At 37.6% G+C, this 144179-nt stretch overlaps 1 protein-coding gene and 1 long non-coding RNA gene across 2 annotated transcripts; one reads left to right on the top strand and one right to left on the bottom strand.

Annotated features, from left to right (window-relative positions):
* Positions 1–34556: 34556 nt before the first annotated feature.
* LOC114653718 (aquaporin-1-like) lies at positions 34557–62470 on the bottom strand. The gene is given in 5 exon segments (XM_028804186.2): positions 34557–35132; positions 57379–57459; positions 58392–58553; positions 62071–62163; positions 62165–62470. Coding segments are annotated over 5 exon segments (777 nt in total). The 5' UTR covers positions 62426–62470; the 3' UTR covers positions 34557–34952.
* On the top strand, positions 60060–114517 carry LOC127528476 (uncharacterized). The gene is made up of 3 exons (XR_007935363.1): positions 60060–61062; positions 95814–95932; positions 114423–114517. It is a non-coding gene; the product is annotated as an uncharacterized LOC127528476 (long non-coding RNA).
* The last annotated feature ends 29662 nt before the right edge of the window (positions 114518–144179 follow it).

Here is a 144179-nt window from a genome sequence, read left to right as displayed (position 1 = left end):
TATATTATTGCTTTCCAAAATGTCAAAAACATCTATTGAGACATATATCAAGTATAAGTAATTCATCTTTACAGGTTTCAAGCTGAGAAAAATGCAAAAATTGTGTTTTTCTTTTTACCTGCCCTTGAGGTATACAGAGATAACCAACAAAAATAATTTGTAACTGCACTTTCTATTCATATGAATTTAAATCAGGTTGCACCAGTTATAAAATGTCACAACAGTAAATTACACGATTTTCCATCTAATAGAATGTCTTTGAACCATAGGAGGAAATTAAAAAGTAATTTACCTGAATGAATAGTAGCTTGGTAATAAACAGAACAACAGTAATGTGTAAAATGATTAGGAATCCAATTACAGTATGCATGACTCTGCATAATTCTGTTACACTATTTTGATATCATTAAAATTTCCTTTGCTTTTTTGAATAACTCTTAAAGTCTAATAATGTTCCTTTTTGCATATGGTGAGAGTTTGTATTGAGTACTGTAATGCATGCAGTATCTACCCTGCCCACTATGAAGTAGTTTCATTTCACCTACTACTAGCGATAGCAGCACAAAACTCATAAGCCCTTGCCTTCATCTAAGACCCCATGCATCCTAGCAACAATCTGTTTGTGCCCCCTTGACTGTTTTATTATTGATAACAACTTTCTGACTTTGTTAAAATCTTGTACAGTATATGCAATACAAATGTTACCTCAGCCCATACTCCTCTTATTATGGAACTTAAACATTACACTCTACAAATACAATTAATGCAGTTAAACCCATTAACATTAGTAGATTAACACTTTATTAAATTAATTTGTGCACAAAGTGATATTTTCACAGCGACCAATGCATCTCCAGAGATATTTGCAGAAACACTTTGGAAAACACTCGGGACAAGCCATTACTTATCAGAACTAATTACTGACATTTCCAAGACTTACCAGAATATTGAAATTTGCCTAATGATATGTATTACAAACAAATGGTTGTCATCACAAAGAGAATTTAATCTTCTAACTACAAGAGAAACAGAGCAACTAATCCATAAATCATATCACTCTTAATATTAACAGGGAGAAAAAAACTAATAAGATTTTAGCTCAAAGATTCTTATTGGAGTTTGAACTAAAGTTAATGAAGATTAAGAATTAGCCAACATATTTAAGGAATATTATAAGCCATTATACACATCAGAATGCACTGGAGAAGAAGCTAATGGTAACAAATTCTTTTGTAAAATAAAATAGTCACAGGTTAACATACTGCTTGTAGAAGTACTGGACAATCCAATGAGGCCAGTTGAAATCCAAGATGGTACAGAATTTTTACAAAGTGGCAAAGCCACTGGCTCAGATGGGTATCTAGCTGAATTTTATAAAATGTATTCTATTACATTAGCTCTGCTAATGTTAGTTATATTTCAGAAAATTGTAGAAGATAATAAGCTACCCAAAATTCAGGAATCAGTCACTGTTTTTCCAAGTAAAATAAAGACCTTCTTGTTGAGTGTTCATCCTACAGACCCACCTTGCTATGCAGTAATTCATAAAATCTTCAAATGTTAAGACCATCACAGACTTTAGCTTGTTTAGAATAGAGAAAGCGCTATTACATCACATTTGCATTTGTAAATCTTCGACTTTTGCTTAATACAGTATATACCTCTTCACACCATCATGTGGTCCTGTTATTTACTGATGTAGAAAAAACTTTTGGTAGAGTGGAATGCAGATATCTTTATACATCACTTTGCAAATTTTGGTTTGGATTCAATGTTTATGCTTGGATCAAATTCTTATATTCTAGCTTCCAAACCTCTCTCTGTTCATGAGAAAAACATACTGGAAATTCTATTTCATATTTCAATGCAGAACCATACTAGGCTGCCCACTGTCTCCAATGCTTTTTGCAGTTGCTAATGCACATGTGACTATCTGTCTTTGACAACAATCAGAGATAAATTAAATCATATATGAAGGATTAGAACAAAATGTTTCACTGTATATATATGAAATTGCTGTTTCCATCATAATTCCAAACTGCCAACACTAATAAATTTAAAGGACACATTACTTACTATTAACTTGAAATCAAACACATTAGAAGAAATTAGAAGATAATGGAACAACACCTGCTTGGTTAGATTTGAAAAGGAAATCTTGCTCAAACTTCACTCTCTATGTCTTGCTTTGCATTTCATTCATCAGTACCCCTTATCAATTTACTCGCAATCCAGTTGTACATCACTCACTTAAAATATTGAACCAATACAGGAAACAGTTTAAAGGCAGACATTATTTTCTCTGCTGCTCCAGAATTTGCCAAAAATGTTGGGCCACTCCCTCTACTGGTTTTTTCCCCAAGATGTCATTACAAATAAATATACTCTTGTTGTAAATTGGCATCTAAAACATGGTAAAAGGGTGCTATGCCTACTAAAAGTCCCAAAAAGAAGGTCAGGACCTTCATAGGTCTACCCAGATATGTCATTTCCCCAGGAGACCAGCCCCCAACAACTAGATGCAGGCTTTGGCCTAGGCAGGCCCTAAAATTGGGATCTGGCTTTAAAAGTTGAAAATGCAATAAAAGTCCCAAGATATACCAAACAAGGAAACAGCAAACATTGAGACAACCACCAACAAAAGTATCTTTAAGAAAAAAAAAAGAGTTTATCAACTAAAAATAGCTAGAAGGAAAAGAGGAAATGAAAAGGATTAGACTAATTCAAAATCCAGAACCAATAATAAATAAAGTGCCATGTAAGCAGACTCCATTCCAAAAGGCTTAGATAGGTTGGTCACAATCAGATATCTACGGTGGCCCTGAAGGGCAAATGACAAAAAATTTAAAGGTGTGACGTGAACAATTAAACAAGAAGATGTGCACATTTAAGGTGACGTGCACATTCAAACAAGGTGATGTGTAGAATTAAATGTAGTGCTGCACAATTAAAAAAGGTGACACACACAATTAAAGAAAGTGACGGCAGATTCAAATGAGGTGAAACGCAAAACTAAATGTGGTGCCGTGCAAAATTAGAGATGACGCGCTCACAATCAGAGGGGTGACGACAAGTAAAAGTGTATGGAAAGGTTAGGTACCTCAGCAAAACAAAAGGAAAACACTGATTGGTGGAAAGGTTTGTCTGTCAGTCTACAGGAGAAGTTTCCAGTTAAGTTGTGTGTTGAGTGAGGGAAAGTTAATTCTTTTTTTCAATTACATTGTTGGCGATCACAGTTCCCAATGCATGTACATGATGGCGTACATTAACAGTTATATATAAAAACGATCCCAAAGTAAACTGGAGGAGCTCCCCGATCTTTTTTTTTGCCTGCAGTGAGATGCTTGATTGTTTGTTCCAATTTGTTAAGATTCTACATATCAATTTATTGTAATAACAATCTCTAAAGATATTATTTGTAATCTAACGGGTGCTCCATGGTGATTTTATGTTCAATTGGGTGCTGTATCATTGGAGAAGTATTTCAACAAAAGAGACAAAAAATCAATGCTTGTGTGTGTCACACCTTTACATTTTTTGTCACTTGCCCTTTGGGACCACCATAGATGTCAGTGCAAAATAAGAATTGCAGACTACTAAGGGGCATCAATCCCAGAGTTGGAGTTACTTTTAGGATCTTAAGGAGCTATACACAGGGACTGAGCTTCAAAATAACTTCCAACAATATGAATAGTTATTAGTGGGGGACTCAGTTATTAGGGGGATTAACACTGTAACATCTAATGTTGATAAAGTTAATTTTTAGCAGATGTAGGAAAACCAAAAAGAGATAAACTGGCATGAGACAGTTGTAGAGCTATGCAGCAAGTCTGAAAGACTCTCATGCATAATTTGAGTCAAGTTCATTTTGAAATTTAGAAGCAGTATGAAAATAAATCTAACTTACATAATACATAAATAAATTACATACATATATGACAACTAATTTAAATGCTAATTGTAGAGCTTATGAACACAAGGGAGCAATGTTTAAAAGAATTAGCAAAAATGAAGTTAGAGAAAAATATTGAAGAATACAGGAAAGATGACCCAAAGAGAATTTGCCATATTTTAGTAGTAAAAGAACAGTTAAGGCGTTGGGGAAATGTATTTAAGTATAGGTTGTAGCCGGGTTCAGTAATGGAGGGTTGCAGATCAAATGAAAACTTGGGACACCAACCAAGTCATCTTGTTTAATTAAAGCAGTACAACAAAAAACACACCTTTTGGCATCACTACAGACAGCCTATTGGGCAAAACAACAAAAGTATTCGTCTGTTACAGAGAAGGTCAATTTCTAGACCTCTGTCCAGCGAGTCCCTCTCAGTGCAAAAGACCCATTCTTCAGGAGCACCAGGCTTCTTATGTGTTAAGTGCTCTCACTGGTCGGTTTCTCGGTGCTACAGGGAGAGAAGGAAAAGAGAATGTTAGTGACAGTGCCCTCTCTTGCCCCGGTGGGTTATCACATATTTCGACTGAGCCTGTGAGGAGATCCTCCAATGTGCATGCTGACAAGGTAAATAGGTGAACTAAAATATACAAAAGATGGACTAGCAGACACTCTAAATTCACTTTGTTGTCAACAACATCTGAAGCACCTCCATGGAGTTTTAAGAAGGCACTCATTGATTTGGAAATTGTACGGAGACACTATACTTTGCATGTATGGTCCAGGAATTGTTAAAGAATCAGTAAGTTAAGACTTTATCAGCATTATTATTCTGCATCGAATATGTAACTCCTACCAGCATCTGGTTGTTGTATTTATTAATGAATGCTGCTATGTTTTCTTCTGTTTTCTTGATTAGCTGCAGATAATCTATCTAAATCAAACATGAAAAAATATAAGTGAATGTGTTAGATACCAAAACCTTTCTGAATAATATTTAATATGTTTTATATAACTTCCTGTGTGATTGATTAGTAGTGAAGCATTATTCAAATAGTACAAAAAAACTGTGATTATAGACACTAAGCAGTTTTCCCATAGATCTTGACTCCCAGTGCCCTTTATAATTGTGCTTTAGAAGAGCTGCCATAATAACCTTTGTCTTCTATGTAATAAAAAGAGATTTCTGTGTTAATGGTCAAATATAAAGATACTGAGTTCCATTAAATAACAGCACAGACTAAAAAAAAGATTAAAACTTTGCTCTGTGCTTTTGATAGGAGTTTATTTTTTTTCTTAAATCTGTTACTTTTGGTAGGTAGGTAGGTAGTTTCGATCAACTTTACTGTCATTGTACAGGTATAATGATGATCAGTATGTACATATACATGATATGAATAAATATAGATACAGTACATTAAATATTTTATACACAAAATAGATACATATAAGCAGATGAAAATATACATAGAGTACAGTGACAAGTTATTGATATTTAGAAAGGTCAGCTATTGAGTGGAAAGGGTTGAAAGTTCAGAATAGTGATGAAGTTATGAAAGAAACTGTTCCTGAGCCTGCTGGTGTGGGACCAAAGGCCTCTGTAGTGCCTCCCTGATAGGAGAAGGGTCCATGGGTGGAGTGAGAAGTATGCGTGATTATGTTGCTAGCCCTTCACAGACACCATGTATACTGCAGGTCAGCGGAGTTCCTGTCAGTTACAGAACAGTTGCCGTACCAGTTAGTCAATATGCTCTCGACAGTGCAGCAAATAAAAGTTCAACAGAATCTGAGGAGACATGCAGGTGTTCTTTAGCCTTCACATAAAGTAAAGTTGCTGTTGCTCTATTTTAACCAGACTGTGTGATGATGCGGGTTCTACTCCATGCTCCCATCTTCCTTCTGGTAGCCCTTGAACCCTACACTGTCGGTAATGTCACCAATGAGCTGGACAGTGAGGCACAACAATGAAGCAAGGGGATGGTGCAAAAAGTGCAAAGTGCTTTTATTTTAAAAACAGCAAAAATCAAATAAATAGTGCAGTGTTTCAAAGTTAATAAATAAATGATCCAATAAAAGCGAATGAACAGTGGAGGTTAAAATCCAATAGAAAAAAATCCTTTTTAAAACCCAAGGTTCAAAATTCAACCCCCCAGCTACACATTTCTTTTACTATCTTCAAATTAGAAATTTCGTTAAACAGAAATTGCCCGATTTCCCCCACCTTGCACCCTCCACAATGCTGGAAAAAATACTGCTCAATTTCGAGGAAATAAACACTATTTCCGCAATATATAAAATCTTATTAGAGTCCCTACCTTTCAAAGATCCAAGAGGACATTGGGAAGAAGATCTCTTAATCAATATATCAGAAAAGGATTGGAAGGTAGCAAAGCAGAGAATTCACTCGAGTTCTATATGCGCAAAGCATAGAATTATTCAACTAAAAATTATATATCGAGCCCATCTGTCTCACTTAAAACTGTCCAAAATGTTTCCAGGGCAGGATCCAACCTGCGAACGCTGCAACCAAGCTCCTGCCTCACTGGGTCACATGTTTTGGGCCTGCACCAAACTAACATCATTTTGGACAAAAATTTTTAAGTGCCTCTCAGACAGCCTTGGGGTCACAATCCCTCCTAACCCATTAACAGCTGTGTTCGGTGTTCTTCCAGATGGACTTGAATTGGAGAAGGACAAGCAAACGGTGATTGCATTCACTACACTTTTGGCACGCAGACTTATTTTGTTAAATTGGAAGAATCCTAACTCTCCTCTTATAAGTCAGTGGGAAACCGATGTTTTATATTATTTGAAATTGGAAAAAATCAAATTCTCAGTTAGAGGATCTGTACAAAATTTTTTCAAAACATGGCAGGATTTAATCAATATTATTTTAGAATAAGAGAAATAACTATTATTGCATTTAACTCCCTTCTCCATCTCTTATTTACATAGATATTTACTTCTCCCTTTCTTTTGTTTAATGTTGCCTTATTAAAAAGCCTTAAGCAATTTTCCTTTAGCTAAGCTCTCCTTCTCAGGGGTGGGGTTTGATTAGTCTTCAAATTTGTTGGGTTATAAATTGATCTGTTTGTATGGAATGATTACAATGAAAATTAATAAAATAAAAATATAAAAAAAAACAAAAAAAAAACCCAAGGTTAAAATAATGGCTGGAAGCCATCCTTTTAAAAAACGGATCCTGGTGCCTTTCTACTGGGGACTCCCCTGCTTCTCCCGTCCAGGCTATGCACCAGGAGAGCCACCCTACCTGCAGCTGACCTTCTTTCTGCCTTCTTATGCTGGTCTGTTCGCCTTTCCTATTCCTGGCTCCGGTAGGCTTCACCAGACTGTGACTTGGTCTCCCCAGCGACCAGGACACTCACGCTGGGGTTTTCACATCCCAAGTCCCGATTCCTACTGCCTTCTTGGACTTATACGGCGAGCCATCCTCCTTCTGGTCACTCTCGCTCCTCACTAATGCTCAGTGGGAGCCACCACTACTGACTGCTCCTGGGGTGCCGGTCACTTGTAAACACACCGGCTTTCTCCTCCCTGCTTCCTGCCTTCTTCTTCTTCTTCTACTCCTGTAACCTCCGTTCGTCTTTTTTCCCTAGCCACTTCACGCTTCTATTATTTATCATGGGGACGTGGATCAGGTGTGGCAATTAGCAGCTCCCGGCATCAGTTATGGATGCAGACGACTCCTCACCTGTGCACTTAAGCGAGGACTGCCCACATCATGAATTCACCCGGGACTGCTCCCGCCACACTACCACGTTCCCTCTCTAACCCGCGAGTGCGGCGACTATTTATTTAAAAAGTGTCCTTTTTGACTTGAGCTGTGGACCCACTACACCACAGACTGGAAGTTTTTATTGTCCAAGAAAGGTCCTCAGAGATAGGATGTTCGGGAATTTGAAGCTGGAAATACACTCCAGGGCGGCACGGTGGCGCAGTGGGTAGCGCTGCTGCCTCGCAGTTGGGAGATCTGGGGACCTGGGTTCGATTCCCGGGTCCTCCCTGCGTGGAGTTTGCATGTTCTCCCCGTGTCTGCGTGGGTTTCCTCCGGGCGCTCCGGTTTCCTCCCACGGTCCAAAGACATGCTGGTTAGGTGGATTGGCGATTCTAAATTGGCCCTAGTGTGTGCTTGGTGTGTGGGTGTGTTTGTGTGTGTCCTGCAGTGGGTTGGCACCCTGCCCAGGATTGTTTCCTGCCTTGTGCCCTGTGTTGGCTGGGATTGGCTCCGGCAGACCCCCGTGACCCTGTGTTCGGATTCAACGGGTTGGAAAATGGATGGATGGAAATACACTCCACTTCAGCTCCATTTATGGTAGCGTGTCTGCTGCCATTAGTTTTCTGGAAATCCACAATGAATCTCTTTGGTCTTCTTGGTGTTGAGGGTGAGGTTATTGTCAGCACACCATATTGCTAGGTACTGAATGTTCTCTCTGTAGGCTCATCTTTAACACTGATCAGTCCTATTACTGTGGTATTGTTTGTAAACTTTTATGATGGAGTTGGAGCCATATAAAGGGACACATGGGTGAAGTGGCAGCAGAGGAACAGGCTGAGTACACAGTCCTGAGGAACCCCAGTATTCAGGATCAGGATAGATGATGTGAGGTTGTTTAACCTGACAGACTGAGGTCTGTTGGTTAGAAAGTCCAGTGTCCAATTACAAAGAGAGGTGCTGATGCTGAGGTTGTTGAATTTTTTAATAGATTGAAGGAGTTGATGGTGTTAAATGCAGAGCTAAAATCAACAAATAACATCCTGATGTAGGAGTTGTTGTTATCCAGGTGTGTCAGGACAGAGTGAAGATGCAAGGATATGGCATCCTCCATTGACCTATTGGGACAATTTACAAACTGGTAGGGATCTAGTGTGGTAGGTAGACAGGATTTGCGGTTGGCCAGAACCAGTCTTTCAAAACACTTGGTGATGATAGGGGGTGCAACATGGTAGTAGTGATTCAGGCTCCCTGGAGAGGATATTTTAGGCACCGGTACAGTCGCTGTGCAGTTAAGGCATGCAGGGATGACAGCCTGGGCCAAAGACATATTGAAAATGTTACTGAAGACCTCAGCAAGTCTTAAGCACACACCAGGGTATGCCATCAGGACCAGCTCTGCATGCATTCACTTTGCTCAGTGCAGATTGTACAGTGGAGGTTGTAAGGCTGAGGGGCTGGTCATCTGGGGGAGAGTCAGTTTTGGTTGCAAGTGTTTTATTGTCCCAAATTATAACAAGCATAAACGTTGTTTAGCTCATCAGGGAGGGAGACATTACTTGTTGTTGAGGTTGTATTCACCTTCCTGTATTTTGTAATTTATCTGGATGCCTTTCCATATATATCTGGGGTCGGAGCTTTTGAAATGATCTTCAGAATGTTGCTTGTATTTCTGTTTGGCTCTCCTGATGCCCTTTTTCAGTTGGCCCTGAATGTATTGTAGCGCTTAATGTCACCAGATCTGAAAGTGGCATCACATGCTTTCAACAGGAGTCTAACCTCTATTTTCATCCAAGGCTTCTGGCTAGTGAAGGTCTTAATCTGTTTGTGTGTTGTGATTTAATTAATGCCAGTATTGATGTAGTCTAAGACAGATGAGGTTTTCCTTTTAATGTCCACTTCCAAGTCCCAAGTGACATTAGTGGCAAGCTAGCTTCAGTCTGTGTACTGAACATTCTGCTATAAAGCAGAGTCTTCCTCTTCAGGCCAGACTTTCACCGTACTCACCAAAAGTCTCATGCTTCTGATGAGTTGTGTGTATTTGGGGAGGAGGAGCAGGGAGAAGTGATCTGATTGTCCAAGGTGGGGGAGCAGAAAGACCTTATAGGCTTCAGTAATGTTTGTATACACATGATCGAAGATTCTATCCCCTTGGGTGGGGCAGGAGACATTTTGATGAAACTTGAGGAATACAGTTCTAAAGTTGCAATGATTGAAATCACCTGCTATAATGGAAGCCCAATCTGGATGTGCCATTTGTTGTTTGCTAAGAGCAGCATGCAGTTCTGTCATTTCATTTCAAGCTGAGTGATGGCACCTGGTGGTTACATACACAGCCATGATAATAGACGTGAATTTCGGGGGTCAGTAAAAAGGTCTACATTTAATCATCAGATATTCCAGATCAGAAGTGCAATGTTACAACAGTGAATGCACACCAAGCATTGTTCACATAAATGCACAGAACCCCACCTTTGATCTTATCATTGTTTTCTATTGTTCTGTTGGCCTTGAAAACGATGTGCCCCTTTAGCTCAATAGCATTTTTTGGGATACAGTCATTTAACCATATTTTTGTGAAAATCTTGAAGTTGCAATCCATAATGCGTGTGTGTGAGGTGATCTGGAGTTGTAGTGCATCTAGTTTATTCACCAGAGACCGAACATTGGCAAGAAATCGGCAGAGGCAGATGGTAGGGGGTGAGCTGAAGTGTGGTCTGAATACCTCCATGCTTCCCTGTCCTTTTTTACAATCTCGCCACCACTGCTGGGCTCTTTCTGTCTGTGGAGCTGACTCACTAGAACACAGTGTTCTGGCTATCTCTGCAATAGTTGAACATTGTCCAGTGCAGCATTTTTACAAAAGGTGCCAATGTTCAATAGTTCTACTTGGCTATACAATGTATTTGCACAACTGCATCAGGGGAAAATAAATGAAAAAATTAACCATGTTACTACTAATTTACAAAAACTGGGGAGACACAGGGTCTTGCGATGCACACATTCTGCCGTGACTCTCATTTGAACTTACTGCAAGTCAAGTCAAGTCAAGTTGGGGAGCATGCACTGGTACAGTGCGTTGCCGCACCCACTACAAACTTACTGCACTGAAATAAAATATAATAGGGTACACTGCATCAGTACGTTTTATTTCCTGTGCCATTAAAATATTAAAAAAAGAATAATGTGTTGAAGTCTGAGAATAACAATGAGACTATTTAACAGCTTACATAATGAAAACAGGTGCCACTATGCTGAATGTATTACAGCCTGGTGTACGAGTTACTTCTAGAAACAATAATCTTGCCAACTGGAATTCTGAGCTGCCACTGTATAAAGGAGCAATATATTTCATATTACATTTTTAGCTGTCACAATAGGCATTTTGGAATAATTAAACTTTTATGTAGTAGCAGTACAGTATACATCCAATTCAATTTACTACTTAATACCCTTAAGATTGTATGTACAGTGGCTGCATAAAATAAGAACAGAAACAATAATTTATTTGATGCAACCAATAAACAAAATTAAAATAGATCAAAGTGACTGGATTATTAAATGATAATAGATATTCTTCTATTATTTAAATTTTTTTTCTTTAACATACCTTTAGACTTTTTGCCTAAATTCATATTTAATGAGTAGTACATCTCTCACTAACACAACTGGTAAAGAACCAGTGCAATGTATCAACAGTATAAGCCATCACCGGCATAAAGATCATTACCACTTACTACTTACTTTGTGTTCCCTGGTTGGAGTAGAACGCTGTGATAATGTGATTAGACAAAGAGCAATTCTAAATTTACACCTTGACCCAGAATGATGTCTGGCCTTGGCTCCTACACCTCCTGACATGACATGTTATGCATAATTGTATCTAACTGTGGTTAATATTTAGTATATCACTGTATGTCATTTGTAATTTGAAACCAATGTACTTGCTTGTCTAATCACTGTGTAGGAAGTTTGCTGTTTCTTTCATATCTGCAGGAAAATTTTCAGTGTGCCAGTTTTTCCTGCCTCACATAGATGTTTGTATTAGGGTTACTGTTATCTCTAAATTGACATGTTAGTATGTGTGGGTGTGCGTTCATGCAGGATTAGAAAAAGCAGTTATGATGGATATATCCTAGGTCATTGTGAACATGATTAATGTTTTTCAGCATAAAGATACGACACAGAATGATAACTGACAATACATACTTTACATTCAATGTTGTGATTAGTTATAAAAAGAAATGGTCATATTAGGCAAAGAGCTCAATGCCTGAATTCCCTGTGTTTACATGTAAGTTCCTGTCCTATAACAGCTTCAAGGACAGCTTAACAGTGGTCAAAATTAGCAAGTGGCACTTTCAACTATGAAGAGAAGACAGGTCAAATGGAAGTAATAAAAGCCATTGCTTAAATTTGCAAAATAGGAATAAGAGGCTTACATTGTTCAGGAGCCTCTGCCAATCTCAATGTACTCTGAAATTAAAACACAGAACAAATAAACAATTGGAGATATGGAAAATGCATGGCTATTTTGAAGCTGTTGTCTAATGTGCAAGCTGCTGACTGATTCTGTTATAGCTTTAGATCTGGTTTGACTTTTTTCATGTTTACAAGTTCTTTTTTTGGTGTAGAAAACTGTACTCCCTGACTCCTAGGCTCTCATTGCAATTTCCCTAAAGAAAAGACCTACACTATGAAGAGTTCCTAGCTGTGCTACCTGTCTAAGCATGGTGAAAATCTATTAAGTAGATTTCTGTCTGTCCAGCAATTAATATCTGTTGGGCGTTTTTAGCATTCATTTTTGCAGTACACCATCTATTGGCATGTATCATGCAATGCATGTAGTAATAAAATGCATTGTGTTTATTTTTCCATCAGATAGTGCATCACAAACATTAGTACTGCTTTTACAAATCCCACACCAAATGTCATATAACAGAGACATAGCAACCAGACGAACACACAGATGCACAAGCTCACAGACACATGAAGAGAACCTTGCCCTCCTTTCAAGGTGTATATATATATATATATATATATATATATATATATATATATATATATATATATATATATATATATATATATATATATATATATATATATATATATATATATATATATAGGACCGGGGGAGCCAGCCTACCCAGAGATTGTTACCTCCCTGGAGCACTAGATGGCAGCCCCCCTGGGTTGCAGTGGTGCCTAGGACTCCCGCATAGCTTCATGGGAGTTGAAGTTTGGAGTAGCCCTGTTGGGATCCATGGGCACCACCAGGAGGTGCTGTAGCTGTTGATGAGCCCTACAGAGCAGCTCTTCCGCGACACCCAGAAGTGCTGCCGGAAATAGGTCATCAAACACCTGGAGCTTCTGGGTGCGTTATAAAAGGAGCCAACAACCACTACTCCAGGAGCCAGAGTCGGGAGGAGGGAGACGAAGCTTGCCGGGAGGAGTGCAGGGGAAAAGAGAAAGAGAAGGAGAAGGAAAAAGGATTTGTGTATTGTGTGCTTGTGCTGTTTGGACTGTGTTGTGCCTGTGGGAAACAGAGAAAGTGGTTCCTACAAGGAAGAAGAAAATAAAAACTCACGTGTGCTTTGACCTTGTGCCTCTTGTGTCTGTCTGTGTCAGAGTACATAATATATATATATATATATATATATATATATATATATATATATATATATATATATATAATATACACACAGAATGCCTTTTTTGTCTGTGTGCTTTTTGTTGGTATTGTATTATTGTATTATTGTCAACTGTTCTGAGCAGACAAGGAACAAGGAATTTCATTGTGCTATGAACAAATAACTGTGAATTTGAACAAATAATATTGCAGGTCTGGCAGCGTTAATAGCTGCTTTGTTTCAATTTTTAAAGATATCAACAAAGAATACATAAATAGCCTAGAACAAAATACCTTTAGATTCTCATGCAGGTATAAAAACAGCTTACTGACAATAAATCAGATTCATGAGACTCTGATGTTTTTCCTCTTTGATTTTGTTTCCCAATCTCTGAATATGCTGTTTGCAAGGATAAGGTCACAAAAATAGGATGAAATACTGCATTTTACAGGACTGCACCTGAGAATTAATTCTCTTACTTAGGATCTCTTATCAACCTGAATTACATTGATAGCGTGATGAGATTCCTTATAGTAAATATGGGGTGCTGTAGTGTATCTTAGTGTATCATAGTGTTTTATGCAATAAGTAAGAACAAACCATAGACAGGGCATCAGGTTAAAAACTCTATTACATTAACTGTTTTATTGCTTTTACATAATATTTGTTGTAGATCCTGACTTTAATAGTCAGTGAGTTAAGAATTGGAATTGACTCTCTAGGGACATTTCAGTGCCTAAGTAGGGAATGATGAAGATGCATGTAGAAATGTGTTTGGGAGGAAACACTTGCCTCTTATAAATCTTAGAGATGGATTATGGATTTAGGCTCTGTAATTCTGGATTGTTGATAAATAATACTAAGTCTGAACACAAGATCTGCAATTAAGGATAACTGGTAGTAGAATTTTTTGGGCCTAACAATTTGCTTGACATATAATTTCAATGTACTCTGTACTTGTAGCTGTATAAAGATACATGCTGAATCATGGTGGTGGGCCAGGACAATCAAACAGAGTTTCTGCTGGAAACATAACCATGTACAACCCCAAATCAGAAAAGTTGGAATGGTATGGAAAATCCAGTGATTCTTAAAATGACTTTGACTTTCATTTCATTGCAGACAATTTCATGTTTTCTATGGTTAACTTCATTTCATCCATTCCTCCATGGTCCTTGAAGGACACCTGGTCATCGATCATCTCAACCAAGGTTGTGCACTGATTTGGAGAATACAAGCAATAATGGGGCAAGATGAACAGAGATAGGGTGCTGAATAGATGGACATTCTGTGATAACAAGAAAATTCAGCTTTGCCAGATTGAGTTGGAGATGGTGTTCCTTCATTCAAGATGTAATATCAGTGAGACATGTAGAGATTCTGGCTAATATAGTGCAGTCCTCTTGCTGCTCATCATTAAGCATAGCGTTGATAAGAAAAACCATGGGACATGATGAAAGGGCCTATTGAGGAGGTGTATAGAGAGAAGAGGAGAAATTCCAGCACCAACATGATGGGTGACTGTGTCGAAGGTGGAGGAGTGACTTACCAGAATGAAGACCGATGACATGTTTACAATGGTAAGTAGAGCCATCTCAGTGGAATAGCCCCTCTTGAAGATTGATTAGAATCAAACAGTTTGGTTAGACTTGGTTAGAGAAAGCATGTTCCAGTGTTTTGGATAGAAATGAGAGGAGGGAGACTGGTTTGTAATTACCTACTTGAGATGGGTCAAGTGTGGGCTTATTGAGAAGAGGGAGTTATTAGGACCTGTTTCAACAATGGAGAGGAGTGACCTAGCAATGGTAAGTAGAGCCATCTCAGTGGAATAGCCCATCTTGAAGTTTGATTAGAATCAAGCAGTCTAGTTAGACTTGCTTATTGAAAGCATGTTCCAGTGTTTTGGATAGAAAAGAGAAGAGAGAGACTGGTTTGTAATTACCTACTTGAGATGGATCAAGTGTGGGCTTATTAAGAAGGGGAGTTATTAGGACCTGTTTCAACAATGTATGAAAAGGGCCAGTGCTGTGCGAAGTGTTGATAACATGTGTACCTACAGATATGAGCAAGGGAGAGATGTGAGGGAGTGGGGTCAATTGGATAGGTAGTAGGGCGGCTAAAAAGAAGGTTGAAAATGTCAGTGGTGGGCAGAGGAGAAAAAGAGGAGAATGTTATGGTGTGTTCAAGAGGGAGCAGACTGGCAGATAATGATGATGAGAGTCGATTGCTTATAACAGCCACCTTTTCTTGAAGAAAGGTTTCCAAGTTGTCAACAGTCAAGACGTTTGAGGGTGGAGGTGGTGAAGGGTTGTGGAGGGAGAACAAGCTCTGAGTATCATAAGTGTTCCTAATCCTGTTTTGAAAAAAACTTACCTTAGTGGGCCAGTAAAAGAAGATAAGGGAGATAGAACAGAATGATATTCATCTAAGTCAGCCTGGTCCTTTGACTCTATTTCCTTTCAGCTGTCCTAAGCTGTATCTGTAGACTGTTTAGAGTTTCAGAAAGCCATGGGCAGGAGTGTCTTTCATGTGCAGGCCTAGAGGAGATAGGCCAGCCAGTATCAAGGCAATAGGACAGAGTTGAGCACAGGGTGTTAGTGGTAGCACTGGTATCAAAAGAGGAGAAGTGATCAGGAGGAGGGAGAGCAGGGGAGACTAGGAAAGAGAAATAGGTGGGAGAAAGAGAGTGGAGGTGATAGTGGAAGCACACATTGGGAGGAATGGCAGTGGAAGAAGGAAGGATCTGAGAGAATTGAATGAAAAAGTGGTCTGATGTGTGTAGTGGAGTTACAATTGTGTTTGTGGCTATGCAGATACGTAAGAGAAAAAGATCTAGAAGTTCAACAGCTTTTATGAATTGCACATTTGAAATTTTGTGAAATCCTATAAATTTGCCTTAGGTCTCTGCCAAGAGTGCCTTTATGTGATTAATTTTTTTGTGCTTTACATGATCAATGATCAATCAGTTATTTTGTTTTTTTATATGTGTAATTAATTTAGAAAACTTTACAGAGATCTGTTTTCACTTTGTCATTAAATAGTCTTCTTCTGTTGATCAATGACAAGAAAGCCAAATTAAATTAAATGATGTGTAGCAATAAAATGTAAATACTTTCTCTAACATATATATATGTATTTATTAAAAGATTTCATTTTAGTTCAAGATATATACTCGATTAAGTCATATATGCAGATGTTTACCAGCTTACTTTTTTTCAAATTGTGTTTTATTTATGTTTATCAGATTAGGCTGCAGCTCTAATACAAATCCCCTCTGTTTCACTTCGATGGTTTCATTTAAAGTTGAGAATACAAAAACATTAGGTCGATCTTATATTCTGCTTTGTGTATTTCAATTGAGGGGTTCCTTTTATTTACCAGACACAAGGGATTTGTGAAACATGATCAAGTGACAGATGCAGTGGAACATACTGTTTACACAAGCAGTTACAGCAGCTGAGAACATTTAGCTAATTCATTTTAATCTTTGTGATTTATGCAATACTTTTGCCCTGTATTCATTTCCTCTTCTTCAATTCAGACAGGTAATGTATTATTTATTAAATATAAATAGATTTAAAAGGCAGAATATGACAATTGTGAGTTTGATGGATTTTACATAAATGTAAGAGAAGTTACAGGATACAACCAACAAATGACATTAACTATTAAATTTAAAGATGTTGACATAAAATGCAAGAGAACAATACTGTATACATTTTTAAGGATTATTTCAAAAACATAATCCATCAAAATGTAATTTCAGTTGTAAAGGAAAACATAAGCACCAAGTCCTACAATACCAGGTTTTGCCAATAAAGTTCATCCTATATTTTTAAGTGCACATTTTTCATTTGTTGTACAAAGACAAATGTAAACACTCAAGAAATGGTCTAATTTCCATGAATGGGACATAGGAATGGCCTGCCATGTAAATAATTAGTTTTGCATGTCTCTTAATGTTGCGAGGTGGAGATTCAGGAAGAGGCTTACTCAAAATCAGCCTATCCCCAACTATTACCTGCTGACTTTGGCCTACACTGGCTATAAAAGTTAAAAATTACATCTAATGATTAATCACCATTATCGTGTGTGACTAATGACTTAAATGCAATCCCTAAATGCATTCATTTAATTTGGCCAATTTGACTACGCCTCACAATTAATGAAGCAGCATCAAATGAATCTAAATCTATTATTTATTGTTTCCTGTGTTGTTTAATTTGATAATGGTCTCCATCTACACAAACCGGCAGATTCACCTCTCTTCCCTTATAATACAGGTTCTTCTTCGAATTGGAATATAAAATACAGCGTACCGTATTGAATCAGTATTCAACCTGTATTTTCATACACATTATTTTATATATAAACTAGCTTTTCAAAGTGCGAGAATAACATAAGAAAAATTCAATTCAAACTAGATATACAAGTCAAGTAAATGAGTTTCATTTTCGTGTCACACTAACTCTGCAAACAGATAAGCATTGCGTGCTGAATAAGATTCCATGTCAGCATCATCTTTGCCATTATGCTGCGTTCACATATTGACTGTTAAAAAAAAAAAAAAAAGAGATATATATTTAGAAGTTGTTTTCAGTCTATTCTTTGCTATTTAATAGCCTAATCTATACACATTTTGAATCTAATCAATGACAATGTATGAGAACAACTATGACAGTGAAAATGGCAATCATACCAAACTGATTATATTGCGTACAGAGTTCTTGTATATCCAGTAAACATGCAGACACCAACACTGAAAATATGAAACAAGAATTGATGCTCAGATAAGGTCTTCTTTATGCAACAACAACAACAACATTTATTTATATAGCACATTTTCATACAAAAAGTAGCTCAAAGTGCTTTACATAATGAAGAGAAGAAAAATAAAAGACAAAATAAGAAATTAAAATAAGACAACATTAATTAACATAGAAACATTAACATAGCAACATAACATAATATTAATATTAACATAACATAATATTAATATTAACATAGCAGGGGGGCAGACTTCTACTCCTCTAAATACCATCCACTTGCCTCCTTACTGGAGTTAGTATGTGTAGCTTCCAGTGATTTCTGAAAATGTTGTCGTATTCTCAACTCTTCTACACTGATCAACTTTTTCCATTTGCATCTTCTAAATTTGAATGGGATACTCAGTTGTATGAACTAGTATAGCTTTCTAGTATAAGATCCAATAAAATATGTTTCCTTTAATGTCCATAAAAAAATCTTCATGTTTAATCTTCTGTTCAGTAATGCCTTTTACTTTCCAAAACTAATTGCCTGACAGGTCATGTCATGTTGTTTAGGATTAAATTGCACAGCTAAGCCACTGATATCTAGCTTGCAGCAGACAAGAGGTCATCCAGGAAAGAGAAATTGTTTTTTAGCACTTGTTTTTCTCCAATAACAGATTATTTTCTACCTTTTGAAGAACTGAAGCTGCAATTGTATTTCTAATGACCTTTTTCTTTTCACTGTGTGTTTCCATTGCCTCCTTCAAGCTTATCATATAATATACACCTACATGGCACTCAACTATGAGTCAAAGATTAATGTCTTTGGCGACACAATGTTTCTGCATTGCTGATATTTAGACTTTATCCTTGTTTATCCTAAGGGATTTCATTTAAAAGAACATTATATTCCAGTACAGTATGTGCCATATAAATTAGGCTGAATAAAAACCTCAATACCACAAATATATAAAATGGTATTTTCATTTTATTCAGTATTACTAAACATCTGGGCAGATACCAAAAGTATGCAAAAGATTTTTGGAGATGTCACATTTGATGATTTTTTATATATGCCATTTCCAAATTTCCTGAAATGTTGATATGAAAAATGTCATTTAAGTTTTCAAAAAAATATGAATAGTGAGTTTCTATTATTACTATTTCTTCTAGCAGCTGATCTATGCTTTATTTTCAAATGAACTTTTAACAAAGACTTTTTTTGTAGATATTATTTGTATTAGAGTTTGGAGGACATTTGGCAGTTTTTAAATGTGGATAGATATATTCCACGTGGTATATTTATGCCAAACATTTAGCTGGTTTTGAGCCAGCCATTTAAAATCTAGAAAAATCTACAGACATGTGTGGATCATCCTGATTGACAAACCTACCTATTACTGGTATACTGACGTTTTACCACTAAAAGGAAAAACAAGCACAAATCAGTAAAATATCTTTCATTATCATTGGATCACCATTCTCCCTTAATTCTTTACAGGGAAGCTCTGTCCGCTAAAAGACCTCGAAACTTGATTTTTTTTAGAAGTAGTTGTTCTTGAAACCCTAAACCATAGCCAGTCCTCCCATCATTTTACACCATCTGATCTAGTCTTTTAAAAACTTACCTCACCTTCTTGTGCAGTGCATTTTGTATTGTTCAAATGAGCTAAATACCATTTTTTGAATTTAAAAGAGTGGTCCCCTTTCATTTTTACTGTATTGTAGGACTAGTCCCAGAATTTTGCTTTGATGGTGGAACTAGGGGTGCGTTATCATAATATACCTCATTGAATTTAGACATAAACCACTGAGAGGCATTTGCATGACCAGTGGCGTAGCTCGAGTTCATGCCGCTCGGGGCAGTGCTTCAATTTGCCACCCTCCAACATATCTGAATATGTTAACCTATTTAAATAGAAAATTAAAATGATGTATAGAGAAAAATTAAGATAAAATTTGCATAGATTTATACATACATAGAGAAACAGCAATAATTTTTCACATATAATTATTTATAAGCATCAACTAGACAATATTATAGTAAAGACGCACTGATAAGCTGTGTTCTAATTATTAGTTTAATATAGTTACGCTGCGAAAACCAGAACCAATGTAGTGTACAAGTGATAGGTGGGGATGTTTTCTGCGCAGAGCAAGAGTGCATTTGGATTGATAACGAATCAAAATTAGAAATTGTAAATTAGTTGATTATCTTCCTAGAAATTATTATCGGTGTAATGTTTGTTTATTTTTGTTATTGCCTCATAAATTTCAACTGCTGTGTCTGATGCCGTCACAGAAGGACAGTCTGAAAATTATTTTTGAAGCATTTGTGGATAAAAGTCAGAGAATTTTACTTTTTTCATTCATGAGTGATATTTTTCCGAACCCTGCTGCTTACACACAAATTGTACTGAGCCTTTTGGCCAATAATGCCGCCCCCAAAAATGCGGCGGACCGCCCCCTCCTCCCATCTCTGTGCATGACTGTCACTAAACTCTACTTGCAAGTTAGTTTGAGAGAAAATTTGCTTATCTTCACTCTGTTTTGAAGACTATGTATCTCATATGCATGATCAATTCTATCTGTCATTTTGCTATTCACTAAAAAGTATCTGACATAGTTGGGTACTGAAGCAAAAATAATATTATACACAGAATGATTAAGGCTGATTTAGGATAAACAAGCAAATAGATGTCAGTAAGAAAAAAATAAAGCACTAGTAAAAGCAGAAGTAAAAAAAAAATCACAAGGATGAAGAGCTTTCCACAACTACACACTGTATACAGTAAAAATAATAATTATATAACTATATATTGTAACAAGAGAGAAACAAGGTAAAGTTGGGGGATCTCTGTGTTTTGCCCTGTTTAATGCACAAACAAAAATGAACTCAATAATAACAAAATGGCATGTTCAGAAATGTTGTGGTCCAAGATCATAGGAGGTACTCCTTATACATAGGAGGAAGCCAGAGGTGTCCATTCCTCCATTGCAGGTTCAATAGCGAATCCCGACTTACAGTCTATTGATCTTTTAAATTCATGGTGCACCAGAAGAGGTGGGACTTCTGGGATTGGATTAAAATGATGTTCACTAATCCTCTAGCAGTTCACCTTCTGCTCTATATGTGAAAGGGAGAAGTGCCCAATTAGAGCTCTGAAGATGCACTCCAAGAATGCAGGGGATGACGAGAGAAAATAGGGGTTCATACCTTCCTTCACACCTCACCAAAAGCACTTAGAAATGTATTAAGAAGCTTGAAGATAATGATATAAGCAGTCATACTTAGAAATAATATAACATTTTCCAACCTGCTAAATCCAATTCAGGGTCATGGGGGACTGCAAAATACAGACGATACTAGGAAATAACACATTTGTAAATACTATTTTGAAAAATATTCAGCAGAATTTTTTTAGCTGCAGAATTACTAGCATATTTACTTTCCATCCAAATTTTGCAGAGTTTTTTTTTTTTCGCTTCAGGGTTACCAAGCAACAGTTTAGTTCCAGTTTAATTCACGGTTCTTTCTTTTCTTGTGAAGAACGGTGAACTGCCATTTTCCTCAGCTTGCTAATTTTAGATTCCTCCCAGGCAGTATGATCCTGTGGACTTTAGACTTCTCTTAATGTATGAGAGCTGAGTCATGGTTAGGAGCTGGGCTGCAGGCAATTGTGTAGTTCAGGACAGGAGCTGGTTTATAAGATGTCCTAGTTTAGTATTTTCTAGCAATGGCAGGGGAGCTGAGCTACCAATAATGGAAGCACTAAGGCCATAGTAATGTAATGTGTATTGGAAATGCTTGTAGTAGCGGTGCCTACAAAGTCAAGGAAAGAATGCAACCTTGTGGGATACTTTCCATATTTCCCTCCAAATGCCAGAGGGAAGTTGTCACAGTATTTGACTGGATTGGCTGACCACTTGTGAAGGGTGCTGGAAAGCCCCTGCCAGTCTATTGTTAGGGAGGAGAGCTAGTAGCCAACACTTAACTGCCTTGAGAGACCAACGCTGAAGAGAGTATAAAGGAAGGTACAAGATTAGAGGAGGTGGAGGAGACAAGAGGAAAAGGTTTTATAGGTAATGAAATGGAGTGGCCACCTTACCAGACCGACATGGCACAAAAGGTGGGCTGAGAGTGGCTGTAGCATTTTGATTATTATGATCATTTTCTATCTTGTGTTAAGTTACCTTGGTCTTGTCACTTTATTTATGTTTTGCAGATGTTCCCTTTTATTTTTTTTAAATATTTGCCCCTTAGGATCATTTGAGGTTTTCAGGCTGATTTAAAAGCACCTCTGCATGAATACTATAAACATTTAAATATATAATATGGTCACAAGCACAACAATTGTATGGCTATTATGGAGGTCGATTTGAAAGGCATATAAAGGAAGAATTACGAGGTTGCACAGTAGCTTATATTCTGTTTTTCTCCCCCACTTAACTAAGAAGAGCCCAGGTCTCAAGAGAACTCATGATGGGTCCTCAATCCCTGGCTGCTTTCCTGCTTCTTTCAGTTTGCCGTACTTAAAAAACAAAACCAACAAAAAAAATAAAAAAATAAATAAAAAACTAAAACACTTAACTGTTACATCCACTGTCTGATGAAAGACACACAATGCTACCTTTCACCTCCAAATAAGCTCAACAATTGAAGAGGTAGCAAAAAAAGAGGTTAGGAGAGGTTAGGAGCAGGCACTGCGCATTGCCACACCCACCACATGACAAACCAACTCAGGATCCTAGACTAGGACTCGAGTGCAGTCATGCAACGGGTGACACCTCTGCACTACACTAGTTCAGATGGAATGGAACCAATGTGAAGTTTTGGAGTGCCAATTCTGCCACCAACCCCCAGTTTTTTCCCTGCAGCTTGGAGGGCCTACATGCAGGGCTGGATGCAGATTGACGTCAGGTTAGAGAAATTGCAGGTTAAGGGCCTTGCTCAAGAACCCAATGAAGTAGAGTCAGTTTTGGCGTTTCTGGGATTCAAACCGGCAACTTTCCTATTGCCAGTGCAGATCCCTAGCCTCAGAGCCACCACTCCGCCCGTATAAAGGTATAAAGGTACGTCAACAAAAAAGTTACTTCCAAATGTGCTGGAGAGGATCTTGCTTTATCTGTCCTGTCCCTGGGTGAACAGACAATGAGTTCAGTTGAAGATGTCGTTTATATGACTCCAAGCCCATATGGAGTGGTCTGTTGGGGACCTGTTCTGGCATCATCTGGCTGTGATCCTTTGAAGCTGCATATACTATATGTTGTAGAAAGGAAACCCGTTTCCTAGCAGTATGGTTGCCCCAAGACTTTAAAGAAAGGATGGTGGCAGATGTGCAATTGTGCCATCAATGACAAAAATAAAAGCTATAGTTCCTAGGAGCATCTTGTGCTTTGGTTGCTCTCTGCTGTTCAAATGACAACATTTGTTGATGGTTTGACCTTTTTATCCTTCCTTGAAGAAGAAGTGATGCCAGGCAGTGTGCCTCTACTTCAGAGAGGGAAACGGAAACTGTGAGTAACTGTTCCACCCCTATCCCAGTGCGCCCAAAAAATGGTTTCCGTAGGAGAGAACTCAGCAGAATCTCATGTTCAACTATATATATGCCAACACAAAAAGAGAAACATAACCTTTGGTGAACTTAATTTTAGATGTCTGAATGTGAGCTGTGATGCAATGGCATTTTATCCAAGGTTTGTTGTTACCATTTAGCAATAGGTTTCTACAAAGCTGGAAAATAAAAGAACCTGTTCATTAAATGGATTGATTGAATGAATGGGAAATAAAAGTTAATTCCAACACACAGACATTGATGAATGGTTCATTATATTTATTTTACTAATATAACAGTCACACATTCTCCACATATTCTTTTGTTTGGCATTTCTGCCTTTTTCTGAATGTGTTTCTATCACAAGTTTCCTTCAATAAAAATTCCATATACTGCATATTTATTTTATGGGTTTTGATGTAAATTTTTTGTAATTTATTTTACTGTTATAGTTTACAGATTAAAATACAGCAATTTTGATGGAATGGAGTTCAGATAATGGGTGGACATTTATGTCTGTGTACATTTGTGGTTACCACAGGTGTTGGTATATCAGTTACAGTTGATTAGACTATAAACAGATTTTTGAACATTATTTATAATAAATGCACATTAAACATACATTACCTATTTTTTTTAATTTTATTGATTGTTGTGCATTGGTGCACACTGAGCTCCTGTTTCTATCAATGCTTTCAACAGACATCAATCTTACAAGACTATTTTTGACTTGATTGGTTTCATGACTCTGGTACAAATGTTTCAATTGAGGTGGCGTACTTTGTCAGGTCTTATGGGAATTTTAACCCTAACAATATCTGCCTCAAAGCTATGTCTTCCAGGTCTTTTTTGACCGATTCTGACAAACCCTTTTAGGTGCCCTAGACATCAAATATTTCACCATAAATCTATTTTATTTTGATTGCTTATCTTAATCTGTAGTACAGATGATCCTAACTTTTAGAACAGATGACATTTAGGATATTTTTATGGGTTGCGAACAACAGTGTTGGGGGTAACACATTAAAAGAATCATAAAAACCAATTACTTTTTAAAGTAAATTTTCTTGAAGTAAAATTATCTGCAATACTTGCCTGCTGCCTGAGTAACATCGTGCACATACATCTAGTGACAGCTAGTGAGGAGGATGTGCATAGCATGCAATCAAGTTAAAAGAAATGAACAAAAGTTATAGGTATACATTTAATCCTACATTTGCTGAGGGGTAAATTTAATTTGTTCAGTTTAACATCTCAGGGAGCCAATGATCAACACAGCAGTGCTTGGTGTAAGACAAGAAGACAATGGGCTTAACCATCCAGGAGACACAATCAAAATGCTGGCTAAGTTCTGTGTCTGCACTCTCCATCTGCTACTTTTTATAGCTGGCTAATCCAGGAATACTCACACCCTCAGGCAGATTTCGGCAACCTGAGGAGAGTGTCCCTCTCAGGTTTGAACACAGGGGCACTACAGTATTTCTAATACACAAGAAAATGTTTTTTTTTTTTGGTGAGTTTTATGAATATTTATGAGAAATGTGAAGTTTTCCATAGACAAAATAAACTGTGAAACAAAAGTAACACACTGTAACACATCACATTTTATAATACGAAACTACTTAATTACTATTTTGTAAGCAATGATTAATGTACTTAAATTACTTTTAAAACTAAAACTAATATCCCTCAACAAACAAAACATGTTAAATTAAGTGAACAATCTATTAAAGTCAATAGTGGGTCAAAACTGACCCGGAGGGCATGGCAGTATTCAAAAAATGACCAGCAGCTATACAAAAATATATCTGGAAAAAGGTTTTCTTTTTGTAAATTTAGATTACTTTACTAAAACCCTTTGTGTTTGTCATCTAAAAAGATGCCATTTAGGATTTCTCTATGGGTTGTAAACAAACAAACCACCCTAAATTGAGAGTAAAATTCTCTAAAATATATGGTGAACCAAAATTGAACAATGGACATGGCAGTGTTCAGAATATGTAGCAGCTATACAAATCTATGACATTTGGGAACTTTTTTGCTAAAACTCTTCACATTTCTGAGCAGCAAAGCCAATATTTAGGATGTTTTATGGGTTGTGAACATAAAAAGCACCCTAAACGCAGCAGAAAATCCATTTCAGTCAATGCGGGGTGTCTCACACACACAAGCATCGGGAGTGTCTCAAAGATCTTAGGTTGACTAAAAGTACAGGGAAGGTTTTTTGTTGTGACACCACCACTAATACAGTTTCCATTTACTTTGCAGAGGAGATTCTCTTGCAGAACTTCTGACATCACTTCCAGTGTAGATGTTGCCAACTCCCAGGCCCGGCCTTAGGCATAGGCGAAGTAGGTGACCGCCTAGGGCCCCGGCGTCCGGGGGACCCCGGATCGACTCCTTGGTCTAATTTTCACGCATTTCACAGAGCTTCCAGGGGGCCTCTGGACCCCCCCTTTCGCCTAGGGCCCCATAATACCTAAGACCGGGCCTGCAACTCCTTCCCTTTTGTTTCCTCTCCTGCATAACCACCCTTGATAAAGGAAGTCAGCATTCCCTTGGACTTAGCTTCAGACAAGAATTGACCCCACCTGCCTTCCAAAGCTATTCATATGCTAAATATGCCAACAACATGTCATATGTGATGTTGAGAAGTTTCTTCTTTTTTGTACTTATCCAACATGAACGTTAAACAGGGTGTCCACTGGAGCCCCAACCCTTTCTTTTTCTCTCTTTCTGATTTGTTCACAAGGGTCAAAACTGACGTGAAAGACATAGCATTGTGTATTGTTTAAAATGTGTAGCATCTGCACAAAATGTGACATTTGGAAACTTTTTTGCTTTTAATAAAGTTATTTTACTTTACTTAAATCCCTCACATTTTTGAGAAGAAAGCTTGCTTTGGGGATGTTTTATGAGTGGTGAATGACCAAATTACCCTAAACACAGCAGAAAATCCATTAAAGTCAATTGTGGGTCAAAACTAACCTAAGGGACATGGCAAGTTAAAAAATCTTTTGCAAGGTGTGCAGATAATGAGATATTTATTTTATCTTTTACTTAATTTGGGGATATGTAGAAAAACTCACAAGGTTTCACCCCAGCCAGATGAAATTTAGGGTGTTTTTGCGAATTTCAAACACAAAAACAGGTCAAATTTTATCCAAAGATGATGCAAGGGTTGACATGCTCAGTTTTTTTTTTTTTTTTTTTGCTGAATCAAAACTGATATGATGTAGAATCATTAAATTAATGATTTGCATTGGACATGTACTGAACGTTTTCCTTGTCATTATTGAAAATGTATTGAAAATAGTATCCCAGAGGGGCACACAGTTCTTTCTATGCTATTCATTCTTATTGGACTGATGTTAGTCCAATGGTTATGTTCAGCTTCATGTCTGTACGAAGCTTTTCCATAGAGTAGTTTCCTGAGCCTCTTTAATTTACAATTTCACAGGTGTAAGCATAAGTATTTCCTGCATTGTTCTTTATGAACTTATGTTCAATATACAGTGCACTAGTTTAACATACTGTCATGAAATACATTTTGAGCTCCCACATAGAAATCCACTGGAGCTTAGCATGTAAGCTTGATGAAAACAAGGTTAGAGGTGCAGGTTATAAAAAATGACATACTTACACTTCTCCCCTACTGTGGATAATTTTTATAAAAGCATAATGCTTTACCAGAAACTCTGCAATGACAGCACCTTTATTACAGATGTTCTTGATGAAGAGTGCTTGTGCAAGAAGAAAGTATTTTGTTCTCTTAAATTGTATTTTTAATGTGGCAATGATAGATTGTCCATCTGGCTTTGTGAAGAGGATTACTTGTGTTCTGTTTTGTGTGCTGTATTTACCGTATTTTGAGACACTCATTGCACACCCAACCTCTCTGGAAGGGGGTCTCTCTCTGAATTGCCTTTCCCAAGAATTCTTCCATTTTTTTTCTACAGTGTTCTTTTTTGGGAGTTTTTTCTTATCTTCTTAGAGAGTCAATGCTGGGGAGCTGTAAAAAGCAATGCCTGTTAAAGCCCATTGAGGCATTTATTGTGTGATTTTGGTCTTTACAAGAAATAAATTGTTGTTGTTGCTGTTGTCACACTGCATCAGCTGCCTTGACAATGTAGGAGCCATAGTTTATCTTTTATTAAGAAGTGTTGAAATCACATGCTTTTAGGACTAGTTCCTTGCTCCTTCTTCACATTCCACAGTTATTGCAAAATAAACAACCCAGTGACCAACTTGCCAATGACAGGAATACATTCTCTGCTTTCTAATAACAGTACTAAGGTCTCTGCCTAAGTTTTGAAGAGTAGTTTAAAAAAAAATTTTGGTTCGATTTGGCAGGAAGAAGCAAGCTTTTTCAAAATCTCATTAAGTGGTGCATAATTTAAAAAAAAAAAAAAAGTTAATTTAGTACAAGCTATTCCCAGAGTATTTTCTTTTCCTGCCAAGAAAGCTTTGGGTCAGCTAAATTAGGATTTTAAAATGTCAGACATTGAGTCTAATTTCTCGCTTAACAACCACTTAGAATGGAGAGATCAGGGAAGGAGGAACAGACTGAAACCTCCAGACGGTTTTCTAAGTGAGTCTGATTTTTCTAGTCAGATTACTAACTCAGAGAACTCGACCAAAATGCCAGGTGTTTCCTGCCAGGTACTTATAATTGGAATCCTCAGAGGACCTTGTTGGTTGACTTTGCTGCCTGGTCCATCTTTGCTTACTATGTGTGAGTAATAGCTTCATTTCCATTATTTATCAGTATTTTTCCAGGCTGAAGCATTTATACAGTATTTCACTCCAACTGTTGAATAATTGACTCAAAAGCTTGGTTCCAAATCTCTTTTATTAACATGATGATTTATTATAATGACCTTGGTAAACCTTTGGAAAGGAGGAGATTATATCTACTATAATTGTATTTTCTGGTAGTTGTCCTAATAAAGGTGCTCCATGGCAATGATTTATCTGTTCTTTTTTTCAGTACTTATTAAATCTGACGTTTATTTTTTTACACTTTTAAAATTGGATGGTTTTATTCAACATCCTCCTTTGCACTACTTCTGTATGTTTTAGTGTTCATTTCTAATGCTTTTATATATAAAGAGACATAATTCACTTGTTCAATGGTATTTTTGAAAAGATAAAATTTGCTTATCTGTACAAATACTATGTAATCTGTGCAGTTATTGGCAATGAGCTCTCACACACGTGTGCTTGGGAGTCAACCAAAGTGACCAGGAAATGCCAATTCCATGCCAGGCCAGGGGGCGGAGGGGTGCATTAAACCTCTCTCTTTTGTCTCCGCAGACCAAACATGAAACTCCTTCCTGTCCCAGCCCCAAGGACGTCACTTCCTTTGAAGCACCTATAAAAACCCCTCATCCTCCATACTTAAACAGTTCTGTTTTAGTTTTTAACCTGTACACATTGTACACAAATTTACACCTTTTGCAGCAAGGAAAACTATACAGGTGGCTGTCCCAAACCTTTGTTGTGTGTCCGGCTATTTCTTTCACAGAGCGTTAAAGTGAATATTATCACATCTAGAGTGGACCTGAACCTGATTGTTTGATTTCTTTTAATACATAATCCTTTAGAGTTCTAAGCTTAATCTTTACTTATTTATCAGTCATTCTTGGTTTCACGATAATCCTTAATCCTGTAAGACTTATGTTTAGGCCAAAACTCAATGTGGTGTCACTGCTTAATAGATAGATAGATAGATAGATAGATAGATAGATAGATAGATAGATAGATAGATAGATAGATAGATAGATAGATAGATAGATAGATAGATAGATAGATAGATAGATAGATAGATTATTAATCCCAAGGGGTAATTCACATTCTCCAGCAGCAGCATATTGATACAAAAAACAATATTAAATTAAAGATTGATAATAATGCAGGTGAAAACAGACAATAACTTTTTATAATGTTAACGTTTACCCCCACCACCCCCCCCCCCCCCCCCCCCCCCCGTGGGTGGAATTGAAGAGTCGCATAGTTTGGGGGAGGAACGATCTTCACAGTCTGTCAGTGGAGCAGGACAGTGACAGCAGTTTGTCGCTGAAGCTGCTCCTCTGTCTGGAGATGATCCTGTTTAGTGGATGCAGTGGATTCTCCATAATTGATAGGAGCCTGCTTAGCGCCCGTCGCTCTGCCACAGATGTTAAACTGTCCAGCTCCATGCCAACAATAGAGCCTGCCTTCCTCACTAGTTCGTCCAGGTGTGAGGCATCTTTCTTCTTAATGCTGCCTCCCCAGCACACCGCCGCGTAGAAGAGGGCGCTCGCCACAACCGTCTGATAGAACATCTGCAGCATCTTATTGCAGATGTTGAAGGACGCCAGCCTTCTAAGGAATTATAAGGAAGTATAATGAACAAACTTGCTATAATAATTTACACCACTGCCAGTCTGCCATGACTGAAAGACTCTTCCCCAGCCTACCATAGTACAATCAGAAAAATATCCTATTTTACTTTATAAAAAGGAATTAGATTTACTTTAAATTGAACTTTTTAGAATTTAGCAGGTATTTGTTAATGTTGTTCTCAGTGAATTGAGCATATAGAACCATTGCTAACCAGTTGAAAATGTCAGTATTTAAGTGAATACTTCAACTTTCCTCTGCTCTGTAGATAGGCAGTGGAAGAGCAATCTGATCTGATTTGTAAATCCCATTGATTTTTATTCATTTATTGTAATGAAATCCTTACAAAATAAAACTAAAAATAACAAAGAGTTACATAATTATTATTGGATTAGAGAAAACCATGTAATATAAGATAACATAAATCTAGGTGTGGGAGGAAAACTGAATTACTCATAAAAAATCACATACAAATACAAGGAAAATGTTTAAAAATAATACCGCACACAGCATCTGGATGATGGATACAAACCATGAAGGAGAAATTCTAACTACAGTGCCACTCTATTTATAATATAGTGTGAATAAACAGAAAACAAACAAAAGAAGGAATAGGGCTTCAATGGACAACCCGTTTAATGTTGCCTTTTGTGACAGTTCAGTGGGCTCTTGTAGCCTGTAAATGACTTCTAACAACTGAGCCGATTCATTCTAGTCTGAAGTCAGGTCCCAAATGAATGACACCTTCCTGCTAGAGTGTTGTTTAAGTAGAACAGGAAGTGGAGGGGGAGGAGCTGGTTTTGTCCTGACAGAAAGTGACATCGTAATCTTCCGGAGAGTTCTCCTCCACTCTACAGGAACTACTCTACTGTGTTAGTGGTTAGTATCACACCAAAAACCTTTCAGGCACTGCTGACGCTTGTGTGTGTGACAGTAGCTGAAGAGGAAAAGGAACACTATCGTTGAAGAGTGCTGTGTGAGCCCATGTAACATTGGTGATGAAGACTTCACTGTGTAAATATGTGCACTACTGATCTGTTTGCATAAGTGTTGGCTATTACTGAACATTCTGTAGATCAGTTACTTGTGTTGTTTTTTAGAAGCATGGTATATGTCTACTGATTTTTTTTTAGTTTAATACAGTGTCACACACGTGTGATTGGGAGGCATCTGAAGGGCCTGAATAATGGTAGTTCCATATCAGACCTGGGGGTGGCGAGGTGCACTGACTTTCTCTCTCAATCCTCTGCAGACAATCCATGGGAAATCCCACATGGTTCCGGCGCCAAATGGTGACTCCACTTCCGGTGTATATGATGACGTCACTTCCGGTCCTGGGGCACACGATAATTTCACTTCCAGTCCAGATGGCATCACTTCCCGTTCAGGTCCCGACAATTTCACTGAAAGCCACCATCTTTACAGCCTTAACACTAGAATTCCTGAAAAAACTTGTAATCCCGGCCCACCTTAAATCCCTTTGCACCTCTCCATCAGCTTCTTTTGTTTTGTAAATGCGTCAATCAGCACAAACAGCAAGCAGTCTGCTGTCCCATCCCCTTGCCTTGACAGAGCTCAGCTTGAGCAAAACGTTCTCCCAGGTCAAGCTAAGGCTCCTTATCTGCATGTGAGATCTGGAGTTGTATAGGGTAAATAACACTGTATATCGTTATTTGGAATACATGCATTTCATGTGTGTTCTGTGTCTAGAAAGATCTGGATAAGTGTAGGATGAAAGGAAATGCATGAAATGCTGAACACATATCTAAAGCAGAAACTTTTTCCATGTTTTACTAATAATGACGAGAAGTGCATAATGTGTGAAGACTTAAGTCCAAATATCTAATAAACACATGCATTTTTATTCAAGAAAAAAAAAAGCATTTGATTTACATGTGGCTGTCAACGAGTTAAAAACTCAAGCTCAAATTTCAATCGACAGGGAATTTACACGTGTTCTTGAATGGTGCAGAGGTAAGAACTGCTGTCTTATAACCCTTAGGTCCCGGGTTTGAGACCGCACGCTCTGTGTTTTGAGTGTTGAGCTGCTATTATTAATATTATTATTATTTCTACAATTTAATAAAAACATACATTTGATTTGAGGCTGTAACACCCGATATAAATTTTGGCTATTTGTAATAGTTAGTGCTTGTTTTTTTATTATTCAGTTTATTCTCTCAGTGACATTCATGTGGTACAACAAACTTGCCTCTCCCTCTTTGACTTGATGGCATTTATCTCCATCCTTTTCACAAGAGCAGTGCCTGTGGCTGATGCTTGTTCAGAACTATTTGTTGTACTGGCAATCAAAGATATGATGTCCCATGACCGCTATCCAACTGGACAAAGGCAGGACCATTGCAACAGACAGCTTCTTCACAGCGCTTTCGCCAGCTAATAGACTGCTGTAATGCAACGCAACTCTGCTTGGCACCATAAGTAAAATGAGACTTGCACCTGCAGCTAAAGTCACTTCAGTACGCAAGCAATTCATCACGCTAGTGTTTAGATCTGACAGCGCTGTGCTGACGGTGTGTATGTGCCCAAAAAGAAGAAGTATTACATGTAGCTAGTAGAAATATTGCATTTGAATACACAATGGAAGGTCTGAAACTAGAAAGTACACCTTATGAGAAGGACTTAGTGTAGTGGACTCCTCACGATCAGGTAGTGTACAGAACCTATTAATAGGGCTAACAGAATATTAGGTTATATAGCATGATGTGTAGAGTACAAGACAAAACAAGCTATGCTTAAGGAGAGATCCCACCTGGACTATTGAATACAGTTTGAGACTTTGGGATTCAAAAATGATGGTGGCAGAGTGGTAGTGTTGCTGTCTCACAGTATGGAGACCAGGGTTTGCATCCCTGGTCCTCCTTTCATGGAGTTTGCATTTTCTCCATGTTTCTGCAAGGGTTTCCTCCAGGTACTCTGGTTTCCTACCACAGTCCAAAGACATGCAAGTTAGATGAACTGGTGATGCTAAATTGGCTGTAGTGTGCATTGGGTGTGTGGGTGCTCTGTCCAGGTTATTCCTACCATGTGCCCTATAATAGCTGGGAAAAACTGTAGCAGACCCCCAAGACCCTGTTCAAGTCTAAGCACATTTGAATGACTGACTGGCTTCAAAAAAAACACTGCAACACTAAAAAGTACCAGAAAAGAGCAACTACAGGCCGATTGCAGGACTACAGTATACGAGCTATGAGGAATAGTTGAAAAAGTTGAACCTTTTCAGTTTAACCAAACCCAGAGAGCCATAGACACATTGAATAACTTACCAAGTAGTGTGGTAGAGAGATAAGGTGGATGTGCAGTGTTACAAAGAAGGACAGAATAAGAAATGAGACCATCACAGGAACAACAAAAGTATGAGAAAATATCTAAGAAAGTACTGCAAAGCTGATTGAAGTTGTATAGACATGTGATGAGGACAAAAGAGTGATGGGAATGGAAGTAAGGGGAAGAGGAAGTGAGGGAGCCCAAAGTGGAAGTGGATGGATGAAGTAAAAGAAGATTTAAAGGAAAAGGGTCCAACTGGGTAGGAGGAATTAGGAATTATCCCACATAGATATGGGAAGAGAAAGAAGAAGTGTTAGTAAAAAGGACTTCTAGGACCTTTAAAACTTGACTTGATGTTGTTTCGGAGAAATTAGGTGGATTGGACGGCTTAACTTTTTTGAACTGAATGGCCTGTTCTTGTCCAAATGTGTCTAATGTTCTAAAAATGAAACATTTCCCTCTGCAAGACCCTTACCAAGTCAGTTACCAGCCTGGGCTGTAAGTATAAAAAATATAAATTGTATGCAAAAAATTATACTATAACTGTGCAAGGGTCTCAGAGAAGTATTAAAACATGGGATTCTGATTTCATGAGGCCTGAACACTTAACTACTTTGCCTATCATGCTGTCCTCAAATGAAATTAATTAGAAATTGAATTTTGCCTTTCACAAAGCTATTTTAAACATCCTTAACACACAGTTGAATTAGATTATTACAATTTTCTTAAAGGATGAAGTAGAATGAGAATTAACACAATAATGTGCAACTATTTAGGACCATATTTACAAAAAGAAAGAATTTGGCAAACAAAACTTCCGCTTTAATATACACATTTGTTACATTTACTGTTAGAGCTCGTAAATGCCTTTGAAGTCCCCTTTTTCAAAATATATTGTGTGTTGGGAACCAATTCAGGATTTCCTTTTTCCAAAAGAATGATTGATTTACCATTGTAAATGTTCGTGTTACTTCTGCCCTGTTGCCAGCTTATTGTTCAAATATTTTAATGTTAACATTACAATGGTTTGGAAAAAATATTCCAATATCATTTGAAAAATACTGATAAAATAGCCCTGTTCTGTAAAGCTTTGATTTGCCAGTCGAAAGCTGTGAATTCACTAATAAAGTAAAAGGTTATGATGAATTATTTACTGAATGATAATATTTATATAATGTACTGTAGATGTTTTTGTTATTGACTCCACATAGATGTGGGAAAAAATGAAGAGGAAGAAGAAGCAGAAGAACTGTATATGTTTTTGTGGCATTCTGTTATGAGCAAATTGTTAAAGATTATTTATTAAAGAAAACAGTACATCACTTATAAAATATTTTAAGAAACTTTATTTTACCAAACATAACATTATACAAAGATAAATGTGCAACACTGTTAAAAAAATCTTTAAAAAATTAAAAAGACTACATGGGTATCCAAAATATAATGTAATAAACCCCGTTCATTTCCTTTATCTTCAGTTTTACTTTCATAGTTCAAAATGTTTTGCCAGATTACAAGATAATTTCAGTGCTATCAGTTGTCATTGAAATAAAAATGCATAATTAAAAGGTACGATCTCAGATGTTTTATGAATATTTATGTTTTTTAAAAAAGAGAACAATATTATGAAAGAAAAGAACATGCCATTTTCAGAAAGTGGTGGTTTTAAACGTGATTTGCCACACTTCCCTACCTACAGATTGTTGTATAAGGATGAGTTTATTTTGATGACATTTCTACTCTTGTTGTTTCATCAGTGTCATTTACATCGTACTCCCCATCCTGGCCATTCATCAGAACCTTCATTCGGTCGGGCAGATCTTCTGTCTTTGGATACAGGATGAAGTCGTACACAAGGGCGGCCATTACTCCACCAATCATGGGTCCAACCCAGAACACCTGTTTTCAGAAGAGAGAAGCAAAAATTTAACAAAATGTAAATATAAAATATTTAAACTTTATAGAAACATAAAACGATGGGACAGCAGTCAAGTGATTAACCCTTCAGGCTAGTGGATCCCTGGACTTTCAGTTCAGTGTACAGTATGTATAGTGTTTAAATGCTCTTGTTATGTTTTAAAAGCTTTGTGGTTTTTCACATTTCGCAACCATAAATATTACATTTAATTGGTGACTTTCTGTTCTGTTGTGAATGTATGGTAAAAGCTGAGGGTTGGTTCCTACTTTGGGAATGATTTAATTAGAATGGACTCATATCTCTTAAATAGTGGATTAGTAAATGTATGGATAGAGGATCAAGCATTACTATATCAAAATATGTGTTTTTGTATTGGCAAAGTCAGAAACAACTTTATTTTTGTCTAATTTCTGAGTAGCTAAGGTAAAGATATTTTACTAATATTTATATCAGGGGTTTAAAACTCAGCCCCTTCATGACCACAGTGAATAGAGGATTAAATTTAGACCTCACTCTGTAACAAAAATGCTCTTTCATACCATTAATTGCATTGCTTGTTTGTATAGAACACTTGTGTCCTTTTTGTACAAAATAATGAGTGCCACTTTATGCTTCTACTGAATTTCAGTAAGAGGTATCAAAATATTGCAAATGTACCCACTCAAACATATATTCGGAGTCCTCAGTCTAGTGTGATTAGAAATAGCTTTCTTTGTTTATAAAGAGCAGGGGCACAAAATCAGATACAGTATGACCTCAACACTATTGAACACCTTTGGGATGAATTGGAATGCTGATTTAAGCTGGGCCTTCTCGTCCAACATCAATACCTGACCTCACATATGCTCTTTACCCTAAGTAGGTACAAATTCCCGTAGACACACTTCAGAATCTTGTGGAAAGAGAAGGGTGGAGGTTCTTATGGCTACAGAGGGGTGTGGCGGGAGGGAACACCATGTTAATGTCCATGGTTTTGCAATGAGATATCCAATAAGCTCATACAAGTGTAATGGTCAGGTGTCTGCAAACATTTGCCTGTATAATGTAGATAGATAGATAGATAGATAGATAGATAGATAGATAGATAGATAGATAGATAGATAGATAGATAGATAGATAGATAGATAGATAGATAGATAGATAGATAGATAGATAGATAGATAGATAGATAGATAGATATGCCAGTTCTGTAAGACTCAGCCTTCTGCTGAAAGTGATGAGCAGAGTGACCAGGCCAGTGTGATAGACCAGTGGGTAGAAACAAATATCTGCATCTACAACATTTCTCTATTATAAAAAAAAAAAATCTTGGAAGGAGACGATACATGATTTTCTTGGAGACACTTTAACGTCCCGTGAGACAAGGCAGTGAGAAAAAAGGACAGCTGCTGTACAGGCTTTTAAATGATCGATGCACAGCATGACAAGCAGAACACGCAGCTCGGCAAAAGCAGCAGCAGGCCAGCAGCTGATCCGACCGCATCTCCTTAGCGTGCGTTCAGCCCCCCTTCACAACATGAGCAGCAGAGATGCAAAGTGGCTGGCGCTTAGCATGCCCCTTTAGGGGACTGGCGAGCAAAGCGAGCAGGGAGCAAAGACCCCTAGTATAGTTAAATGACTGAGACTGTATGCCCATTTTAACAGTAACAAACTATGAAAAGTTTATTTTCCTTTCACATTCCACTCTTTAGCATAGTTTAATCAAAGTTTTCTCTTTTGTGAATTCCATGATTATAAAAGTGAAAATTATAAAAGTCAAATGTAAATTCTTTGCAGACTGCCATGTTGCTAACTTTGTAATTCTTGCCAGCATGTATGAAATTTAGAACCAGACGCCTTTCTTTTATGCATTTCCCTCTTCAATTTTTTTTCTCATAATTCCACAAGATTCCAAGCTTGAGATAGATCAGGTTGTTCCTGACTATTGTTACATTGAAATTTCACCATTTCATGGTATTCTTATCAGTAGAAGTGAGAAAGTGGTTGCTTATTGAATGATGCTGAGCAAAGAGAATGCACTGCAGTAGCTTTGAAATGTGCACATGATGTACAATTTGCTTGTGAAGCCCCTACTTAAGTTATTCCATCTCAAAGCCCATGTCTAAGGGTGCACGCAATATGTTGAAGTGCTTGCTACTGAATAACATTGCACTGTTAGTTTTATTGTGCTATCTAGTGTTAAACATATTTGACCCAAGCACCATTTTAGTCTCATTTTACATTTCTTGCCTTTAATAAGCTGCGCTGAGACCTCAGGCTAAAGTGAAAATAAACAAAACAGAAACAGCTATGGCATTGTACAATCGGATAGAATTCAACTTATGGAGGTCTGGCTGATGCTGACAATTATGGGGTAGCTGAATATCCATGAATATTTGCATGTGTCTGTTAAAATGCAACATGACATAGCACTCACGTCATGGGTGGGTCAGAGTAATAAATCTATGGAGCTTGGATGGTGGAATTGCTCGAGCATTGTGTACCTTTTAGCCTCAACAACAGCCATCACTCTTGAACTCACATTGTTCTTTATGAACTAGCATTTTCTTGTGTTTTGTGTGTTTTTGACCTTTTTTTTGCATTGCTCTGGCTTATGTATTCTAAGTGTTGTAGTTGAAATTCAGAATCCTTAAATAACAATAAAGTATGGGATATGATAAACCTTGTATCTTTTAAACTGTAGAACAAATCTCATGTGAAAATGTACAGAAAACCTTAAAAGTGATATATATATTATTTGATGGGTAGTAGTTAATAAGAAAAATTCTTATTTCCAGGCTTTCAGGTTAAAATCATAGCCTAGCTGGTATCTGTCTGGAATTTCCACATTCTCTTTGTGGTTTTCCTCCCACATCCCAAAGGCTTGCATGTCATGTTAATGGGCAACTTTAAATTGGTCCATAATGAGTGAATATGGGTGTATAAACTGTATCAGTGTAGCCTGCAATGAGCCACACATCATCTGGGGTCAATGGCTGCTTTGTGCCCAGTGCCACCAAGATATGTGCTGGGTCATGGCACTCCGACAGGCGAGTCTGGGGATTAACACATAGCTAGTGAAACCAGATCTTCATTTTAGGTAGAGGTGATTTGTGTTTATTTATTTATTTATTGTTCAGCTTTCAGATTTGTTTGTAATTAAGTTGTGGCGACATTTGTAAGCATTTTTCATTTGGTGTCAATTTACATAATTAGTGTTCACCATTGCCCTTCTTTAGATGTGTCATCTGCTTTATCTCATTGACACGGGTCATGTAAGTAATGTGAAAATCACAACTGTACTAATTATGCCATTACAAAAACAGGCCAGGAAAGCATTGAAATCCAAGATTCATTTCTTGACATTTCTTGACATTATTTAATTCTATTATGTGCTTGTAAAATTGTTTAGCCTATATGTATGTACTTTTTCTCAAATCTATTGTACGTTATCAATGTATCTTTGTTAACCTTCTGGAAGAACAGAGAGGAAAGTTTGAGATTATTATATAAATGTTATATGTAAAATCCTATTAATTTGCAGCTTATTTTGTTTTGACCTTTTTCATCTCATTAAATTCTGTCACCATAATCGCATAATGTACACATACTGTAGTCTTGGTTTTATTTTGGCAGAGAACTGGGTGGTCAGTGACATCAAGATGGCCATTATTTTTTAAGTTTACATTTAAAAAACGCAACCAACTCCAAAAAAGCTGAAAAGTGCATTTTGGTTTATACATAAAAATCTCAATGCAAAGCATTGATTGTAATAAAGCTATGTGTGAGGAACTGGCAAATGTATTTGGGGAAGGAAAAGAAATATCATCCATTTGGAATTATGCATTCTATCTAGCCTAAGTATATTTTAATTTTCATAGAAAGTAATTATTTCCAAAGTAAAGTAAATGTATTGAAAAGGGCAAAAGATGATTAACAACCACCCCCAAACTATTGGAATGGAAATTTATATGACAAAAATGTTTGCCTTGTTATAACTGTGCAAGAGAAACACTCTGAGAATTCATTGTAGGAGATATTACTAAATGAATATTACATTTTTTTAATTTCAGCTGCTGACTTTGGGAATTGATAAAAGTTATCAGATACAAGAGGGTACTGTACTGCATAGGATGCACGTACAGTATAGAGACTAAGAAGAATTAGGAGTTTGTCTTGTTTTTTTTTGTTTTTTTTTCTATTCCCTGAACTCCTTTTTTTCAACTTAAAGCCTCTTCTCACATTGCACAGCATGTAACTGCCGAAATGTGTTTGTAATGTGATTGGTCTTCCTGACTACAATGAGGAGCTCTAGTGTTTCTCATGAAAATAAGTAGGTGGTGAATACTGTTTCATTAAAGGTGTTCACTGCCATCAGCGACTGTTCCACTTTGTATTTCAAGAAGCTCCAGGATGACAAAAAGAATTCAGACATTAAATGAAGGTTTCTTACTTGGAAAAGAAAAATGAAAATGGTACTTTGTGTGAGGCAAATTCAAATAAAGAATCAGGCAGAGAAGCTGCTTTATATGCTTGACAATCTATAGAAGGGATTAACATACAGTAAGGGTGCAAAGCAATGAGTTGGACGTTGAGAAAGTCTGGTTAAATTGTATGGATGGTGTCTGCACTGATGTTGATGTTAATGCACATGCATGTTGGTGATGACAGAATTTGAGGACAGTGTAAATTGTTTTTTAGTTTATTGCTGTAGTGCACAATTAAATATTAATAGTAAAATCGTAACTGTGACTTAAGCTTTAAATTGTTATTTGGATATTTAAAAGTTAACACATATATTTAACTTTTATTGTATAAAAGTGTTTAGGGAAACACTTTAGTTAAGATGCTGGAAAAATGCATTTATAAGTCGCATATTGTTATGTAACAAAACCGTAACAAAGGCTTCTTTAGGTCTTATTAACATATACAACGCACCAGTAAAGTGGTTATCGTCGTGAAAGAGGTTTGACTCGAGATTTCACAATGCATCTGTTAAATTAAGTTTTATTCTTTCATATGGTTTCCTTATCTTTAAAAATAAAAGCTCAAATAAGCCACACAGCTCTGCAGAGAAGAAGTGTGAGCATCAGTTACACTTTTCTTTGACTTCTAACTTGAAAAATCTGGATCACTAGTGTGTGTGTGTGTATATATATATATATATATATATATATATATATATATATATATATATATATATATATATATATATATGCACACACATACATATATATACACACACACACACACACACTTGTGGCCACTCTGGAAGGACCAGGGGAGGGAGTGTGTCCAGAGCATTACCACCCCTGGACACTAAGGCGCAGCTCCCCTGGGTTGCAGCAGTGCCTCTGACTCTTGTAGGGCTCCATGGGAGTTGGAGTTGGATACAGCCCTGTTGGGATTCATGCAGCCTGGAACTGCCACCAGAAGCAGAACAACGAGCACCTGGATCACTTTAGGGTAACTTATAAAAGGAGCCAGCAGCCACTACTCCGGGAGCCAGAGTTGGGAGGTGGGAGAGGAAGCTTGATCGGAGGAGTGGAGGAGAAAAGAGAAAGAAGAAAGAGAGAAATTTGGGTTGTGTTTGTGCTTGTGAGACTGTGCTGGGCTTGTGCGAAACTTGGAAGGTGTTTCCCATGAGAAAAAAAATAAAAAATAAAATACGTGTGCCTTGAACTTGTGTTCCGCGCCTGTCTGTGTGTATGTATATAAAATACCATATGTATATATATATATATATATATATATATATATATATATATATATATATATATATATATATATATATATATATATATATATATGTAAAGAAGTAGATGGTTCCACAATTCATTTTACCAGAGTATCAAAGACGTTTAATATGCAAAACTGCACAGAGGTGAATAACCACATACTGATACAAATTTAAATACGATGGTAAAAAGAACAACTAATCCATTCTAATGGTGGTTGTTATCACAGTGGTTTAACACTTGAGTTCTGTCCAGTTGGAATTCATCTTTCAATCCTCTTCTCAGAACCTAGCCAGCTGGACACAGCTGTAGATCCAGGGACTCAACAAATGTCCAGAGACGTGCTCATGATCCTGCTTCCCTGTTAGACCACAGACCCTTGTGCTGCCTTCCTGTACTTTAGTAGTTGTTTGTTTCCAGAAAGTAAACCAGCATTAAGAGTCAAGCTCAGTGCTGTCTTTTTCTCTAATGTTCCTTATGTCATCGGTTTTGAGGTACAGTATGCATGTGTTTATGTTCTGTGGAAGGATTAGGTAGCTACCAAAAGCTGGGGGATAAAAAAAGAAGTGATCACAGAAGTTCATGAGAACCCTTGCATTTCAGAAATCTTATACTTATCATGACAAAGAATATAAGGAGTCTTGCATGTGCATCAGAGTTTACCCACTGAGTTCCTCCCAGGTATGTAGTTCCACCCCGGCCTGAAAGGGGGAGCTGTTGCTGCCTCTGTTATCTGCCTTTTCCTGCACAGTACTGAGAAACTGCCCAGTGAGAGTAACTGACTCCACCCCTTCTGGTCCCTGGGCAGTAAAAGCACAAATGCCTGGAAGGAGATGTCATGTCATGACCAAGCAACCAGAGAGAAGGAGCTCCTCTAATACTTAAATGCATAGAATCATTCAGCCCCATGTTTATTGGAGGGTAACATTTTATTTTCCTTTAAAATAAATGGGGACAGCTGGGTTGGCACCCTAAAATTTTTTTTTTTTTAAGTCTGTCATTCCCTCGGACGACCATAAAGAAGAAAGTTAAATGAAGGTTGCAGGTTTTGTGTTGCTGACTCAAATCACCAGAGGACTGGTTTTGACTACAACAATGTCACTTGTACTATGAAGCTTGCAATATTTCCAACAACATCTTTAAACTGCTCATGTTAGTTGTCTCAGTTTCTGTGTGGCATTTGAAAGTCTGTGGCGACATCCAGACTGCAACAGAAAAATCATCTTCACAACTGGTCAGACAGATACCAAAATAAAGGAAAGGTGCACATAAAGGTGGCGCAGTGGGTAGCGCTGCTTCCTCAGAGTAAGGAGACCTGGGTTCGCTTCCCGAGTCCTCCCTGCGTGGAGTTTGCATGTTCTCCCCGTGTCTGCGTGGGTTTCCTCCAGGTGCTCCGGTTTCCTCTCACAGTCCAAAGACATGCAGGTTAGGTGCATTGGCTATTCTAGTGTGTGCTTGGTGTGTGTGAGTGTGCCCTGCGGTGGGCTGGCACCCTGCCCGGGGTTTGTTTCCTGCCTTGCACCCTGTGTTGGCTGGGATTGGCTCCAGAAGACCCCCGTGACCCTGTAGTTAGGATATAGCGGGTTGGAAAATGGATGGATGCTCATAAAGTATCAGGTGAAAGTGAGAGGTGAAGAGGTAGAAGGAATGGAAGAGTTGGATGACGAAAGTGGGCTTGTGGGTCAGTGAGCCCAACGTTTGCTTGTTTTAGGTGTGTCTGAGAGGTTTTCAAGTGTTTATGTAGTAATTATCAACTCTGATATTAAGAACATAAAACATTCAAAGAAAATTGCAGCCTTCTGCTGTATAGATGACATGTTGAACACGAATGGAGGCAGTTCAAACAATGGTGAGTCATGCATGAAAATATTTCCAAGAGATGTGTTCACTGTTATAGGTTTATGCACGTTGAGTGAATATGGGGTTTGGAAGCAAGACATCACTGATGAAATCAGGACGTGAAATAGTAAAGATAAGAAACAAGAAATGTGTGGGCGTGGAAAACTGGTGTTGAATTGAGAGAAAGATACGGTAGGCATGTAAGAGCAAACACCAGTATGGAAACATTAAGTTAGATGGTGGAATTTGGATATACACAAGAGAAAATGGCTTGGGAAGAAGAATAACTAGGGAAAAAGTTGGAGACTGATATGGCTGAAGAAGATGAGATAAATGCTGATGAATTTGTTGAGCAACTAGATGCTGTTAATTCTATTTCTTCCTACATTCCTAGCACAATTTGTCACAGCAGGTGAACTGGCCTCACAAATTTTTCCAATGAGGCTGTGCTTGTGTGTAAAATATTATCCGTTAAGGTTGTGCTCTAGAAAACAGTGCATTGCCAAAACATGAAATAATAAATAAAGCAGATTCTATTTAACCGAGCCTCTGACTATCATATTCAATTTTAATGATTAAAGGTAGTATTCCACTAGCTCTTTAACAGAATAAAATGGATTGTAAATGAAGCAGCAGGAGGGGAGCAGGTATTTTATCTTTTGTACTACCAGGTAATCATTTACTCTATAAATGTACAATGTACAATACTTGGAAAATCAGTAAGGATAAGCAACTGTAATTTTAAAGCCTGAATTATGTACCAAAATAATAGCTACACTGTAGCTATTAAAATATTATTGTAGTTCTATTGCATGTTGTTCCATGAGGCTTCATGCAATGTTTGTGGGGTTTTTAAGTGCTGGGTATATTGCAAGTACAAATCTGAATCAGAATTCACTTTATTGGCCAGGTACACTAATGTGTACAGGAATTTGTCTCGAGTATCAGTGCAACATACAAGGACAATACAAAATACAAAAAATAAATATAAGAAGATAAAATATAAAAGGATAAAATATAAAATGATAAAATATAATGCAGCATACAAGGAGGAGGAGGTTGGGAGCATGCGCTGATTACAGCGCGTTGCTGCACCCACCACACAGCAAACCACTTGGATTCAGATCCGACTGCAGCTGTGCAACGGTTCACACCTCAATTCTGCCACCAACCCCCAAGTGTTTCCTGCAAATTGGAAGACCTGCTTGCAAACGTCATACCCAGGACGGAGCAATTGCAGGTTGCTCAGGGGCCCAACGGTTTGCAATACAAAAAATAAAAGAGAAGGATGAAAATGTCTAGGCAGTCAAGTGTGTAGGAATACATAGATACTGAGGAGAAGCTCAGACCTGATTAGTTAGAATAATTGTATGTGGAAAAAAACTGTTTAGGTGATGTGCTGTTTTAAGTTTCATTGCACAAAGACATTTGCTGGTGGGAAGTCTTTGGAACAGGTGATGCCCTAGGTGAGTCAGGTCAGCAATGATCGGCCCTTTTCCTTACCCTGTACTCATTTAGGACTTCAGTGTGCAGTAAGGTACAGCCTACGATCTTTTCACAGGCTTTGAGGATGTGTTGCAGATTGGCCTCAACCTGAAAAGAGGCAGCACCAACCTAGACAGTTATTGATGAGGTCAGAATGTACTTGATGATGGCTGTGTTGAATTGGAGCAATATTGCTTGAGGGAGAGTGAATTTCCTCAGCTGATGCAAAAAGAACATTCTCTGATTGGCTACTAATGGATGTGATGTTATTGCCCCACTTAAGGTTTTGTGACAGCATATTGCCCAGATATGTAAGTGATTCTGCCATCCCAACAACTGAGCCATTTAAAGCAAGTGATAGGGGAGCGGGTGACTGTTTCCTGAAATCTATGATCATCTCCTGAGTTTTTTTGAATGTTAAGGTCCAAATTATTATGGCTACACCACAATGTCTGATGTCCCACTTCTCGTCTTGTCCTCATTATGTGATGCATTTATTGAAATGGTTTATTCAGATGATTTACTTTCTCTGTTGCAGAGGACTGTGTGTGGACTGGATGGTACCTTGACATCCACATAAAAATAAATATACCACCACATACTGTGGGGTGTGGCGGCTGACAGGATTTAAAGTTACTGCTGCAACATTAGCTTAAGAATTGCATCTATTCCATTCATCATGCTGTACTTTTAACAAACAGTAGATTACTTTGGAATTGTGCATATCTTTGATTAGTAAGTATTGATCTACTCTTTCAACTGCTCATTGCGAACACCTCACCTTAAAACATGAGATTTTACCAGTATATACTTCTTCTAAGTGTCAGGAACAGAACATTTTCACTTTCACTATCACATTATTAAAAAACAATGTCCAAGCATTCATATATTTCAGAACATTAATGTTTATTTCAATAAATAATCTTATGACAAGCACTTACATGTAAAAGTATGCTGTTCTAAAACTGGTCTATGTCATAACTTATACCAATGCAGGATTGACTACCATGGACAGTTCTTGTTTCATGTGAATGCTTGTTTTAAGTCAGAGAAGGGACTTTGTATATAAGCCTGATACATTAGAAACTTAGAACACTGTAGATGAGAACAGGTCATTCAGTCCAACCAAGCTTGCCAGTCCTATCCACTTAATTCTTTTAAAATAATATTGAGTTTTGAAAGGTCCCCAAAGTCCTACTGTCTACCACACTACTTGGTAACTTATTCCATGTGTCTATGGTTCTCTGTGTAAAGAAGAACTAATGTGCAAAATTTACCCTTAACAAGTTTCCAATGGTGTCCCCGTGTTCTGGATGAACTCATTTTAAAATAACAGTCTTGATCCACTGGACTAATTCCCTTCATAATTTTAAACATTTTAATCATGCCTCCACTTAATCTTCTTTTGCTTAAACTGGAAAGACTGAGTTCTTTTAATCTTTCATCCCATGTAGCCCTGGAATGAGCCTAGTCACTCTTCTCTGGCCATTCTCTTAGATTTAATTAATCTTCACTCCCATCTGTCCATACCTCCAGCCATGTTCCTGTTTTTCGCTTCAGATCAAAACATTACAATTTCTAATTCTCATTTAAGTATTCATTTAGGTATTTGGATGTTTAAGTCTTGCAGCAAGTCAGAGGTTATCTCAGAAATATGTTTCATAAAGCAGGAACCCATCCATCCATTATCCAACCGGCTACATCCTAACACAGGGTCATGGGGGTCTGCTGGAGCCAGCCTAGAAAAAATGTCAGGCCAGTGTATGGCACACGGATGCTAACACTTTACACTCATAATGCAATTTGTACAATGAAGTGTAGCATGTTTTAGATTGCATGAAAACACAGTGGCAAATGCTGTTGCCTCATGGATTCAGCACTCTGGGTTTGAATGCTACTAGCTATTGTCTGTAGAGTTTGCATGTTCTCTCCATTTCAGCATGGAGTTTTCTGAAGGGTACTCCAGCTTCTCTAACGCGTCCACAGAGGTGTTCAGATTAGCATTAGTTTGTGACTTAAAAGCCACCCCAATGTGTGCGCCCAGTGATGGCCTGACTATGAATCTACTGCTGCCAGAAAATGTTTCAGCCCCTACAGCTCTTGAAATGGATTATGTGGGTTTGAGAATACATATACAATAATTTTGTTTATACAATCTATATGAAAGATGTTCACAAAAATCTGTGAAAATATACCAGATATAGCAATCATGAGAGATTCAATGATGCTGGTCTCATTTGTAAACCTTATATTATTTTTTAAGAGTACAAGAAAGGAAACTAAGATGCTAGAATGCAGAATGAGTATATGAAGTATACTATGAGTTTGTGTTCATCAGGTAAGAGTTTGGCCAGAACAAGAAAGCCACCAATCTAGCACAGAGCAGAGTAAAGGACTTTAAAACACCCTAAGGAGTGAAAGACACTGCCAGTGACAATTACTTGTGCATCAAAGTGTGGGAAGAACAGTGCCACTAGAGTGCAAATGACTCTAAGTGAAACCTTTGGTGACAACAAAGTGATAGACAGAGCACAAGAGAGAGACAAAGTTGGAAGAGGGTAAGAAACCTGGGTTAAATGTCCCTGATTCTCTAACCAAAGAGATCTGTCAGGAAGACCTGAGTGATTTCTTCAGGACAGCAAGCACCTGTTAGCTATATTCAGTTTGAACAATTGAGATTCTTTTCTCCGAGAGAGAACAATGCAGCTTATAAGCTATCATAGAGACTAGGTCTTTTAAGGGATACAGGAACATCAAAGGCCACTGCAAGGAGTGATTGACCTGCCCTCAGAAGCATATCCAGAATTGGTCCTAAGCCACCATAGAACAGAGCCAAAATGAGTCTACAGTTAGAGGAGAGTCAGGACAAATGATCACTGGAGGGAAAAAGAAGCATCAGAAAGAATGAGACAGAGAGATCAAGGAGGTAAGCAGGAGAGTGCTTTAGTACAGAGAAAGCAGATGAGCTCCCCATCAGACATTCAAACAAGCATTAAACTGGTGAGGGATGGCTCAGTGAGGTTAATTGTGTTGTTTTTTTTATAATTGGTGTTCTCTCTTTCTTGATCCCATCGTTGTAAATTTTATTTGTAGAATAAATTTGCCTTTTTGACAGATTTAAGCACCTTGGCATCACTTGAGGGACAACGAGAGTGTGTTATCTCCTTTCAAATTATTTAACACTTTATTATGAGAGACAGAAGATGGAGAACAAGAACACAAGAGGAGAGAAAGGTTTTCTTATGATATCTGTTTAACATTAGGAACTGATTTGCCTTGCCCATTCCATTTGATTGGCTGTAAGCATGGCAAATACATATACATATTTTATGCAATACTGTATAAATAAATTTCAAAGCACTGTATATTATTTACACTTGAATGTATATATAACAATTATGACAAATTGCTGCCATGCAATGGGAGCACTACAGTCTACGGGTTTAGCTGTTTTGTGAATTTAGGATGGTCATTAATTGCTAACTAAGTTCGGAGTAAGTGCCTTTACTGTAACAAATGTATCTATAATTTATCTGCCCTGAACTGTTTAAGAATGAAATGCCAACCAAGGCTTAAACACAGATTAAAAGAATAAATGTGAAAATTGCAAGAAATGAAGAAAAAATTTTACGATTTTGTTATCACCACAATTTCTTTTGTTGTGTGTGGCCAGTAGTGTATTAGCACTTACTATCTCACATCTTGACTGGGACTCTTTCTAATTAATAGGCAGTTTATTTACATCTAGATATTTCCTGTGTGGTCTTTACCATTTAGACGCCCAACCAAGAATCAGTCATCATTGAGGATCTTAGCGGTGTTGTTTTGTCTGGGTCTCCATTGTATTCCACAGCAAGTAATAACACAAGGTAAGATCCAATACTCAACCTTTCCTGAAATATCAGATTACTCATCAGAAAAAATCAGAATATTTGGGAGGATTGAATTATTCTCACACATGAAATTATCAATAAAGATCATTTTTATACAAAAACTTTTGGTAAGATTTCTCATGAAGCTGAAACTAAAACCGTTCTTGTTAATTATACACTATGGTCTCCCAAGAATGTGGCAGCTATCTTTTCAGCAAGACTTATAATTTATTCATATATTTTGCTTCATAACACAAGATGATTTCTGTCTGTCTGCCTGTTCATCTCTGTTAGGCATAGTCAGCATTAATGTATGTAGCACACCATTAATTGGAATGTATTTTGTAATGCATGTAGTAAAAAAAAATATTATATTTTTAACTCCAACAGATGGTGCTTTGCAAACATTAGCAGTCCTGTCGAGAATCCTGTATCAAATGCTATATAATTGAGGCAGCATACAAATTGAAACTATAAATTAATTTGAGGAAAATTTAAATAGAACAAATATAGTAAATTAAAAAAATAGAGATACAGTAATCCCTCCTCCATCGCGGGGGTTGCTTTCCAGAGCCACCCGCGAAATAAGAAAATCCGCGAAATAGAAACCATATGTTTATATGGTTATTTTTATATTGTCATGCTTGGGTCACAGATTTGCGCAGAAACACAGGAGGTTGTAGAGAGACAGGAACATTATTCAAACACTGCAAACAAACATTTGTCTCTTTTTCAAAAGTTTAAACTGTGCTCCATGACAAGACAGAGATGACAGTTCAGTCTCACAATTAAAAGAATGCAAACGTATCTTCCTCTTCAAAGGAGCAAACAAATCAATAGGGCTGTTTGCTTTTAAGTATGCGAAGCACCGCGGCACAAAGCTGTTGAAGGCAGCAGCTCACACCCCCTCCGTCAGGAGCAGAGAGAGAGAGAGAGAGATAGAGAGAGATAGAGAGAGACAGATAAAAAAATCAATACGTGCCCTTCGTGATTTAAGTATGCGAAGCACCGTGCAGCATGTCTTTTCAGGAAGCTGCACAAAAGATAGCAACGTGAAGATAATCTTTCAGCATTTTTAGATGAGCGTCCGTATCGTCTAGGTGTGCGAACAGCCCCCCTGCTCAATCCCCCTACGTCAGGATCAGAGAAAGTCAGCGCAAGAGACAGAGAAAAGTAAGCAGGGTAGTTTCTCAGCCATCTGCCAATAGCGTCCCTTGTATGAAATCAACTGGGCAAACCAACTGAGGAAGCATGTACCAGAAATTAAAAGACCCATTGTCCGCAGAAACCTGCGAAGCAGCGAAAAATGCGCGATATATATTTAAATATGCTTACATATAAAATCCGCGATGGAGTGAAGCCGCAAAAGGCGAAGCGCGATATAGCGAGGGATTACTGTAATACTAATCTCATTTCAAGACATTGCACATTCTAGAGAATCATTAATATAAAATGAGCATGGGAATAAATTGCGTATATAATTAACAACTTCCATTAAGAGCCAAAAAGAGAGCATTCTGGCTTCCCAGATCCCAAGACTGAGACTCCTGCAACCAGTCAGACCATCAGCTACTTCCCTCTTTGTGACATTCAATGGGTTCCATTGGGGTTTAGAATTTCCACTATCCATATTTATTTAAATTTCCTATCATTTTGTTTTGTTTATATTAAGTTATAGTGTCAGTTATATGCACCATCTGTTGGAATGAAGTTTATTTATTTTTTATTTTTAATTAATACGCTTGACAAGTGCCTTGCAGTGTGCATGTTGAGAATGATGTCCTTAAATGAGCGTGTGGTAAGTGACATTGTAAGTATGTGGAGTTTTGTTGTAGTCTGTTGAATTCAGTTTAATTGGATGATGTTTCTGCACTTTGATTGTGATTCAGCTGTTTTTAAATAAAAGCCATGTCGCTCTCTGCTTCTACCGAGAAGAACATTCGTTTCTTTTCCCTTTTTTTTGACACCCACTGCATGCCTAACCTACCTGGAATGGAGTCTCTCTTTGAACTGCCTTTCCCAAGGTTTCTTCCATTTTTTCCCTAGTAGGATTTTTTTGTGAGTTTTTCCTTGTCTTCTTAGAGAGTCAAGGCTGGGGGGCTGTCAAAAGGCATGGCCTCTTCTTGTGTGATTTTGGGCTATACAAAAGTAAATTGTATTGTATTGTATTGTATTTCAGATCCTTGTTCTCAGATCGGAAGTACCACCTGGAGGCCCTGTAATATCTTCTGTGTCATTTTCCAGATGTTTATATCATTTTCAATTATGCTCTTTGCTTTAGGTATCATAGCCAATAAACACTAAAATAAATAGTAATTGATTACCATTGTATTTCCTTATTTAAAACTCTTAACTGTTGAGACTTGTAGTAGAAAACCTTTATGTAACATTTTTAGTCTGTTAAGCTTTTCAGCTATGTTGCCTTTTGCCTAACTGCACTAACTTGGATGAGTTCATTCTAGGATGCAGTCTCTCAAGGTTGCCCATGACTTGGAATGAAGTATCGTGTATCTCTCTGTGTAACCGAATACAGGATGATCTAATGTGCCATATATGGTAAATATCCATCCATCCATCCATTTTCCAACCCGCTGAATCCGAACACAGGGTCACGGGGGTCTCCTGGAGCCAATTCCAGCCAACACAGGGCACAAGGCAGGAACAAATCCCAGGCAGGGTGCCAACCCACCGCAGGACACACACACAAACACACCCACACACCAAGCACACACTAGGGCCAATTTAGAATCACCAATCCACCTAACCTGCATGTCTTTGGACTGTGGGAGGAAACCGGAGCACCCGGAGGAAACTCACACAGACATGGGGAGAACATGCAAACTCCACGCAAGGTGGACTCGGGAAGCGAACCCAGGTCTCCTAACTGCGAGGCAGCAGCGCTACCACTGCGCCAGCGTGCTACCCTATGGTAAATATTCTCTTGTATATTCAAATGCTAAAAAAATCCTTTGTGTAACAAAGGATCATTGGCACATTCATGATTATATACAAGACTGACATATCTTGTAAGGGTGCTTTGTTAAATACATTTCTTATATTTTGCTGGTATCTGCAAAACCATTTTATGTATGAGTGCTGAAGTAGAACTAGGATCAAGGTTTTATTTTTCCCTATCACACTGCACATCAAAATATTGCATAGTACAGTGATCTATATACATCGGCCTAAGACAGGGGTGGGCAGATTCAGTCCTGGAGGGCCGCAGTGGCTGCAGGTTTTTGCTCCAACCCAATTGCTTAATAAAAAGCCCTTATTGCTCAAGTAACACTTCAGCTTCACTTTAGTTGTCTCACTCGTTAAGATTTTGAACCCTTATTGCTTATTTTAGTCTTAAACAGCTGTATTCTTGGTTTTTAATTGTTCCTAATTAGCAATACCATGCAAATGACAAAAGAAACCAGCATTTCTCCATTTAACTTGTTTTCATTTACACCTGTGTGTATTTATCATGCACTAGTTGGTTTAATTAAATACTTGGAAGGAAAGTGAAGAGAAAAAAGTGAAGCACTGAGAATTACTCATCTGTTTTAGACTTCAAATCATTTGGATGATATCCTTAGAAAGGAAAATAAATCTAGGATACGAGAATGACCTGACATGGCAGAGTTAAAGCACTAGCAAGCCATGCAATTAAATAATTGACAAGGATTGGTTTTTAATTAAGCAACTGAGTTGGAACAAAAACCTGCAACCACTGTGGCCCTCCAGGACTGAATCTGCCCACCCCTGGCCTAAGACCATCATATTCTTTCACCTTTTCCAAACATTTCATTGGCATTTATTTTACTTGAATGTCTTAAAATAACAATGCTAGGAATGTCGTATATGAAAAAAAAAATGATTGGTGTGTTAAGCTAATTTGTTCCAATATAACATCCATGTTTTTAAAGGTTGTCATAATATTTGCTGTAACTAAATGCCCAAACACTTTATCCCAGATGCCACAGCCCATTTTCTGATAACATAAAGCTGAGTGGTCTGGTACAGAGGTGTAGTGGCTAGGGATGTTATCTCACAAATGAAGCAGCCTCAGATTGATTCCTGTATTGTCTGTGTGGTGCTTCCATGTCCTTTCTGTCCATATCTGGGTTTTTGTTTAGGGTCACCTTGTTTTACTCTCACATTCCAGTGATTTTGTAGTCGGGTTATTAGGAGATTCTGAACTCATGTGGTGTGTAAATGGGTTAGGGCTTCATAAAGAATTGATTTCCACCTTACACCTTATGCTTTGAGGTCAGGCTTCAGAAAATACTTCTTAATGAAAATGTATCAAAGGCTTTTTGAATGTCTGAATAATCTACATTTTATGTTTTTGTCTACTACTGTTTTTAAATTTTTTACATTTCTATCAAGTTTCTTTGACAAGGACTCTCTTTTCTAAACATTTGTCATTTGGAATATAATTTTAATACATTTTCAGCTTTGTTTCAGATGATGGTTTCCATTAGTGAACAGTGAATGTTATTTTTCTCACAGCTCCATGTGTAGAGCTGTATTGTATTCCAAATGGCATCTAACACACACAATGCAGTATATTACATACATAATATTCAGTACATAATCTTCATAGCACAAACAATGGCACTGATTATTTATATGACTTTCCCTTTCAATATGTTGCTAGACTGAGGTAATTGACATCTTGTATATTTCAACTTTCAAAGCTTTGAAAATTTCTTGATGAAGTTCACATAAACATGACTGTTCCTTATTTACTAACCTGATATAAATTTAACCATTTTCTCTGGTGACCACCTAGATAGTTAGCTCATGTTTACTTGTGTAGTCTCTCAAACATTTTTATTTTTTTCCTTTAAAAGGAAAAAAATGGAAATTTGGGAAAGAGTTAAAGAGAGGAGGTTTAGGGAAGAGACCACCATAGGGGAGGAGCCGTCTGGTTTTATGCTAGTGAGAGATACAACTGGTGCAGTCTTTACGTTGAGACAGCTCATAGAGAAGCATTGAGAAAAACAGAACGGATTGCATATGGATTTTTTTGATTTGGAGAAGGCTTACAATAGAGGGCCACATCAAGAGGTCTAGAGGTGCATCAGCAAGAAAGGAGTACCAGAGCAGTATGTGAGGATTGTCTAGGATATGGATGAGGAAGTGAGGGGGTTAAAAGCAGTGTTGGAGCTGCCAGATCCCAGTTAGAGTAAGTCTGTACCAGGGATGGTCTTTAAGTCCTTACATCTTTGATCTGGTCATGGATATGTTGTGTTATGCGATAAATGACCAATCCTCCCTTGTGCATGCTTTTTACTGATGACATTGTGTTGTGTAACACCAGATAAGAGGAAGTGGAGAGGAAGTTGGAAGAATGGAGAAGGGGTTTGGAAAATAGAGGATTGATGACTAATAGGAAGAAGACAGAATATCTGAGGTTTAATATTGATCAAAATTCAGAAGTTATCCTGGACAGAGAGATATTGAAAAGAGTGGATAAATTTAAATATCTAGGATCAGTGGTAGCCTGAGAAGGAAAACTAAATGAAGAGATAACCCACAGAGTGATGTGTATATGGAACAATTTGAGGTATTGAACAATTAATACAAAGGTTAAAGGTAAGGTTTTTAAGACAGTGGTAAGATGAATGGACCTGAGACCTGGGCAGTAAAGGGAGTGCAGGAGAAGAAGTTAGAAGTGGCAGAAAAGAGAATGTTGAGATGGATGTGAGTTACAAAAAGGACAGAATAAGAAATGAGACAATCAGACGTACATCTGTAGTGGAAGATATAACATCGAAAATACAGAAAAACAGATTGAAGTGGTAAGGACATGTGATGAGGAGAGACAATAAATATGTGGGCAAAAGAGAGATGGGAATGGAAGTGCAAGGGAGGAGAAAGGGAGGTCAAAACAGAAGTGGATGGATAAAGTAAAGGAAGATTGGAAGCAAAAGGGCTGACTGGCGAAGAGGTGCAGGGCCGAGCTATATGGAGAAGGTTGACCCCACATAGAAGTGCGAAAAGATCAAGGGGAAGAAGAAGAAGAAGATTCTCCAACACATTTAACCCAGTTCTGGATCATAGGGAGCTTGTGTGCATTTTATTAGCATTGGGTGTAAGACGGAAACCATTCTCACACTCTTTGCCAGTCTATTGCAGGGTCCATTCATGAAACACACCTATACTTGCTCTCACATGAGCCATATAGAGTTGAACATGAACATACTGTAACACTCTTTGAGGTAGCAGACATGGGTAGAACCTGCCAACTTCACACAGACACTGAGAAGGCATGGAATTTGAATTCATGATGCTGAACCTGTGATGCAGGCAATGCTACTGTAACTAATGTTCTACTATGCCTCCCTCTTGTAAACTAATATGCATTAAATGATTATATATTTTACTTATATTTGGTATTAAGTAGAAATTTAATTTCTGAGGTGGCAATAATTAGCCAGACTTCCTTACAGCTGCAACAACCAAGGATCTCGTCTTGACCTAGTTCCTGATTGTGTTTGCACATAATGTTTTGAATGTGTATTCTGGTTTCTATGCATACCCTACAGACATGTATGGAAGTTTAAGTGTCAAATGTGATTCGCTTAGCATATGTTAGTGTAGATATGTGTGTGTCTGTGTGAAAACACGCCCCACAACAGGCTAATGTCACATCTAAGGCCAGGACAGCCTTGTCTGATGTTGCCAACGTAGGATCCATCTCTTCAGTGGATATATGCATATTTAGAATTTTCATTTATGTATAAGGCAAACAATCTGATGAAAAAATAATATTCACAAATTATTTGTTTTCATATTAATTATTTTACTTTGAATACAGATTTTCTATTTAGTTTTTTAAGCTTTCTTGCTTTGCATATAAATTAGGACTATCTATATAAACAGGGTTGGTTTTGTTTTGTTTGTTTTTTATGTTAATTTTATTACATCTGTTTGTTCAAATGCAATGTCATGAGGTGCCAAAGCCTACCACCGGTCAGGAGGATAAGAGCAAACCTCAGATGAAATACCAATCCTTTTCCTAAGCACACAACTCCAACATCACTCTCATAAGGCCAATTTAAAATGACAAGTCCATCTGAGTTGTATGTTTAAGGAATGTAGATGGAATACTAGAGTAAATCCAATCTGACACAGGGAAATCAAACATACTCCATATAGAGAGAGGACCAGCTGAGATTTGATTTAGGTCTTTGGAGCCATAGAGCCTGCTTTAAAACATTTATGATAATCAGTTCAAATGGAGAAGTGAATTTCAGGGCAGCTCTTTATGAAAACTAGAAACTGTTGATTTACTGTCTAAACAATTTCTTAATCGGATAAACTTTCTTCTATTTATCAAATCAAATCAAATCAAATAGCCCTTTATCGTTAATTCACTATACTGTATGTGCAGAACATACAGGAGAATTGAAATACTGTTTCTCTCTCATCTTCGTAGTACAATAAAATATAAAAAATATAAAAGTATAACATATAAGATAAATAACATTAGAACTTGTAAAGTAGTCATTAGTGCAAAAGCCAATTACAGTAAAAAACGAGAAGGTGCATTATAAAGTAGCTTATGAGATGTACAAAAAGACAAACAGTTAGCAGCAGATGTAATATTGAGTCTTTATATAATACCAGCTGAGGTACGGTACTTGGTAGATAGTGACTCTTGTTACAGTCCAGAGGCAGGAGGCTGGGGGGGAAGGTAGTGGACAGAGTTCAGCATCCTGACAGCTTGGTGGATGAAGCTGTTAGACAGTCTTGTGGAGCGGGCCTGGAGGAAGCTAAAAAGGTAATGAAAGGGGCGGGAGGATTCACTAGCAATGCTGAGTGAGATGGGTGTGGAAAATGCTCTTGAGGGGAGGGCAGTGGGGCCCTTAGGCCGACTCCACCTCTCACTTCCGGGTCAGACAGACACACACACACTTCCACGCATAGACGTTTATATATATATCCATCTATTATCCAACCCACTATATCCTAACTACAGGGTAACGGGGGTCTGCAGGGAGCCAATCCCAGCCAACATAGGGCACAAGGCAGGAAACAAAACCCTGGGCAGGGGTGCCAGCCCACCACAGCATTTATATATATAATATATTGCATACAGTATAAACAAATTCTTGCAACTACTGTGTATACTGTATAGAGTATATAGCTTACATTTGATATATATACTATATACTGTATATACAGTATATATATATATATATATATAATATATATATATATATATATATATATATATACTTTTGTCTGTATGTGTGTCTTTTTTGTTTGTGCTTTATTAGTGTCAGCTGCTCTGAGGAGACAAGCTAGTAGGAATCTTAATGTATTATGTAAACTATGTGCTACATACACGTGCCAATAAACTTATTAACATAAACTTCAACTTGAACATCACAAAGCACACAAGAATTTACATCAATGCAGCAAGATGACAATGCGTTGGGCAAAATAAAACTGTGGATTTTTGTTTCATGCAGTTCCTTAAACTTTAGGATCTGCCATTATGTGATTAAGACATTCAATCAGATGACTTTCCTCATTCCAGTCTACTATACAGTAGTTTTTAATAAAGACACCAGAAAATGTTTTGTCATAAACAAGTTAGATTGTCAATGCCTGTTCATTTAGTTCTTTTAAAGGAACTTAAAGTTGAGATTTGAAAGTCCTGTGAGTGCTACTATCTACTACGCTCTCTTAGAAGAAAATCTTTATAACACTTAAGCAGAATTTGCCCTTAAATGTCTTTCATTGCTTTAAAAGCGCATTTTAAAGTAATATCTTACAAGTGACATCTATCACTCTCAATTCCTTCCATAATTTTAAACACTGTAATATGACCTCTTATTTGCTTAAACTGAAAGGATTTACTGTAGTTCTTTCCATCTTTCCTCTTAGCTTATGCTCCATATTTCCACAATTGCCCTAGTGACTCTTTTTTTTCACTTTCTCTTCTGCAGCTATGTCTTTTTTGTAATATGAAGACCAATGCTGTTTACAGCACAACCGTCTTTGACTTATGCAGTACTCTGCATTGTTGTGCTGTGTAATGTAACATCCTATTAACCTTCTTAATCACTTCTGTACACTGTGATGTTAGGGATAGGGACGAGTCCACCATGACTCGTAAGCCCTTCTCATAAAGTGTTTTATGAAGTTTTAGACCACACTATATGTAATTATATCTAATATTTTTACTATCTACATGTAAAACTTTACATTGTACACATTTCCTTAAATGCATGTACACAAGTTCTAGGTAGCTCAAGGGTTTCTTTCATTTATTGTATAAAATAACACACTTTATAAAGTAATACACTCACCCAGTGATCTGTAAAATTATTCTTAATCAGAGCAGGACCAAATGATCGTGCAGGATTTATTCCACAGCCTGTGTAGCTGATCTGTGAAGAAAAGAAATGAGACACTAATTTGCTTGTTTTATTTTTTTATCAAAAGCCTCAAAATGCAGTCACTTTCTGCTAACTTAAATATTTGTAAAAATGCTACTGTGTGACACAAAATAATTTTAACAATGGATTAACTTCATCTCTCAGATGGAGTTCCTAAACAGTCCTGTTTGCTTTATAATTTTAATATTTAGATTTAAATCTCCCCATACCTGTGTCTGACACACATATATCACTCTGTTACTGTGTGAAAGAGACCCCATGTCATCAAAACTTTAATAAAAGTTCTGGCTATGACATAAATATATACTATTTATAATTTAATTCTTAATATTCTTGCTATAGTTTAATTTTCACTTTCTTCCAAAAATTTCAAAGTTTTAACACTAGTGAGAGGACTTTAAAAATCTTTTTTTTAGGAAAAGCTACGCTTCCAGACCATATTTAAATCCAAATATATAAAATATATACTGTAGTTACACAATTTAAACTGTTCATAAGAATTTGGTAACTTCCTTCATGACAGCTTTCTTTTTGGGCATCTTACTGGGTAATGTTGAGTGATTGGTGGTACAGCAGATTGCACAGCCAACAGACAACATACACCACACCACGTTCAATTCTGGGTTAAAGTGCAATGTGTGCAGAATTTATAAGCAGGCAGTAGGCGCACATTTGTCACTTGCACAAAAACAGTTCAAGTTGCCTGCTGATTAAAACCTACACAAAGGTGTTTAGCTGCGGCTATCTACTCCTGCTGAGGTCCCCATTAATGCTAGTTGTAGGCAGATGAGGAGGTAGAAGAGTGGATACATTTTAAACAACAACAAATCTTCTTATCCAAATTAAAGGAAGCCTCTGTACTGATAATAATCCTTGTTCTTTAAAAATCATGAAAGCAAATCAAGAGTTTACTGTAAACTTACAGCTCCAAGGTGTCCAAGAGCAACTGACAATCCAATAGCCAAAGGTGCTCCTCCAAAAACATCACGTCTCCTTTTATCTGTGACTGCTAATACACAGAGGACCAGCTGGAAAGTGGCAAAGAGCTCAATGGCCAAAGCCTGTCCAGGTTGTGTTTCATTTAACTGCAACATAAATGTAAAAGTTTAAATATAAATACAGCAGCAGCATAAAAAAGATATAAAATGGCAAAAAAAATAACAATACAATTCCCTGTAATTAATGTATGGGTCACTTTCGAATGATGAATATACTGTCACACATGCATGTCAATGGATCTCCTTACTGGCTCTGTCGAGGTATGTAATAAACTGCTGGTCAACTCCTTCTCTCCCCGCAGCACCAAGAAGCTGCCCAGTGAGGGCAACTGACTCTGCCCTTTCTAGTTCATAAAAGCCCCGGCTTCCCAGAAGGAAGCAAGAGCGACCCGCTGGACGGAGGTCCCGAGCAAGACAGACCCCTGACCTACAGCTGGAAGTTAATTGTATTTTCAGTACCCTTTTTGTAGCCCAAACACAAGGGCAAAGACGACAAAGGAAGCATGCTTTGGATTATTGTTTGTTTTTTAATATTAAAAAGGATGATCTGGTTAGCTCCCCAAATTTTCTTCTGGTAACCTGTCAATCCTGCATCCAGCCACAGTATATATGATAGATAGATAGATAGATAGATAGATAGATAGATAGATAGATAGATAGATAGATACGATAGATAGATAGATAGATAGATAGATAGATAGATAGATAGATAGATAGATAGATAGATAGAGATAGATAGATAGATAGAGATAGATAGATATCATTTTCAACTATGTCCATCAAAGCATTAATGATGTCATATGCAACTGCAATGACATTTTCCAGATGCCTCAATTTTGTGTAGTATAACTGAATTTCTTCTAGAAAGTCCTCTATAAGCATCCTTTAAAGTTCAATAAATCCTTATATTTTTGCAATACCTCAGCAATATTTTAGGAGAGCTTTCAATTGTTAAGCAAGTTCTTTATTAGTTAACTGTAGTCTTTTTTTTTTGGAAAATTCTCCTATTTGTAACTTGCTTCAAGTGGGTCCTCTACTCACCGGTAACAGTGTTACTCACTGTTACGCAGCAATGACACCTCTTCCAATTTCAACACAGAGTACCGACACCTTACTTTAGCGTATCGGTACTAGTACCTTTTCACAAGTCTTCACACCCAAAATTCTTTAAATAAAGATTGACTGTATCAGCATAAAAAGAGTACCACCAGTAGCTTGGTTTTACTTCAAGCCCTGTACATTACTGTCTAAAACTAAATGTTTCCAAAAAGAGTGATTAAATGCTAATGATCATACTTGAATAATTTGATATAAAAAATATAAAAATAAAAAACATCAGATTTTAAACCACTCTTTAATGAATGTGGCATTCCATCTCCACTATTCTGGGTTCAGATCCCTGCTGTGTCTCTGTGTGGAGCCTGCTGTCTCTCCCTGTGTTCATGTATAAGTATTTAGTTTCCTCCTAGATGAGCGAGACTGACAGGACTCTCAATTAGTGATTGTGTGTATGTGTGTGTGAGTCTGTGCGTGTGTGTGAGAGAGTCTCTGTGTGTATGTGAGTGTCTCTCTCTCTCTCTCTCTCTCTGTGAGTCTGTGTGTGTTTGGGCACACACACTGCACCATCCAGGGCTGGCTGATTCCTTGTGCAGCTTACTACTGATAACTCTCCAAGTTCACAGCCCCACCTCCATGACAAATTATCAGCAGAAGTGGGTTTGCAAAAATACAATTTTAATCTCACAGGTTGGAAATTCTTGAGTTACTATTGATATAATTAAAGTTTTCCTAATAAATGCATTTGATTTCAACCATCCTTTATCAAGCCCACTTTATGCAGTTCATGAACAACGGTAAGGTATTTTTTTGCTGGAATAAATAAGCAGAAGAAAATGTACAATTATATGTCCATATACTGTATACTATATACAGTATTATCTATATGCTCTAGATAGTTCAAGTGTATTGCCTATATTGATATCAAAGTTGTTTCTCTACTATCATTAATATTGATGATGTTTGGCTTTCTTTTTTTGAGAATTCAACACAGCATTCATTCAGGCACCATTATGTCTTCAAAAAACAGAATAGTAAATGAACAAAAACAAATACAAAGAAACTTATAAATGACACCTCATGACAAAGTTGATCTAGATTCTGGAACAGAACAACTTATATTTTATTTTTCATCATGGTGTTTAACTCTCTTGTATTTTCTTCTGTTTGCAAATTAATGTTGACGCAGCCCTGCTCTAAATCCTGCATTCACTGGTTGGCACTGCAAGCAGTACTTTATTTTTGGAGATCGGATTTACTTGAATTTGATTTCCATCAAATCTGATTCGTTTTTAGCACAATCCGTTTGTTATAAACCTAGTCATTTCTGCAAAATCAGTTCATCAATGAAGCCAGCAGAGGTCGCTTAATCCAAAAATATACACTTTAATAACAACCTGTTGTATCTTGTAATTGCTACTGATTTATTACTGAAGTGCAGCCTGCTTCACTGAGCAGTGCAATGGATATCCTATCATTTGTCCCTAAATGATACTGAAAGAAAGAATTGCATAAATTGAAAAATTTCCTTCACTCTTTTGTAAGTATTTATTTTGTCATTAGTTAATTCTCTTTTTCTCCCTAAAGACTGGTTTCTTATACAAAAATTTGTACTGTAACTTTTCCTGTATTGTAATATGCATAGACAGACTTTCACCCAGAATATTATTATAAAAGGAATTACATTATATTATATTATATTATATTATATTATATTATAAAAGTCACACAGTAATATCCAGATAGACAAAACCAAAATATTCTTACTTTTTAGAAACGTGGATTTATTTCTTTACATTTACTAAATTTAAATCATATTTCCATATTACTTAAATGACATACATTTATTTTTGTAAGAAATATTTATGTAATGGCTAAACGTTCTCAACATTTTCTGCAGTATAAAAACATATATTTGTTAGCACGAGTACAAATTTAAGCATTTGAAATGTTTGGGAAAAGTAAAATTTACAATTATTTAAGCATTCTGTCATTGAAATATACACAATGCTACTACTACTACTACTACTACCGCTTCTTCTACTACTATTACTAATACTTTGATTTTTAATTTGATTTGATATACTTTGTTAATAATAACAACATTGCTGTTTTAATAATTTAAAAAAATGACCTGGAAACAAATGTTTAATAAATTGATCATTTAAATTATTTACTTGCATCTGCTGGATTTTAAGATAATATAATTAAACCAGTGTACAAGCTGCTCAAATTTCTTTAGAGCTGCTCAAAATTCTTTTATGCTTTTGGAAAACTGAATTTGCTGTCCTTTAAGTAGCATCCCACATCCTTTTAGCATCCACAACATCAGTAGGATTTTTAAATATTGTAGCAAGAAAAAAAAAGAAACCCATGAAAATAATATAGTAGAAGATGAATATAATCAGAAAGAAATACATGAATGTAAATGTGTCGACCTACATTTCCTAAGCCAGGTCATTTTATGCAGAGTACTATAGCTGTCAGAGGATGCTTTTCTCACAGGTAGTGAGTCCTCTGATTTCCCCGGCTGTACAGTAGCACTTACCTGATTCAGACCAATGCTGCTGTTTGGATTGATTCCATAGATGAGTCCACTGGCCATTGTTGCACCCAGGATCTGGGCGAACATGTACATCACCTGCTTTGAAGACACTAATTTGACAGCTCGTGAGCAACCCAAAGGTCACAGCTGGATTTAGATGTGCCCCACTTATGTGACCCAAACTTTGTGCCAAGGTGGCAATAGCTAGCCCAAAGGCTAATGATACCTTAACTTCTTTACCAGCCCCGTTGCCAGAGGGGATAGCTGCCATTATACTAATGAATACAAACACAGTCATGCCAAGCAGCTCTGCCACTACGGCTCTCCAAAATGCTTTGCTCCTGAATTCTTTGGCCATGAATTAGGGCTCCTTGGTGGTCTTGCGTAAACTCTAGCAGCACAGAACATTTCTTGGAGAATTTATAGATCATCCACTTGGCTGTGGGAGGAAGGGGGTGTTGCAAAGAAAGGAAAAAAAAATCTCCCTGACCTATTGAATTAATGACAGGCACTTAAAGTCTTAAAAAGGACTTTTTTCTTCTTGTTGAAATGTGTGATTGTGGGATTCATCTCTGTTTTCATAAAACAGTTGAAATATTTTAATAGTAAAGCAAAATGTAAAATATCTTTTTAGAGATATTAGCTTCCACAAGTTATTTTTTTAAAAGTGTGACATGTTTATAGATTTTAGAAGTTATTACATTTGTGCTACTGTTTGCAATAATCTGTATTATTCATAGGGAATCTGTTTATTTTTATATTGATTATTATTAGTATTACTTTCATTTACTTCACTCAAAGTAACACAAATAGCACATCATTAGTGAGAGTTTACTTAGGAATTAAATTACTCACTCTGTTTTAGGTGTTTGTACAGGAATGTGTAGTATTTTGAATAAAACAGAAATTTAAAAATGAAATGTCCTTAAGGAGTTTCATCCTAAATTATCATATGTTGTCTATTTTTGTAAAGTTTATTATATACACCCTAGATTTTTTTATCATTTTTGTCTTTATATTTTTTTTTGTTTGTTTTCTGAATTAGTGTGTCAGTACAAAATAGTACATTTCCAAACATTAATTTAAAAAAATGTGATGTTGCTGAGAAATGCTAACTTTTTGTTACAAAGGTAAGATATTAAGTAATGGTCCACTTCGCAGATCAAAATCGGATGACTTTGTAGGTCTCCAGCCCAATGCAGTATTAAATCAAGGTAATAAACAGGTGCTAATGATCAATTACATAATGGCTTTACTAAACCAAACTGATGACCTGAAGCAGAAATGGGGTGTAGAAAATATCAAACCAGGAAAAGGACAACCAGACTAAAAAGTGAGCGTGGCAGATGGAACAGTTTAACCTTCCAGTCATCATTCTTACACCATTGCAAGACAAGTCAAGCAAAATTACACCTTTTATTAGCTAACTAAAAAAGATTACAATATGCAAGCTTTCGAGGCAACTCAGTCCCCTTCTTCAGGCAAGATCAAGAGTAAGCTTAGCAACATGAGACAAAGTGGTCATCCTGCACCAACAAGGTCTCTTCCAAACAAACAGGAGTTTCAAGATGTACAAGGAAAGGCTGAGGATTATAAATGCTGTGGTCAAGTGCAGCATATGAGAGATACTATATGTCAATCTGACACCCCTTCAAAATCATTTGCTATCAGCTCCGAGCTGTTAGAAATCACTGGATCTCAAGTGCACCTCTCTATAGTCTGGAGAGGTCTTGTCAAAAGTTGTCTTCCTGGAAGAGAGGCTGCTCAAAAAACTTTCCTTCCTGTTTGAAACCAAGCCAAGAGACTCAACTATACACAAAAACAACAGGACTGAATTGCAAGTACTTTGGAATGATGAGTCCATATTTTTGTCTTTGACAGTTTGTCTGAAGAAGAGATGAAGAGCACTACATTAATGAACGTCTGCAGCATTGCAGGTCTGGAGTTGCTTTACATCAGAACTAATGGAATATTTGATGTTGAGATGTACAATCAGATTTCACAGTACCATCAGGAAGGTGTTTGATCACCTTTAATCTGCAGCAGGGCGATGACTTCTCAAACATGCCCAAGTGTCATCTTCAGCAAAAAGAATAACAAGAATTTTTTACAACAGATAGTATAGCCACAGAGCTCTGATATTTAAGTAGGTATTTCTGACCATGCAACATGTGCAGTAACTGGCATCAAGAACTTATGAAATACACCTATTAGTAAACCTTATTCTGCAGAAATGACAAACATTTAGAAGTGATGTCTCACTGAATAACTCACGCTGACTTGACAGTTACAGTATAGTCAGGAGGTTAATGTCAGCATAGTGATAATCTCTAGACTTTGCTGAGCTGTTCTCCCTCCTTCCCATTTACATCACACATCCTTTTAAGTCACATAACTACGAATGTGCTGTACAGTTTGGTCTTTCCTGTCCTGGAATCAAAACCACTGGGAATTTTTTGTAACTGAAAGTGTTCTGCTTCATTCTTTAAAGTTGTACTGATGTCCCAACATCCACTGCTCCCCAGTTGTCTACAAAATTAATTACTACCGTAATGTATTTTCTGAGATTGGTGAACAAGGCACATGCTCACAAAGTGTGTAGTTGATTGCAACCACTCTAAACGGCGCTTACTGTAAACATTGTTTGATGGTGGTGATGTGGTTATGGTGTGGGAGTTTGAATGTGGATCAACATACACATGTAATGTCTGTAACTTTGGACTGATATTTAGGAGTTTTCCACTGGTAAAACACAACAGATTACTCTTGTGATTTATCATTAGGGGACAAAAGATGATTAACACCTACAATGGATTCTTTCCAGCCAAATTAGCCAAGACAGGCATGAAATGGTCTACCAGCACTTCTTTGAAAAGATAAGTCTTGACAAGAAATGTTCCCAGTAACTCTTTGGCTAGGGCAGTTGACGACTTAATGGCTTAAGAGCAGTCTGGCAGTCCTTCCAGTTGTATTACTGTCATCGTCATGTCTAGCATATTGTTATGGTTTTTGGAGCACTAATGTATTTAGTCAGCTCTGTATAGATCTTCTTGAAGTGACCGTACAGTAACCGTGCACAGCTGTAATATGCACAACTTTCTTCTCTTCTGGCCAGGTTTTAGAGAAGTCATGAACCCCCACAGTGAATACCACAAACCCCACGCAACATTTATATAGATGCTAAATAAATCTCTGTCATCAGTGTCTAAATCAATATTAATTTAATAAACCTCACACATTGAGGTAATTTTTATGGATTACAAAGCACAGCAGTGAGAATGTCAGGGCAATCTTTGATTTAGCTCTTACTGAGGCTGCTGCTATAGTTAGTTATTGGAAGGATTTTGCTTAATTACCATATCTGGAATATTTCATAAATATTGTGTGATTTGTTTTAAATACAGCATATCTATACATATAAAAGCCAAAGCCCTCACTGACTCATCACTAATTCTCCCACTTTCCATATAGGTGGGAAGCTGAAATTTTCCATGCTCATTCCTTGCAGTGTACTTACAAAAGTTAGGTATGTTTCATGTCCTATTGCAACACCCAAGGGGGGAAACGGGTGTACCCCCTAAACTGTATATATAGATAGGGGAAACCCCTCCTCACTATTTCTGCTACTTCGAATATATGTAGGAAGCCCAAATTTCCCATGCTCATCCTTTACACTGTACTTACAAACATTAAGTACTAGACAAAGAGCCCGTTTCGACAACGTAAGATGAAACGGGCACAAGTTTGTGTCAGCAGTGTATTTAGAACAAATGATAAGTAACGAAGAAGTTGTTTTGTAATGATTGTAGTCCGCTTTACTCATTACTGTACAGGCTTATATTGTTAGTTGATGAATGTTCCAGGCCTATTGTATAATATTGAATGATGAATGTTCCAGTACAATATGGAATAGTAATAAGTATAAGAACCACAAACCTGATGTAGGTGTATTGAATGAATGCGTAATTGAATCAGAATGCGTAATTAGGCCTCGAGCTGTAGTCGAAATCACCTTTCAGACCTCTAGAGCTTTAATCGAAGTAGCCTTTCTCTTTGAATTTTTGCGGCTGTAAATCCGCTGCCTGCCGCGATGTTGGGGTTGGATGTCAGTCTCGTAAGGTTTTTCGGACGGCTGCGCAGAAGGTGACTGCGCATTCGGCTTCGGACGTGCGCAGAAGGAGACTGCGCATTCGGCTTTGGATGGATGTGAGTGAGTGAATTCGTTACACTGTGCCCTGTAACGAACTTTCGAAAGTAACATCTTCTTTTTGGCGGTTCTCACCATTATGCCGCAAGGAACTTCCAGAACTGATCTCTCCTTTTTCCGGTTCCATTCCTTATTTCCATTAACAGACACTTTATTTCACTGCAGAGACGCACAAGGGCCGCCCCCCAGTCCCCCTTCCTTTTTCTGCATGGCCGCCGTCTGCGCCCAATTCAAACGCCTCCAATTTCCAGTAAGGGTCTGCTTCACTATGAAAATAAATAAGTCACAGGGCCATACTCTAAAAAAGATTGCATTGACTTGACACAAGATTGCTTCTCACATGGCCAACTGTACGTTGCATGCTTAAGAGTAAGCTCAGCAGACAGCTTGGTCATTTTACAGCCCGAGGGCAGAACTGCAAACGTCATTTACAAAAAGATCTTTACATCCTAAAAAATGTGCATTTCTTATACACAACATTTAAAACCATAAATTGAACTCTTTACAATCATCAAATTCACTCTCAATACTAAAATAGGCCTACGACAATTACATTGACAATCATGTTACATTATTTTTAAAATGTTTCCTTTTCTTTTTCATAACTTCTTTAACACACTACTTCTCCGCTGTGAAGCGTGAGTATTTTGCTAGTACTATATACAGTACATCGGATATATGAAATACCTGTAATAATAAGAGGAGCACAATCCTGAACCAAGAAATAATGCCTAAGGAAGCCAAATGTAAATAACCTATGGTGGTATGTAGAAAAGGAAGAACATAACGGAACACAACACCATGCCACACCTCCAGACTGATGTGAGTTAAAAGGCAGGTGATTTACTTTTCTGAAAGTGAGTAATGTCACCAGGAAACAGGAGGTCTTTAGAGGGAACAGCCAAAAACATGTTTGATTTTGATTTTAGTCATGGGAATGCAGGATGTGAGTGCATGAGAACTGACAACCAATGAATGTTCATTCAGAGGTAAAATGGTTATAAATGCAGATGTTTTGGACCTCATAAAACAGAATAGAGCTTATCTGTCTGATGTCTCATGTTTAAAGTACTACAACAGAATGGAAAAAACCACAATAGACCTGAACTCACAGTACCAGCTAACTATTTGTACAGCACTGGCCCCATCAGGCAGCACACCATACAAAAAGGGGTGAACACGACTGTGCTGGAAAGTAGTCACACAATTACTAAATATGACATGTTGGATGATTTTTAGTTTTGTAAATTGACATGGTCCAGTAACGAGCAACTGTAGTCGGCAAGTCTAAAATACCCAGTTGACTAGAAATTAAACTCCTGGGATAGCCTGCTCACCTCAGAAATGCTGCTGCTGTCTCTTTTTTTAACCTCTCCCACTGTTGGCCTCTTTCTACCATTACTACGTTTTTGTCCTAAATTCCCTATGTCTGACACACAAACACCATTCTAGAATTTCCTCTAACTGGTCCTGAGGTCCCTGCAACAAATTGCCCAAAGTTGCCCTTAAACAGATGAATCTTCATGGCTGTCTGTCTGAAAGAGACAATATCTTTTCACTCAGCCCACAATCCACAGTCTGAAATTTTGTGCTGCCCCTTATGATATGAAGGTTTGTCACTGATTTCATGATACTTCCCACCATTAGAAGCTCAACATGATCCCACTTTTGTTTACCTGGAACCATATGCTCTCTAGCAAGCTTTCTAACAAGTGGGACGAGTCGTGTAATAAACCGCCAAAGAAAAAGAGAGAACCACCGAGTTAAATGTATAAATAGTCCTATGGATAACAATTTGAGATTGAAGGAGCCAAGGTGGAGAGTAGACCCTATCATGCTTGGTACTCTAGAAATAAAACAAGACGAGGCATCTGTTTGGAAGAAAGGTTCCCTCTAGCAGTTTACAGTTCAGCCAGACTCTGTTTTTTGAGAATGAAAGACAATGGAACTCCCAATGGCACAGCATTGCCAGGCTGAAGGTTGGCATCACAAGGACTTGAAAGCATCCAGCCAATAAGAGTGTAATATAATGTTACTTTTTAATCTAACATGCACATTTTTGAAAATAAAATGAAAAAATATGAGTATTTAGAGAAAAACCTACAGAATGAAAATGCAACTCTACACAGACAGTGATTCAAACCAAAATTTCCTTGGAAATGTGAGTGAGCAGAGCAGACCAGTACAGCACAATGTTTCCCAATTTAGTAGAGCTTATTAAAATCTTTAATAGCTGCAAATAACTTACACATTTATGAAAATGTGAAGTACCTGGAGAAGCTGGAGTTATGAATAATGTCTAACTATGGCAATGTCCTTATATTCAGAGAGAGAGATTTCTGTCCAATATGCTCTTTGGGGGTTAGTAAGGGCCCTTCCAAGCTGATGATTAGGCCTTTAAAATGGTATAACCAGTAAAACACCAGACCCATATTAAGAAGTCTCACTGATTTATATAGAAACCACATAAATAATGCAGTTGCCCTTTTGCTAAAACCTTTTCAAATGAACCCAGGGGTCCTTTGTTTAGTGTAGCAGTTCTCAAATTGTGGGGCGCGCCCCCGAAGTAACAAAAAAGGGGGCGCGAATGTTGCCATATGTGGTGTAATTTTGTGGTGTAATTTCTCTATTTGTAGGGAAATTTTAAACTTGTAGCGGGTGTATCGGCAGCAAAAAAATATAGGAATCAATTTTATTAGGGTTTCAAAAAAACATTAGGGGGGGCGCGATTAAAACTGTTATGAAAACTCGGGTCACAAATACTTAAAGGTTGAGAAACGCTGGTTTAGTGCATGAGCATGTGGATTATCATGGACTTCTACCCATGTCAGGGTTGGTTCCTACATAGTACTCAGTGTTGCCAGGGTAGACATTGGCTCACCAAAATCCAGAACAGAATAAAATGAATAAAAATGAATAGGAGAAGATTTAGTACTATCAAAAGTAATCCCTCAATTTAAATGCAAATAAAATATGTGGTATATATTAAGGGGATTTCCCTCGGTTATGCTCTTTATTTATTTATGTAAGCCTGATGCATTTCTAATCTTTGATACACAATGAGGATGCTTTAAAAATACAGGAATCTTAAAGAGCAGCTACTGTGTCAGACTCATTCCAGGGTTTGAGTTAAGAAACTGCAAGAATTCACACAAAAAACCCAGGAGGTAGGTTGGCATAGAAGTTAGTGCTACAAATTCACAGCTCCTGGAGATTGCTCTTAAATTCCAACACAGTCAATCTCCTTTGCCTTCCTGGGTTTTCTCCAGGTAGTTTGGTTTCCTCGCTTATCCCACAGATGTATGTGTGTGGTGATTATTTTGAGTGTGTTTCTGGGCAAATGTACTTCATCTGTGATAGGCAACTGTCCCGTCCAGGATGGATTCTTGCCTTGCCTCCTGTTACCATGTATTTTAATTTCGGTTCTGTGTAGAGCAGCATTTATTTTGTAATTATTTTTCATTCTTACGTTAGGTTTCCTTATGTTTGTGTTTAACATAACTTTGGCACTATTTTGTTTTCATTTTTTTCCGCTAGCATCAACATTTTATCCATCCATTATCCAACCCGCTATATCCTAACTACAGGGTCACGGGGGTCTGCTGGAGCCAATATCAACATTTTAGGATTTCTTTAATTGGCACGGCCATATTATTGTTGGTACCTGTGAAGAGAGAGGTCCATGGCAATGCACAATTTTAAAGAAATACAGAGCACTAGGTTTTTGGAGGAGTGTGGATGTGTGTAGTAGCAAGACAACGTGGCTTCAGACGTTGATGGGGTGATCGGCTGATCCCACATTCATGTGTGGTTCAGTTTATTGTCTCATTAGTGCTCTGGAGTTGGTAATCAGTACATCTTCATTCCAAGCAGTATAAAGGATACCTGAGCAGGAAAACAGGGGAATCAAAATGAAAGTAAAAGAAAGAAAGAAAGAAAGAAAGAAAGAAGAAGAAAGAAAGAAGAGAAAGAAAGAAAGAAGAAGAAAGAAAGAAAGAAAGAGAAGAAAGAAAGAGGGAAAGAAAGAAAGAAAGAAAGAAATCAAGAAGAAAGATGAGAAAGTGGGAGGCAGGATCTTTGCAAAGCCGGTGCTATAGAATGAAGATAGGTGGTCGGATTTGGCCACGACAGGAGCGCATGGCCAATATTTCCTGATGTGAACAGGAAGTAGGAGCGACTCAGCACTCCAAGTGGGCTCCTGCCTTAAGGCTGTGTGGTGATGACAGACAGGAGACTGAAAAGGGCTTATGGGGTACCCTGCAGGTGCTGAAAGAAGTCAGCAAGGGACACGAGTCGGGCTTGGGGCACCCCAGTGGTGACCAAATGAAGTGGCTGGGATGCAAGTCCTTGAGAAGGTGGACTCGCGCCCATTACAGCATACAAAAAAATCTAAACCTGAAACAGGTTTATTATGCCCTGGCGAGGAAGAACTTCTCATAATGCTATTCTAAATGTGGTTCGATAAATTTCAATCTAATGGTAGTCTGAAGGACATGTTTGTTTGACCACTGAGAACTGTCAAATCATCAGAAAATATCAAATGGCAGAGACAAATTCTAGAACTTTAGGCACATGGTCAGTCAGTAGCATTTTAATTTCAGACTGGACTGCTCATCAAGTTCTTTTTCAAGGTTTATCTTATCATCTGTATAAAATAGGAATCACTCTTATTTTTTAAAAGAATAATTTAGCTTTGTCATTCAATTTTAGTGCTCTGTTTATTGAATTGTTAAATGAAAACCTGTATATGCCAAACAATTTTCACACTCATTTAGAAGAATGTGTTGTTAACAGTGGGGCTAATTTAAAAAATGTTATTGAAAACGTTATGTAAAACAAAGTAAATAAACTGCATCAATTAATTATTTTTTGACTTTATTCCTTTATCAGCACAATTAGTCAGTTGGCTAAGTTACACGGCCATTCATGCTGTCCTTTGAAAAATTATTATATCCTTGTGCTACACCCACTACAAGCAATTTATTTCTCTCAGTTTTAATAAATCTAACAATAAGCGCATTTACACTAGCAATGAAATACCGCAGGAATCTATTCCATTTTGAATGATTATTATTGTTTTATTAACAATATGTTTACCAGATCTGGAAGTGCTGCCTCGTGTACCTGTACACTGAAGATGGTGACACTGATGAGACCTGAATATTCATACATGTACAGGGCCACCTCCTGTACATTTAAACAAGGATTGCTGAACAATACCAAAGTGGCTAGGAGATGGGTTTAGTAGGAAATGACATGTCAAACTGATGGCTTTTTTAAATGCAACATGTAGATAATGCTTCATACCAGCATTTCTCGCATTCCTGAAGCATGTGGTTTGTAAATGTGAATTCATTTTATCGGAGATGGCCTTTCAAAACATCATTTTTGTCAGAGTTGGACTGAATTTCCCCTTTAACACCTTTGTGTGTCTGATAACCTTTTCCGCCAGAAGCAGAGTTTCTACCCCTCTCCAGTTCGGCTTTCTCTTACAGGCCCTGTTTGTTGTATAAGATGTTTTGTAAATTGTATCCGCATAAGATAACTTTATAGGCTCCTAACAACGTATTAAGGAAGGCCTTCTTCTTTGTCTTCTCCTATGAATATGAATATTATTATTATTATCATCATCTTTGTGGTGTATTGAATCAGTAATCAAATGGATAATTGCTACACTAATCAGGTTTTATTTGAGTGTTTTAGCTCTTCTTAAATACATGAGTTTTATTTTTAGAACAGGAATTCTGTGCTAGAATGTCTGATAACCTCTACTGCCAGAAATAGACTTTCTTCCCCTCTCCAGTTCTACTTTCTCTTACAAAGCATATTCTTGTGTAAAATGTTTTCTAAGTTGCATCGGCATAGGTCCAAATTTATAAGCTCGTAACGAAAGTAACAAGGAAGGCATATATGCCATTAGGATAATCATTTGCTGCATAATGCAATTTTCTACCTTATTATGGTCTTGTCCTTCTTCTTCCACTTCTTCTTCTTCTTCTTATTAATATTATTATCATCTTTCTGGTGAAGGCTTAACAATAGTATCAGAAAATCACAAAACATCATCAGGATTTCTAAGGAAACACCTTCATGAGTGCGGCTTGGGGTGTTGTAAAATTGTGAACTTGTACTCCTTGCTGGGTGTGGGTGTTGGACACTTCAAAACTACTTGTCATGTTCTATTCCAGGGTAAGACAAATTCTTATCTTGTCAGACGTTTAATGTAATTCCTAGGAGTATTTTGGAGAAGCTTGATAAATATGGGCACTGGTCCTGGTATCAACATTTTTCATTTCACTCATGAATATTATTACCCTGCAGATGGCCTGAGCAGGTTTGAAGATGGCTGGATTCTAACTTTTTGTTAATTTCTGCAGAACATACAGATCTGAAGCCTTAATTCTCAATTTCATTATTGTACTGGATCAGTAATCAAATGGCTAATTGCTACACTAATCAGGTTTTATCTGAGTGTTTAGCTCTTCTCAAAGACATGACCTGTATTCTTACAGCAGTAATTCTGTGCTCGTACTTTACTAATAATGTTCTCAAGATCTTGGGTATTCATCAGCAAACTCTTCTTAAGAGTTCTTGTGAACACTGCCATCATTCACCATAGCTCATCAAAACTTCATGGCATCCATGACAGCTCTACTTGACCCATTCTTTTTTTCTTTTCCACAAACCAAACTTTCCCTTTCAAGTATTCACTTTATAAGGGAGGTGAATGTGTTCTGAATGTGGCTAATTAAATGAAAACAAATGCATCCTGTTAGCTAGCACACTGCTGCCACTAGAATACTCTGGTGTATAGTTTAAAATTAAAATGATTGAAAAGATCTTAAATTTACACTTATCCTATAAAACTTATTAACACTTATCCTATAATCTGTCTCAGCCTCTTGGGCTAAGATGCTGTTCCTGCATTGAAGGTAAAGTATAAATATGTTATATACTTCTAATTCTAAATTATGGCATCCTTTCCTTTAATTTTACGCAGATTATGCTAGTATGTTGCCTTTTTAATTTGCCAGACTATAAGAATTAGTTTTAATACTGGAAGGCATAGAGACTCAGTGGTTAGTGATACTGCCTCACATTCTCAGGTCTGGGTTCAAATCCTGGGCCCAGTCACTGTCTGTGCGGAGTTTTCTCCAGATAGTCCTCCATATTTCTAAGACAAACATTTTAGGTTTGAATGGTAACTCTAAAATGGCCATGTATGAATGCCTAGTAATGGACAGGCCTCAGGTCCTTTGTTTTTCCATGTTCCCTATGAACCTATAATGGAATAAACAGATGCAGAAGATGAACAGATAAACAGGTGGATTTATTATTGAACTCTCCATAGTGGTGGATGTGGTGGACTGTCAATAGTGCCATTGGTAAAGCATGTCATAAATAATTTGGCTCAAATAGAAGCTGTCTGTTTTAGAAGATCTTATACATAAGGAGCATGTGGCTGATTAACTGTAGTATGTCGAAAACAAAACAAGGTGCCCTTGTCAAGCATGAAAATATTTATACTTGAATAAACTGTGACCTGTAGGGGAATCCCTTGAGCAGTCAATGAACCTTGATAACTAGGCAGAGGCCAAATCAAATAAAGGAAAATGGATTTATCACAAAAAATGATAACAAACAAGAAGGTAAAGGAGACCTGACTACAAAATAATGCACAAAATAAATTCCCTGCAGCCACGCTCAACTTAACTTAATTCAGATTTCTTTGCTTTTTAATCCATGTGACACCTTTAGCACTTTCCCACCAAGTCAGCACCTTGCAATTCTTTCTCCTTCTTCCTTACACTTCTTCTCTACTCTCTAAATCTTTTTTTAGTCATGCCAGTTGACACCTTGTCCTCAACAAATGTCCTGAAGGGCCATGTCTGGAAGAGGCCTGACTAGAAAATGCATATCTGCTGGAGTATGTGTATTTCCCCTTGGGATTAATAAAGCATCTATCTATCTATCTATCTATCTATCTATCTATCTATCTATCTATCTATCTATCTATCTATCTATCTATCTATCTATCTATCTATCTATCTATCTATCTATCTATCTATCTATCTATCTATCTATCTATCTATCTATATCAAGACAGATCTGCAGACTACTTGTGGGGTCAAAAATGACCTAGAGAATACTTGAAAACGTCCTCCTTGAACTCTACCCTGCAGTCCCATAAGTAATGCCACATCTCCATTAAAGGGCCTAACCACCCCAGGACATTTCCATAATGGGGATTAGGGAGCCACATATTGGGTGGCGGGACTCTCAATTTACAGACTTTTTCCTTTTATCCCTTTCTCCTTTACCCAAATGTTTCCGCAAGGAGTAATGAAGACATTGCATCATCAATTAGATCAGGGTACAGTGCCCCCTGTTGGTGGCCCTTATTTCATTAACAATGTTGCCACTACTAGTGTGCTTACCACCAAGGTATCGTATAGCCATGCTCTAGTCGTGTCCTACTACATCTTGCCTGCAGTTGCGGTTTCAATTTGGCCTTCTGTTATAACATGTTTACTTTTGTTATGATCAGACTTGTCAAATGACATGTGTGACCTCCTACACACAATTGTGATTGTAGGACATTATCTTTAAATAATAAAAGAAGGCTACTTTAAGAAAAATGGTCTATGATGTTCCATTACAATAAACAGGCACAGTCTGATCATTCATATAAAAAGTCACTGACTACTGGGATATGAAGCAAATGACTTCATCTGTCATGTAACAACGGGACATGGCAAGGTCAAGGGCTCACTAGATGGTAAGCTGACATTAAGCATTCATAGTCACCAAGTTGAATTCAGAAGATACTGGCAGATGTAAAGGCCCGAATCACTTTGATAAGGGCAAATTATTATGCCTAGGTTACTGAGTCAGAGAATCTCGTCTGGTACAAGAAAACAAAAGGGCTACTGTGGCACAAATCACAGACAATTTTGTTGATGGTTACGGCAGTAATTTGTCATGATGCAGAGTGCATCTAATTCTGCTGCATATGAGACTGCGTATCTGCAGGTCTGTCAGAGTGCCCATGCTAATCCCTGTCTACCATCAAATGAACCTACAATAGGCACAAACTGGAATTTGGATGAAAGTAAGAAGGTCACCTTTCCCAATGAATCTCATTTTATCTGGCATTATATGGACGGCTGGATATGTGGACATCGTTCAAATGGGGAAGAAAACAAGTCGGTGGAGGGAGTATGAAGTTTTGGGCAATGTTCTGCTGGGAAACCCTAGGTTTGAGCATTCGTGTGGATGTTAATTTGATTTGCACCACCTACCAAAACATTGTTGCAGATCAACTACACCAATTCATGGCAATGGTCTTCTCGAATGGTAGTGGCATCTTCTAACAGAATTATGTTCATATTATTGTTCAGGAATGGTTTGAGGAACATAATGAAGTTGTTACCCTGGCGTCCAAATTTTCTAGATCTCAGTTCAATTGAGCATGTGTAGAATGTGTAGGAACATCAAGTCCAATTTGTAGCAGGTCTACCATGTAACTTACAGGAGTTAGAGAATATGATGCTAAATATTCTGGTGCCGGGCGGCATGGTGGCGCAGTGGGTAGCGCTGCTGCCTCGCAGTTAGGAGACCTGGGTTCACTTCCCGGGTCTTCCCTGCATGGAGTTTGCATGTTCTCCCCGTGTCTGCGTGGGTTTCCTCCGGGTACTCCAGTTTCCTCCCACAGTCCAAAGACATGCAGGTTAGGTGCATTGGCAATTCTAAATTGTCCCTAGTGTGTGGTTGGTGTGTGTGGGTGTGTGTGTGCGCCCTGCGATGGGCTGACGCCCTGCCTAGGGTTTGTTTCCTGCCTTGTGCCCTGTGTTGGCTGGGATTGGCTTCAGCAGACCCCTGTGACCCTGTAGTTAGGATATAGCGGGATGGATAATGGATGGATGGATGGATATTCTGGTGCCAAATACAATAACACTTCAGAGGTCCTCCAGAGTCCATGCCTTGTTGGTTTTTGTAGTACACAAAGGAGCAACAGCATATTAGGAAGGTGGTTATAATGTTTGGCTCATCAGTGCATACTACAGCATATACAGATTTAACAGTATAACAGTATGCTTTAAACACAACAATCTAATTAATTCTTAATTTTATAGTAATGGCCATGTACTAAAATAACATGCTTTTGTACAAATATGTTATCAGTAACTTCTCGGCTCTTTTTATTTCATAAATTAAAAGCACATACTGACAAGTGGTCAACTGAAAAAAATGCACACCTTTTAGGGTAACTTCATGCAACATTAGTTCATTACTCTGCTGCTGCCTTAATGTCCTGAAGACCTGGTGATAAATTGCCACCCACTCACTCACCACTGTTCTCTCTATCTGGTTTCCTCCCACAATAAGGATGTGCAGGTCAACTAAGTGTATGTGTGTGTGCATTCCCTATGAAAGGCTGACATCCCGTTCAGGTTTTCATTTGATGATGCCAAAATATCCTTTGACTCTCTGTGGTCTATTAAAACTGAATTTGAAAAATAAGGATGGATATTCATTTCTGTTGCACTCAGTGACTGCTTTGTGAAGTCCGTGAGACTTTCCTACATAAATGACTGCTCATTCAGTGACAGTATTGCATGTGTGGATAATGTTAATTAACACAGACAGGCAGGTATGAAGTCTCAGACTGTGTACAGTTCATAGGAAGAATGGCTAACCTTCCCTACCATGGAAGAGGGTGGCAGAAATGTATATATGATTGCAGAAGGAACAACTACCTTCCTGGAATTTTCACAAATGACATTATCACACTACCATCACCTAAAACACATCCAGTCAATGGGAGTCTTGAGGCAGAGAACATACTATTCATGTCTAGGAGCCAAAGGAGACTATGCAGAGTAACAGAAGGTCTACAGTTACTCAGCTAACAGTTAAGTACAACAATGGTGTCAAAATAACCTGCATAACTTGCCATGGGTATGTTTTGGCAGCCAGCTGAGTTTAACACCAGAGGACAGTAAATTGAATCCTAGCTCCTTCTGATACACGCCAATGGCAAGACTATAAATCCACAAATAAACCCAGTCAGGTGTCAACAGTGACTATGATCTCATTTTCTGAATAAACCCATTTGGTACAATTCAATTCAATTAATAAGAAAAGTATTACAAATTGACAAAAAGGTATCAGCAAACCCATTTTTTGAAGACAGGAAAATAAATTTATATAGTACCATCTTTTTAATGCTGACATTTGCTTTTTTTAATATATGGGTCTTTTTTTAGATATCACCTTCCAAATTGCAATTTGTTGTAAGCAGGAACCATTTTTATAGTTATAGTGTTATGAGGTTACCAATTATGAAACTGCATCTTACAGTGGACACTTATTAATAAACACATGACTTAACATTGTCAGACTTGCTCAAAATAATTATACATTGAAGTCATACAGGAATATTTCGCAATAACACGTGCAGGCTGAGATGCCAGTCCTATAGGGGCAAACTCATACAGACCAATTATCCAAACAAATTTTTGCTTGGTATGTGGGAATGAAACAATGTACCTGGATAAATCCCACCAAGGTATGGGAAAAACATTGGAAACCCACACAGGCAGGACCTGGGCACAAGATTTGAGCTCCTGACATTGGAGTAATGATATAACAGTACCAGCCACTGTACCATAAATGGGAATGATAAAAAGTGGTTGTTCACCTACAAGATAACTGTTGTTTGTTTCCATTTTACTAATTGTTAATTTTCTGAAGAAAAATACATAAAAAAGAAATCCCATCTACTTTAATGGAAAAGAACAACAAAATTAAGATAAAAAAAAAACAAAAATACAAACCAATTGCCTATATTTCTAAGAAAGATACAAAACACAACAGCATGCATTTACAATTTTGTAATGACTTAAAATTTAGAAGAAATATTTAAAATGCTATTAACTGTAGGTGAGGAAAGAAAGTGAAATGTCACAAGAGAGGTTTATAATTGGTTTTGGGAGTGCTCTGTGAGGATGTAAGTCACCTACCAGATCTTTAAACTTTCCACTTTTTCCATTTTGTTTCTGTTTACCAAGTGTACAACCATCTGTAGAAGCAGAGGTGGAGCACTGCTATAAATAATTGGGAGTCGACATCAGTGACAGGCAGAACTGGTCTAGTAACATAGAGGTGTTATACTTGTATGATAAAAAAGTGCAGCGCAAACTTTGACATCCTTCACATATTCTGCAATTCTTGTCATGGCTAATGTGAATTTCTATGCTGTAGTGTAACATAACTTGAAGAGTCACCCACCAAATCAACAACCTGATTAACAAGGCAGGCTCAGCTACAGAACTATGGAACACACTCTCAACCTGCTGGAGGTAGGATGGAGAGAATGAAGACAAAATGAAGGCCATTATGAACAATTCTGCACATCCTCTCTCTGACACACTAATACTGAGGACTTTCAGCCAAAACATTATTCAGAAGTGTGTTAAGAAATGCTACTGGGGCTTCTTAATACCAATGGCAATACATATTTATATTGCCACACTATAACAGATCTCTTTTCATTAGCTATGTCAGAAGCTTTTGTTTTTATTTGTAATTCTTGTGTGTATTTGACTGCGATGGTTGTTGTTTGACATAATATTTGTTGAGTTTCTGGAAATGTTAAATTTCCCCCATAGAATATATAAAATACTATCTATCTATCTATCTATCTATCTATCTATCTATCTATCTATCTATCTATCTATCTATCTATCTATCTATCTATCTATCTATCTATCTATCTATCTATCTATCTATCTATCTATCTAAAAATAAAATTTGAGTGCCATATGTTACTACTTACTTTCATGCAATTCATTTTTGAATCAAGATTAAGTGGTTGTATTCATTGACTTTCTAAAAACATAGCTTTTACTATATAGTGTATGTTAAAGATGTATTTTTTTAAAAAAGCTTTTTTAGCACACGCTAAGATAATTAATTTTTGATGGAATTTATGAATAAAATCCTGTCTATCATATGTAATAATAAGTCAAGGAGTCATTTCACTTATAGGCATTACCCAGTCTCTCTTTCAGATTAAAAAGAAAACTAAAAAAGATAGCTCGCAATGTAAGAAGGTATAGGAGACTGAGGTGAACTTGAGACTGTGAATCTGAACTCATGTGCTGTAAATTGTAAGCATTACTGAGATTAGCAACACGGCCAGTGCAGTTATCTGCTTTGTGGTGTGTTGGGCTGGTAACATCACTTCAAGAGAGGCCCACTGTAGCAACAAGCTAATTGAAAATATACACTCTGGTCCCCCAGAGATCGTAGTGAAGGAGAGAGTTAATGCAAAACTGAACATCCTGTCTCTGACATACTAACACTGAGGACATTGAGCCAACAGATTATTTAACAGAAATGTGTTAAGAAACACTACTGGGGCTCCTTTATAAAAACAGCAATATGTCTGCATAATGGCTCACGGTGAGTGTGACAGCCAAGTCAGAAGTTTTCTGTCTTTTGAATTTTCTTGCTTTATAGTCATTTTGGTGTGTGTTCAGGCCAAAGTATGTGTTTATTTATTTATTTTTTTGTTTATTTATTTATTCATTCATTCTGGTGTGTGTTCAGGACAAAGTATGTATTTTTTATTTATTTAAAGAGTTTCTGTAAAAAGCCAAATTTCCCCCTATCTATCTATCTATCTATCTATCTATCTATCTATCTATCTATCTATCTATCTATCTATCTATCTATCTATCTATCTATCTATCTATCTATCTATCTACAAGGGACATTCAAAAAGTTTCCACACTTTTATATTTTCATTGGAATCTGTGAAGGAAGGAGGAGTAGTAATTGGTCATTAAAGTTGGTATGACGCTGAGAAAATTGCACTGCAAACAAAGATGACTATGCAGAAAAGCGATGTAATTTGTTTTTGAAATTCTTAATAGATAGTTTTAAAAAATTGCAGAAAATTTCCCCCTATCTATCTATCTATCTATCTATCTATCTATCTATCTATCTATCTATCTATCTATCTATCTATCTATCTATCTATCTATCTATCTATCTATCTATCTATCTATCTATCTATCTATCTATCTATCTACAAGGGACATTCAAAAAGTTTCCACACTTTTATATTTTCATTGGAATCTGTGAAGGAAGGAGGAGTAGTAATTGGTCATTAAAGTTGGTATGACGCTGAGAAAATTGCACTGCAAACGAAGATGACTATGCAGAAAAGCGATGTAATTTGTTTTTGAAATTCTTAATAGATAGTTTTAAAAAATTGCAGAAAATTTCCCCCTATCTATCTATCTATCTATCTATCTATCTATCTATCTATCTATCTATCTATCTATCTATCTATCTATCTATCTATCTATCTATCTATCTATCTATCTATCTATCTATCTATCTATCTTTGGTGTAGCGGCTAACCTGTTGGAACCTGAGCTTAATCTACTTTTGTTCTAACTATTAACAGATAAAAAGTATCCAGGTATTGTGGTATTGTCACTCATCTGAGATTAAATATTGGTCATGCATAAAATAATAATACCCCTTTACTTTCCAGCAAATTGTCTAGGTATCACTTTAGTTTTTAGTTACTGCAAACATACATTTACTCATTTCCTCTTATGTAACAAGACCTTAACAAAGGCTTTGTTTGGTGTTGATAACACTTACAAAGTATTAGCAAAGTGATTATGTATGTGGCCTACTAAAATAACTTCACTTTTGAACAGTCTGAAGTAAATTAGGTGTGACATATTTCACTTGAAATTGCATACTTCATTGTAAGACTTCACCGAGGCTCACACCAGAAAAAGCAGATGGGAGGATGAGATGAGAAGATATGAGTATAAGAACTGTGAATGAATGAAAGAACTGTGTGCACTGCTCTGATTCCCTGATGTATTTACTCTATTTAGCAATATATTAACAAAAACGTATGCATTTTTCACATTGTCAGCAGACACCTGCAGGACATGGTATGTATATTTTGTGATGCGAGTAACCTTAGATTTTTTTTCATGGGCTCTTTTATATTGTTCACTGTGGTGCAACATCGGTCTCCATTCAATCAGAAAGTTTGTTATCTCCATTCTGCATGAAAACATGACACATAAAACTCTTCACTGCAAACTACATTGAATATGTAACATATAAAAATATATTATTTTTGGTTAGAGCATTCTGTTAATGCCAGCAAGTCAGAATTTGGCCCTCATATGACTCTGTAATGGAAAACAGAATGACGAGAGGATGAGAAATGGACATATCCTAACAAATCTTAAATTGGTAAATGTAGTGGCCTTGTGATGGACTGGCAGTTATTTCTCTGCATCCCTGAACTGGATTAAAAGGTTTTATATATGCTTTGATGGAGGATTTAAATTTAATAATGAAACTTGAAACTTTAATCTTGAAACATGTATGTGTATTGTGAGTTCACAGTGCTCATGTAGGGATATCATTTTAGAGTGTGTAACATAAGAGGTGCTTTCATATTGTGCTTTTTCACATTTAAAAGGGATGAATAAAAAATAAGCAAATAAAGTTTTTTTTAAATTTTTTTATTAGCATTTCTTCAAATATCTTTTAACTTAACAAATTGTATCACCAAAAAAGGGGTTTCACAATTAAAACAGCTTCAGGGCTCCCCTGTGACAAGAATTTCAAACTTTGTTAATAAATGCCCGCAACTAAAAGAAAAGTCTTAAGTTCTAATTTAAAGAAAAGAAAGTGGTCCCAGTCATGCATCCCCCCGACTAGAGCAGAGAATTCCACCCAGGTAGCATAGCAACTGCAAAAGAAGTAAAAGAGCTTCTGTACTGGGTCTGCAGCCTCTGTACCAGCTGAGCACCAGCAGACTGAACGGTGAGGGCTGCTCTCTAACAGCTTCACAGAGATTGTCTTTGATTAATGGTGTGGGTGAGCTCACTGCTGAAAGAGTGAGATTAAAATCATGCTGGGAGCACAAAAAAAGGAGGAGGAGGGTGTAGGCAACTGTGGCTTGCGGGAAGCCTTGGTTCCAAAATCAAAATCTAGGGAAACTTATTTTTTTCTACAACTGATAAAAAGATGAGCACCAATGAACACCTGCTGTGGTGCTGTTCTCAGAATATCTTTACTTGACATTGTATAACAAGAAGTTATGACATTTAATGAAGGTCCCAAAATAAAAGGAATAAGACTGCTAAAGCAGAAATGACCAAAAATTTATTTTACTGCAAAATTCCCTGCAAAAACATTATGAAGAAAACAAGCCAGTGTTTTAATTGTAAGACACATTCACAATCCTTCCAAAATCAAGCATTTATAGTAAATGAAGAGTGCAATTACTTACTCCATCTAAGATTCATGTCAAAACAAGAAATAAGTGAGTGTTAAGTGTGGAAAATATATGAAACAATCAAAACTAAACAACAGAATATCAGTCTAAGTGACTGAGTGGGAATGACAGTATCACAATGAGAATAATAGATAAGAAAGATGACATCCCTGTTCACTGAACCGACTGATCAAAACACTCCAGACATTTATCTGAGTGCAGGGATAAAGAGGATGCATGCATTGCGCTATATACAGGGGGGTCTGGAATGTTCTGGAAAAAGGCTTCTGCTTAATACCCACTGCTCTACATCCCTCACAGTATATAGTGCCTTGAGCATGGGAAAGGCGCTATATAAATAAAATGTATTATTATTATTATTATTATTATTATTAGTAGTATTATTATTATTATTAGTAGGAATAAGACTTTCAAATTAGTTTCCTTGAATTTTTTGATAGTAATTTTTAAAATGTCTTAAGATACCATAATATTTATCCCAAGTGCAAGTTTGAAGCATAAAGTATAAAGTATTTTTAACAATGCAGAGTTATTGAACATTGTATTGGGCAAAACAATTTAGGGGAATGAAGGTAGACAACAGATTAGAATGCTTTTAGTTAGTCATTCTATTCAAGAAACAATACGCAAGAACACCAAAACAATATTACTTACTTAATTTTTTTCATTTTTAATATTGAAATTTTTTATAAAATATATCCTTATATCATCCTTTTAAAAGGGAATATGATGCAAATGTAACTTGCTGTTCATCCATCGGTCCATTTTCAAAGCCCACTTATCCTGAGCAGAGTCACATTGAAGCTGCAACCCATTCCAGCAAGCATCTGGTTCAATGCAGGAACAACCCACCACATAACTGAATTTTTGCAGGAGAAATTAGAGTAAGCTTCAAACTTTTGATTAAATTGAAAGTTCAATATTTTTGCTATCCAATAAGAATATACAGTATTTAAAGGAAGCAAAGTAGCACGGTACTGTTTGGTACTGATGGTTCACAGCTTTTGCATACCATATTTGAATGTGTTTCTGTTCATGGTCCAAAGTGCAATAGTGTGTAGCCTACTGATATGTTTTAGGGCTTGATTTTGGCATGGGCCACAGTATTGTAGTGGTTATCTATGCTAAGAGTCATGTGAGTGCTCAAGGATTATTTTGAGAGAAGAAAAAGAACAGGGACTTCATGTATAAACGGTGTGTATGCACAAAAACGTTGCGTACGAACATTTCCATGCTCAAATCGCGATGTATAAAACCTAAACTTGGTGTAAAGCCATGCACATTTTCACGGTAGCTCCAACCCTGGCGTAAACAAGTTCTCCACTTGATTTTACAAACTGGTGGCACCCAGCGTCAAAGCAGTGCTACTGTTCCTGTGTGGTTACCCTTTCTTTTTTAGATCCACATCTCTGACGCGGCTTTATCATATACACTAAAACTAACTACATATTGTTTATTAGTTTAATGCATCTGATTGTAATTAACCTGTAACAATATAATGGTCCAGGGAATAGCCAAAGTATTCCAAATACCATAGCTGCTTTAGCGTTGTTACTCTCACTGCACTTTCTTTTCCTTCTTTCAGCTGCTCCCGTTAAGTATTGCCACAGCTGATCATCTTTTTCCATATTACTCTCACTGCTACACTCGGAATATTTATATCACTGTATCTGAGTGGGGAATCACAGATCTACAGCAGCTGATCGGAAAGAGAATTATCAGTATACAGCATCAAGCACACGCTGCCTCAGCCATGCTGTCTATTGAACTGCTCTCACACAGCAAATGCTTCAAAGCCTTTCCTGTATGGACCTTGCGGTTCAGAAACAGTTTCATCCCAAGAACTCTAAACGCACTCAATCAGTCTATCAAGTGCTCCTTGTAGAACAGTTTCTACTTATAAGTACAATTACCTCACTGTAAACTTGCACTACAGTTATAATATTGCACAACCTAAACCACTTTATAAAGCGTGTATTTACATATGATGACAATATCTTTTTTAAGATGAAATGCAGAAAAATATGTTAATTACATTATACAGATAAAATGTTAACATCATTTAAATAATGTATACTGTTAATAATTAAAGATGTGAAGACATGGTGTTGCAGCGCTAGCGACCGGCTGGCGACCAATCAGGGATTGTTCCTGCCTCGCGCTGTATTCTTGCTGGGACTGGCGCGACACTGGAAGGACAGATGGATAGAATAATTAAACATGTACTATGAAGATATTTCAATGTTCCTTAAAAGTTTTGAAGAATCGGTGTTCTAAGCTTACAGATGGCTTAACGTCTATTACAGAGCTGATTGTGTGGTGATTGGGTATTTGGAGAAAGAAAAGTAAGTAAGTAATATTATGAATGTAATGGATTCTGTGTCCTGTCGGAGAAAGAGAAAGCCTGGAAGCATGTAGTGATTCACACACACAGAGCACATGGAAGATCAAATACAAAACAAAGCATTTAACGTGCTACTTTAGTTACAATGGGATTTGAGAGACTAGTAAATTAAATGATTTTAAGATGAAATTTATGATGTTCTACTTTAATGACAAAATAAACTACATGATTAAAATGGAAATTTCGAGATTAAAGTTGACATTTCGTGGTTTTTTCCCACTGTGTGCCTTTTTTTTTTTCTCTGTACCCTAATAAGCTTTCATGTGACACTCAGACGGTGGGCTACGACTCGCCTTTTCATGGTGACTTTGATATCTGACAACTTCTTTTTTATTTCGGGCACTGTGTGACTTTATTAACTTGAGCTTTCAAGTTTCTCCGACACGCTATGTCACTCGATCAACTTCCTTCTGTTGTTTATACCAATGTTTAAACCAACAAATAGTACATTTTTCCTTGCCTCCACTTGGTATTCGCTGAAATTCTTCTATTTTCCCTTGTGCTTTTGCAATTGTCTTTTCACAGAAGGCTGAGCTTAAGGGCTATTTATATTGATTTGCATATTCAAAGAGGCATAATTCTGGGAGGAGCTGGGGCGGGACAGCAGGCGTGTGTACATGCGTTAGTTTTCACGCTGACTGGGATTTATGTAGCGGAAGGACGTGGAAGTTGGCGTTCGCACAGATTTATGCATCTGGATTTTTTTGTGCATAAGAACATTTCCGCTTTTGTGCTTACACCATGTTATAGTGTGAGTTCTACGCACAGCGTTTTTACATGAGGTCCCAGGAGATGGAAATGAAATCAGGGACAAAAATGACTCAAATCCAAGAGAACAGAAAATTACCAACCAATAAGAAGTCATAGAAAAATAAGGTAACTATTCTACAAGAAGAGAGATGTTGTTATCTACTGGGGCACAACACAGAACAACATCGATGCAAATTTATAACATAACATTTATTGTGTCACAAACAAAACAATGAGGTTGCATGATGTGAATCGACACTCTCACATTAACAAATAAAACTAAAACAATTGTAAAATTGCACTTCAACAAAATTAATCAAAATGAAAGTTAGCCATCAAAAACTACACAGTATATGGCAAAAACTATAAAATAAACAAACATATATATATATATGTAAAATGTGTCTATTAAGACACACTGCTGATTCAAAACTCTGATTGATCTGGGTTTGATTCTTGGCATGATGTCCATTCTCCTCCTGTCCACCTGGGTACACTACTTTTTTTCCCTCATCCCAAAGACGTGAATGCTAGGTTAATTTTTGTATCTAAACTAAATTAACCCAACATAAGAGTGAATGTCTAAATATGGCCTAGGATGGACTAGCCTCCTATTGAGGATTGGTTTCTATCTTGAACATGATGCTGTTAGGACAGTTATTCGTCCACAACTCTGTAATGGAATCAGTGATCCATCCATACATTTCCAGAACTTGCTAGATCTAATACAGGTACCATAAGGTTCCAAAAATAGATGAGTATAGAGTTGTTAAAGTATGTTTGGTATTTTTCTAGTTAAACTCATTTCTTCATGATCATGGTATATATTAATTTGCCACATGAAACGGTGATCTAAAGTAAAGCATTCTTTATAAATTAAAAAATATATATATTGTGATGGATGGCAGCTGGCACCATTATCAAGCCAGAATGCCTCCAAGGTGGAAGGACAGTCAGAGTGGACTTCCAGCGGAATGCTCTCTTCTCCAAACTGTTATTTGGCGCCCCCCCTGGGTTGTGGAAGTGCCTCGGATTCCTGCAGGGCTGTGTGGGAATTACTGTTGCGATCCATGGATGACGCAAGGGGAAACTGTGAGAACTACAAGATCTGCAGAGACCCTACTTTGGACTTCAGCCTCACCTGAGAGCAATTCCAGACCACCCTAATGAACCACCTGGAGTGCTCCCAGGTGTGGCTTAAAAAGGAGCCAGCGGCCACAGGTGGGAGAAGCTTGTCAGTAGAGGCGGAAAGACAGAAGAGGAAGAAAGGACTGTGTATTTGTGTTATTTTGTGCTGTGCTGTGGAAAGCAGGGAAACAGTGCTCCCCAGCTGAAAATAAATGTGTTTTGTGCTAGACTTGTGCCTCTGTGTCTGGTGTGTTGTGTGTATGGGGAGCTGTACCTGGTTTCCGCTCTATATATATATATATATATATATATATATATATATATATATATATATATATATATATATATATATATATATATATATAGCCTGTTCTTAAGTTTTGAAATGGAGGTGAAGGGGTCCATTGTGAAAACAAAAACCACAAAAGCTTTAAATTAAACCATATGCCTCCACTTATGACAATTTGCCATCTCCATTGCTAAGGCATGATTATGACAACAAATGTAAATGGGAAATATTACATTTTCCCCAGCTGCTGCTTTCTTAAGGTAAGAATATGTTTCCTGTTCATTTACCTGCTCAAAGTGGTGGTCATGGGTGCACCCCTAATGCAGGCACATATACTGAATTATATGGAAGCTTATACCTGGAACTCAAAAAAAAATAATAATTGCATTATTTCACAAAAATATTGTCAACCGCTACTGCTATCATCATACACACACATTAGCCGGCAATCAAGTGACAAGAACTGAACAGACATTACAGACATATATTTAGTTTCATTCAGGTTAAGTTTAGTAATTTTAGTACAGATGTTTTAACACAGGCAGAGTGGTATCACAGAGTTGCCACTCCTACCTCTGAGCACCAGGGTCTGCATGGAGTTTTTATTTGTTTAACTGTTTTGACACTGAATACTGAAACTGTGTCAGTAATAATTGTCAATTACCCAATTACCATAAATGTTTTGTCCTTCATATAATGTGAAGAAACAACATCCACCCTCTTTTTTCTTGTATTGTGTTATGTATGGAAGCATAAAGTTTGTGAGTGACTGTGTGATCTTTTTCAGTTGTGATTATCTAGTTATGTTTAGAACAGAAGCAACAATTCAATGGGTATCAATATTCAATGATGTCAAGTATAGCACATGGAGATTATTTTTCGAGGTGAAAAGGAAACCTGTTTTCCTGAGGCTGGAAGGTTGCAGTGGGGAAAAAATGAATAGTGAAGTGAAACACAGAGCCAGTCTCCTTTTAAAATGGCTGAATCTCACAAAAATGTTTTACTTTTTTCTTTTCTTTCCTTCCTAAAATGTCATGAATATGCCATTTTTGCAATATATGTGCATGTTTAAGATACAAATCAATACTCAGTAACACTTTTGGCTTGAAAAATGAATGCATGGGGTAAGTTTAAGGCCTTTGTTTTTACATTTGGACCCCGGTACACTAAAGAACAAGAGCAGGCTAGGTATTTTTTTTTTTCAATGTATAAAAACTGTTACACTTTAGAACACAATTTCATGTGGTTTATTAATATATACCTTGATTATGAAGAAACAACTTTGACCTGAATAATACCAAACGTATGCTTTAAAACAGAGTATTTGATAAGAGTGAACTACGAAGGATGAATTTTATTTGCGTTATCACAAAATATTATGATATTCTAATGAAATTTTCTTTCTTTCTTTCTTTCTTTCTTCTTTCTTTCTTTCTTTCTTTCTTTCTTTCTTTCTATCAAGCCAGCATATGGACATTTTTGTTGACAACATGTACAGTGTCCACTCCTGACCTTATTTGGTTCATTTTTGGAATTTTAATACATAGACAGCATTTTGCCATACTTACATATTATGGTGTTATTCTGACAACACCATTTGTGTCTTGTTTTTTGTATGATCACCACTATTTTTTCTCTGTATATTTGTATTATGAATGATGCCATGATTGTGTTTCTATGCCTGCAGCCAATTACATGACATACAGATTATGTAACAAACTGTGTTGACATGCTTTGTCTACAGTATACAACTGGGCCCTCAGCACTGTGCATCAAAGTATTGGATATAAAATTTACAGCCTTATTGTGTTTGAGAGGGATCTGAAGAAATCACTTTAATTGTGTGAGGATCTTTGCCTATGATTTCCACGTTTTGTGTTTTGGTTTTGGTATAGGTATAGGTATATAATTCAAAGGGTTATTTAGTTTTTATTGACCTGCCTGCTGACAGTAATTTAGCTTTTTACTAATATACTTCTTCAATCTCCCAGCTTTTCCAGACTCAGCCCTGGTTAGTGTCTGTAATTACTTAAATGCATACTACAACCATTTTACAGTTTGGCCATTCTATTATAACAAAAAGAAGCAGATGAAGTTGGTTCAAAAAGAATGTGAATGAAAACAATGGAATAAAATACTTTTAATAAAAACAATGTCACAATTTCAAAGAAGGTTTTTAAACTTTCTTTCGAATTTCTACAGAATAGGAGAAAAGCAGAACAATTTTTGCATATCATCTTCTCTGTATATATTCTTACTTTACATTTTAGGAAAACTAAGCTAATAGGTTTATAAGGTGGAGTTTTAAAAATAACCATTGTACAGATAAGACATATTCATAGCTTATAGTCCTTTGAGAGCACCACAAAAGTTTTAATATTAAATAAATAAAGAGGTTGTTGAGGTTTTTGTTTCCCCAGCCCTATTTTTTGCAGAAAGGTGGGGCATTTTGCTACTATTTTTAGATTACCAAAGAAAACTGACACTAGTTATTGCCATGGGAGAAATATCAGACAATACAATTGACCATAACCCATGTGTTACTCACTTCATATGCTTTTCCACAATTGTCTTGTCTTTTTGAGGAAGGATCTTTGCATAGGTCCCTAAAGACTGTTTTCCTTTTTCTCTTGCTTAAGTGTCATGGATGTTTGTTTATCTACTTAAACAGCCCCCTAATGTATAAGGTTGCGTAATAAGGCTTCAGTCAACAAAGGCGGAAGCCGACTTGTATTAACTGCCTCTTTCCTTCCATTAAGCTCTAAGAACACATGTTTCTTCTGTACAATCAGTCTTCGTATTGTTTAGTTTCTAAACAAGTGAAACATATTTCCTACAAAACTGGGTGTTCAGTTGTCCCAGCCCCATTTAAACAGCTATTTTTGAGATTTTCTTCTTAATTTTCATCACAAGTAAGCCTCATGAAAGCAAACATTCATTGTTAGTCCACTGAAGCCCAGACAAGTATTATCCAAGGATATCTTAATGGAAAGAACAACTGGAAAAATATCTAAAAGATCTTGGTTGTACTAAAGATGCTTATCCAAAAATTACAATGTTCATTGAGGTTCATATCTTTCAATCTGTTCAGATTTACCATTAAAATTGAAAAAAAATTAGCATAGGATGAACAGACAAACAAGTTGTATTACTAAGAAACGTTTTCTTGGCAACGTCAAAATGTCAGACCAAGAAAATAATCAGAGCCCTGCCCAGAATGAGTATGAAATTCCTCATAAACAAGCAGAGGAAGGTTGCATCCTGTCATTCATTTCTAAGTTGAGGAAATTTGGTGTGAAATGGAAAGATGCCATGGAAGATACTTGGATTTCTCTTTTACAAACTAAGAGAAGCAGGTTTTTACTTGGAAAAGCACAAAGAATAGTTGGCTAAAACAAAAACATGCATGCTGCTCTCACAATTATGTGCAGTACAAAGTGCTGAGCTGATCAACTGAAAGCTCTTGAAGAAGTGGATTCTCCATTGTTTAAATTTTTTTAGTGACCCTGCTACAAAAAGAATTGGTAAATAAAAACAATTCTAAAAAAAACCCAGCTCATAAAATACAAAGGCAGTAAGAGGTGACTTAATGTAACAGGATTTCAATAAGCAGAGAACAAGGCCACATAGACTTGACACATACCTGAAGTTGTGATTTTATGACCCTCTAGCTGGCTCCAGTGAAATAAACACACGCTGTCTTCAGGATAATCTTTATGATCCAGTCACTTCACATGCAACATTCAAAAAATTAAGCAACTAAACCTATCTCATAAATCTGGATGACAGCCATCTACTGTAACTATGCAGAAGCGTTTATCTACATTCTTCGCAATGAGACTCATTCATTTTCTTGGCAATCGTATTCTACTGCTTTTCCCTTGCAAAACATTCAAATCCAAACTGAATACTTCCACTGTTTGTTGTGTTTGTTAGTGTGTAAGGACACTTTTAGCCATGATAACCAGCTTCTAGTTTACTTTCACACAAGTTAGTTACTGATCTGCCTTTCTGTTGACCTTCAATTGCTATTTTTAAAGTATGCAGAATGCTATAGGTTACAATTTCATGACAACCCATGACTCAGAAGGTGTCATGTGTCATGACATATGAATAAAGTTCAACTAATTAAGTAAATAATATAACATGGTGTCTGAATTACTATACGCTGCCCTAATTTGGAGTGTACATAACAAATATAATGATTTACTTCCTGAGGCAGCAGTGCATAATAAACAAACATAGTGCGTCAAATACAATCCCATGGGTTCCGAAACCGCAAATTCAACCAACTATGGGTGAAAAATACTCAAAAAAAAAAACAACATTCCAGAGAGTTCCAAGAAGTAAAACCTGAATTTGCCTCTTACCAATCAACACGCTGAATCCACATGAATGAAATGATGTGCGGGCATATACACTGTGGCAGCCCTCCACTATTTCACAGATCCTCAGCCTCTGTCTAGCACTTGTTGTTTGAGCATTACTCGAGTCATGTCTCATTTGTTCCCTATTCATGTTGTGTGCAGTGGGTGAGAGAAAAAGAGAATGAATTTATATTTTCTCTATTTTTGACCATATTTTCTCTATGTACTTAAGTATCTCTTTCATGTGATTAAATGAAAGCAATCTGTTGTATTTTAAATATTCTGATGAAATGTTTTATTTTATGTATTTCTCTTTCAGGTCAATAAATGAAAGCAATCTGTAAGAAAATGTTACATTGTTGCTGATGTATACTATGAAGTTAGGCTACAATGGTTGTGTCAGTACTGAACATGTTCAGACTTTCTTTGCTGTCATTATTCCCTAAATAATACAGTCAGGAGCAGACTGGGTCTCAAAACCGGCCCGGGCAACCTTCAGCCAGTGAGGTGCTATGAGCCTATGATATGAACACTATCTAAACTGTTGCCAAACTTAATCTGTACATTGTTGTTTAGACACAACTTAAAATTTGACGACATGCTTAGAAATAAAATTTTATGAAAAATAAAAATTTACTAACCCAGGTTACACGTTATTAGAGTACATGTCAAATGTCATTGCAAAGTAAGTGATTACAGGTATGAAACAATTATTTTCAACTCGATAATCAAACTGCTCATTTACAATAGAATAAATTATAACCGAGGTTATAATGAAAACCTCACATGATTGAAATGTTCCATTAACTTAACGATAAACTATAAATGTTCCGTCCTTATTCGAAAAATTCCTATCCTGCTCTTTATAACTTTATTTCATCATACTAATCATCGCAGCTGAAAACCACTAATTATCGCTCATGCCGAGGACCAGAGAACAATAAAATGCATAATACATAATCTAAACTAATTATTAGTACCGAAGAATTTAAATACTAGATATGGGATAAAATTAATTGAAATAATGTATATGCTAACCGAAATGTAGCGGTATCAAAGCAGAAATCAGCAAAAGGCAGTTTTGACCAAATTTTTTGCTGCAACGTTTTGTACTGACCACTAAAACAACCTGATGACGTAATACACCATATTATATAGGACTATATAAATCACAGTACCGGACAAATAATGTCAAAAACTAAGCAGTACATAAAATGTATTTCATGAAACGGCCGGCTCATGCCCTAATGGCCATTCCGCCCCGAATACAGTATGACAGTGATTTACATAGTATTACGTATTAGGTATTGTAAGTAATCTAAAGGTGATTTAAAATATATGGAAAGATGTTCATAGGTTACATGCAAATACTACACTATTTTATAGATGGGACTTGAGCATCTGTGGATTTTGGCATTAATAGGGGGTCATGGAACCAATTCCCCGTGCATACCATGGGACGACTGTATTTGAATGTTTAAAGTCTAAATATTCTTGATTATACAGAAATTTCTCATTTTTCTCGCTCTCACGGAATCCCTAAAGAGGGCTAAATCCCTAATATAGGGTTAAAAATCAAAAATAGCATTGTATTCTTAATCACTGACCTTGAAACAGTCTAAAACAATTCCCCTTATGTTTGAAATTTTGTCAGTTTTAACCCACTGGGAGTGAATTTTAGGGGGACAGAGCCAGGGCCAGCCTGCGCCACCATTAAGGTGAATTAGATCATAAGGGTGGGACAAACCCAGCCACACGGGTTAACTACAGAAGAGTTGGTTGGCGGACTAATAAGCTTGATCTAGGGCGCAAAATAACCTAACACCGGCACTGGATAGAACAAATATCAAAAATATTATTATATTCATGATCATCAACCCCAAAATAGCATAAAATGACACTACAATGCCTATATTACCAATCCTTATTTTTTCAAGGTTTTGTGAAAAGGAATGAAATTGGCCACTCATATCCGTTTTTGGGGGTGAACTCTTGGGGTCAGTTGATATGGCATGCACAACTTCAGGTCCTTCTTATCATTTCTGCAGAAAACATCTGTTCATTTACCCTTTATCATAAGGGTGTAATTTGGTCAAAAAATGGTCTAAAAATGAGGTGTTTTCAGGTTTAGAGGGCCAAAATTAAAGGGAAATGCCAAAAAGCTGGACATCTTGCATAACTAGAATAAGTCAAGTCAAAGGGTATATCATATGTGGGTTTTTTCATACTGGACATCTGGGCATAAAAAACAAGTGATTTTTAAAACATGAAGAAAAAATGAGGGATGAAGAATATCAAAGCCAGAATATAGCAGTGGTGAAATGCTTGGTTATCTGCCATATCCAGCTCTAGGTCATCTGGACTTCTTTCAGGCTATTTAGATAAACCTGAGAATGGAGGCTCTACTCAGATTCCTGGATGTTCTTTCCTGTTGCAATTCATATCATTTTTGGGAAACATCCAATATACAAAAACAATTTCTGAAAGTCATCCTCATCATTTCCCACAGCTACATCACTCCTTCCTAGAACAGCAGTAGATACATGCAAAGAAAAGTTATTAAGTTGTATTTCAAACATTTTCTTAATTAGAAAATTATGTTTCAGTATTAATTCATTTGTTGATTAACTGGCTTCTCTTTTATGTACATTAGGTTAAAATATGTATGTGAAAGTATGGGATATTTATGGAAAACTATATTTTATATAAGCAGACGCATCTGAAGGATGTCATTAGTGATGTATCCTGAGGTTGTTAGTTGTTTTGTGTTGCACAACATCAGTATCACTTGCCCAGGCAATGCAGCTATGGATGATCAGTCCCCGACTTATGCCCCAGTAGCTGTGGTCCAAAGATCACCCCTCTTTATCCAGAACCATCTAGAGACTTCACTGACGCAAATAAAAGCTTGTATCTGTCCAACCCTGTGATACCGAGAACATTAAGTTCTCTACAGAGCAAGCAGTCAGCAAATCCACTGCAACCCACTTCCTCAGGCAGGCAGAAAGCTTGCCATCCTTGCCCATGACACTGCTCCAGAAGGTCCTGATACTTTACATACTTCCTCTCATACTGTATACCTCCACGTGATCCTCTCAGTGAGCAGTGAGGTCTATCATGACTACTTGTTTTATGGATTCTGACAGAACAACTACATCTGGATGCTGAAATTTTTCTGCAATGTGTACTGGGAACTCAAGTTGCTTGCCTAGGTCTACTGTTAGCTGACAGTCTTGCGCAGTGTGAAGTAGACCTGCCTGCAGTTTGGGATATTGTTCTGCCCTCACAAAGGTGATGTTCTACCTGGGTAATGGAACTTGTTGTCGAGGATGGCTGAGGATATGCGGTTCGTTACTGATAGAGACCTTCTCACAGGGCCTTTGGACAGCTGCTAAGGATGGGTTCTAGTATCCCTCTTCCTGAGTGTTGTTTCATTCTTGCTCCAGAATTGGAAGGTTACTGGGCTGGGTAAGAAATATTAAAGTTTAATAGAAAATGTAGATGTAGATGGGCTGAATAGATTTTTTAAATTTTTTTTATTGGCTGAAATGGTTGAAATGAAGGATTAAACGACAAATACGTAAAGTATCAAATACAAATGTCTTAATAAGAGTACCCTCAATCAGGAATGGAGAAGCACCATAGGTGTAAACCTTCCCAATTTTGAGTTTTATAAATCAATGTTTTCCTACATTTATCAAGAGACACAAATGTTATCAAAACGTGTCCTAATTAAATTACATAAGAGTCCCTAATTTAATAAAACTAATGAGAAGTCAAGCAAAATGACACCTTTTATTGGCTAACTACAAAGATTACAATATGCAAGCTTTTGAGGCAAATGAGGCCCATTCTTCAGGCAAGATGTAAAACTAAACTAAGTAGGTAAAACTAAGTACAACTAAAATAATTTGAAATGCTGTTTCTTCATTGCCTGGGTGTACAGGCTTGGTCAAAGGTCATAAAGTGACAGCTCTGAGATTGGACTGGATGTGTCTGAGAAGATGTATGTGTTGAAATTAGACGATAGATGCTATTTCTTAACAGATATCCTTCAAATGACATTATGCTTAATCTTCCATATCCTGTTCAATTGCCACTTCAAAAGGATCCTCATTTTTTCAGGACATCCTTCAAAATTAGATGCTAATCTCAAGTACATACTTAAAACATAATTACATCCACCTAGTGCAGGTTGTTATTGATTCTACAATAATATTTGTTTTTCTTTCTGTATCTGTGATTAGAAGAAACACCCTGAGATGCACTGAAAGGAATATTTCACAAGTAGAAGGAGGCTGGCAGATCACAAAGGAAAATAAACAGAGGAAACCAAATGTTCAGTGACCGCTTCCTGCGGTCTGCGGTAAATTATTACTTCTGTGTATGCTGTTTCATGTACTAACTGGTGAGCATGTGATGTAAGCAAAAATCAGTTTTCTCGACTTTTAACTTCAAAGTCATATTTTATGTTTAAAACCATTAGAAAATGGTTAATATCAGCAGGGTACCAGAAACCTTTTTTTCAGGGCAAAATGCAATAGGATTTCCTTTACTCCAAAATAACAAAGGCCTGGTGACAAGCCAACATTCTTGTAAAGGCACCCACTCTCATGTCTTCTTGGACAGTTCCTGGCATCAACATCTACAATTCCTGACCTTGAACTCAGACTCCTTACCTCAGTCCTACACATCCACCTCCCCTCAGGGCCCACACTCACTGTCCATTCTGTTTTCTTCAGGTGACATTGTCTTTCACAGAATTCTTCTGTATGTTTTATATAAATATCAAATACTAAGTATGTTTGAGATTCTCACCTACCATGGTGTTTATCTTGAATGCAATTCCACTGGGCAGTTTACTTTCAATTTTCCAGTTTGCAGAGCTGCTATGTGGCAAAACTTACGGGCAGATCTCTGAGTCAGAGCATTCACATTTGTGCTGCTGGTTTCTCATTAAATCAAGCAAGAATATTGGTAGAAAGGATATGATCAGATGCTATACAGTGAATTAATTCTCAGTCATACATAGTGCTTTGTGTCAGTATCCCCTCCGTAAGGTGCCACAGTGTCTCATAGTAAGGAGACCAGGGTTCAAGTCCCGGATACTCTCTACGTGGAGTTTGCATGTTCTCCCCATGTCCATTTGGGTTTTCTCCAGGTGCTCCGATTTCCCTACCACAGTCCAGAAGCACGCAGGTTAGGTGAACTGGTGATGCTAGATTCCCCCTAGTGTGTGTTTACCCTGTGATGGAATGATGCCGTGTCCAGGAATTGTACCAGCCTTGTGCCCAATGCTTGCAGGGATTGGCTCCTGCCCCCTGTGACCTTGCTCTGGATAAGTGGGATTAAAAATAGATTTAATACCTCCATTATAAAAATTTAGAATTTACAGTAAATTAGATATTAACGATGATACATTTTGTTTCAGAACTGAATTATCTTTTTTAGAAATAATATTTAAAATGAACATTCTATCTCATTCCTACAGATTTAAACATTTTTTTACCATTCTAGTGCAGGCTAACTATATCAGATCATCAGCAATACTCCATGATTTTACTTTGATTTTTTTTTTTTTTTTTTTTTTACTGTTTTAGTCTGAACACATTGATTTTATTTTGATTATGGTTCCTCTTGTCCTTTTTATCTTCACATGCTTTCAGTGTTTTTGGCTGGAATGCCTAGTGGCATTGCAAATGTAGCAACTTGGAATGCACTGAATTTCATCTTATAAAAATATGAGGGTCAGTTGTGTAACTGGAATTTAAAATCAAGAATATCAACTTCTTTCAATCAATTTCTTAAATAAATAAATATAAAATTTTCAAAATGACAGGTTTTAAAGCTTTGCCCATTTTCTCATTTTGAGTTTTGCAATTTAAATGCCAATCACTTAGCCTTCCCTGGTTTTGCATTCAGTATCACTCTCCGGCTACCTCTGCCACCAGAACTGCATTTCATCAGTAATGCATTATTTATATGAAAGGTGTAATTTGTGTTCACAAATTACTGTGAAAAACACACTCCTCAAAAATTTTCCACAAATTATAATACATATAAGCACTGGCAAGGCCTTTTAAAGAGTAGTTTATAACGACTAATGGAGAGCTACAAAATTTTGAAGAGACTGCATACATTTTTCTCTCAACATGGATTCATCATAATTTTAAAACATTCCAGTGCATCCTCTGGTTCAGGTCTTTATCTGTGTACTTGATTCATACTATGTCAAAATAATGCTTTCTTAATAATTAAAACAAGGAATTCAAGGAGTACTTTGTGGCAGGTTCAGTAGCCATTCTCATCCATTCATCCATTTAAATTCCTCATTCATTATGCAAGCATTACAGAGAGGCTGAGCCTCATCCAATAACAAAAAGTGCAAAACACAAAAATCCATGGACGGTGCACTATGTTATACTGTATATTACTGTTCATTCTCTCAAAAGGACAATATAGAGTCACCAGTTGCCCCAACAGCATGTGTTTTAGATATTGAAGGAGATGTGAATTCTGGATGAACAAAATGAGAGCATTTCAGATAAAGACATGTCAACTTTGAGTTTGGATTATTTTGCTCTATAAGACTTCACTTACTGTGTATATTACACATCTAGTATAGCTCAAAACATTTCAGTGTTTAAAACTGGTGTATAATTTATTCTAAAGTATTAAAAACTAGCGATGGTTATTTTACATATGGTATACATTTCTAAATGTGTACAGAGTTCACATGAATGTATAAATGTAAAGAGAACTATAGAAATTGAACTTAGTTTAATATGTAGGCAAACAAGCTAACCATGTAGTTTAATTCGTTATATTAAGACTATACACTATATTAAGACACTAAATAAAGACCATGCAACAGACCATATTATGAAAGCTACTAAATTATTGTGATGAATCTATATATATATATATAAAGTCAATGTATGTGTGTATGTATATTCCAGCATCACTTCCGAACAGCTGAAGCGATTTTCATGAAACTTGGTACACATGTTTCTCATTGGTCGACTAAAAATACTGCAGGGTGAAATCAACCCTAACCCACCCCCTTCTGGGTAGGTTGGAGGGTGATCTTGTGGTCTTGTATGCATGTTATCATTCAGTTGACACTCGGAATGACCACCAGAGGGCGAACTGGAGGTGACTACCAGCGTTCTTTATGTTTGAGCACCACCGCACCCCTGTTGCTTTTGAAATTAAATAGAGTTGGCTGGTTCCGAGCGTGAACTGGATGATGACATACATACAAGACTGTAAGAGAAGCACATTAGTGAGTCTTCATTGTTTGTTAATTTATTTTTATTTTTAAAGTTGTTTTTTTTTTAATTATATTTTTCTCAAACAATTAAAAAAAAAACCACTTTATTTTTCTCCCGGGCAATGCCAGGTAGTTCAGCTATGTTAGCTAGTATTTCAAAATAAAGATTCCCTATACAGATTAATCAACGACATATTTCATTCAATGAAATAAAAGTTAAGATGGTGGAAAAACTGACAGTGCATTTAATGTATTTTTTCTCTTTTGATAGAAACTTTATAATTTATTACAGTCTGGAGCAGTAACAGGAGTAAATGCCACATATACCTGTATGTGCTTATTTAAAGGCTTCATAAATGAAAGTAATGTAGGCATTACATGACATTTAGCAGAAAGCAAGTGATATTATAGCATTATTTGAGGGTTTTAAATATTTACAATTACATATTGTCACACACCTGCGCATGGGGGACTCCAATGGTGCTATTTCTCAGTTGGACCAGGAGTTGATGCTGTCATCTGATCCTTTCTCCTTTTGTCTCTCTGTAGACCAGCTGAAGAACTTGCCTCCTAATGACATCACCAAATAGCCCACCCAGTGATGATGTCACTTCCGGCTCTCACTGTTGACTTCCTATCCATTCCACTACCCACCAACACTAGGCCTCATTTCGTGTTCCGGCTGCCCTGATCCATCCTGTTCCTGTTTCAGCCATATTTAAGAAGTCAGACTGTTAGTTAGTTCTGTTTTGAACTCCGTCCTATAAAGACAAGTTTGCTTCTGCTTTTGATACTTTTGTAATAGACGAGGTGGCCATTCCCAAACCTTTTTGTGCTTTCTGCCTTGTTGAATATACAGTGGGGTGATGGCACCATGTCACAATGGATGACACTCAGGGTTTAAACTATCATGCCCAGTCATTGTCTGTGTGTATTTTGCATTTCTCCAGGTAATATGATTTTCCTCTCCTTGTCTCAAAGATGATCATCTTAGATTAACTGGCAGTTCCAAATTGGGCAAGCGATAGTGTGGATGTGTCCACAAGTGAGCCCTTTATTTTATGTTATGTCATTCTATGAAGATGAAGCACAAGTTGCCCATTGCACTTCACTATTATGATGGTACTACTTCAAAAAAGCTGCCATAAGAGTTCTGGTAACTTTAAATTATGGACAAATATGGCTGTAGTGTTTGTGCTTTCTACTGCACAATGGCATGTTAGCCAAGTAGTTTAATGGCAAGCTAGATCCCATTGTGCCAGAGCAGGTGCATGTAGTTTGTAGTTTAATATTACTGCTAAGTACCATTTGATGAACTCTCCTATGCATGTGCACAAAAATGATCAGCTTTATTTGGCTAAACTTGCTTTCTCACTGAGCTAAAGTGAATCAGTTTGGTTCAATTTAGCAATTGTCCAAAGAATTAACTTTCCACAGCTGTGTGTTCCTTGATATAACACATGAATGCCAAAATTTAAGCTTGATGGAAAGGTTTGTATAAAGTTAAGTTGCTTTTTTATGACAACATTCAATTTAATTCAAGTTATTTTTGTATAATGCAGAGTGAAGCACAATTTTTTACAACTATAATGCATTTATGGGAAAATACTAATTCATACCATTGTTTCATACACAAGTATACAATAAAACAAAAGCAAACTCAATGATTAACTCTGCATTTAATACTTTCCACTACAATGTAAAAATTTAATTTGAATAGGTCATATTTTGTAAACCATGACTTAGATATTTGAACTGTTGTATGACAATTAAAATAAAATGCTCTTATTCAAGTTAATGTTAAATCTAGAAATTACATACCATTTCTCAAGTAGATTTACTAGATATGGCAGTCATTAAACATAGATCTGTAATGTGCAGCACTATGTCATCAACATAAAACTTGTGTTTTAAGTCCTTCCTTTACAATGTCCCAAATATCTGTTTATTTGTGGAGGCAAATAGTCAAGGGTTCAAATGAAATAGAAAATAGCTGTGGTGATAAAGGGCAGAACTCTCTAGTTCCACACTCAAAAGCAGAAAAGTCAGAATTATATTATTTATTCAAACAGGGGCTTCTAGGCCAGCGAATAATAGTTTAATTTATGAAATATGCTTTAGGGCTGTCAAATTGGCCAAAAAATAAGGTTTCAATATTCTACAACTAAATGCAAGAACAATGTAAATATGTGAGAAATTTGATGATTAAGCAATAATCACATGGAATGTTTTTATTAACGAATGCTTTAGCAACAAGCTTTAAGCATGTGAATGACATACAAATGTGCGGCAAAGGACATTCCTGAGCATATGGCATATATGTAGATTATTTTGGACATAATATGGAAAATATTTTTTTCATCATATATTACTACCAACCTGAAAATTCATAAGTGCAGAAAAATTCAAGCATCTCTTTCTAGACATTTAACTATTTCTAATATATTTTTTTTGAAAATCGGGACCTGACTTTTGAATAATAAATAAAAATAACTAAATAATAAACTGAAAACTAAATTAAAGTCAGCATGGGTTTATCAGAGGAAGATCCTACCAAACCAATCTTATAGATTTTTTTGAGCAGGCAACTGCAATAGTTGACAAAAGCAGAGCATATGACCTAATTTTTTAGATTTTCAAAAAGCCTTTGATATAGACTCATAGCAAAAATTAATTCTAAAGCTAGAAGCTGCAGCTAACCAACAAACCTGCATGTCAAGTTAGTTAATCTGCAGGAGAAAAAGAGGACATATAACACTGAGGTCATCATGTGCGGAAGGCAAATCAAATTTTAGGTTATATCATTAAAGACGTTGAATATACTGTAAATAAAGGGATGCTATGCTCAGGTTATATAATGTACTATCAGACCACATCTGCAGTACTGTGTGCAGTTCTGGTCACCACACTACGAGGAAGACATAGCAGGATTTGAAGCTATACAGAGGAGAGCGACCAAGTACATCTCAAGACTGACAGACTCAAAGAATTAAACCTGTTCAGTCTCGAGCAAAGGAGACTACATGGGGACCTAATCCAGGGTTTCAAAATTCTCAAAGGCAAAGATAAAGTTGATCCAGCAGAATTCTTTCAACTTAAAGGTGAATTGTGCACTTGGGGACACCAGGTGAAATTAAGGGGAAGTGCATTTAGGACTGAAGCCAGGTAAACATCTTTACCCAAAGTATTATGGGTATCTGTAACAAACTAGTGAGACAAGCAGTTGAAGCAGAAACTTTAACAACCTTTAAAAAGAATCAGGATGATTCTGATATTGGGACAGCTTAGCATATAGCTAAACAAACAAGCCTGTTGGATTGAATGGTCACCTCTCATTTATCAAATTGCTTATGTTCTTTTAAATGTAACAATTGCTATGAAGAATCCATTTATGTTCTAAGATACCTAGTTCAGGTATTTAGCCAAAATAATAATAAAACAAGAACTTTTAAATGAGTAAAACCTGTGTCTGATAGACAAAAGCATTAATTAGTGTTCAGCAATGTCCATTCATTTGACTTTATTGTTGGTAAAATTACAGTAACATTAATGAGAAGGCCAAAGAGTTTACTTTTATTCATTTTCATTTAGTACTAACTTTTCCAATGGAAAGAAAATACTTCTGAATTCTTGTGTTTTCACAGGGAACACTGGGCTGCTCAATTCAACCGTATATTAATGGAAATTAGCATGAAACGCTTACAGCTAATAAATAAAATTAGGATTGCCAAATACTTTGTATAGATAATGCCCTTTTGAGCTCAGTAAATCCTCTCTGATTTAAGAGAATTTTGGCCAAAATCCAAGGGAGGTTTCTGTTCTTGGAAGCTTTTCGGCTTTGGGAAACACTGCTAATCCAACAGGGATGGGATTTTTAATGAATTTGAAATACATGTATTTCTGTATTTCTTTATATCTTATTGTGTAAAGGAATTCTACTTGCGATAGTGAAGGTTATTTTTAATTTATTATAAACATAAAAGAATGTCAACATCGGAGAGGATATACGACCAAATAAGACTTAAAATGGCACAGGCACTCTGTGGTTTATTACTAGTGTTAGATGGGGTGCTTCATTAATCAGCTGTTTTGACTACAAAGGACTACGACTTTCACACAGAAAAATAATTCAGTAACAAAGCTTTTGGAAAGAATGTCATGGCAATAGAGCCTGGATGGGGACACGGGCTGGAAAAAACACAGACCTTGTTCCCACATGTTAGCACCTCCGGTTGACATGGATAATTTATTTTTTGCACTTGAAATAAAGTTGTAGCGATGAAATATAAATCTTCTACAACTGCAAACCTTAGACACCAGAATAAACATAAATCTTATTCCTGTGAATTATTAGCTTAAGTACATCATGATAATGACTTTATGCTGTCTTTCTTGTGACATCGGATTGTAAAATCTGTATATAAGATGTTTACAAATGAAAGGAAACCATTATTCAACTTAGCTTTTAACTGGTGCTGTAGCCAACTGTTATGGCTCTTTGTGTAATTCGAAAGGGTGACTTTATCAGCCAGAAAACTGTCCCTGAAAATCTCCACTAAAACTTTGGCAGCAGGTACTTTCTTTTAAGAGAAACACAGTGAGTTGCCTTTTGAGAAAACACTGAAGGCAATAAACATGAAAATATAAATTATATAAATTAAATGAACATAAAATCTATACATGTATGTCCCATCCATGCCCCTGGATATGATGAGGACACACAAACCCAAAGGTGGTAATTAACTGCATTAGATCTTGTTATATTGGCTATAGCCTTTTACATGATTATTAATATCATAATCTGTTGACCATAAAATATACAGTGATCCCTCGCTATATCGCGCTTCGCCTTTCGCGGCTTCACTCTATCGCGGATTTTATATGTAAGCATATTTAAATATATATCGCGGATTTTTTGCTGGTTCGCGGATTTCTGAGGACAATGGGTCTTTTAATTTCATTTACATGCTTCCTCAGTTGGTTTGCCCAGTTAATTTCATACAAGGGACGCTATTGGCAGATGGCTGAGAAGCTACCCAACTTACTTTCTCTCTCTCGCGCTGACTTTCTCTGATCCTGACGTAGGGGGTGTGAGCAGGGGGGCTGTTCGCACACCTAGACGAAATGACGCTCGTCTAAAAATGCTGAAAGATTATCTTCACGTTGCTACCTTCTGTGTGCAGCTGCTTAGTGAAGCGACATGCTGCACGGTGCTTCGCATACTTAAAAGCTCAAAGGGCACGTATTGATTTTTGACTTTGTTTTTCTCTGTCTCTCTCTCTCTCCCTGCTCCTGACGGAGGGGGTGTGAGCTGCCGCCTTCAACAGCTTTGTGCCGCGGTGCTTCGCATACTTAAAAGCCAAACAGCCCTATTGATTTGTTTGCTTTACTCTCTGTTTCCTTTAAAGAGGAAGATATGTTTGCATTCTTTTAATTGTGAGACAGAACTGTCATCTCTGTCTTGTCATGGAGCACAGTTTAAACTTTTGAAAAAGAGACAAATGTTTGTTTGCAGTGTTTGAATAACGTTCCTGTCTCTCTACAACCTCCTGTGTTTCTGCGCAAATCTGTGACCCAAGCATGACAATATAAAAATAACCATATAAACATATGGTTTCTACTTCGCGGATTTTCTTATTTTGCGGGTGGCTCTGGAACGCAACCCCCGCGATGGTGGAGGGATTACTGTATCTTAAAAAATTAATTCCACAAGACACTTTCCAGTATCTCAGTACAAACTGCTGCTGGTACAAAATTTAAATTTCTCTGGACGTTCTACACTTTTAATTTTCTCGAACCTAGCTAACAATTATCTCAACTGAAAAAATCGATCAAGATAACGTTACTTCGTTTTGGAGAATGGTTTATGATTATTCTCTGTAATTTTGCCATCAAAAAACTTGCACAATGTGGATCAGAAGAAAAACAAAATTATGAGTGTTGAACTAATGGATTTCTACCAAGTTGACAGTCATTAATGGTAACAGGCATACATTTGGTTGTTTGTGTTCCTGGCATTGTTTTGTTTGAATTGTTTGTTTGGAATCTTGCTGTAGTAGTTTTAACTACAACTCAATATCTGGGCAGCATGGTGGCACAGTTGTAGTCCTGCTGCCTTGCAGTTAGGAGACCTGGATTCGCTTCCCAGGTCCTCCCTGCGTGGACTTTGCATTTTCTCCTCGTGTCTGTGTGGGTCTCCTCCTGGTGCTCCAGTTTCCTCCCACAGTCCAAAGACATGCAGGTTAGGTGCATTGGCGATCCTAAATTGTCCCTAGTGTGTGCTTGGTGTGTGGGTGTGTGTGTGTGGCATCCTGCCCAGGTTTGTTCCTGCCTTGTTCCCTGTGTTGGCTGGGATTGGCTCCAGCAGACCCCCGTGACCCTGTGTTAGGATATAGCGGGTTGGAAAATGACTGACTGACTCAATATCTGCAAACTAATGGAGAAAATCTTAATTGTATGGCTTGGGAAGACCCAGAAATTAGCAGAACATTAGAAGAGGAGAAAACCATTGATTAATGAAGAGAGAACACGGAGTGTAGAGATTATTGATCCACTTTACATACATACTCCAGAGTATTTGGAGAATGGTGAAATATTCTCATACAAGATTTAAACTCACACTAAAAGATCATATTGTCCTAAAAAGTAACATAGTCCATATATGTCAATATGTGTGTATACTTAACATTTGAAGCAAGGTAGTTATTTCACAGAGGTTTCGAGGTAAGGGAGATGGAAGTTTTGAGATAAGGTTGTAATACTCACTCATCATGGCACTGGAGAATGGCAATATGTTGTAGATTTTCACTGCAGTCTGCACCTATGACAATATTAGTCCTTGGTCGTGCCTAGATTCTTTCCATTTTCGTTCACAAGAGTGTTTACCAAAAGTGGCTAATGTAACAATGTTTTTATAAAATGTATGTGTTTGGAACGCTATGAGCATAAAATAGATGACTTGATGTGGATTATGCAACAAGATTAACAAAATTTTTTCATTAACTTTTTGATATTGTTTGCTGTTATCCAGGTTTTGATCACCATAGACAAATATTATACATTCATATTATATGCTAGCTGTCCCCCGCGGCTCCACCAACGTAGTAGTGAAACAGAACAAACTTTAAAAATTAATAAACAAAATAAAGTTTAAGCAAATTATAGAAAAAAAAGATCTAATCCGTTAAGTAGTTCTCTCATGAAAAGCGGACAGACATGCAGACCGACATACAGACGTTGAATTTTATATATAGAGAGATACACTCACGGCCACTTACACCAGTTGAAGTGCTTCTTAACACAAATATCTAATCAGCCAGTCAAAAGCTAGCAACTCAATGCATTTAGGCATGTAGACATTGTCAAGACGACCTGCCGAAATTCATACCAAGCACCAGAATGGGGAATAAAGGTGATTTAAGTGACTTTGAATGTGGCATGGTTGTTGGTCTGAGTATTTCAAAAACTGTTGATTTACTGGGATTTTCACACACAACAACCTCTAGGGTTTACAGAGAATGGTCAGAAAAAATGAAGATATCCAGCGAGGAGCAGTTCTCTGGGAAAAAATGTCTTGTTGATACCAGAGGTCAGAGGAGAATGGCCAGACTGGTTTGAGCTAATAGAAAGGCAACAGTACCTCAAGTAACCACTCACTACAACCGAAGTATGCAGAAGAGCATCTCTGTATGCACAACATGTCAAACTTTGAAGCTGACCACTCCTGCCAACTAAGAATAGGCAACTGGACCTACAATTTGTGCAGGCTCACCAAAACTGGACAATAGAATATTGGAAAAATGTTGCTTGGTCTAATGAGTCTCAATTTCTGCTGCAACATTTGGATGGCAGGGTCAGAATTTTGTGTCAACAACATGAAAGCATGGATTCATGCTGCCTTCTGTCAACAGTTGAGGCGGCTGGTAGTGATGTAATGTTGTGGGGGATATTTTCTTGGCACACTTTGGGCCCCTTAGTACCAATTCAGCATTGTTTAAATGTCACAGCCTACTTGAGTACAGTAATCCCTCACTGTATCGCGCTTCGCCTTTCGCGGCTTCACTCTAACGCGGATTTTATATGTAAGCATATTTAAATATATATCGCGGATTTTTTGCTGGTTCGCGGATTTCTGCGGACAATGGGTCTTTTAATTTCTTGTTCATGCTTCTTCAGTTGGTTTGCCCAGTTGATTTCATACAAGGGACGCTATTGGCAGATAGCTGAGAAGCTACCCAACTTACTTTTCTCTCTCTCTCTTGCGCTGACTTTCTCTGATCCTGACGTAGGGGGATTGAGCAGGGGGGCTGTTCGCACACCTAGACGATACGGATGCTCGTCTAAAAATGCTGAAAGATTATCTTCACGTTGCTACCTTCTGTGCAGCTGCTTCCTGAAGCGACATGCTGCACGGTGCTTCGCATACTTAAAAGCATGAAGGATTGTTTGTTTTTCTCTGTCTCTCTCTCTCTCTCTCTGCTCCTGACGGAGGGGGTGTGAGCTGCCGCCTTCAACAGCGTTGTGCCGCGGTGCTTCGCATACTTAAAAGCCAAACAGCCCTATTGATTTGTTTGCTTTTCTCTATCTCTCTGACATGTTCTGCTCCTGACGTGCACTCCTTTGAAGAGGAAGATATGTTTGCATTCTTTTAATCGTGAGACGGAACTGTCATCTCTGTCTTGTCATGGAGCACAGTTTAATCTTTTGAAAAAGAGACAAATGTTTGTTTGCAGTGTTTGAATAACGTTCCTGTCTCTCTACAACCTCCTGTGTTTCTGCGCAAATCTGTGACCCAAGCATGACAATATAAAAATAACCATATAAACATATGTGTAATTTACCATTGCGTGTGTTTAGACAGATAGATAGATAGATACTTTATTAATCCCAAGGGGAAATTCACATACTCCAGCAGCACCTTACTGATACAAAAAACAATATTAAATTAAAGATTGATAATAATGCAGGTAAAAAACAGACAATAACTTTATATAATGTTACTACAAAATCCTGAAACACAATATGAATGAATTAATTTAAACCAGAAAATCTCCTCATGAAACTGTTCAAGACAGCTGACTAAAAATTCTGATCGTACGACATCCCAATCATAAGATGCAATCAGGCTTCGCAACCCTTCTCATTCATCCTTTCTGTGTTTCGATAAAGCAAAACATGCCTTCCATGTTTCCAACACATGTTTGTAAAATTTTTTATTGCATATTCCTGGTCCCATTTCTCTATATATAAGGATATGTATGTTTTCTATTCATTTGTGTGAGTTCTCACATAAATATGAAAGTAAATTAAAAACAGAAACAACCACATGGCATGAACGGTTTACTGTGATTTTGTCTTTCAAAAAAAAAAAAACATGCCCCAGGGCAATGAAAGTTTATTGCAGAAGATGACAAGCACTGAGGTAGCACACATAGCTAATCTTCTTTTAAAAGAGCAGAATTACATAATGTTGGTGGATTTTATTGTTTCGAAAATGACACGTATAAGCTACTGTATTTTGTGTGTGTAATTGCAAGATGTGGCTCAATACTCGACAGCTAACTTGGCTTGAAAAACTGATGTATTTGTTAAGTTTTTATGTTTTTATTTTTGGTTGGAGCCCCATGCCCCACATAGTTCATTGTAAAATGCCAGAACTGTCTATAAATTAAAAAATATATATATAGAAACACAATTTTATAACATAATTTCTATGGCAAATGGATATATACCATATGTGTGAAGAAATAACTTTAACTTCAAAAATACCATACTTATTCATTAAGTCCATGTTTAAGTTCTGATGTATGTTTGTCCTGATGGATGTTTTTCAAGAGAGACAGTAAATGCAGTGTCACTTTCTGGAGATTTAGGGACTGGCTAAACCAGCAACAGAGGACACGACAAAGTTGGTTAGCACAGGCTTTAAGAACTCAAGGACTGACATCATCTGGCTCTGTAGCTCTTCCTGTGTGTAGCTTCCACATTTGTCTCTTCACTTGGTTTTTAGTTATGAACAGCTAATACTGATGGTCAGAGGTGGTCTCATCAATGGCAGTTCTAGTTGATGTGGTAGGAGCTGTTGTAGTAGGAATGGTGTGGATGGAATGGTCATGCAGGAATGTGTAAGTGGGAGGGAACATCTATTTGAAATTGGTTCAGCGTGTTAGCTTTGTCCACATCTCCTTCTAGCACCTGTGTTTGGGGTTGCTTGAGTCCAGTAGTTATGCACAGTCCATTCCAAACATTTTTCATGATACTCTGAGTTAGTTTGTTGTCTAATTTTTGCTTTTGTAAGCTTCCTTTCCTTCAGTTAGCATTTTCTTCATCACTTTCTGTGTATACGTCAGAGGTTATTTGTCACCAGGTTTGCAGTAAATGCTCTCTTCTTTCTCATTCAAGAGACTTTTTAGCTCCTTTGAAGGTACCACAATGTTGACACAAAATTCTATATTCTGTAAAGCATGGACTGAGCCCCTCAATATCATCCCCATGTGACTCATATATCATTTCCCAGTCTATCATTTGGAAACAATCATTCAGAGCCATTTCTGCCTTCAGGCTCGTCTTTTTCACTATACTGGTGTTAACAAGTTGCTGTCTAATAACAGGCTTGACTAGCTGGAAATAAGATCAACCAGGTTATGGTCAGATCCACCCAATGGCGCCAAAAGTTTACACTTAAAGGCATCTATAACGGCTGAATAGAGAAAGTCCAGCTTGTTATTTAATCAAGTGGAACAAGACACAAACTGTTGAAAGTTTGTCGTTGTCCCTTCCAAAGTCATTACAGCGCTGACCCAATGTATTTGTGCTCATTTAATGCTCTTTTAGTAGCTTACTATCCTTAACAGGATTGCTAGCTTTAAGCCACACAAAAACAAAAAAAGCGTTTGACTTTGCTGAGTTGCTGCTTTTACAGGCACCCCTGCCATTCGTAATGTATGCCAGCTCATACTTATTGGTGACTCAACCCTGGCTGCTGTAACTTGTCCAGTGCCGTTGCAATATTATAACAGCAGGGTTACAATGAGTCATCATTAAAATGAATTATTTCCATTGCTGAGTCCCCATTTGCAAAGTGGGGCGATATAAATATTAATTAGGATGATGTAACTTATTCATCCATCCATTATCCAACCTGCTATATCCTAACTACAGAGGCACGGAGGTCTGCTGGAGCCAATATCAACATTTTAGGATTTCTTTAATTGGCACGGCCATATTATTGTTGGTACCTGTGAAGAGAGAGGTCCATGGCAATGCACAATTTTAAAGAAATACAGAGCACTAGGCCTTTGGGGGAGTGTGGGTGTGTGTGGTAGCAAGACAACGTGGCCAATCCCAGCCAGCCCACCGCAGGACACACACACACACACCAAGCACACACTATGGACAATTTAGGATCGCCAATTCACCTAACCTGCATGTCTTTGGGCTGTGAGCCAACCGGAGCACCCGGAGGAAACCCACGCAGACATGCAAAGAACATGACACTCAGATGGATTTCATCTTATTCAAGCAGACAGAAACAGTGTGGGAAAAAGACAGAAGGGGGCTGGCCTTCTATGTGAATGAAGAATGGTGTAAAAGTTAGATATTGAAATTCTGGCTGTCAGAATTCATCTATCTTATTTGCTTATGGAGCACAGTTCACTTCCCGGGTCCTCCCTGCGTGGAGTTTGCATGTTCTCCCCGTGTCTGCGTGGGTTTCCTCCGGGTGCTCCGGTTTCCTCCCACAGTCCAAAGACATGCAGGTTAGGTGCATTGGCGATTCTAAATTAGCCCTAGTGTGTGCTTGGGGTGTGGATGTGTGTGTGTGTGTGTGTGTGTGACCTGCGGTGGGTTGGCGCCCTGCCCAGGATTTGTTCCTGCCTTGCATCCTGTGTTGGCTGGGATTGGCTCCAGCAGACCCCCGTGACCATGTGTTAGGATATAGCGGGTTGGATAATGACTGATTGACTGACTGCCCTATCCTGGCAAGCAGCACTCCTGAAAGACATGTTGGTAACTAACATCCCTATACTCCTCCTCTGTTGATGCCAGTGTTTATTCTAGACACACTACTTTGGACTCGCTCATGTTTTGTGCCATGCTGGTGTTGCCATTACACCTGGCAACTTCTTGTTTGTCAGGCATCCAGCTAGGAACTCCAATATGGTTGTTTAGCATAACTAAATTATTATTATTATTATTATATTTAAATATTTAATCATTATCCTGCTAAAACACAGCATTCTGAAACAACAACATTTATGAGATAACTGCAATTGAAAAACAGTATATCTGTAAAAATATATTGCAGTCATAATAAGTATTCTCACAACATACAACACAATAAGAATGTAAGAAAGGAGTTCTTTTATATTACTAAAGGTTTATGTGAAGTCCGTGGTAAAAAAAGATATTATGAATTTATTAATCCATCCATCCATTATCCAGCCCGCTATATATTCTAACTACAAGGTCACGGGGTTCTGCTGGAGCCAATCCCAGCCAACACAGGACACAAGGCAGGAACCAACCCCGGGCAGGGCGCCAGCCCACCTCAGTGAATTGATTAATTTTTAATGAAGATGTTTGTGTCAAAAAATCAGACTTATACTGTATATATTCTATGAGAAATATTATTATAGGTGTGTTTTTTATAATAAAATTATCTGAGGTAATGTAAAACCATTCTTTTGCTTTTGCATTATTTTAAAATGTCATAATGAACCATCTTCTTTTGCAAAGGAATCATCTTTACCATCACACTAATAGTAATCCTTGACAATGGAAATTCCAGGGGAATTGAATATGTCTTTGTTTACAAACATTAATTGTTTACTGCTTGGCTTTATATTCTGTTAATAATTTAAACAAAAGACATCGGTATTACTATCTTGAGAGGTTAGTTTTAAGTAACAGTTTTAAATATATGTACGGCATGATGAGCACCTTAGACCATTACATGAGTTCCATTGCCTTACTTTACAAAGATCGTCATGTTCCCATCTGACCTCAAAGAAATGCAAAAACAAACAAAGCCTAGGAAGGTGGTCTGCAAAAGGAAAGACACCATTGAAATGTGCCGCATCCTTTTTCCTCTCTTGTTGCAATCTACCCTACATAAAGACGCCTGGAATGTAAATCCCCAATGCACAGAAGTGCGTGCCCTGAAATCCCACTGGTAGAAGTCTTCAGATTCTGAGGAACAATCCAAACAGATGTGCTGGTCCTAATGTGTTTTGCATTACAATGTGCAAAAATAGAAATTGTCTGCCAGATAGCATACAAAGTGGATCCTGCAATAAATACATTATAGGGACGTGTGAAAATCTTACCGTACTTAATGAAAGAAAATCCTGCTTGTTGATCTTGGTGGTATAGCCATGTCAAATGAGGATAAGTTAGTACACGTTCACTAAACATTTGACATGGAAACTAAACACTGAACTTTTTCCCTTAAAGTTTTTATAGTTAATTTTTGGTTCATAACTGTGCCTTAAGATGTTCCAATGTCGAGGCAAATTATGTTATATATCATTTTCATATAATTGTCTTCTAATTTAACTTTCTAGTCATCAGGTACTTCTATCTGAACTGGAGTATGATTAGTAAAGATTTTGTTCTTTTTGTCAGTACTAGTGTTAAAATGCCATTGATCTCAGAGATTTTATTAGTCTTCAAAACATCAACAGACGTAAGCACATCTAACATTGTATTCTAAACTCTGTAAACTCAGAGCTCAACCTTACGCAATTTCTTTATTACTTCGTGATAACTTAGGTGAAGTATTTACTTTCTTCACTTTTGTTTCGGTGTGGAGTTTGCATGTTCTCCTTGTGTGGGTTTCCTCTGGATGTTCTGGTTTCCTCCCACTATCTGAAGACATCCAGGTTAGGTGAATTGGTGACACTAAACTGACCCCAGTGTGTGTTTGTTCACCCTGAACTCGACTGGCATCCAGTTCTTGGTTAGTTCCTGCTTTGTACCCTGTGCTAGCTGGGATGGGCTCCAACCTCCCTACGACCCTGGTCTGAATCAAGCGGGTTTGACAATGACATTTCATTTTGTTACTCATTTTTGTTGATTTTTCCTTTTGTGTCTCTAAGATCTCATAAAATCTTTTTTACTGGAAAAGTCCTGTTTTGTCTTATTTTCAATGGCAGTTTCTCTTTTAACGTTTTGGATATTTTCTTTACGCTTTGTTACAGTTTCTTGTATTCCTCTGGCTCTGAATTTCGCTGTTTTCAAAAGTTTCTTTTTGAAATTTTAGTGTTGTTTAAATATAATCTTTATTCATCCACTTGAGCCATTTTTAAATCTTTTCATTGTTTCTGATGTGACACCATCAATTAGTCATATTTTTACAGTTTTTATGTCCCCATTTACAGTTTTCTAGTTGTTTTCCCATACTCAAATGCAAACAGTAAGTCTTTGGTTTCGTGTGTATTTACGGTTTTTACCAACACTTTAAATATTTAACTATTTATGGCACTGTTGTTGTTCAAAGGATCAGTAACTTCAGTTTTTTCTTTACTCTGTCTTTAGCATTAAAAAGATGAGATGTAGGAAGGTATTATCCCTTATTGAGGTATGAGACAAGTGCCATGGAGAGATGAGGGTTTTCCAGATGTGCGTAACAAATTTATGTTTATTGTCACATATATCAGTTGCAGAGTGATATTTCCTTGCATATGTGATCAACACAGAACACATCAACCAATCTCTGCTACAATAATCAGCAAGCTTTGTTGTCAAAATTAAGGAAATCTGAACAATCATGACCTGTCCAGACAGAGTAAAAGAGTGGCTGGTGGTCTGGTCAATAAAAGGTCAATTCGTATTTTTTATGTTCAAAATTACACCACAGCATGTGATTGTTGTTTGTAAAGACAATGTAAAGATGTGCTGCTGTAGAAACATTTAGATGCAGAAATGTTCTCAGGTTTAACATAAAGCAGAGCTTATCTTTTTACGTTGTGACAGATAGGGGGCGCTATCGCTCCCTTGAACCCTCAGATCAGACTTCAGACACCAGATAAAAGTCCAATAGTTGACTTTATTATAATAATAATGTGCACCAAGCACCCTCCACTCCACAATACTCATAAATCACTACAATACAATTCTCAATAAACAATCGTCAAATCCCAGACGCGTTGACACCCTTCCTCCCGACTCAGTTCATCCGTCTGGGATTTCCCAGAGTCCTTTATAGTCCTTGACCCGGAAGTGCTTCTGAACCCTCTGTCCATGTGACTTCCTAGCACTTTCAGGTCAGATCAAAACTCTTCTTTTTCATCCCGGAAGTGTCATTTCTTCTGTCCATGTGACTGGGACGTACTTCCGGGGTGTAGAGAAAATATTCCTTAATCCTCCCTGCATCGTCCTCTGGCGGCCCCCATGGTATCCAGCAGGGCTGTGAATAAACACTCCATTGTCCATGATTCCCTGCTGGCATTCGGGGCACTTCCACGCTACAGGGAGGGCTCCATCTGGTGGCCTGGAGGTATTGGCGGGGATGAATGGCCGGCCATATCCCACAACGTGTAGGGATTGGCGTAGTGTCCTAATTACGTTTCTCTTCCTCCCACAGCAGACCATATGATTGACAACTATAACACGTCTGATGTCACTTCCGGTGTCAATCCACCTGGATCCGCCTCTTCCTGCCAGAAGGAATTAAGACCAGATGATCTTCCATCTTGAAACAGTTCACATTGGAACTCACAACTGGAGTATTTGAATTATAACCCTACATTTATCCACAATGAATGTAAAGATTTAATCAAATTTCCAATCATACAGTTGAGGTTTCATTCTCAAATGGGAAAGCCAAAGCCACCAAAACATCTTGGCCACACTAAGATGTATTTATTATGTGTAAATATTTATTTATTAAATTCTATTTATATCAATATTAATAACAATAAAGGAATGAACTAATTGATTGATAAAAAAAATAATAAAAAACAGTGAACTGAATTATGACTAAATCCAAAAATTAAAAAATGCTAATAAGCAAACACTCACTCAAACAAAGAGAGGAACAAATTGGAGCCAACATACACAGTTACAAATGCATGTAATGCTAGAGCAAAAAGCACAGACACAGATGTCTGCAAACAGGAATCTAAGGCCCAAACAACTGCAGCTTCTGAGGGCATTAATCTAATTGGAAGCCCCATCTCATCACACAAGTGACAAGGGTAAGGATCAGGAGGAAAACATTACACAAAACTTTAAGGAAACCAATGTGAGGGAATAAGCAAAAAACTCCAGACATAAAGAAAAACATAAAGTAGGACGAGGAACTATTTTACACTTATTCCAGACAAACCAAAAAAAATGTGTTGCATTATTACACAAAAATGTTGCGTTATTTCAGAAAGATATTGCCTGCTGCGGTTGGTAACATCGTGCCTACACATGCTTTGTTTATCTAGTGACAGCACATGAAAAAGTGGTTAAGGCCACACGTACCATGCGATCAAGTGAGAAGAACTGAACAGATGTTATAGGTTGTAACAGTAGGGGGCGCTAGTGCTCCCTTGAACCCGCAGGTACCACGCCAAACACCAGGTAAAAGTCCAAGACTCTTTATTTAATAATTACGTGCACAAAGCACCCTCCACTCCACACTACTCATCTATATATATAAAATCCCTATGTGCGTCCAGGTGTCCGTGTGTGGGTGTCTTCTGGTGAAGTGCGCATGCGCGGGGCACGGTGTAATGCGCGATATTACTGTCAGAGAAAGTTAGAGGCATTTTACGGAAATACAAACCAGTATTACTGCGAGAGGAAATTAAAGGTGGCGGCACGGTGGCTCAGTGGGTAGCGCTGCTGCCTCGCAGTTGGGAGACCTGGGAACCTGGGTTTGCTTCCCGGGTCCTCCCTGCGTGGAGTTTGCATGTTCTCCCCGTGTCTGCGTGGGTTTCCTCCGGGTGCTCCGGTTTCCTCCCACAGTCCAAAGATATGCAGGTTAGGTGGATTGGCGATTCTAAATTGGCCCTAGTGTGTGCTTGGTGTGTGGGTGTGTTTGTGTGTGTCCTGCGGTGGGTTGGCACCCTGCCCGGGATTGGTTCCTGCCTTGTGCCCTGTGTTGGCTGGGATTGGCTCCAGCAGACCCCCGTGACCCTGTGTTCGGATTCAGTGGGTTGGAAAATGGATGGATGGATGGATGGAAATTAAAGGTACACAATACAGTGACGCATATTACAGCCACATACAAGCCAATATTACTGTCAAAGGAGATTAAAGGCATATTACCGACGCGCACGCCTGTATTACCGCCAGAGAAAATTAAAGGTATATTACGGACGTACAAGCCAGCGGACGTACAAGACGGTATCCTTCAATAAGGGCGCGCACAAAAAGGCGAGCCTCAAAAGGGCAACCTCAATTGGGCGCAGCGAATAAAGGTGCGTGTAAATAAAGATCTGCACCTTTGTTGCTCTTCACATATTCCAGAGCCATTTGAACTAAATTATCTACGAACGCCTTTATTCGCCGCGCTCAATTGAGGTCGCCCTTTTGAAGCTCGCCTTTTTGTGCGCGCCCTTATTGAATAGAGCCGTACAAGACAGTATTACTGTCACAGAAAATTAAAGACACACAATATACGCCGGTAGCCCACGAAGAACGGTCAGCTCAGCAAGTAAACATCAACAAAAGAAAGGCTGAAAGAAAGAAAAATACGACCAACAAAAAGAATGAGGTCAAAGTCCCTTGCCATTTAATATAGACTGTTCTTACTAATGTTTATGCACTACTGTTCTAGCGCCCGTTATTGTAACGGGCTAAATGACTAGTATAATCAATAATCAATACAATAACCAATCCTCCTCTCCCAGACACGTTGCCACCCTTCCTCCCAGCTCAGCTCAGCGTCTGTGCTTTCCCAGAGTCCTTTTATATCCCCTGACCTGGAAGTGGTTCCAGCCCAACAATCCATAAGTCCTCATCACTTCCGGGTCAGATTAAAAGTCCTTTTCTTCAACCCGGAAGCACGTCGTTCCTTCCGGTCATGTGATCATGACGCACTTCCGAGTTATAGGGCACATATAAGTCTTTGAGCCTCCCTGCAGCGTCCTCTGGTAGGCCCCACAGTGTCCAGCAGGGTCGGGAATAAAATCTCCATTGTCCATGATTCCCTGCTGGTCTTCGGGGCACTCCCATGCTACAGGGAGGGCTCCATCTAGTGGCCTGCGGGTATTGGCCGGGATGAACAGCCGGCCATCTCCTACAAGGTGTATACCGTGCATTTAATCCTATGTGTGCTGAGGGGTACACTTAATTCACCCAATTTATGGGCACAGGGAACCAATGACTGGTTTATTCTCCCTCTTTTAGGTTATCTTTATTATAACTCAATTAAAGCTCTGCAAATCAAAAATGTGTTCCCACTCATTCACTTCTAGGTGGCTTCTTCAGAGCAATTCCATAGGGGAACTATTGTTGATTCTTAAAGACCCATCCTTATGAAGGTTCCAGGAAGAATTTTTATTTATTTAGATCCATAACAGGCTCCATATAGTAAGTAACCATGATTAGATCATTAACAGATTTATAAAATAGCAAAGAGTGATGATTTTAAAGGAACTCTTGCTGTAACAATAAACAGCTTAAATCCAGGTCTTCTTAATCTGTTATTTCCTGTTAGGTAGTCTACCATACATTAAAGATGTCAGGTTTTGTTTTTTTTTACATATTAAGAAGTTTTTCAAAGCACAAAGAAAAAACTTCATATGCTTAGAACCCTTCCCAGAATGGAATGGTTCTTGGTCAAACAATACTTCTTCAAGGAACCACACATCCCAATAAAGAACCTAAAAATGCCATTAAAAAACCAGTATGGCTAAGAGTGTAGTTTAACCTGGCAACAAGAGATAAAATGTCCGAGTCCACCACAGGGTATATTAACATGGCTTAATCCACAACCTGGGAAACTTAGCAATAACAAATGAACCTGGCAGCATGCTGTTAATCTCCAGTTGGAAGCCAGTCATCCTTGAAAGGTCCAAAACAAACACTTTGAACATTTCACTTAGAAAACACCCTAGTAGGTCTCAAATGCTATGGGGTGACAGTGACAGTGCTACCAGTGGTGGCTCTCATCGAATGTTAATTATACTTACGTTAGTATGCTTTTAAACAAAGAATTGACGTATCAGATAAATTATTCAGAAGTACAGTACATCATATTATAATATGCACAAGAGGGTGTTGGCCATTTCCTTCAAGCTCCGCAAAGACAATGCTTGAACATAGCAACATTGTGTAGAAAAGTTATAACGTATTTCAAGACCATCAATAATGAGACGCCAGAATGGCCTGGAGCCTAAAACAAATTCACTGAGTCTTTTTTTTTCCATTACGGCGTTACAGGTTGGAATTCCAATTAAAATAGTACAGAAAGTCCCAAAACATTCTATCACAGCAACAACACTAGCAGCAGCAGCAGCAACAACAACAACAACAATAACAGTAAAGTACATCAGTCAAGAACTCATTCTCATCAAATTTAAAAATCTTTGTATGGAATAAATATACTAGAAACTCGATACAGATAACACTTTCATTTGGAAAGTTTGTTATTGTTTTATTATATTTTTCAAAGGGGAAAAAATACAAAAGGATGGAACAGCTCCAAAATAAAAGCTGCTAGTCTGCAAAGCATAGTAAAAGCATCACTTCTGTTTATTATTATAATCACTTCCTTGCTGTGAACAAACTGCTTTCGAAGTCAATAAAGAGCGTTTCCAAGACTCCCTGCTGGCATGGATGAAAAATTCAATCACAAGCGCAACACATTTTATTGTGACACTTCGGGACGTGGTTCTCATGTAAATATACTGACTATTACCAAAATAACTGAGCCATGTCCAGAACTAATGAACCCCAATACTGTATGCCAAAAGAAGCCTACAATAGCTTAAACCCAGCAACTATTATTACCAGTTTTAGGCTACATTTAATTTAGGCTCTTTGCTACAATTCTTCAAGCTGTGCTGCTTTGCCATTTTTCTGTTAAGTATGTCCTACCTGCATTCTGTATTTCAAAGAAATCTTAAAAGATTACCAATTATAAAAATTCTGGAATGTGCAGTTTGTTTCTACCAATAAAAGCCATTCAATGCTTGATCCCTGGATGCTTTTCAAAGAATGACTTCTAAAACTAAGGACAAAGAATATCTCCCTACTACCAAATGCTGCTTAGAAACACAGTGTCGGGGCTTTCATATTAGAAATAAAAAAGACAAATAAATAAATGGAGCCCCGACAAATGTGATGGGGCTGTTTCCATGGTAACGTGGAAGTAAACAAACAAACAAACAAAGTTTTTTCTTTCTTTTTTAACTCATGCTTCAACCTGCCTAACCATATAATTTTGGCTCTGCTTTATAGGCTGACAAGAAAGTAAAATTTAAATACTTTCTTTTCTATCTACAGTTTTAAAAATGCCATTGGATTTCTTAACGGAATATTGTGAATGTGGGGCAGCACAGTTCCCCATGGTTAGCATTGTTACCATGCATACTGTATGTATACAGTCTGCATTTTCTATTCATGCCTAAATGGATTTTTATCTAAGTACTCCTGAATTCCACCCACATCTTAAAAACATGTTGGGTAGGTTACCTACCACATCCTGCGATGATCTTGTGCCCCATCCAAAGTTGGCTTCTGTCTTTCATACAATGCCCCCATGTTGAGTGTTAGATGAATTGGCACATCTTGTGAAGAACTGATTCCCTGTCCAGTGTTTATTCTTGTCTTAGATGCAGTGATTTTAATCTGGATTAGCAGGCCAGATAAGAGAGAGATGAATGACTAATCATAAGATAATTCATAAAAGAGTGATATTGGTATGTGAAAGTTTTACAGGTACTGACTTATTATTCTTTTAAATTGGGATTTTCTTTAATTGTACTATATCTACCAAAAGCTGAGACACAACCAGAAATGTTCACTTTTTTGATAGAAATTGACACTTTTTATGAAGTTACCATTAAATTGATTCTAAAAAACAGCCAAGATATTACTAGTGTTGCTACTACTTGAAATGATTGCTTTTTGGTTTATTATTCATACCACAAAGCCCCATTTTTAGCAGCCATCCTTCAGTGTCCTAATGATCAACTCCCTTAGCTTATCTTATTTAGTCACTTTAAATGCTAATTGGTTATTTATAAACCTTGGCAAATGAATTAGCACACTGAAACCTGTTATTCCGTTCACTTGGGTTGCAAGGTACTGTACTGGCATTCCCAAAGTTGAGATATGGGTTCAAAATGGCCAAAATGAAACAGCCTACTTAAGCAACATGCCAGTCAATTGTTTTATTTTAGAATGAACGTGATAGATTGCCAAGAAACTGAAGATTTCATAAAAAATATGTATATTAATTTGTTGATAGAAGAGGACAGACTGGATAGAAAAAAGTACAGAATGACCCAGATGGGCAACTACATAAGAGGAGAAGGACATCAGAGTGTGTAGTTTGAGAAAAAAATGCCTTACAGGTCCTCAGTAAAGAAATGAAGAGATCAAGATATTTAGAGGAAAACACAGTTCTGTTCACTGCTGAAACCTAAGTACATAGTTTAATTCCATATATTCCTTCATCGAGGGCGGCACGGTGGCGCAGTGGGTAGCGCTGCTGCCTCGCAGTTGGGAGACCTGGGGACCTGGGTTCGCTTCCCGGGTCCTCCCTGCGTGGAGTTTGCATGTTCTCCCCGTGTCTGCGTGGGTTTCCTCTGGGCGCTCCGGTTTCCTCCCACAGTCCAAAGACATGCTGGTTAGGTGGATTGGCGATTCTAAATTGGCCCTAGTGTGTGCTTGGTGTGTGGGTGTGTTTGTGTGTGTCCTGTGGTGGGTTGGCACCCTGCCCAGGATTGGTTCCTGCCTTGTGCCCTGTGTTGGCTGGGATTGGCTCCAGCAGACCCCCATGACCCTGTGTTCGGATTCAGCGGGTTGGAAAATGGATGGATGGATATTCCTTCATCTATTGATTTTCCCAACCTGCTTTTCCAACCTGTGGTCAAAAGGAGCCTAAACCTTTTCCTGGCAGAAGTAAACTCAAAGTCAAAATCATTCATTGATATCATAAATATACTGGCCCACTTAGACAAAAAAGAACACACATTTCCTTAGTGGTTTCATGAAATAAATTTTTTTTTACTACTGTTGTGGGGTGATTTCCATATATGTCTAAAGAACCTTCCATTCTGGGTAGATGGTATTAGACCCTGTACATAAAATGGGCTTGAGTGCCACTGTTCTAGAGCCAGTGTCAGGAGGGAGAAGACAACGCTTGCTGGAGGAGCACTGGAGGCAGAGGCAGAGAGTAAAGAACGAGAAGACAAAGACAAAGGGCTGAAGAGTGTGCTGCTTTGTGCCTCTGTAACTGTGCTGTGCAGGTGGGAAACTGTTAGGAAGTGTTTCCCACAGCGAAATAAAAGCCTTGTGTGTTGCTGAACTTGTGTCTGCGTCTGTCCATGTTGGGTGTTAGGGAGCTGAGTGTCCCCTGCAGGCTACAACATATAGACAGAAGAATGGAATTCTGAGCTATTCACCCATATTGAATAGATAAAATTAGTTATTGCAGTCACTTAACCCTGAGTGTGTCGCAGACAACTTCTGTCAGGCTATTTAGAGTTTCAGTAATCAACTGAACATGTACCGTATTTCTGACACTGTATATGTATATAGTTATCTGTTTTTAGACTTACTTTATCGAATTCAGCGTCAGCATATTGAGTATACAATATCTGTGACAGGTGACCTGGCATAGAAAGGCGTGGCACAAGCAGGAAAAAAAGGAAAAAGTCACAGGACTTGTGAAGTGTAAATAGGTGCCTTTTCCTGGAGGAGGAATTCATACTGATGAAAGCAGAGACCCTCTTCATGTCCGCATGGGTCAACAGAGGCTGACCAGGATCAAGTTTAAAGGATATTCGGAAAAATGAAACTATGAAATTCCATAATATGTAAGTGATCATAGATACTGATGCGGTGCCAGTAGAGCTCTTTGAAATGACTAGTTGGTAACACAAGATCCTCACCTCGATGGATATGATCCCATTACTTATTAAAAATGAGAGGAGGAAAAATAGATTTTACAACAAAATAAATTCACCAGAAATCACTCTTACAGTTGCCCAAGAAAATGGGCTTAAAGGAACACTTCACCCAATAATATTTTTCATATGTTACTTACACCATGTAGTTTGCAGTGATGAACATGAAAAGCTTTTAAACTTGTGTTTTCATGCAGAATTGAGAGAAAAATGCTTAGATTACAACAGAACTTAATGGCAAGCAATGCTGTACAAAGGGAAACAATGTGAAAAATATCAATGGAAAAAAGAAAAACGTTTTCCATTGATATGGAAATCCAGCATAATCCACATGTCAGTTATGCACTTACAACATGCAAAATATATGCATTTTTTACTAAAATATTGTTAAACATTTACTTCATAAATGTTTCACTTTTGAATCAAAGATCTTCCTCTCCCTGTTATTCATAGGTCAAGAGTCCTGATAATTCCGGAAGTGTGTGTTTTACAGTATTTTAGTAAAAAATGCATATGTTTTGAGCATATGACTGGATAACTGACATGTGGATTATGTGACACATGTAATGCAAGATTTTTTTTTCCCAATGGACATTTTTCACATTGTTTGCCATTGTATATCATTGTCCGCTGTTGTGTTCTTTTATATCATGAACTTTTTCTCTCCATTAAGCATGAGAACGTGAGATCAAAATTGTTTCTTGCCCATCACTATAAACTACATGGAATAAGTAATATTTGAAAAAATAAATGTTGGCTGAAGCAGTGTTTTTGGGAGGCCTGGTGATTCTGCAGGGTCTCCTCAGTCCCTGAATTTAGTTGTAAGTCGAAATCACCTGCCAAAGCCCAATGAATATGGATGTGGGGTGTGAATTTGACTAAAGGGTTAACTGTCAGAGAGTTTGTCCAGTTAAGTTAAGAACAGAGGGTATTGGTTATTTTTCGAGAAGGTATGCTGGGTAACTCTACTGTTGGACATGAAAACAACCTGCCTAGTTAAGCCTTTTCAGTCAGTCTGTTCTGTCTTGTACAGTCGACCCTTGATATACGACCGGCCTGACATGCGAACAACTTGATTTACGACCAAAATTTTTGTTTTGATTTACGACCAACATCTTGCATTACGACCCGAATGCAGTCACGTGTATCCGCTTGCGCGATTGTAAACAAACAGCTGAGAGCGTTTGTAAGCATCAGTCGGAGCCCAGATACATGTGTTTGTGGACGTAATTTCGGTCAGTGCCGTGATTTATATAATTTTTTTCGATTAATGCCTTAGGAAGGAAGAGTAGGTAACGAAGGTAAAGAAAGCGATCACAATCGAAACGAAGAAGGAAATTGTGCGGAAATATGAGAGTGGTGTTCGTGTGACCGATCTCGCTAATATGTACAGCATGTCGAAATCCATCATCTCAACAATTTTACAAAGAACAGATTTGTATAAGGAGGCTCCTTCCAAACAATAACCACCTTCCATTTCATTCTCCTCCTCCTCCCTTCCTGCAGCCCAAAGATGTCAAATTAAATGGTGAGTACAGTATGAAATTGTTGTTTCTGGTAGGCTAGGCACTTTTTATAACTTTTTGGTTTGTACATTAGAAAAATTATTGGTGTTTTGGTAAATTATGCACATTATGCAACCCTTTTTTATTATGAAAAGGTTAAGTAAGTTTTGCTGTGGGAGGTTCGGAATGCATTATGGGTATTTCCTTTATTTCTTATGGTAAAAATAGTCTTGACTTACAACCAACTTGAGTTACAACCAGCCATCGCGAATGAATTGAGTTCGTAAGTCAAGGGTCCACTGTATTACTACTTTTTGTTTTTGTATAATGATATTTTTATTTTGATATTTTAGGAGTTTTGTCTCTGTTTGGACAGTGTTAATGTAGCATACAGAGGTTCCAACATACAGTATGTATATATGGTATATTTGCAAATACATTAGAAAACAATACATAGTATAAAATGCATAAATAATAGGTAAAACATTAGATGGAAATATCTGAATCAGTTTGGAATGATGCAGCAGGTAGTAGTGGCAGTTTTATGCCTGCTGCAGACGGGGCGCATCACTGAGCAACCTTTTCCCAAAGCTAATGTCATAGCATACATGGCAAATCTGAGAAGGTCAACAGTCAGAATGTAAGTGAAAAAAGTAAAAATAAAAACTATATTTGCAGGACATGGCTGCCCTAAATATTAATTGCTAGCCAGTCTATATTAAAAAAAGAGCAACAGTCAATAACAGAAGTATTTGAAATGGTAACAGTTTCTTATAAACAATCTTATAAAGAAGAATTAAAAGCTAAGAATCAAAAGCTAAAAAAATCAGAGAATAATGAACTGTTTGTGCAATGCTCTTTGTGTAATCTGACAAAAAAGCTTTTGACTGAATGAATTTGATTTACTTGTCGGCAAACAGAACTCAGTTCAGTAGCTGAGGATTGATTGCTATTTAATGAAGCTGGATTCTCAAATACTTACGGAAGAAGTAGAAATAGAAACCTGTAGTGAAAGAAGACATGGAGTAGGGCCTCTTCATCTTGCCTATGACTTCATATGGTTTCTTTTAATTACAGTGGCCAAATGAACACAAAGACAAATGGAATCAAAAGCAGAGTGAGCCACAGAAATGTAACAGAAGATGATTAAATAATGACTCAAAATATTAAAAATATAATGGATAAAATAGTTTAGCAACTGTGCCAAGGAGTGAATGAATTTACTATAATATTCTCTAGCAATTAAAAGGCTGCCAAATTCTTATATATTTAAAACAATGGTAAATAACAGTAAAAAATCTGCACATGAGATGATGTTAATGTGTTTATATCAAAGTGCAGAATACCAGCTACTAGGCACAATGAGCTTGGGTTTATTCCAGTATAAACAGATCATCAGGTTCACTATATGTATGAACGCATTTTCCTACTCAGACTGAACAGTTCAAGTAGAAGACAACCAAACAGAACACAGAAAAAAACACAAACAAACTGTGTTTGTAGTTACAAGCACACAATGTGCCTGATGAATGAACACTCCTGTCTACAATGTGCAGGATTTTCCTCCAGACATTTTCACAAAAGGACTTTCCTCCGGCTCCTGTGTGTGACAGAGTAGATGAGGATCAGACTTGCCCATCACTCTGCATTCTGCTGTTTCCTTTCTTCTTTTTCAAATATGTTTTATTTATAAGCTCTGGTTCCTAGCTCCCTAGAACTAGTTGACAGATGACTCACATATCCCCGATTTGCACTGTAAACTCGATTGATGCGGTACTAAGAGAATAGAGGAGGTCTACAAAGGTTTGACGTAACTATGATTTAGTTTTGGTTGTATAAAAAGAATAATTTTCTGATTTCAAAATCCACATTTCAATTTTGCACCCATTTCTCACTTGTGTTATGTCCATATTCGTGGATACCAATTACAAGAGTTCACTTTTTAAGTAATTCATATTATGTCATTCAAATCATTTTTTATAATTCTGTGGCTTTTTTCAAAAAAACAAAGAAAAAAAAACATCAGAGTGTATAGTTTAGGCCCTTCATACTGTTCAGGACAAAGACGCACTTTTCCTTGATTTACCCCTCTTCTCCATAGTTTAAAATTACAAATCAAACAATTCAGATGTGATTAAAGTGCACATCTCAGACTTTCATTTAAAGGGATTTGCATACATTTCAGTCACACCATGCAGACATGACCACACTTTTTGTACATGAGCCCCCCATTTCAAGGCACCATAATGTTTGGGACATTTGGTGTCACAGGTTTTTGTGATTATTCAGGTGTGTTTCATTTGCTTCCTGAGTGCAGGCATAAGATCCCTAGGCTTGCTTCTACCTACAGACTACCTTTGTACTCTGCAGTTGCCATTGTTCAATATGAGGATAAGACCTGTGCCAATGAAAGTCAAAAAAGCGAAACTTAAGTTAAGGTTCGCAATGTACACTTTAATCACATCTGAATTGTTTGATTTGTAATTTTAAACTGTATGGAAGACGGGTAAATCAAGGAAAAATGTGCCTTTGTTCCAAACATGATGGAGTTCTCTGTATATTGCATCACATGCTACATGCATCGGGTCCTGTGAGCCTAAAATTTAAAAAGAAGTTAAGGAAAAGGAAGGCTGATTTATTATTGAGTAGTAATTAGAACTGTTGCTTCATGGATTAAAGTACACGAAGCAACAATGGTGTGGTCCTAAATCCCACGGATACGTAATAAGATATAAGGTAGTATGTATTGCATATGCGCCCTATCATGGACAAGCATCTCATCAAGAGTCTGTTCCTGCTTTGCACCAATTGCTAGGGGCATGGGCTCCATATCCCTTTAACTCCAAACCAGGTTTAACGGAATTGAGAAAGTAGGTGTATGATTTATATGTCTTTTATCAAAATGTGCTCATTTCTTGTAGTAGCCAAGCTTTTTTTTGTCAAGCTACCAGTATAGGGTATAGTTTCCTGTTTTACACACTTCATGTAGTTTTAAGCCTTCCTCTTTTTCTTTTCTTTTCCTTTGCAGGTCCCACTGTAAAGCTTTCTTTTCTGTGAATTCAGAATAATGAGATCATTAGAAGGTCCATGTTTGTTTTTCTGGTAGACTGAAGGTTTTTTTCCCCATCCCATCAATGTAATGTAATTATTGGATATACTAACATGTATACATTATCTACACTTCTGTTGTACGTACAACTACTGTACTGTTCATACTATCAGGGGAGTGGAAACTGTCTATAGATAGATAGATAGATAGATAGATAGATAGATAGTGTCACAAAATGACAAAGAGTTATTGAAAAGGTTTGGGGCAGCCACCTGTATAATATTTCCTGGCTGCAAAATTGATTAAACAGAACAGACATGTTCACACGATTGTATCCAAAACAGAACGGATTTGCTGCCTTAAAATGGTGGCCTTTAAATGCAAGGATAGGACGTGATGTCATCAGGGCCTGAACCATAGGTGACGTCATCAGCAGCGCCGGAACCAGAAGTGATGTCATTGGCTGCCCCAGAACTGGGCGGGATTTTCCAAGAATGGTCTTTAAGGAATTGAAAGAGAGAATTAGTGCACCTTGCCGCCCCCAGGTAAGGCATGGAATTACTTTTATTTAGGCCCTTTAGTTGTCTCCTAGTCACACGTGTGTGAGAATAGATAGATAGATAGATAGATAGATAGATAGATACCTTTATACATATAGAAGGCACAAGTTGGCTGATATCACAGCCAGGATGAATGGAATCCAACTGGGAGGCATTGATAATGGAAGGGTTGCCTCCTGGGTCCATGAGTTACTGCAGCACAGTTGGTGGCAGCAATTCTCTGGTGGGACCTGGTGAGCACACCCACAGGGCTGCATGGGAGTTATAGTTCCAATGGGCAGTTCTCCTCAGATGCGTGGAAGCTGCCAAGGGGATCTGGCCAGAAAAGCTGTCCCCAATTTAGGGAGGTTTCACCTTACTCCAAAGTGCCACCAGAAGCACCAGAAGTACTCCCAGGGCTGGTATACAGTAAAGGAGACTGCTCTGTTTCACTACTGGAGCTGGTATCGGGTGCAAAGAAGAAGAGAAAGTTTATTGTAATACATAGTGGAGAAGAAAAAACCTTGGCAAGGTAATCATGTTAATAAAAAGTCTTTACTTGCACTGGAAATTATGTCTGTGTAATTGTGTCACGTCCTCTCAGTTGCGAGAAGCAGATCATAGATGTGTTATATAGTATAAATACAAATAATACAAAGAGTACGGCTGGCCGACTAACCACACGCGTTACCTAGTAAATAACCACCCAAATATCAGAATGTGATCAGACCTATTTATATATATATGGTATATATATAAACATTTGCTTCACCTTGTCAGAATCGAACCTCAGACGTCAGTGATTGAGGCAAAGCCTCTGACGTTGGGCCACAGCGGCTGGTTCACTTATTTAAAGTGGTGAAGATCAGAGTATTACATTCTTAAATATGAGTCGCAATCTGATTATTTTGGGTTACCTACCAGGTAATGCTTGTGGTTGATGGTGGAAACATGTGTTGTGTGCTCTTTGTATTTTTTGGCAGATACTGTATAATATACCTATGATCTGCTTCTCACAACTGAGAGAACATGGGGGACGTTTGCCAACTGGCCGACCAACCACAAGTGTTATCTTTTAGGTAACCTCCCAAATAATCATTTTATACATATAATGTGATGCATGGTGCCCAGCACCATTACCCGGCTGGGACACCTCCCTAATCGAAGGACAGGGGGAGATAGCTTATGAAGTACAGCATCTCCCCCAAACTGCTACTCGTCAGCCCCCCTGGATTGCAACAATGCCTTGGATTCTGACAGGGCTGTATGGGACTTACTATTTGTCAGCTCAGTCCTGCTGGGTTTCATGGATGCCACCAGAGGGAGCTGTGGGAGTGGCAGAGCCCTTTTTTGGGCTTCCACCACACCTGGGAGTAATTCCAGAGCTCCCTAACGATCCACCTGGAATACTCCCGGCTGTGGCTTAAAAGGAGCCAGCTGCCTCACAGAGATAGGCCAGAGTTGGGAGGAAGAGGATGAAGCTTGCTATGGAGGAGGGAAAAAAAGAAAGAAAGAAAGAAAGAAAGAAAGAAAGAAAGAAAGAATTGTGTTCTCTGCTTACTGATGTACTAGGCTGTGTTGTGCGAAGCAAGCAAAAAGCACCTGAAATTTTGGACTATTTGCAAAAAACTTATTTGTAAAAAAAAATCTGAGAAACTATGATAATGTTTTTTATTTAATTAATTTAATTGCAAAGGTTCAAGGTTTTTATTTTAGCCATATTTACAAAAGAATACATGAAAATTGTCTTCTTAGCTGCATCCAGAAAAACAGAGATAAAAAACATTGAGACAAGCTGGTTAAGATGTAAAAATTCTGAAATAGTTGCATCAATTGACAAAAAATTCTGTACTTTGCTAACAATTTCTAGCATTTTTGGTAAAAAGTTATTACTTAAAACAGTTCCATGATATGAAAAACCCTGCAATCCTAGAATTTTTATTATATCCAGTATAATATCTGGAGCATTTTGTGTGGGTCTTTAAAGCGACTGTCCTCCCTGATTTACTGAAGTTAAGTTCTGCAGGTAGTGGGTGTCTGCCATCAACTGAGATGATTTCCAGTTTTTTTGACTTTGCCCTCTGACATACACACTTACCAGATCATCTACATCAGCTCCTATAATTTTAGCCACGTGTTTGGCAACCTGCTGGAGATTTTCTAAATTTTGATTTGTCAGACTACCAAACCAGGCAATGAAGATGCAAGTGATGACAGGTGACACACTGCTATAAAAGGGCAACATGAGGTCCTTGTCCACTTTAAATAGTCTGAGTTGGTGGAGGAGAAATAAGCGCTGATTACATTTAGAATAGATATTTTTTTGTGTTAATCTAATTTAGATTATTATCTAGGTGAGTTTCAGAGTATGTAAATTTAGTCACTACTTCTACAATTACTTGGACCTGACCGAACAGAACATGAAGATTTCTCCTTCTTAAAATTAAATATCATTTCATAAGTAAATCTTAGGGCCAGTCTAGCATATCAATGCAGCTGCATGTCCAAGCCAGTGTCATCATTGATTTAAGCCTCTGTTCTTATACATATTATTATAATAACTGTTTTATTAATTCCATGAGAAAAATACAATGACTTGCAAAATTCAATATTTAATTACTACTAGTGAATAAACAAATAAAATGTAAGTCCAGGTGGACAATAAATATCATAAATATGATTTAATTTTTAGGTGTAATAGCACCTCTATTCAGTCTATTCAGAGTCATGGACATATATTACCAGAGACAATTACGTCTTTTGTAATTTTTTAATTAAATGATTTAATAATTCCTGTGGTGGGTTGGCGCCCTGCCTGGGATTGGTTCTTGCCTGTGTTGACTATGATTGGCTCCAGCAGACCCCCGTGACCCCGTGTTTGGATTCAGCGGGTTGGAAAATGGATGGATGGATGGATGGATGATTTAATAATGTGATGATTTAATGATAAATGTTAAATAAATCAAGAAGAAGCAACAATTTTGTGAGCCTCATTCACATAAAGAAAAATAATCATTTGAGTAATATTTATCTCACAGAAAGTCCAAATACTATTTTAAATAATAATAATGAAACAAATTGGAATGTGCAGTCATTCATGTGATAATAAATTGCATTTACTTGTAACGTACATGGTCAAATAAAATAATGTAAGGAACAATGGTCCTGACATGTTTACTTGCACTAAACATGTACAAATTATAATCTCAAAAAACAAAAAAAAAAAAAAAAGAGTTCATAAAATAATACTAGAAAGTGTGGCTACAAATATATGGGATAGGTAAAAAAAATGTTATAAAAACAGGCTTGGCTATATTTACTTTTTGAAAGTGTTCTTACTCAAATCCCAAATAAAAACATTAGAAAAAACACTTTGTATTGACCTTAGCTTCAAGTTCATAGAAGCAATAAGCAGTAGAAACACACGGTGAATGCATAAATAGCAATCTAATCATTTCTTTGAATATAATAACTTTCATACCATCTAACTCTATGATTGCTTAATTTAATCACCAAATGCAACTAATTAGAGCAGGACCGCATAAGCATTTAAAAATAAATGAAAATGAACTCCATGTTAAAAAATAAAAAAGGCAGACATTTAAGTCATTGAGTCCTTATCATGTGTGCTACTGTGGCATAAAAATATGTTTTTTATTTAATTCTTTTTTTCACATAGTTTTAAATTCATCATATGCACTTGTTGCATGGCTGGATTGAATGTCAGTCCATTAACTTAACTTTTGCTGACTAATATACACAGCTAAGCCCCATTTAAAGAAGTGCAGTTTTATACACCTTTTCACTTAATGCTCAAATGTTTTATTAATTAATCTGGAACCACTTCAAAGATTCTGTAATTGCAACCAAACTCAGAACACTTACTGTACAGGAAACATGTTTTCAACTAAAATATGCTATCATAAAAAAGAAAAAGAAATAATAAATGGTGAAAACCTTTTATTCAGTCACTGCAGGATGCACCAACTTTTGACCCCATAAATTGATTCATATTAAATTTAAATGTTCTTCTTCTTCTTCTTTCGGCTGCTCCCATTAGGGGTTGCCACAGTAGATCATCTTCTTCCATATCCTCCTGTGCTCTGCATCTTGTTCTGTTACATCCATCACCTGCATGTCCTCTCTCACCACATCCACAAACCTTCTCTTAGGTCTTCCTCTTTTTCTCTTCCCTCTGTCCTTAACATCCTTCTTCCAGCATACTCATCATCTCTTCTCTTTACATGTCCAAACCAATGCAATCTCGCCTCTCTGACTTTGTGTCCCAACTGTCCAACTTGATCTGACCCTCTAATGTACTCATTTCTAATCCTATCCATCCTTGTCACACCCAATTAAATTTAAATGATATCATAGATTTTTAAAATTATATTTAAAATTTTTAAATTTAAAATAAATAAATACATTTTTAAAATTATATTAATTGATATCACAGCTTTTTAAAATTATATTTCTCTGTGTCACTATTTTAAGCAATTCAAGCACTCTGTTTTATGTAGCAGCTTTCATGGAACATGCCATCATTTGATCTCCAAGACCCAAGCTCTCACATGTGGACCTCCGCTCCACTCTTGGACCTGGCCTAACAGTAACATGAAACTCAGGACTGCTGAACATTTTAACAATTACTACTTTACGCCACAAGCCCTGTAATGGACTGGCACCCTTTCTAAAACTGGTTTCTGCCTTTTGATCAATACTTCTGGTACAGGCTTTGGTCCCCCAATCCTAAATTGGATTAATCCCATATTTATATTGTGAAATATACCTTATGAAAGCCATTAGATGTATTAAGGAACACATTTAAAGGAAAAAACGTTAAAGACACAATATTTCAGATGTATGTCCTTCATCAGGTGTGCAACTGAAAAGGAAAGAGCGGGTTACATATATAGTAGGGGAAGGAGGGAACAAAGTCAGGGTCGATGACAAGAGAAAAGGTGAGATTAGGTGAGGAAAAGCTGCCATTAGAAAAGATTGTCTTCTTCTTCTTTCAGCTGCTCCCATTAGGGGTCACCACGGTGGATAATTTTTTTCCATATCCTCCTGTGCTCTGCATCTTGATCTGTTACACCCACCACCTACAGGTCTTCTCTCAACACATCCATAAACCTTCTCTTAGGCCTTCCTCTTTCCCTCTTACCTGGCAGTTCCATTCTTAGCATCATTTTCCCAATATATCCATCATCTCTCCTCTGCGCATGTCCAAACCAGGTCCCTCACGGACCCCGTGATTATCAAAGGTGACTGTGTGCAGAGGGTACAGACCTATAAATACTGGGAGTGCAGCTGGATGATAAACTGGACTTCACTGCCAATACTGATGCTCTGTGTAAGAGAGGACAGAGCCGACTATACTTCCTTAGAAGGCTGGCGTCCTTCAACATCTGCAATAAGATGCTGCAGATATTCTATTAAACAGTTGTGGTGAACGCCCTCTTCTATGCGGTGGTGTGCTGGAGAGGCAGCATAAAGAAGAGGGACGCCTCACGCCTGGACAAACTGGTGAGGAAGGCAGGCTTTATTGTAGGCATGGAGCTGGACAGTTTGACATCCATGGCAGAGCGACGAGTGCTGAGCAGGCTCCTGTCAATCATGGAAAATCCACTGCATCCACTGAACAGGATCATCTCCAGACAGAGGAGCAGCATCAGCGACAGATTGCTGTCAATGTCCTGCTCCACTGACAGACTGAGGAGATCGTTCCTCCCCCACACTATGCAACTCTTCAGTTCCACTGGGTGGGTAAACGGTAACATTATACAAAGTTACTGTCTGTTATACCTGCCTCGCACTCTCCACCTTGCACTTTTTAACTTGCACTGTGTTTTTATCACTCTTTAATTAATATCGTTAATATTGTTTTTATCAGTATGCTTCTACTGGAGTATGTGAATTTCCCCTTGGGGATTAATAAAGTGTCTATCTATCTATCTATCTATCTATCTATCTATCTATCTATCTATCTATCTATCTATCTATCTATCTATCTATCTATCTATCTATCTATCTATCTATCTATCTATCTATCTATCTATCTATCTATCTATCTATCTATCTATCTATCTATCTATCTATCTATCTATCTATCTATCTATCTATCTATCTAATCCAATGCAATCTCACCTCTCCTGTGACTTTGTCTCCAAACTGTCCAACTTGAGCTGACCCTGCAATGTACTCATTTCTAATCCTGTCCTCATCACACCCAATGCAAATCTTAACATCTTTAACTCTGCCACCTCCAGTTCTGTGTCCTGTTTTTTTGGTCAGTGCCACTGTCTCCAACCCATATAACATCGCTGGTCACACTACTGTCTTGTAGACCTTCCCTTTAACCCATATGTCACTCCTGGCACTCTTTTCCAGCCACTTCACCCTGCCTGGACTCTCTTCTTCACCTCTAAGAAATGTTAAAGTTAGTTGGTCATTAAAACCTGAAGAAATATGTGATCCCAGGCTAAGAGTGAGCTCAGCTTCTTCTGTTTTTCTTTGAGAACTGTCTTTGAAGCCCTACGAAAGAACACAAACCAAGAGAACTTGAATGTGTTCCCTGAAACCATCGGCTAGCTGTCTCCCTGTTTCACCTATCTAGAAGGCTGGATACTTCCTCCAAACAATGCATTAAATAAGATTGTTAGACTGACAAGAGGCCTGTTGTTTAATATTAAGTTAACCTGAGTGATAAGATAATGTTGGTGACATATTTTCAAGAGTCCATCAAAAAGAATGTATCTCTCCTCTGTGAAGTGAGCATCGGACAAGAAGTTTCTGTAAGTTAGGTGGCCGATAGAAGAAGATCAAAGGAGAGTTAGGAAAAAAGACTCTTGTGGAAGTAGTCGGCAAAATAGGGAAGTTTATTTGATGTCCAGTGGGAGAGAAAAAGTGTTAGGATGGAATAGGAGGACCAGCGGGTTTCATTAGTGGGGTTCCTCTTTGAGTGGATGTTGCAAGGCCTACTCCTGGCTTCACTGAAGAAACTCCTCTTTCTGAGCACATCATTACAGAAGTCACCTTAATCACTGTAGAGACAGTGGAGTCTAAGAAAAAGTGAGAGAGGTAGGGCGTTTTTATTATGCCAGGGGTGGAAGGAGCTGTAGAGAAGGTAGCCGTGTAAGTCAGTTGGCTTGTAATAGGCAGAGGTTTTAAGTCTTTTAAAGTTGATAAAAAGACTAATATCTAAAAATAGTAGAGTTGTCATGAATACATCAACTATAAACCTGACAGATGAATGAAACTAGTAAAATCATTAATGAATTCCTGTAGCTGGCTTCTGGAGCAAGAGATAGCACCAAAACATTTGTCGATATATCTTTTGTACAAGTCTGGTACACCTTCTGGGTAGGAAGAAAAGAAATGCTCTTACATCTAGCTGACAAAGATGTTGACATAGCTAGGTCCCATTCTAGTAATGTATTATGTTGTAACAAACCAGGGGATACAGGAGACAAAAGAAGGGAATTAGAATTTTTAAGCTGATTGCTGGTAAGTGGCCCTAAAATGATCATTGGTTTCTTAAGCGTACCTCCACTGCGTTGCCTTGATGTTTGATAGCACCATGGGCTCCCAGCTGCTTTGTCGTTTTGTCTGCTTATACAGGCTTCCCAATTCCACCTCACTCCACTTACCCAGGGTAAGAGGAAACCCATAATCCACAATATTCTTTACTCCAACACCAGAGTCCAAATCTGTGACTTGCCAGCAGCCATGCATAATGATCAATGGGCTTTAGCAGCTGGGGTGGTATGTCTGAATTATGGTGGTATGTTGTGTCTGCACCCCTGCTACCTGCTGCTCACAGTCTGCTAACAGCGGACTTCTCAAGGAATTCCTACTTTAGCCACTTGTGGAGCATGTCCATAAGAGGTGCAGAACTTGAGACCGATACATTCCTGGGTTGTTACAATATATTTTCCTTGCTTTACTATGAGCCAATACTGTATAAGAAATCAATTGTCCTGACATACAGCAATAAAGGTACTGAAAAATAAACCACACAAACATATACTGTAAATAACAAAAACATATTCAAAAACAACATAGCCCTCAATAATTTAAAATATCTGAATTACTGTTGTCATTTTTGCAAGAGGGTGGCATAGTTGGTAGCACTGCCACCTCATGGATCCAGCATCCATGTCTTTGAATCCCATGCCTGGTTATTGTACTTTTAGAGTTTTTGCATTCTCTCCATATCTCTTTTGGTTTTCCTCCCACTTCCCCAATGACACACAGGTTATGTTAACTGGCAATTCCCAATTGCCCCATTAGTGTGGGTAGATTGATGTCCGGTCCAGGACTGTTTCTTGACATTGGACTGAGTGTGGATGATATAGGAAGAGTTTTGCAAAACCAGTGTGTATATTGTATAGCCTTCTTTATATAACCCTATTGATTCAGCATTCTTGAGACAACATATTATTGAAAATGCAGAAAACAAAAATATCAGTGTCCTATATTTATTACTAGCTTTCATCCATTGAACCCCAAACTATTTATGCCATCTGTGTCAATCTTGGCCTTAAGGGACCATTAGTCACTTTTTAGTCCAAAGTTACCCCTTTTCTATTGTTTGTTCTTACTATCAGTTCTGCTGGATGGGACACATGGGCAGGCATCCCAGTAGGGATGGAACAAAAACCCTTACCCAACCCGGTGGACAATATAATGGATGGATTTGGGGAGATAACCTGTTGTGACTACATTCACCCCGACATGCTAGATGGCAGCATCCCTGGGCCTAAGTTCCTATTCAGACACCTGCAGGGTATGCTGGGAACTGAAGTCCCATGGGGCAACCTGTGGGTTCTGTGGTTGCCACTAGGGGGAGTTGCTGGGATTCATGATCCCTACTTTCTGGGACTTCTGCTTGACCCAGTAGTGCTTACTGCAGGCTATGCCCTGGCACTGGAATTACTTTCAGATCCACATAGGTGACACAGTGGTAGTACTGCTGCTTTGCAGTAAGGAGATTGTAGGTTCACTTCCTGGGTCCCTCCTGCATGGAGAGTGCTTTAAGTAGTGAGAAAAGTGCTATATAAATGTAAAGAATTATTATTATCTTGTATACAAGGAGTCACAATGCCTTATCCGGGACAGATGGAGTTGGAAGTTAAGGACAGAAAAAGCTCACCTGGGAGGAGTGAAAGAGGATGGGGAGGAAGAAGAAGAAGAAAAAGAGAGTAAGGAATTGTGCGGTGTTTTTACAACTGTAGGAGAAGAAGCCTTCTTGTAAGGTATTTGTTTGCAATAAACCTTTTATTTGCACTTGGGACTTATGTCTGTGTGGTTGTGGTGCTACAATGACCCCAACAGGTCACACAGTATACCTCTCTTATCCCATGTTCTTCATCTCCTTGATCTATCTTCTTTGTCACTTAAATTACCCCAAAAGTTGTTATTCACGCTCATCTTTCTTGCTGCAAGTTATATGTTAATAACTTGTTTGAAAAGGTTAATGAGGTGTCCATGATTAATGTTAATAAGTGCCACCACTGATTATTTAGAACGAGGTGTTGGAGACCACCCGGCTTGGCTGTCCATCTCACATTTTGGTTTGTGATTCTCCAGCTATGCACAGAATAAATATTAATAAGAATGTTTTTTTTATATTGAGTTAATGATGCAACATTGTTATAACTAAGCTTCCTCTGTATTGACTTCTTTTACTATTTAATAAGCAACTGATTGGAAAAAAATAGCTTTCCACCCATTATCTAATTCCTCCATAACAAATCAGAAGAGTATGGCATAAATCATACATCAAACGGTATTGTTTCAAAGTTGAAAATAATAATACAAAATTCATATTACTTTTTTAAAATGTAACCTTGTGCACTCTACTGTCCTGGTCACATCCTTTTCATTTATGTCAAGCTGCTTGGATTTCTAGCCTCTTGTCAAATTCACAGCTTCAAACACAGAAAAAAATGTAAATGCCTTGTGCCAAGCCTCCTGCTCATTCAAGACAGGAATGTGTCTCAAGGAACCATTTAATTGTGGTGTGTTGAAGGAATGCTTATTGCCTCCAGAATAATAATCAAAGGAAGTATAAAATTTGGAGAACTGCTTGTTCAAACTAGGTACATTCAATTCTACATTCAAAACATGACCACTAAACAGAGACAATTTGTCTGCTACTGCAATAAAAATGTATTGAAAAAGGAATAAAAGCACATTTCCCTTCTGGAAAGCTGAAGCAGTTAATCTGCAGAATAGAAAAAAAGAAATGTCATCTTTGGACAATGAATTTCTTATTCTAACAACAAATTACTTTTTTGTTTTAGCATATGCATGTGTAATATAATAATAATATATTTATATTAATAATAATAATTATTTACATATATATAGTGCTTTTCTCACTACTCAAAGCATTTTACAGAGTAAGTAGGGAGCCACTTCAACCACCACTAATGTGCAGCAGCCACCTGATGATGTGATGGTAGACATTATTAGCTGTTAGGTGGTGAAGGAGCGACAGAAGAGCCAGTTAGAAACAGGGGATGATAAAGGCCAAAATGACCATGCTGTGGTTGTCAATTTATTCAGGATATTGCAGTACACCATACTCTTAATGAAGGATGCCCAGGGATCTTGGTTGACTACAGAATATCAGGACCTTGATTTCAACATCTCATCCAAATGATCGCACCATTTTAACAGCACAGTGTCTCAGTCACTGAACTTGGCATTTGAATCCACATTCAGACCGCTGGGCAAATGCCCCCTGCTGGCCTTGCCAACACATCATCCAGCACCAAACTAAACATTCCCTGGTTGGTCTCTCATTCAAGTACTGGTCGGGCCTTAAATATGCTTAGCTTCAGGTGGATGACCTGTTCTGAAGTGCATGTGGTATGGCTGTTGGCTTTATATAACAATAAAGATGAACCTGGACAATCCACTACTTTGCCACTAATTGGATTATCCAGTATTCAGTGCCAGGCATGAATTGAGGGGTTATCTATATCTATATCTATATCTATATCTATATATATTGTCACACACGTGTGTTTTCGAGACAGCTAAAGGGCTTGAATACATGTAATTCCATGCCAGATCAGGGGGTGGCGAAGTGCACTAATTTTCCCTCTCAATCTTTTGCAGACCAGTCTAGGGAAATCCCACCCGGCTCTGGGGCAGCCAATGACGTCCCTTCCGGTTCCGGTGCTGATGACATGGCCTTTAAAGCCACCATATTGCCTGAAGAGAGTCAGTTCTGTTTTGGACTCAGTTGAATGCACATGTCTTTGCAAATTAATTTGTTTTGCAGCCGTAAACAATTATACGGGTGGCTGCCCCAAACCTTCACAATGTCTAATGGTCATTCTTGTGACAATATACTGTATAAAATCCAACGTCTGTCTGTCTGGCCGCTTTTCACGAAAGAACTACTTAATGGATTTAGATAGGGTTTTTTTCTATAATTTGCTTGAACATTCCAGTTGATTTTGTGACTTCTCTCATTGCGGCAAGTATCATAGTTCGCTTGTGGTACCGATTTATTTGCATGAATCTGAGAGAGAAGTGGCAGGGAGGGGACCGGGCCCTCCTCACTCATGCGGCAGCCTCCGTTTGAGTCGGTCTACCTCACACCACATGTTGCAGCGTATTTTGCCTCCATTTAGCTACTGATACCTGTTTGATCAGCAGACATTTTCATCTACAGATTGTTTTTTAATATTTTTATTTTATTAATTTTCATTGTAATCATTCCATACAAACAGATCAATTTATAACCCAACAAATTTGAAAACAAATCAAACCCCACCCCTGAGAAGGAGAGCTTAGCTAAAGGAAAATTGCTTTAAGCTTTTTAATAAGGCAACATTAGACAAAAGAAGGGGAGAAGTAAATATCTATATAAATAAGAGATGGAGAAGGGAGTTAAATGCAATAATAGTTAATTCTCTTATTCTAAAATAATATTGATTAAATCCTGCCATGTTTTGATAAAATTTTGTACAGATCCTCTAACTGAAAATTTGATTTTTTCCAATTTCAAATAATATAAAACATCAGTTTCCCACTGACTTATAAGAGGAGAATTAGGATTCTTCCAATTTAACAAAATAAGTGCGTGCCAAGAGTGTAGTGAATGCAATCACCGTTTGCTTGTCCTTCTCCAATTCCAGTCCATCTGGAAGGACACCAAACACAGCTGTTAGTGGGTTAGGAGGGATTGTGATACTAAGGCTGTCTGAGAGGCACTTAAAAATTTTTGTCCAAAATGATGTTAGTTTGGTGCAGGCCCAGAACATGTGACCCAGTGAGGCAGGAACTTGGTTGCAGCGCTCGCAGGTTGGATCCTGGCCTGGAAACATTTTGGACAGTTTTAAGCGAGACAGATGAGCTACAGATTGTTAAGGAGTAACATTTGACGTCATTGAGAGAGAGAGATCAGAGCTATGCGTGTTTTAGAGGGTAGCTGCTGATTGCCAGAGATATCATGGCCATGTGCTTTTCTACCCACACAGGGTAAGTTGTCCTGTCAGAGCTGAACACGATCAGATGCAGTGCCAACGTTTGATTTTGGAGTGTACTTACCATTTTTTGTTTTTTATTGATTTTTAAAGTTTGTCCTGTTTCCCTACTACATGGGCGGAGCTGGGGGGGACAACTAGTATTTATATTAAAATGTCTTGATCCCAGACGTAAAGTATTCAAGTGCCTTTAAAAAGTACTCACCCTTATGGATGTTTTCACATTTTATTATTATACATTGAACCACAATGGATTTGCTTTGATTTATTTTTTAACATGGATTAACAAAAAAGGACTCTTTAATTCCAAAGTGAAAACATATCTCTGCAAAGAGGTCTAAATTAATTACAAATATAAAAAACACAAAATAACTGATCACAGTATTTACTCCTCTCTATATTATACACCTAAATCATCCCTGGTGCAGCCAATTGGTTTTAGAACTCACAGAATTAGCGAATTGGAGATCAAGTGTTTGTAATCATGGAGTTTCAGGTGACTCCAGCAGAAATGCTTCAGTGTCTGGAAGGTCCAATTTGTGCTGAGTCAGTATGGTGGCCTAAACTACACAATGAAGACAAAAAAACACTCCAAACGACTGCATGAAAAGGCGACTGAAAAGCACAGGTAAGGGGACGGGGACAAGAAAATATACAAGTCACTGAATATCCCTTGGAGTACAGTTAAATCAATCAATAAGAAATGGGAAGAGCAAGGCACAGCTGTTAATCTGCCTAGAGCAAGACATCCACAGAAACTGAAGAAGAAGAAGAAGAAGACAAGTGAATAGAGGCCACCATGAGACATATGATAACTCTGAATAAGTTACAAGCTATAGTGGCTGATATTGGATGGACTGTAGACATGTTGCCTGGGTGCATCACCACTCACATCTTTAAGAAAGTGGCAAAGAGATAGACACTGTTAAAAAAAATAAAATACAAAATTACATTGCATCTTGGCTAGAGTTTTCCAGAAGGCACATGAGAAAAAGTTCTATGGTCTGATCAGACTAAATTCCATGTTTGCACATTGTCAGAATCACACCATATTCACTTCGGAACTTGATGGTGGCATCACAATGCTGCTCTGCAGCAGGCTAAGCCTAAAGCCAAAGCTATAGTTGAAAATAATAATACAATACACAGATATACAGTAGCTTAAAAACAACAATGTTAATGTCCTGGAGAGGCCGAGGCAGACTCCAGATCTCAGTCCAATTGAGAATTTGTGGGTGGTCTTGAAAAAGGCTGTTCACTCACATTCCCTGTACAAATTGTCAGAGCTTGAGCAGTTTTTCAAAGATGAATGGGTAAAAATGGCAGTGTCCACATGTGCAAAACTGATAGAGACCTGACCGCAAAACCTAAATACTGACTTGAAGGGGGTCAATACTCATGCTATCAATTATATTGTGTTTTATATTTGTAGTTAATTTAAATCATTTTGCAGAGAGCTGCTTTAAGATTAAGATTAAAGAATGTTTTTGTTTGTTGGTCAACATCAAAAATCCAAAATAAAATTCAGTGTGATTCAATGTTGTTTATTAATAAAGCTTGAAAACTTCCAAGGCGTTGAATCCTTTTTACAGGCACTGAAATGTCTTCATCCAATTTTATTGTTCAGTGGAGCCAAAACAAGAACAAGACACAGTACAAGTGAAAAGCAACATAACATTATATCTTGAAACATGCTTAATCAAATTCAGGTCTTCAGGGGAAGAGTATAAGCCAGCAGAACTGGGTGCAAGGCAGGGAACATTCCTGGATTTGATGCCAGCCTGATTTGGAATTATCAAGTAACCTAACAAGTATGTTTTTGGAATGTAGGAGAAAAACTAGAGTTTTCTTCTCCTTCCACTTCATCTTTTTCCACTTTTATGTGGGGTTGATGTGCTTGATCAGCCTCCTCCAAACAGCTCAGTCCTGTACCTCCCTGGACTGTGAGGCAGCAACTCTGACCACTGTTCCAGTATGCTTCCCAGAAGTGAATAGCACATTACATCATTTTTCCTGTGATTAAAAAAAATCTTTCCAAGCCACTATTCCTAACCTTAGCCGTATGATAATCCAAATTCATTCTCATGTAATCAGTCTGCCTGAATGAACTCAATTCAATAATAATAATAATAATGATGATATAATAATAATTCTTTACATTTATAGTGGTTGCTGTTAGGCTAGGGATCTGCACTGGCAATTGGAAGGTTGGCGGTTCGAATCCCATAAATGCCATTAGGGACTCTGCTCTGTTGGGCCCTTGAGCAAGGCCCTTCACGTGCAATTGCTGAGTGCTTTGAGTAGTGAGAAAAGCGATATATAAATGCAAAGAATTATTATTATATAGAGCTTTTTTCACTACTCAAAGCGCTATCAAGGAAGGATGACCCGGTACATGAACCCATGGTATTCTTACTTTAATATATTTCTTTTAATTGAGCATGATCAGATTAAAAAATGTTTAATGGATCTGCCATCAGATGTATTATTATTCTGAAGGAAAATATATGCAACAGGTTAACAGGACATGATTCTGCTGTTTTTGTAAGCCTCTCTTTCTATACACCACTTGATTTTACAGTTCATTTCACTGCTAGCTTGTAGAATCATACAGAGAAATTCTGGCCAACTACAAGTCAGAGAACAGCCATGATGACAAAAGGTGAAGCATTACTTCCGTATACATGTCTGAAATCTTGACTGTATATGACGGATAGTGCAATATCATTTCACCTTGTGAGCACTGAACGTGATATGATGGGTAGACTGTTTTATTTTGATGATTAAGTAGGTTTGAAAATGTTACTGTATATTTTTTATTATCAGTAAAAATAAAACACATACTAAAGATGAGGCAAAATGAATTAAAACAGACATCTTTTCTGAAATCTAGACCAAAGTGGCTAAATTTTAAAATGCCAGAAAATAAAGACAAACAGTACACTTTTTATGTTCAGGAAATTGGAAACTACATCTGGGTAAACGGATAAAACTGAGGAAGTACTTACTCAGGAGACAGAAGTGTCAGACCGTTGTCACCCTCTGGAATTTACTACCATAGCAGTATTATGGGAGTGGACAAGCTGTATCTTTTTTAAAAATAGAGCAGAGAGACTAAATGGCTTGTGTGCTTATGCTGTTATGCGATATGCACCACCCGTCTGACTATGAATCTGACTTGCCGACTAAGACTTTTAAAATAATTTATAAATAGACAAAAAAAAAGAAAACTCACAGCAACACAATATCCTGAAACATGAATAAATACATCTATTCCATTCACTAAAAAATAATATAATTAAAGCTGAAATTCAGCTTTTCCCATGGCATACTCAAATAATTTGCAATATAATAATAACTTGCCTTAGGCATGCAGAACAGGACCTGAATACCCAAAACCTGAAGAAACCTTAAGACATACTAAAACTAAGAATTAAACTCAGAATTTTGGAAATTATCTTTGTAATAAAGAAATTATATGCTATTTTGTACATAATGGATGAGAAATAGAAAACATAAATCTCATAACTTGTCAAAGTTTGTGATCCTGTCTATTTTAAGTCTTGGCAAATTTAAGGACCAGGACTAGATAAATAGTAACCTATAATACAGTGACATTTTGGTGATGGACATCTAGATTTGTTCAACACATGTCTTAGTCCTTAGTAATCAAAACTGGTTCTTGGTACGTGGCAGTTTACTTTACTGTTGAGAAAGTATTTGGAGCTTGAGTTTGTGCAGCGGGTTGAAAAGTACATGCTAGATAATTGAACTCCTATCTTATAAACAACATTGACTCTGGAACTTGACTTCTTTAATGGGTCTGTTTTACCTATTCTTGATTCGTCCATGTAAGACCCCACAGGTCACTCACAAACACCTTGCTGGGAGCCATATAGCTGGAAATCGTGTCCAAGGAGAAAATATCTGCCTCAATTTCACTCTAGGATGTTGACAAGAAAACTGTTGACTGTTTGCTGTGTGGGCGGCACGGTGGTGCAGTGGTAGCGCTGCTGCCTCGCAGTTAGGAGACCTGGGTTCGCTTCCCGGGTTCTCCCCGTGTCTGCGTGGGTTTCCTCCGGGCACTCCGGTTTCCTCCCACAGTCCAAAGACATGCAGGTTAGGTGGATTGGCGATTCTAAATTGGCCCTAGTGTGTGCTTGGTGTGTTTGCTTGGTGTGTTTGTGCGGTGGGTTGGCACCCTGCCCGGGAATGGTTCCTGCCTTGTGCCCTGTGTTGACTGGGATTGGCTCCAGCAGACCCCCGTGACCCTGTAGTTAGGATATAGCAGGTTGGATGATGGATGGATGTTTGCTGGGTGTATTTCATATGGTATAGGGTATTATGCATTCTTAGAAACAGAAATTTTAATGGGCAACAAAGAAACACAAAACAGGGAGTAATTTCATAAGAATAAAGGGGCTACTATGGTAAATTTTGTAAATATATTTCCATGCTAGTCTTGGATATGTCCATAATACTCACAATGTTCAAGTACAGGAAGATTCACTCGAAAGAGGCCCCGAATATTCTGTAATAACTCTCGCTAGGATGAAGCAATCTGAATGAAACAATGTGCAATGTGCTCCTCAGTATATGCAGCTTCAAACAAAGCTGGGATGCCCCTGTGTCAGAGCGTTGAGGTAGGCGCCAGACAGCTGTCGCTATG

Source organism: Erpetoichthys calabaricus, chromosome 6 (assembly GCF_900747795.2).
Source record: "Erpetoichthys calabaricus chromosome 6, fErpCal1.3, whole genome shotgun sequence".
NCBI classification, from domain to species: Eukaryota; Metazoa; Chordata; class Cladistia; order Polypteriformes; family Polypteridae; genus Erpetoichthys; species Erpetoichthys calabaricus.
This window is presented reverse-complemented; position numbering and strand designations above follow the sequence as displayed.